This window comes from Phocoena sinus, chromosome 1 (genome assembly GCF_008692025.1).
Source record: "Phocoena sinus isolate mPhoSin1 chromosome 1, mPhoSin1.pri, whole genome shotgun sequence".
NCBI classification, from domain to species: Eukaryota; Metazoa; Chordata; class Mammalia; order Artiodactyla; family Phocoenidae; genus Phocoena; species Phocoena sinus.
Window position 1 is genome coordinate 113137593 of NC_045763.1, and position 141090 is coordinate 113278682.

Sequence of the window (141090 nt, forward strand, 5' to 3'; positions counted from 1 at the left end):
CCGTGAGGCCACCAGGCCCCGGCGCTGCTCACATAATAGGCAACCACAGAGAAGATGGGAGGGGCAGCAAGCAGCTCCTTACACTTAATGGTCCTTGATCAGAAACCAAACCAAACCACTTCCCCTTCTCTGTATCAGCCCTTTATCTATTCCTCTGAACTCTGTGTTCTGTTGCTTCCTTGGTGTAAACGTTAATGAACTTCCTTGAAATCCCCTAACTGTGCTCTTTTTTTGGCGTGGGAACCTTTTTCTGTCCACTGCCTCTGAAAGGGTGAATGATCACCACACTAAGGTGGATCTCTCTGGGCCATGAGATCCATTCAACCACCACGCCGGCTGCCGGGATATAAGAGGAATCAATTCCTCCCCCAAGTGTCACTGAGCCACACAATTAAGGTGCAAACACTCTCTCTGGGAGCAAGTGACTAATCTGGTCTAGGGAGTCGGGGAAGGAAGGGATAGGGAGAGTGAAGATGGAGGAGGAGGGCTCCGGGTGGAGGGGGCGGCCCAGGGAGGCTGCTGGTGCAGGGCCTGGGGCTGGGGGGGAGGCCTGCCTTGGACATGCTCTGTGGTGAGCAATCTTTTGATATCCTAAGAGCATTAGGGAGCTGCTTGAAGACCAGATTTGCACCTTCTTTTTTCTTTTATGCATATTAAAAATTTTTTTCATAAGCCTGTATGTTTTTACAACTAGAGTAAGCTTTTCACTAACTAACTATAATCCCTCTGTTTTGGGATAGTTCAGCCAGGCTGTACTGCTTATGAAAAATTATTTATTAAAAAGTGTAAGACGGGACTTCCCTGGCGGCAAAGAATCTGGTTAAGAATTCACCTGCCGGGGCTTCCCTGGTAGCTCAGTGGTTAAGAATCCGCCTGCCAATGCAGGGGACACGGGTTTGAGCCCTGATCCGGGAAGATCCCACATGCTGCAGAGCAACTAAGCCCGTGCGCCACAACTACTGAGCCCACATGCCACAACTACTGAGCCTGCGCTCTAGAGCCCACGAGCCGCAACTACTGAGCCCACGTGCCACAACTACTGAGCCTGCGCTCTAGAGCCCGCGAGACGCAACTACTGAGCCCACGTGCCACAACTACTGAGCCTGCGGTCTAGAGCCTGTGAGCCACAACTACTGAGCCCACATGCCACAACTACTGAAGCCTGCGTGCCTAGAGCTCGTGCTCCACAACGAGAGAAGCCACCGCAATGAGAAGGCTGCCCACCGCAGCGAAGAGTAGCCCCGGCTCACCGCAACTAGAAAAAACCCGCACGCAGCAACAAAGATGCAATGTAGCCAAAAATAAATAAATAAAATAAATAAATTTTTAAAAAACGCTTAAAAAAGTACTCTATTGCTAAAAAGTGCTAACCAGCGTCTGAGCCTTCAGTGAGTTGTACATAATCTTTGCTGGTGGAGGGTCGTGGCTCATTGTTGACGGTGCTGACTGATCAGGGGGTGGCTACTGAAGGTCGGGATGGTGGTGGCAATTTCTCAAAATAAGACAACAATGAAGTTTGCTGCATGCATTGACTCTTCCTATCATGAATGATATCTCTGTAGCCTGCAATGCTGTTTGACAGCATTTTACCCACAATAGACCTTCTTTCAAAACTGGAGTCAATCCTCTCAAACCCTGCTGTTGGTTTATCAACTAAGTTTATGTAATAGTCCAAATCCTCTGTTGTCATTTCAACAACTGTCACAGTTTCTTCACCAGGAGTAGAAGAAACATCTACCTCTCTGCTCATCCATAAGAAGCATCTCCTCGTCCATTAAAGTTTTTTCATGAGATTATAGCAATTCAGTCATATATTCAGGCTCCACTTCCAATTCTAGTTCTCTTGCTATTTCCACCACACCTGCAGTTACTTCCTCCACTGAAGTCTTGAGCCCTTCCAAGTCATCCGTGAGGGTTCCAATCAACTTCTCCCAAACACCTGTTAATGTTGATATTTTGATCTCTTCCCATGAACCACAAATGTTCTTAATGGCAACCAGAATGGCAAATCCTTGCCAGAAGGTTTTCAATTTCCTTTGCCCAGATCCATCAGAGGAATCACTATCTACAACAGCTAGAGCCTTATGAAATGTATTTCTTAAAGACTAAGACTTGAAAGTGGAAATTACTCCTTGATCCATGGGCTGCAGAGTGGATGTTATGCTAGCAGGCATGAAAACAACATTAATCTCGTTGTACATCTCCATCAGAGCTCTTGGGTGACCAGGTTCATCGTCAATGAGCAGTAATATTTTGAAAGGAATCTTTTCTCCTGAGCAGTAGTTCTCAACAGTGGGCTTTGTCAACAGATGTGCTGTCGTCCAGGCTTTGTTGGGCCATTGATAGAGCACAGGCACAGTTGATTTAGCATAATTCTTAAGGGCCCTAGGGTTTTTGGAATGGTAAATGAGCATCAGCTTCAAGTCACCAGGTGCATTAGCCCCTAACAAGAGTCAGCCTGTCCTTTGAAGCTCTGAAGCCAGGCATTGACTTCTCCTCTCTAGCTCTGCAAGTCCTAGATGGCATCTTCTTCCAATGGAAGGCTGTTTTGTCTACACTGAAAATCTGTTTAGTGTAGCCACCTTCATTAATGATCTTTGCTGGATATTCTGGATAACTTGCTATAGCTTCTACTTCAGCACTTGCTGCTTCACCTTGTACTTTGATGTTACAGAGATGGCTTCTTTCCTTAAACCTCATGAACCAACCTCTGCTAGCTTCAAACTTTTATTTTGCAGCTTCTTCACATCTCTCAGCCTTCATAGAACTGAAGAGAGTTAGGGCCTTGCTCTGGATTAGACTTTGGCTTATGGGAATGTTGTGGCTGTTTTGACCTTCTATCCAGACCACTCAAACTTTCTCCATGTCAGCAATAAGGCTGTTCTGCTTTCTTATCATTCTTGTGTTCACTGGAGTAGCACTTTTAATTTCCTTCCAGACCTTTTCCTTTTCATTCACAGCTTGGCTAACTGGCGCAAGAGGTCTAGCTTTCGGCCTGTCTCGGCTTAAGGCATTGCCTTCCTCACTAAGCTTAATCATTTCTAGCTTTTGACTTAAAGTGAGAGACTCTTCCTTTCACTTGAACACTTAGAGGTCATTGTAGGGTTACCAATAGGCCTAATTTCAATATTGCTGTGTCTCAGGGAATTGGGATGCCTGAGCAGGGGATGGGGGAAATGGCTAGTCAGTGGAGCAGTTAGTACACACACAACATTTATTGATTAAGCCCATCATCTAATATGGGCATGGTTCATGGTGCCCCAAAACAATTACAAGAGTAACATCAAACATTACTGATCACAGATCACCATCACAAATATAATAATAAGTTTGAAATACTATGAGAATTACCAAAATGTGACACAGAGACAGGAGGCGAGAGGATGTTGTTGGAAAAATGACACCAACAGACTTGCTCGATGCAAGGTTGCCATAAACCTTCAACTTGTAAAAATCGCAGTATCTGTGAAGTGCATTAAAGTGCAATAATACGAGGTATGCCCGTCTAGGTACACCAATTAAGAGCCACTCCAGAATTAGACCTGGGCTGCAATCTGGGCTACTACTTACTATGTGACTGACCCAGTGTCTTTATCTGAAAAATGAGGCTACCTGGTTCACTGAGTTGTGGAGGATTAAAGCAAGATAATGTAGCATTAAAGCATTTGTTTAGGAGCACACCTGGAGTGTAGCCAAGAGTCTATTCTCATTACTTACATCTTGCCCTTTCACAGTGTCAAAATCCAATACTCAGCAAACCCTGGGCTCTTGTAAATGTGTTCAACCTGAATTCTGAAAGTAATTACTCAATTGCTCTGGTGATGTTGGGGAGGTGAATATTTCTCAATGCAAACTTCCTTTTCGGTTAACACAGATGGGAAAAAACAATAAGCACTTGTACCACTGGGTGGCAGTTTATATAAATGTTCAATGGAAATTAAGACTTTGATAGTGAAAGACGCAACACTATAGCCTTCTTCTAGAAACTCAAATGAATCTATCTGTGCGTTTCTAAACAGTTGCTTCCAGTGGTGGTTCTCAGCCCTGGCTGGGTATCAAAATCACCTGGTAGAAGTTTAAAAAACTTAGATTCATCACAGATTGCAGCATCACATCCCATGGATGGGCTGGGGGCATCTGTATAAATAACAAACAAGGGTAAAAACAAAAGCAAAGCCACAACTCTGATGCCTAGTCAGGGACAAGGACAAATGTAACAACCGCCTACTCAGGAAGAAGACAGCCGAGGAAAGGAAGAGGAGAGCTTCAGTGTGGTCCTGTTTTATTTGGGAAGGAAAACATAATAGGAGGGCTCTAAAGGTGAACTCAGGAAAAAAATTAAGGTCACGTCTGCTGGTTATGTTCAATTGTGGTTTGTTTACACATTTCATCAACGGTGATTGCAAATGAAACTTTTGACCCTCTCTGCTATAGCAGAAAAGTGTTTTTTATGAAGGCAGGTGATTCTCAAAACTAATTGACTCAGGCAGAAACACTGGTTTTCCTGGAATAATGTTTATTTAAAGTTACATTTCAGAGTAAACCAATCTTCAGGAGGGCATGCAGCTTATACTGGCTACTGCAATACATCCAGAAATTTTTATAAAATCTTTCTGATATAATATAAATTACTAAAGCACTACCGATAGGCACCAGTATTACATACAATCTTCAGATATTTTCAAAAGTTAAAACTATGTATTAGTTGATACTTAAAATGTTAAGGCCCCCTGACAAAATAACTGAATGGGTAAGAACTTGACAAAATGAGATGCCTGTCTCAATGATCTGTTGCCAGCATATTCATTAAAATTTCAGATTCTAAACGACATGATCCAGCCATAGTCCAGAGGCCTCCTGACGATGGTTGTATTAGGTTGCAAATCACCCTTTCCGCAGGAAAGGGCAGATTTCAAGATGGCAACTGCTGTGTCATCATTTTCTTGCTAAGGACTGTATCAAAAATCCTTCAGAAAACCCTGCCCTAAATGCGCTTTGTTTTCCCACTGCAGTTTTCTTTCTCTCCATTAGATGGCAGTAACACACCACCGTTTTCTTTCTATAGGGTCAGAAATTAAGGAGAATAAATTAAGGTTCACCGCAGGCCAAGTTTCTCTAAGTCCAAGTTAATGGGGGTACAAAAATTGGAGACAACAATACAGAAGAGTGATTCTAAAGAGATCATAAGGCCAAAATAGTGCTGGTTACAGAAAATAAGAAAGAGACAACGAATGAATGAGACGTGTGAGAAAGATATCAAATAAATTCTGCTAAATATTAAAAGGATGAGGACAGAAGGGAAATGAAATATACCCCTAGACTGAAGGAAAAATGAGCCATTAACCTTAGACTAAAAAAGGACATTTTAATAGAATAGAAATGCTACTCTCATTTAAAAAGCAACTTGAAGAATGTCTCAAATGCTCAGTTGTTCTTCTGAATTAAGTATTAAGATTTATTCACTAACAGTGGCCGTTAACAGACTAATGACATAGTCAAATGACCCAATTAATAAATTAGGATTATTTTCCTACCTATCTCAAAATCTTCTGGCTGTCCCTATGGATTATCTGCCCACCTCCCCATCCTCTGGCAGAGGCCAATAAATGAGTAACAATTCCGCCAAGCACGGAGACTTTGAACAGATAAGAATAAAGGCTCTTTTTGTATATGATTCTTAAGAAAATACTTTGGATAACTAAAGAGGACACTTCCATCCTCAGAACAGAATAGGCATATCAACATTTACCTTTCTGTACATATATTACCATTTCTCCATTATTTTATTCCTACTTATTTAAATACACCAACTCCAGTGGTTGAAATCCATCCTGATAGAAACAGCTATGGTAGCAAAATAAATAGAAATGTCCCTTTACCCTCTGTTCTTATAGGCCTGAAATGAGCCAATGAAATAAACTCATAACCTGGAACAGAGCATTTTTTTAAAAGGAGGTGTGATAAAGGGGAAGGAACAGTTGTAGGAAGCTCCATGGATGCTAAAATTCAAGGCAAATGAGTACAAATTTGCTAGAAGACATTATTCTCTCCAGAAAGAATCAGAAAATATTCTGGGAGACTGAATGAATTCAAAAGAATTACGACTACAGGAAAATACTTGTATCAAGACAAAATGACAAAAAGCACAAGCATTCAGAGCTCAGAGAGGAGACATGTCAAGAGGGCTTCAGATCAGCTGGCCCTGGAGGCTTAACAAGGAAGCCATTAGGGAAACCCTGCTGGGCCTAATTGTTTTTAGAACATATGGTACTTTGTGCCACCACCCAGCTGTGAATTCCCTGGCTTTTGTCAGCTTGTGTCACAACCTTAAGAAAATAGTAGCTTACCCCCCTTCTACGAATTTACTATATTTCTTCTTCTTATAACCTCCTGTACAATTGTGAAGGAACTGGACCATATATAAACTCCACATCTCCACTTTTAATTATATAAAGAAAACAGCATGACTGTCACAGAAAAACAATATAGAGAAAGCACAATACTGAGCCTATGATAGAAGCTCAATAAATACTTAATGTATCGGGTCTGCTTTCAAAATGTTATTTCATTATTACATTCATCACAGTTGCTGGGTATGGGCCAAAAATCATTTAGTGCACAAAGAAAAAGTTTACAAAGCTTTCAGCATTTATTAAAATTAGGGTGACTGCTGTATTTCCTTTGTAGAATACGTTTAAGTAAAAAATAAGGTTTCATTTCTAGAATGTTGAGCTGAAAATAAGTTTAACAGAATGAATTATTTGTATATGGAAGATAATAAATATTTGTTTAATGGAATTGGAACTACAAATGCTAAAAATTAAAAAAAAAATCTCGTACTAAAGATATAGTACGTAAACCAATACATTAAAAAATTCTATCAGTACTTAAAAAACAGAACATTCTTGATTAATAAAATCTTTGACATCCAGTGAGGAAAAGTTCCTTTCAAAGTTTTAAAAACAAAGATCACACGACTCTTTGGCTACAATCTTAACTGAATAAAGAAGCGAATATTTACTAATCTCTAAATCATAATAGTAAAATGATAACTAATAACTAGAAGGATATGTTTTCCTAAAAATTAACCGAATCAACATTTCTTTTGTGTATTTAACATTAGTTACAAAAGTTAACTTTTCATTGATGACAGTCAGCACATTTGCATCTGGACCAGTTTCAAGAACCAAATTACAAACCCCAGAATACAGAAACATCTGCTCAGTTGTAATTATAGAGCCACTCACTGTAGCCTTCTCACAGTATGCCATTCCCACAGTTTTTTTTTTTTCACAGTAAGTACATTGGCGATACAAGTTCACAATAAATCATAATGGTACTATGAATATTATTTTAATATCTTTAAGCAGTAGTAGATAGAGAAAATGCCAGTCTTTTAAAATATTTTTATACGGTGCCAACCGGTCTGCTTTGTACAGCATGAGAGAAACTTTGCAGGTTTTAGAGACCCAGTTCACACAATCATATCCTAGAGTTTATATATATATATATATATATATATATATATATATATATATATATACATACATATATATATATATGCTGCGTGACTTGTGGGATCTTAGTTCCCCAACCAGGGATTGAACCCCGGGCCCTGGGCAGTGAGATGTGGAGTTCTAACCACTGGACCGGCAGGGAACTCCCTATATATATATATTTTTAAGTTACTCTAAAATACAAAGCGAATCCAATTTTAGGGATAAAAATTAAAAATGGCTCCAATAACTAAAATGAGCAAAGGTGAAACAAAATATATCAGAAGTTCTGTATAATTATTCAATAAGAAAACAGCTGTTGAGCTTTGTAAATTTTCAGATTTGTTAAAAATCAGAAATGAAATCTTCGTTGTGTATTTTATTCTGTAATTCAGAATAATGGTAATGCTGCCAATGCTTAATTATATTGGTGATTCTTAAATCAGAGGCATCTTCCTTCTTATTTATGCTTATATTACTGATTTGCTGAAAAAGTCCACAGAAACTGAGAAAACACAAACTTTCTTAATAATCCTTTTGCCAGACCCTACAGTTGTGAATTTTTATGGACTCCGGAGCTGAACTAGGACCCTCAAGAGAGAAATATAGCTTTCTCCAAAGTGCCCTCTATTTACTTATTTTCCACTGTTCGTGCTTTTCCCCCAAGAAGGGGTCCTGTATTACATGCTCTTTGGGTCCACATGATCATTTTTTGTTGTCTTATGTAAAAGCCAAGTGCATTTTTGTTGGTTTGTTTGGAGACCAGGTATTCCACGGAACTAGCACATTTTTGGAGAATCTTAATATTTCTGGACTCCTGACTTACCTTTCCTGAGGGTCACGTCCCAAATAGAGCACCCTACTCCAGGACTGGAGGCAACTGGTAAATTATGGTTTCTCATTGTAGAACTACTTAGCAAGGAGAAAAGGGACAGGTCAGTAACCAAGTGTCATGGAATGGATTCAAGGCCGAAGACTTTTTGACTCCTAAATGAAGCGTCCCGCTTCCTCCAAAATATTATGGTGCAGTCCAGCCTTGTCCCCTGAGATACTGGTTGGGTGCTGATGCCCTCCTAGGTGTGAGAGGCCCCGCTGGGGCTTTTGGTGGCTGAACCTTAGTGCAGCTTGCTGTGCACAGGGTAGAGCAAGGTCATATGTTCTGCCCCCTTGAAAGGCAGCTTCTCATTGGAATAATAGTGTACCACTTCCGGGATGTTGTCAAAGACAGCACTCGTCTGATTCAGGGTATACTTGTTGTCTTTGGTCTGAGCCACTATGATGTGGACACATCCTTGACTAGTCCTGGAACAAAACCAAAATTGAGGAGAAGACATGAGTGAGTGAGCAGAGGGATCCCTCCCCACTGAAAACAATCTCAGCCAGATTCACAAGCGAACAGGTTCCCATCCACTACTGGAATTGTGATATTCAAACAGAAATGCATTCAGCACTCCAGTGAAGCTCTCAGAAGCTTCACAGCCCTCTCAGCTAAATGCGTAGCATCCCTTGGGTTGTTTATCCTTAATACACACAAGTCATCAGGCCCTGGACCGAAAAGAAAAAAAATGTCCAGTCCCTCCTGGCCCCCAAATTGCCAAACTAGTGCTTAAACCCAAGTATGAGACCACGAAGGTGAGGTTTAAAATCACCCTCTTTGTCATGGCTAAAAGGACATGTGTAAGGTTTCCTCCCCAAAGAACACATTAAGAATAATAATAATAATAAAACTGTTTCCTTCCTCCCCCCACGGCCAACCCAATCTGGAAAGACTGTTCCTGGTTGTGTATAATGACAGCTGGCACCGAAGGCTCAAAGATCTAATCCACGAGCCCCAGTCTTAGGAACACAGCAAAGCCATTCCTGGTATTGTGTATCTGGTGGCCTATCCCGTTTTCTGAGCCATGCTGCTCCCCCCGACAACCTCTTATCCCCTCCATTCTGATTGTTTCAGCTGCAGGGGCTCAGCTTCCTCAGGAAGGAAATGCTGTTAGGGCTCTTGACAATGATCCTCCAATATAGCACCACTGAACTCGCAAGAGCAAGGAGAATTTCCATGACACCAGCTCCACCAGGCCTACCAGGCCAAAATGAATGTTCTGTGTACAACTGGGCAGGGGAGTCATTGCAAGGCAGTGTTTCCTTTTTCATCAGAAGAAACTAGTACCAAAATTGCAGCTGGTATTTTGACAATCAAGGGATCGGATTTATTAAAGTCCCAAACACTAGGGAATAAAAGAACCACTGAACTATCCTGTTAGAAATTATTTTTTTTAATCAAGAATTATTTCTCTGCTGAGAGGACCTACTTTAGATCACGTAATGTAAGGCAGAAAGTGATCAATGTACAACAGTAATAAAATGGGACTCTCTTTATCATAAGAGGTATTGGGACATTTACCCAATACCAATTCGGTATTCTTTTTTCGTTTTTGGCCATGCCATGCGGCTTGCAGGAACTTAGTTCCCCAACCAGGGATTGAACCTGGGGCCACACGTCAGTGAAAGTGCTGAGTCCTAACCACTGGACCGCCAGGGAATTCCCCCAATTTTGCATTCTAATCAGAGCATGTCTTACTCTGTTGTCCAAGCAAATGCATCTTATTTTCTGACAGTACATACCCCTGTGAACCACCTTCAAAGTATAGCTTTTTTGCCTGGTCATCTACCCATGATAGGAAAGTCTCTTCTGCATCCGGACAGGGAGGCTACGATACTCACTTTAGTGCAATGGAGTACCTACTGGTCCCTGACTCGCTGTTTCGAACCAGGTACCCAGCTTCTTTGCAGGGTTGTAGTCGACTCTCAGCCTCAGCACGGGTGATGGCACCATGATACCAACTGAAAAATGGGGCAGGGGGAGAAACCACGAGCATCAAGATACCAGTCCAGACAGGGCATCATTCCCTAAAGCATTATTTGAAATGAACTTCTAGTGAAAGCTCAAGAGCTGGACTAGATCCTGCTTCCCATTCAAAATAGACAAAATGAGATGTGGGTAATCCTGGATCACAAAACCTATCAATCACCTAAGAGGGAGTTAACAGGGCTAGTGTCATTTTAAAAGTTTTCACTCTATGCGGAGGAATGGAATTTGAGATCAGGTTCTGGGGATGCAGTGCGTTCTCTACTCTGCACAAATGCACTGGGCTTTGAAAATGGGTTTTCACTAATAAGTCCCACCCAGACAAGTATTCAGCACCAAAAAGGATCATGTAAAATGGTCCAGTGTGCCCTGATCAAGTTCCCGGTCATTGTGTGTCACACGTATCTGTGGAGGAGACTCACGGCTGCTTCTCCAGTGGCAGGGCTGGGTCCACTCTTTCCCCCTCACTGTGGTCAGAGAGGGTTGGCTTCAAGATCTTCTGGGTCCAACTCTTCTGTCGGTGGTGTTGCCTCACTGTCTCCTCCTTGACGGAAGGTCGCTCAGAGCCTTCAAACTGAACTGGAAGGAAGGCTCCATTTAACATCAGGGGCCACTGAGGTGACCCATGTAAACTTCAAAGAAAAGACCTTGTCTGCCTCATCTTAGGAAAGAAGCTTTTCCCCCTCTTTAATTTGAGCTAAAATACATTGCAAGGGACTTCCCTGGTGATGCAGTGGTTAAGAATCCGCCTGCCGATGCAGGGGACACAGGTTGCAGCTCTGGTCCGGGAAGATCCCACATGCCGTGGAGCAACTAAGCCCGTGCGCCACAACTACTTAGCCTGCGCTCTAGAGCCCGCAAGCCACAACTACTGAAGCCCATGCGCTTAGAGCTGGTGTTCTGCAATAAGAGAAGCCACCGCAATGAGAAACCCGCGCACTGCCATGAAGAGTAGCCCCAGCTCACCACAACTAGAGGAAGCCCGCGTGCAGCAACGGAGACCCAACACAACCAAAAATAAATTAATTAAAAAAAATACTGCAGGGCTTCCCTGGTGGCGCAGTGGTTGAGAGTCCGCCTGCCGATGCAGGGGACACGGGTTCGTGCCCCGGTGTGGGAGGATCCCACGTGCCGCGGAGCGGCTGGGCCCGTGAGCCATGGCCGCTGAGCCTGCGCATCCGGAGCCTGTTGCTCCGCAACGGGAGAGGCCACAACAGTGAGAGGCCCGCGTACCGCAAAAAAAAAAAAAAAAAAAAAAAAAAAAACTGCAAAAGGCCCTGGGATAGCTGAGCTCCTGCTGTCTTTGATATCTGATCAAACTGTTAGCATCCACGGGCAGCCACTTTTTCTGCAAGATATTTATTAATGTAGAACAGTTTTAGAATATGAGAGGAAACCACTTTAGTATATTTCAGCATGTTCTTTTTGTTTTTAAAGATTTTTTCGATGTGGACCATTTTTAAAGTCTTTATTGAATTTTTTATAATATTGCTTCTGTTTTATGTTTTGTTTCTTCTTGGCCATGAGGCATGTAGGAGCTTAGCTCCCCGACCAGGGATCGAACCCGTACCCCCCGCATTGGAAGGGAAGTCTTAATCTCTGGACCACCAGGGAAGTCCCTTCAGCATGCACTTATAAAAAACTCTTCGTTTTGGTATATTTAGAATAAAAGACTAAACAGAGTTACAGGTAATCACTCCCTGCAAGAGCGCATATCATTCTTCGACACCAAATGAAGTTTTCACTATGAAATAATAAAGAGAAAAATCAACTCAGAAAGAAACTACTAATAGTGAGTGCCTTAAAGATGCTATGACATCTAGGTTGGATAGAAGATAAAGAGATAAAATGAGCAGCATCTAGCACTGTAGCAGGTGCCCAGCAGAGATTTGTGGAAAACAATTCTAAAATAAGACAAAAACTGATTTGGGGGTGGGGGAGGGAAGGATTGGGAGTTTGGGATTAGCAGATACAAACTATTATATATAGGATAAACAACAAGGTCTTACTGTATAGCACAGGGAACTATATTCAATATCCTGTGATAAACCATAATGGAAAAGAATATGAAAAAGAATATATATATGTATAACTGAATCACTTTGCTGTACAGCAGAAATTAACACAACACTGTAAATCAACTATACTTCAATAAAATTATATAAAAAAATTAAAGCACACAAACAGAAAACCTGACTCAAATGTTTGCTATCAAACAAACTACCTTTTCTATTCACCCTTTACATTGACTATACTTTTTGTTTGTTTGGCCGTGTGGCTTGCGGATCTTACTTAGTTCCCTGACTAGGGATCGAACCCGTGCCCCCTGCAGTGGAAACACAGCATCTTAACCACTGGACCGCCAGGGAATTCCCTACACTGACTATACTTTTAATCAAAGACATAGCTTTACTGTTAGAGGGAAAAGATATCCCTAACTTTTAAAATCAAAGGCAAAAGAAATTCGGTGGCCAGGGAGAAGCAGGAGGGAGAATTACCTTTAATAACTATTGACAATCTACTTATCAACTTCCTCTTAAGTTATTAAAAAAAGTTCATACTTGAAGAATTGATTCCTTTAGGAGGATTTTTGACAGGAAAAAAAAAGCTAGCTTCCTCCAGCTTTCCAACCACCTCTCCTCTAATCCATTTGATCCACTACTGGCATCTTATAAACAGGGATTTTAACAGGTTTGAAGAGTAGCACGAAGTAAGAGTTAGAAAAAGCTGCTCTCAATTTGATAGCTTTGGTGGTGATTAGATAAGGTTTTTCAATAGTGACTTAAGGCATTTCCAAAATAGTCGCATACTGCCAAGATAAAGGAAAATAAAGATACCCAGAAGGATACAGGATACATGCAACATTAAGGGCTCGTCTTCAGTCCTGATCTTCCAACCACAGCCAAATTCTCGTTTCCCCATATCATCAGATTTCTTGGGAAAAGAGGCTTGCAGTTGAGGAACATAAAGAAAAGAGCCTTGGCTGCAAAGCCCCGGCTGCGGCTGGCGAGGTTTTCCATCAGGGAAGCAGAAAGCAGGAGGGAGCGGGGGGGCGCGGACCCAGCCCTCACCCGACAGCGCCCGCACGATCTGCTCCTTCTTCCACTCCCAGGGCTGCTCGTACTCGGCCGCGGGCCTCTCGTCGTCCTGGGGTAGCCGCGCCTTCCGCTCCGGCCCCTCGGCGCGCGAGCCGCCTTCAGCCGCCGGCTCGTAGGGCGTGTCGTACAGCTGCGGCGGCTTTCCCAGCAGCTCCTTGGAGCTCCGTCTCTTGGCCAGCGCCTCGGGCTTCGTGCCGTTCTCCCCTGGCTCACAGGGGCTGTCGAGCAGCTGAAGAGCCTTCACCAGAGGGTCTTTGGAACCTCGTCGTCTGATTTCTGAAAAACACACACCGTTCACAATACTTTTGAAGAAAAGGTGTCATGGAAGCCCGGTGATGAACCCAGTTACCACTGCACCCCCAACCGACAGGTCTGTCTGGTTGAAGGTGGCCTAGAACGCCTGGATTGTTCCTTACTGGGCTGATGGCTGCCCAGCTGGGGGAAGGGCCCTACAACTTCTTCCCGCCAGTTGCCTGAGCCAGATAATGGGATCAAGCCAGATAATAGGATCGAGTCCAACGATTAGGGGATCACAACCGAAGACAGGCCTGCCTCTGGGGCCGTGCACATGCAGTTTGGAGAAGTGGCCTCAAGGCAACCTGCTCCACAACTCCCCGTCCCCCGTCTCCTCTTGAGTGTGGTTCACCTTCAAAGCGTTTACATCTTGTTAGGAAGCTGTGATCAAAGTTATGTTAATAAAAATTGAGTGTTTACTATATTCAAGCACTGGGCCACCACATACACTGAGGTAAGATATTTATGTGCGTCAGACAGCGTTCTTGACTTCTAGGCGGTTTCGACGTAGTGACATGTTCACAAATAATACTTAACAGGCTAACAATGACAGAATAAATAAAAGTAAAAGAGGAGTTGGGGGAAAAACAACAAAAATAATATCTCAAGAGCTAACATTTAGCCATAGTGTACCATGCATTGCATTTTTCTAAGTGCATTGTAATTTTCACAACCGCCCTATGAGATAGGTTCTATTAGTTCCCTATATAACAGAAGAGAAAACTGAAGCACAAAGAGTTTAAGGAAATTGCCCAAACCAGCAAGTGCAAAGCCTGGATTCAAAAGCAGGAAGTTGGGCTCTAGAAGCCATACTCTTAGCCACCACACTTGGACTGACTCCAAGTGGAAGAGAAATGGAAGATGCATTGACTTTGATAGAGAAGGTCATTTCCAGTGGAGGAAGCTGCATGAGTGAAGATATGGAGGTGGGAACTAGAAAGGGCTTGTTCCCATCAGGGGGAATCGAGAGAGAAGTTCAAAGGACAGAGGCCAAGAGAGGAGAGGGGTAGCGGGAAAAGAAGCTGGAAAAGTAGGCAGGACAGGCAACAAAGTGCAGAAGTTTTAAAAGCCAGAATTAAAAAGTTTATATTGTGGAGAACGATTGCTAGTTTTTAAACAGGTAATAATAATTATATTTGTGATTTGCTGGAAGATAACTCCAACACAGTGTACAGGACAGAATAAAGGTATGGTCTGAACGGAGGCACAGAAATGGATGCAAAAAACCGGATGCAAATCAACCAACCACCAGCTAACCAGCCAGGCAGCCACAGTGGGAAGGAAGCAGCAGCGTCTGGGGACTGACCAGCTTGGGGCCCAGAGGCCTTGGCAGGTAGAGTCAGCGATGACTAGAGTCTCTGACAACCAGAGCTGGTGATATAGGCCAACAGAAGTTATCATGCTGTGGTTCCTCTAAATGCCCACGAGGAAGCCTTCAATCTGTCCACCCGGTCACAGTGAAGGAGGACTTTTCTAACACAAACACCTCACCTCATCACTTAACACCCAATAAGTTCTCAAATGTCCACTTACAAAGTGCAAACTGCTCAGCATGGCATGGGACACCTTCTGTGGTCACATCACTGCCTCCCTCTCCAATTTCTTCTCTCAATACCACCCTATCCCTGAACCCCTTAAAATCCAATTCTTTGTTCCAACCAAACGGAACTTCTGAAGTTCCCTGCACACTGCACTGTCTTATACCCACCAGTGTTCTGGTGATCTGCCAGTCCTTTGGAGTCTAGCCTAGCATCTCCTCCTCTTTCCTGCCTACCTTCTCCTCCAGTGCCCCATGTCCCCCAGGTGCCACCGCTTTGCCAACCCACTCTCACCTTGCATCTCTCTCAGTGTATGGATTTATTTGTTGATGTGTCTGTATTTCCAATTTGGTGGAGACTGCCAGGCCAGGGACCCCCATGTCTTGTTTGACTTTGTAGGAAACAGTTGTGCTAAATAATGGTTGGATGGATGGATGGGAGGAGAGAGGGAGGGGAAGGAGCTCTAGAACTTCTCCAGGCAGGTGACAGTATGGACCTGGAGCTCGGCAGAGAGATGAAGGTCAGAGAACATGTCAAGGAGTTACTCACAAATGGATCACTGTTGGTATTGTGAGAATGAAAGCCATCACCAGAGAAAAGGAGGCTGATTGAAAAGGAAAGAGGATCAAAGGCAAAATCTGGGACTTCTTCAGTTAAGGGTGGATGGAAGAAGAGGTGCCACCAAGGAAGACTGAGAAGGAATGGTCAGGTAAGGATGAAGAGGATCAGGAGACTTACAGTGCCATAGAAATGAAGGAAAGTGAGACTTTCTACAGGTAACTGAAAATGGGCATGGTGACACTCTATAGAGAAGAATCACTGACTCCTTAAGACTTCTATAACAAGGAAAGGATACATTCTAGGGAAAAGTTATTAAAATCAGGACACTAAATTCAAAGGGGCAGAATTTATTAGTAGGATGAGGTTCTAATTCTGCTGGATAGGGCCCCTTACTGCAGCTGGCTCCAATCCTATAAAAATGCAGTTCTAATGCATTAGAATCACCTGGGAGAGCTTTAACAAATACACATGGCTGGGTCCCATCACCACAGGTCCTGACTGAATTGAGCTGGGGTAGAGCCTGGGAGTCAGAGTTGCAAAAGCTCCCCCAGGTGATTCTAATAAGAAGCTAAGCCTGAGAAGCACTCCCACAACACCTGGGTCCCCACAGTCCCCATCCCAGTTCCTCTTGCCCTCCAGAGCTAATCTTATCATTGCTAGCCCCAGCCCAAGGAAAAGGGTCCTCCTACTATCAAAAACTTCCACATCCGAATGTGAGAGTTAGAAGGACTATTCCCCATCCCCAGGCCAGGAAGGTGCCTGGGGTTATTTGAGGTCTCCTGCATCTCTGGTTCAAGCCTCTTGACTTTCAATCGACAGTCTTTTTTCTTCATGGCTTATTCTAGATGGAGTTATGGAAAACAAGAAACAAAAAACTCACTCTGCTCTTGGTTCAATTAAGATAAGCCTGGAATTTATGAAAAAGAACTTTTCTATAGAACTAGGAAAGAGGAAAGAGAAAACACAAAGGAGTTCAAAGGACTAATTTAGAATTTTAAAGTTTCTGATCAAAACCTAAGTTTACCCTCAGACTGGCACAGGCTGGGGAAACCTTTCCTAAGGTCCCTGCTTCAATTCTGTCCCAGTCGAACAAAATAGAAAAAGGCTTGACTCCAACCTTAAGATAGAAGGAGTCCTGCTCACAGGAAAGTTCAATGAGTTTGTGTTAAAATGATGTACAGTGGTTAGAATCTTGAGTTCTTATTACACATGTATTTGGGTTTTTACTTTTGAGATGAGGCAGCACTTGTATTCCTTCTATTTCATTTTATTAATTTTTTTTTTGGCTGCACTGCGTGGCATATGGGATCTTCACTCCCCAACCAGGGATTGAACCCGTGCCCCCTGCAGTGGAAGTGCAGATTCTTAACCACTGGACCACCAGGGAAGTCCCAAATATATGACTGTTTCTTTTCTTTTTTTTTGGCCACACCACGTGTCTTGTGGGATTTTAGGTTCCCGGACCAGGAATCGAACCCAGGCCCTCTGCAGTGAGAGAGTGGAGCCCTAACCACTGGACCGCCAGGGAATTCAGTATTCCTTCTATTTTAGATAGTCACTGCACACTTAGAGCTCTGGGAAAAACACTGGAAAGTATACAGCTGAGAATGTTCCTTCCCAGGATGATCCTGGGATTGGGCAAAATCTGCAGAGTATGATCATCTTTTTCAACAATGTTTAATTACGGGGAAAAATAGGGCTTGAGCGCAGGGCCTATCTGCCCCTTCAAGGGGAGTAACCTTCCAGTCCCTTCCAGCACCTGGCTGCCCCCAACCTGAGGCGCCATAGAAACAGAAACAATTGCGGGGGCTGCAAGCCGACCCTTCCTGCAGGGAGAATAGCCCCTGACGTGCAGAGCTGGCTCCGAGAGGAAACGAGCCTGAGAAGGAGGAAATGGCTAGAGGAAGCTACGCCCTGGCTCTGCCGATAGAGGCCATTTACCACGGCAGACAACAGAATACAGCCAACGGGCTGCAGATAAACACCCATCTCACCAAGGGCTGAACTGAGGCCTGACCTGCACCAGTTCATATCTGCAACTGGTTGCCGTGAAACATAATATTGGCTGAAAATTTTCCCTTCTCAATTCCCAACTCTCACGGTACATAAGTATGCCATCTATATTTAAAAACATCAGCAGAAGACTAAGACTTTCTTTTGCTAAATTAATTCTAGTTAGCAATTAATATCCCCCTATACGTGTTCAGAATTCTCTTTGAAAATGGAATTCTCTCTCCAGAGTGTCTAAATAATTGTGATATTTTTCACATATGCATGTACTAGGCGTGTTACACCTGCAGCTCAGTGGAGCCTCATCATAATGCAGCAAGAGATGTGTTAGCCCATTTTCACAGGTGAAAAAACTGAGGCTGTGTAGTAGTCAGCAGGGGAGCCATTCACTACTAGCTCCAGAGCCCATGCCTCCTCTATCATATCTTACTTTATGCCTCAAAGATTTCATGTAGAATGCTAGTTACAATTTCTGTAATGTACATTTTCCCTTAATCCATTCCATGTATTCAAAACATCAAACTTAGAGTCTCATAAGGCTCTATGTTTCTCTTAGAATCAGCAATAGGGATCTTTTACCAATGTTTAAATTTTGATTTAAAATTAATATTTTCCTGTCGAACAAATCTAAATATCTGAACAAAAGCAGATATAATTCAGAAGTCCTGAAACTTAAGTTTAACAAGCAAAATATAGACAAAGTAAATAAATCAAAAAGTCTTCTATTTATATTTTTTCCATAATGGATAATTTTTTAAATGGAGACTGAAAAAACGAGGTTCTCCTTTAGATTTGACTATCTACACCAAACAATAAAACCATTTGGAGGCAACAATAAAAATTTAAAAACAATCTGTGACTGGAGCTCGGTAACTAAAACCAAAGGGTGTTAGATGACCTGGTATCCCCACTCTCCAGCTGCATAACTTGGACAAGTTATTGAATCTTTCTGAACCTTGGTTTCCTCATCTGTAAAACAGAGCCTTCTAACACCCACTACTCAGGGCGGTAGGATTTAGTGGGGTAATCTGGCAACTTGGCACCTAGTAGACGCTCGACTTGTGTGATATCAGCTGCAGAAGGAATTATCATGCTGAATGCTGGCTCATCTTAGGGAACTTCTAAAGATCCTCCCAATGCTAACGTTTTAATCTGGTGGTGAAAACTTATCATGCTAAATTAAGTAGAATGTTTCTGCTAATTATTTAGCTAAAACGTTCCTGCAAATCTAACAGAACAACAACAGGTTTAAACTAATATTGCCTTGTACTGATTGTCATATCTTTATTAACAATCCTTTGGAGAAATCTAAGTGAGCATTTATTCATAAATTTATAAATCCTTAGCTTTTAAAAGTTAAGAGCAAAGTTTTGGGCAGGGGGGAATCCAGGGAGCCTGGGTCCCCTAAGCCTTGGCCATAGGAAAGTAATAAATGCCTCAATTTCTGTTCCTTCCTCTGTTCCCTGAGGCAGACGGTGATTCTTATTCTCCTCTTCATGGCTAAGTGCTAAGTGACATATTTTCCGCTCTGTTAGGTCTGTTTGCCCCTTGGGTTGTGAGGTCCATAAGGACATGGGTCCTGTGCATCTTGTTGCCTGGATGCCCAGAGCCCAGCACAGGGCCGGGTGCATGGTAAAGAAATGCCTAGGAGATATCTGATGGTTGTTACAAAATACCATCATGAACAGTGTTCTATACATCCAAGATATTGTTGAAATCAGGCATGTTACTTCCACTTCACAGGTATTAAAAAGGCAGTACTGGGAATTCCCTGGTGGTCCAGTGGTTAGGATGCCATGCTCTCACTGCCGAGGGCCCGGGTTCAATCCCTGGTCGGGGAACTAAGATCCCACAAGCTGCGTGGCATGGCCAAAAAACAAAACAAAACAAAACAACACACCCAAAAAGGCAGTACAGAAGTTGGGTGCTCCACAGTTAGATCATATTCTTCAGAACCCTCTCTATCTCCTGCTGAAATAAACAAAATCCCTAACATTTCTCAAGAAATGTGAGACATTTCTGAGCTTGGACTTGACAACCAAGCCCACAGGGAGCAAACTGAACAGAAAAAAGTAAAAGGTTTAAAAAACAAAAAAACAAAAAAACCCACCCAGCAGCAAATCTTTTATTCCCAGCTTCCGATAAACCCACTTCCTGTTATTCTGTCCAGCTGTGTAACCTATGCATAGAATAAGAGATATATTCTCTTATACCTTTGTGATATATATTTTATATATATACAAAGCACATAAATATATATCACAAAGCACAGAGAAGGTGCTTTGTGATATATATTTTAAATGAAGGGCTTTTTAAATTCACCAATATAATATTTTTTAAAACAGCAAAGGAAAAAAAGCTAGTAATTCTTAAATGTTAGTAATTTAAATTTTTAATAAATTTGAATTTATCCTCCAATTGAATACATTAGTTTTGTATTACTAAGTAAATTTATTCAGATAAACTGTTTAAAACAGAGCCTGGAACTTAATAAATGTTCAAATATTAAATGCTAGCTACTACTATTATTACATTTATTTCGTACTGGACACTTTGACTTTTATTTTTTTAATTTTTAAATTTTATTTATTTATTTTTTGGGGAAAAGCAACAAGTTACATAACAACTTTTGACTGTTAAATACAACTTTCCTTGTGAGTCTGAGTGGAAAGGTGCCTTGCTTATATGTAAAGTTTAAACTTTTTCATACATCATTTCACAGGTCCTGAGGCAGCTTGGTGTAGAAAGCAGACCACCCAGTCTGGAGTGGGAAGATCTGGGTTCCAATTCCTGCTCTGTCTCTTGAAGTGTCTTATGAACATAGGAGAGTCAGAATCTCTTTGATCTTATTTTCTACCCTGTAACAAGGGGGTAGTATAAGGGTCCCCTAGTTTCAGGGTTTTGTGGTGATTATATGGGGAGAGAAAAAGACATTCACTTTAAAAGCAAAGCACTTTCCCTATTATCAGTGTGGCTCCACAAAAACAAAAAACAAAAAACCTGAGATAATATAGATAAACTACTTACTCCAATTAAAGAGAAAGAGAGGAATAAAAACCAAAGGACAAAGAAAGGTGAATCAAAACAAAACATTAATTTTTTGCTTTTTTAGAAAATCTTTTCCCTCAGTTTTATGTAAAAGAAAATCTTTCCTCCTATTCCTTTCAAGCCTCTGATATTTTTTAAAATTCTGACTAAGTTCATTTTCACTTCCTTTCATTCACAGATTTCATTAGAGGTCACAGTCCAGTGACCTTCAGGGTCACAGCCTGGTCAGGGTACACCCTTCCCAAATGTGATGCCTTATCTCTGTAAGCAGAGAGCAGGAAACAGAGCAGTGCTTTCCTGCTGCAGCTCAGTCTCACTCTGAAGCCTGTCTTGACCCTTCCAGGGTGCTGCAGTTACCCTCATGCTCAACTCTTCTGAGACTATGCTTATGGAGCCTGAGCTTACAGCTTTTCTATCTGTTTTTAAACAGAAGAGACAAAGTCTTTAATGTGTGACCAATTATTCCTTTCCCAGGCGTGAAACCCACGATGTTCAAACAAGGCTCCCTTGAGTCAGCACTTAGAAACTGCATTTTTTCATTCCAGATTAAAGCATGTTTTAAGGAAAATTAGTTGAATAGATAACTTACTCTAAAATTGCACAAATAAATCGAAATAATTAATTTTTAAAGTATTGTTTACACCAACTTAAGAGAATTATGAATAAAAGGGAAAAGTGTGACACAAAAAATGACAGTGATTGCTCAACTCACAAGTTGGAATTATTCCAACTTGAAAAGTTACAAGAGTAGTCAACTTTAGTTTTAGGATGTTTGCCTTGAGTGGTTTGGCTCATGTCAGTGATTAATACTCATTCCTTAGTAATTAAATTTTTTTCCTCCAATATCGTAAAGCTTGTTGAGAAATCAATCTTCTACTATAAAACAGAGGATCACATCATGTCTGCAACTTTTTTTTTTTTGCGGTACGCAGGCCTCTCACTGTTCTGGCTTCTCCCGTTGTGGAGCACAGGCTCCGGACGAGCAGGCTCAGCGGCCATGGCTCACGGGCCCAGCCGCTCTGCGGAATGTGGGATCTTCCCGGACCGGGGCACGAACCCGTGTCCTCTACATCAGCAGGCGGACTCTCAACCACTGCGCCTCCAGGGAAGCTCTCTGCAACTTTTAACAACTTAAAGTACTTTAAGTATGTGTTAGTCCCTTGGTACAGATTTATGACTCCCATTATGGATGTCAAAGCTTTGAAAGTGGCCAAAGAGTGTATTTAAATAATCTTAAAACTGAAGATCACATTCTGAGCAGATCTGCAAATTCATAAATGTCATTTTGCATAGAATTAGAAAAACTTTAAAGACTCCCACAAATTCTAAAACTGAAGGACAGAAAACCATTAGGGATGTTAACCAGATATTTTGACTTTAGTTTTGAGTATAATTCTGTTTCTTCCACTCAGCAGGATCTGGTATAGTCCCTTCTCCCCTCTTCCCAAAATACACACTGGTGATTATTTTTACTACGTTCTGAGTGAGTGTGAGATTTCAGTCTGTATAAAGCAGCTCCTGGTTACAAACCTGTTATCATTTGCTGTGCATCATAGGGTTCCATGTATCCATCATTCTCCCCTACTCTTTCTGCATCCCTTTGGCCTTTCGTCCGTTTAGCATCATAAGGGTCAGCGTAGTCTTCTAAAATGATGACCTGTAAAAGAACCAGACAGGGGAGTTGCTAAGGACTGTCATATACCAGAGTGACAGTGGTATCAAAAAGACTGCTAAAAAACCTGCAGACCCAAAAAGAGGTCAAAATTTCCAACCAGTTCTGAAGAGCTTTTGCACTTGATTACACTATTATCCACCCAGCTGGACAAACACCTGGTTTATTCTGGTAGTATAATTGATTGGCAACAATCCATCTAAATTCTCCTGCTTATCCCCAAGGCTCTTTTCACCTCCCTCTCTCTCTCCAAGCAATAAGGCATTTGCTGGTTAAAGTGTAGCAGGGGTGGGTGGCAGAAGGTGGAAGATGTCTATGGCTTTAGAGCACAAAAAAATGAACTGGTCTACTACATTTTCCATGATTTTGTTTTTTTTAATGCCAACCAGTTGAGCAATATAGCCATGGTTAAGTCAGCCCATCACCCACTGATACTGAACATCCACCAGCACTGGCTAGGCACTGAGAGGGAATAAAATAAGACCAAGACTTACTTTTTGTCCTCAAGGAATTTGTAACAGCTCTAAAGAGGCAGGCTTCATAATAAGAAGCCTAAGAAATAGGTCACAGCTGAAGAGTATTGTGGGAGTTCTAGGTTCAATAATTTATAGGCAGACTGATTCTCATAGACTACGATCAGATAGAGTTTTGATCCGTATTTGCTACAGAAAGCATCCATCCTTCCAAAAATAGAAAAGTGCCTGGGAAGGTGGTGTGAGTGCAATAGTTCTGTTCTGCAGCAGCTGGGTGACAATGTGGGTGCTTAGGGAGCCTGAGCTTGACAGGTGCTTCTCAGGGAGGAAGAGTTTTATGGGGAAAAAAGATATATTCATTTTTAAAGCACAGCACTTTATCTATTGTCAACGTGGCTCCACAAATAAACAGCTAGGATAGTATAGATAAACTACTTATTCCAGTTAAAGAGAAAGAGAGGAATAAAAACCAAAGGTGAATCAAAATTAAGGGAGGAAGCCCCAGACCTTGGTACAATCTCTGATTACGTTCTCCAAAGAGTTCACGGAGAAGCACCACTGGAGCTGGCAGAAGAATCCAGCTAAACAGGGAGAAGTGAGGAGGAGGGGACAGCCTGGATGAGAGTCCTCTTCCTGGGAGGAGATGGCCTAAGAAACTTTAGACATCTAGAAGCGACGACCGATAACCGGGCAATCACTGCAGAGGACGGTGATCACCATTCACTCCCTCACTCCATTCTTCTTGCCTGAACATGTGTACTGCATCCCCAAGGTACAGCGAGGAACACGAAGCATGATACTCAGTGCTTGGCTGCAAGGTGCTTATGATCTAGTTAAGCACATGGAGAGACCACTGACTAATGTCTGGACGAGCTGATCATCTCTCCATGGCTCTCCTGGCAGTGTCTGGCAGGGGGGTAGGTACGCTGTAAATACTTGTGGACAGAATAAGTGGAGGAATGAATAGAAGTGCCAATGCAGACACACGTGGTATGTGCTACCACTCCTGACTCCATCCGAGTGGGCCACATGTTTGAAGACTGGGCAAGAGAAAATTAAAGTTCTCATGACAGGGAAGTGATTGCCTGGGCTGGAGTCTGAAAGCTGGGGGTAAGCTCTTCTCTCTCTCCTTCACACGGAACAGCAGATTTAAAAACAAACTAACAGGGACTCCCCTGGTGGTCCAGGGGTAAAGATTCCACCTTACAATGCAGGGGACAGGGTTTCGATCACTGGTCGGGGAACTAAGATCCCACGTGCAGGGCTACTGAGCTCTCGCGCCTCAAACTACAGAGCCCACGTGCTCTAGAGCCTGCACACCACAACTAGAGAAGAGAAAACCTCCTGCACGCCACAACTAGAGAGAAGCCTGAGCACTGCAACTAAGACCCGACGCAGCCAAAAAAAAAAAAAAAAGAAACAAACAAAACCCCACTCATCTCTGTAAGAATGAGTGGGTCTCTTCACATGTTCACACTCCTTTTCTTAACTGTCTCACATTGGACAGCACCCAGAAAACCTCCGTGTGTAAGAAGCAGGAAACACCTTCTGTCCTGATCTGTAATTTCCCTTCAGGGCATTTCCTTGTCCTATTCTGTAGCCTCTGCAGTCCTTAGAGCCCTGTGCCCCTTATCCTATATGGCTCCTGTACAGTAAATGTTCAAGGGATGAATGAAAGGGCTGTAATCTTGTGGTGCTAGTGAAGGGCTGAGAAACCCTTTACTGGGTTGAAGTGCAAAGAACGATGGCGCTTCCAAAAAGCAGAGAAGGGGGTTAGTTGAAATCAATACTTAAAACAATTTAGAGGTTACCATTCCTTATGCTCAAGAAGGATAAAATTTACACACAAATCTAGCTTTGCAATTCCCCTGGATTTCTAAATTAAAATAAACCACATCTACAAGTGGATCACATTTAACAAAGCACCCAACTGTCTCATTCAATAATTCTTCTGATAACAAAATTAAATGGGAAGTACATTTCTGCCAAGTTCCCCAACGCCAGAATGAGAATTTTTCAAGATTAAAAAAAATATCTATTTTAAAAGGTCACTTAGAAGTCAAATGTTAGAGGGGGTAAATACATCCTCACCTTCTCTGAGGTATAAAGAACCCTAGAGTTTAGCGGGTTCACGATGCTCCCTTCCCACTGTTCCGCTTCAGTAGGGGAGAGGTGGTCCAAGGGAGGTTGTATTCTTACCGTGTCTTGCTGCTTAATAATCTTGCCCTTGTCCAGTTCGGGTCCCAGGGAGGAAGGGGAAGAGGACGCGGAGGAAGAGCTGCTGTTGCTACTGCTGCTGCTACTACTGCTGCTGGGGTAGTTGCTCTTCCCATTCTTCTCCTGAGTGTCCACCTTGATGAGCCTGTTGATGTAGGTGCTGCAGCCTGAGCTCTTGGCCGCGCCCCGGTGGGGCTCCTCCTCGGTGGCCCGGGAGTTCTTGCGGCCCTTGCCCGCGGCGGCCTGAATCAGACCCTGCAGGCTGTCTCGGGATAGCCGGCTATCCTTGGGGGGGCCGACCCCGGCCCGGCTGCTCCCCAGCTCGGCCGCCGAGTTCTTTCGGCCCTTGCCCGGGGCGGGCCCCGCGCCGCCCGCCTCCGAGTTCTTGCGCAATTTGCCGCCTCCCCCGCCGCCGGGCTTGGCCCGCTCCGACACTGTCTTCAGGTTCAGGGGGAACTCCTTGAACCACTTGGCCGCCATGAGGGGGGCCCGGCCGGCGCGGCTCAGGAGCGTCGTGGCCGCGGAGCAGGCGAGCGAGGAGGCCCAGCTTAGACACGGAGAAGCGCCAGGGGCCGGGGGCCACTGCATTCCCCGGGGCTGGGGCGCTAGAGGCCGCAGCGAGGCCCCGCGACGGCTGCTCCGCTCGTCCCGGGCCGGCCGTCGCCTACACCCCGCAGGGTGGGGCCCCTATGGCCCGGGGAGGGGTGTTCGGGGCGCCGAGCGGGCGGGCGCGAGCCGCCGCTCCGGACACGGACGGCGACAGGCACGACGCACTGGGGCCCCGCCCGAGCTCGTCTTCAGCGCCTGCACGGCCAGGGGCTCCGCGGGTCTCCGGGGGCGGCGGGCGCCGGGGGCTTCCCCTGCGTTTTCCTCCCGAAGTGGGAGAGGCCGGGCCCACGGAAGCCCGGGGACAGCCCTGCCCACACTCCCGGGGACCAGGGGAGACGAAGCGGAGGCGGCGGGAGTGTCCCCGGCGCCGCGACGGACGGTGGGCCGCCAGCGGGCAGCCCGCCCTCTCCGCGCGCCCCTCCCCTCCGAGGCTGGCGCCTCCCCGCCCGCCACCTCCCGCCCAGATCCGGGGGCGCCGGGGTCAGTGCCTCTGCAGAGGCGGGTCCGGGGTGCATGTTCGGGGGAAGGTAGCAGCAGCTCTACGTGCTGACCGGTTGCGCCCGCGTGGTTAGGGACCCCCACGTTTTGGGTAAGCAGCTCCCCATCTGCACTGAGCCGGTCTCGGCCAGGCGCTGCCTTCAAACGCAGTCCAAGTGCTCCACGTGCACCTCTCCGACCCAGGATGGGAGCCCCTCCACTCCTAAAAGAGCTAGGCGTGCGCCACTGTCACTCGCTCCACTCTCTCTGCAAGCATATTTTGGGGTTGTGTGTGGGGGGAGGGTGTCTATTAAAAGCGGGAGCAGGGCCCGCGGACGCTTGCTCCCGAGCCGGTGCAGTTACCGTCCTAGCGAGCACTCCTGGCGCTGCGCAGCTAGCACGCAGTTCTTCCCGCCCGGCCGGGCTGCAGCCGCCCGGGGATTGGCTGCGGAGGGGCGGCCCCGCCCCGTACCCCGCGGGCGTCGGAGGAGTAGAAGCGGCAGGAAGGAGCTAAGGCTCAGCGTCTGGGCTGCAGGCTGGATGTACCTGGCAGGGAGAAGGTACAGCTTTTTGGTTCCCGGCCCCGGGCTGCCGGGCGGACGGTGGCGGGGACCTGGGCGTTGGGAGGCGTTTGTGGAAACTGCACCTCTCATTTACCCCCCATGGTGGCGGGGCGCGTGTTACCCGTCGGAGCTTGTCGCTTGCTCTCGCCAGGTGCGTCTGCAGAACGAATTTTTAGTGGGGTTGGTGGGTGGGAGTGGATACCAGGCTGAATTTAAAAACTTTAAATTTAACTTTTTAGCTTAAAAAACTGAACGTGCTGTTGAGGCTAACGCAATACGTTCTAAATCCAATACAAGCCAGGGGGACTGAATGATCCTGGCCACTCATTGGCTTCATTTGTGTGGGCGTTGGTTTGTGAGGTGGAGTGGCAAAAGAAATGCTTGCTTATTCCAGCCATTCTTGAAAATGTGCCTTACCTTTAAAAAAAAAAACTTTATTGAGATATAATTTGCACACCATAAAATTCACCTGTTTTAGGTGTACAATTAAAAGGTATTTAGTATATTTACAGTGCAGCCATCACCACAATCTAATTTTAGAACATTTCCCTGTTTAGAGCATTTGGGGTGCCAAAAGGAAACCTTGTTAGCAGACACTCCTCATTCCCCGCCGCCCCCCCCCACCCCCAGACCTAGGCGGCCACCAATCTACTTTCTGTCTCTACAGATTTGTCTAGTCTGGACTTTTCATATACGTGGAATCATGCAATATGTGACCCTTTGTGTGTGGTTTCTTACTATAGCATCATGTTTTTGAGGTTCATCCATGTTGTGGCATTTATCAATATTTTAGTCCACTTATATTGCCAGATAATATTCCATTCTTTGGGTATACATTTTATTTATCTGTTCATCTGTCAGTTGATGATCATTTGAGTTGTTTCTTGTTTTTTTAAATTTAATTTGTTTTTGGCAGCGTTGGGTCTTCGTTGCTGCATGTGGGCTTTCTTTAGTTTCTTTCTTTAGTTGTGGCCGGGGCCACTCTTCCTTGCGGTGCGCGGGCTTCTCATTGCGGTGGCTTCTCTTGCTGCGGAGCACGGGCCTTAGGTGTGTGAGCTTCAGTAGTTGCAGCACGCAGGCTCAGTAGTTGTGGCACAAGGACTTAGTTGCTCCGTGGCAGGCATGTGGGATCTTCCCCGACCAGGGATCGAACCCGTGTCCCCTGCATTGGCAGGCAGATTCTTTAACCATTGCGCCACCAGGGAAGTCCCTGAGTTGTTTTCTTTTGGATATTGTGAACAATGCTGCTGTGAATATTTGTGAACAAGTTTTTGGTGGACATCAATTTTAATTTATCTTGAGTAGATACCCAGGAGTGGAATTGCCGGGTCATATGGAATTCTCTTTAACTTTTTGAGAAACTGCCAAACTGTGTCCCAAACGGCACCACTTTACGTTCCCATCAGCAATATGAGGGTTCCCATTTCTCCACATCTCAACACTTATTGTCTGTCTTCTAAATTATAGCCCTCCTAGTGGATGTGATGTATCCTTGTGGCTTTGATTTGCATTTCCTTAATGGCTAAATACATTGAGAGTCTTTTTCATGTGCTTATTGGACATTTGTTTATCTTTGGAGAAATCTCTATCAGGTGATTTGTCCACTTTTAATTGGTTTATTTGCATTATTATTATTATTATTTTGGCTACGCCAGACTGCATGCAGGATGGTTTCTCTGACCAGGGATCGAACCCAGGCCTCTGCAGTGAAAGCGCCGAATCCTAACCACTAGACCGCCAGGGAACTCCTTATTTGCCTTATTATTGAGTTGTAAGAGTTCTTTATATATACTCTTTGTCTTTTTTTTTTAAATAAATGTATTTATTTTTGGCTGCGTTGGGTCTTCATTGCTGCACGGGGGCTTTCTCTAGTTGCAGCAAGCAGGGGCTACTCTTCGTCGTGGTGCAGTCTTCTCATTGCGGTGGCTTCTCTTCTTGTGGAGCATGGGCTCTAGGCGCCAGGGCTTCAGTAGTTGTGGCTCGCAGGCTCTAGAGCGCAGGCTAAGTAGTTGTGGCTCACGGGCTTAGTTGCTCCATGGCATGTGGAATCTTCCCGGACCAGGGCTCGAACCCATGTCCCCCGCGTTGGCAGGCGGATTCTTAACCACTGCGCCACCAGGGAAGTCCTACTCTTTGTCTTTTTAAAAACACAAATAAGACACTTTTCCAGACCAAGCAATAGAGTGGAAGCTCATGACTTTTGAGTCATATGGTTTGAATTAAAAAAACAGACTTCTCTGTTTATGAGCATAAATTAAGTGATCTTTGACAGACTACCAGATTATGGTCTCTGAGCCTCCAGGACTTCATCTGTACAGTGGGGTAATAATGGCAAGTTCTGAGAGTTTCCATGAGGATTAAATAAGACAATGTACATTAGCTGTTTAGTTAGCATAGCACCTGGCAGGCCCTTAAAGGCATCTTTGAAAGATTTATGCTGGGCCCTTGCTTGGGAGGTGTTGGTGCCCTCCCTGTTCCAGAAGCCCATAGAGTTTTCCAGGGATTACCAGGAAATTGGGAGTAACAGCCATAGCCTGATTCTGCCCATAAACCTCTCTATTTTTATTCATCAATACTTAAGCCTTTTAATTATCTTAACCACTGTTAGTTCTATTTAAATTTAGTTGCAACTAAAGCGGTTTCCTCCTGCAGCTGGGAACAATTTAGAGGACAGCGTTACTACTTTCTTTTAAAATTTAACGTTTTAATTTTTGTTTCTCCCAAAGTAAAGAAAAAAAAATCCCTTTAAAATGACTTTGACAGCCTTCTTACCTGCAGGAAAAGAACCAAGGGCTGATCTGTCATGCCTCTGCAATGAAGCCTCCATGAAAACCCAAAAGTATGGGTTCTGAGAGCTTCCAGGTTGGTGAACACAGTAGAGATTTGGGGACAGTGACGCACCTAGAGAGCATGGAAGCTCTGTGCCCTTTCCCTGTACCTTGCCCCATGCATCTCTCCCATCTGGCTGTTCCTGAGTTATATACTTTTTAAATAAATGGCAATCTAGTAAGGAAAATGTTTCTCTGAGACGTGAGCCACTCTAGCAAAGTGATGGGACCCAAGGAGGGGTCGTGCGAACCTCCAGTCTATAGGTGGTCAATCAGAAGCACAGGTGACAACCTGGGCTTGCAGGTGACTGGCGTCTGAAGCGGGGCAGTCCTGTGGGACTGAGCCCTTAACCTGTGGAATCTGATGCTATCTCCTGGGTAGACAGTGTCAGAATTGAGTTGCACTGTAGGACACCCAGCTGGTGTCTGGAGCAGTGCTTGGTGGTGTGGTAAAACTGCTCCCCCCCAAATCGGAATTGGTGACCAGAACCCTTAATAGGTTCTGGAGATTAAGATATGGACCACTTTGCTGGGGGGCATGATTCTGCGTGCCACAGTACCTATTCAGTAATGTGATGGGGAATGATCCTGGCATTCCTCTAACTGTGGCTGGTTGGCTTTGCAGGAGATCCTGTTGGAAAGAAACTGCAGCATGTAAGTTGTTTCCTTCTGCTGATAAACAAGCCTCCTTCCACCCACACCCTTCTCTTCCTTCTCCTCCTGCCTCCCAATGCCCAGAGCTTAGGAGTCAACCCCAGCATTTCTTGCCTGTTGATTCTGACACTAAATGTGCTTTAACAATTAGCAATTAAAAAGGTCCAGTGGAGGGCTTTGTGCTTGGAACCCGAGTCTGGAAGGAGGAAGGGAAACCCTCTGTCAGGAAGCGGGTATGGAGGCTTCTGCCGGGCCCTGCTTGTTATGCCCAAACTCCTTCTGTTGGAGTTTGCCCTTGGGAGGTGCAATGCTAAGACCTGTGTTTGACAGGTCCTGGAGCAGCAGTGACTTCCGACCCTCTGCTGAAGTATTTGGGAAGAATGGAGTGTTGGAGGAACAGAAATCTCCAAGTGAGTTAGGTTGAGGGTTTGCTTGGTGCTGGGACGCTCAGTCTATAACCTGGACCCTAATTAATCTACTCAGTTTCTCTTCAAGCATGAAACCTGAGATCCTGCCCTTGCTCCAGTCACCACGTTTCCTTTCACACGAGGGATGCATCCCTCTGCCGCACACTGTGCAGACCCTCAGGCGCTGTTGCGCTGGCTGCTCCTAACCCCATACTTCTCTTTAATCCTTATCTCCTCCCATTTCACCCTCCACCATCTCCAAAGTGATCTTTCTGCAACCTAGCCGTGTTGATGTCACCTCTCTGATTAAACCCTTCACCTCCTTCTCACAGCCAGTGGACTCTGCTGAGACTGCTGTGGGCAGCAGTCAGCGATTCCAGCAGTTGGCCTGGCCTGCCTTTCTTCCTTCTGCTCTCACCACTCACCCACCTGCAGCGTGCCTCTAGCTATTCCTGACTCCAGGCAGCCTCCCAGAGGCGCCTTTTCGCATCTCCATGCCTTTGCGTGTGCCCTGCCCTCTGCCTGGATTCCCTTCTGCCTCCCTCCTGCATTAACCCCCACTTCCTTCCCTCCTTCAGCTGAATGTTAACTTTGAAATACTACCCCCTTTGGTCCTGAAACTACATAATACCCCATTGGAAGCGCTGGATTCCAGGTGTGCTGATGACTCGCTGTCCTCTCAGCCCCCAGAGAGAGAGTACGCTCCTGCCTTGAAGGCAGTGATATCCAAGGCCAACACTTAACACTGGACCACTCCCATAACCCTGATAAGTGTCTGCAGACCGATTGAGTGCTGTATAACCCTTCACTGATCACGGTGTGTGTGGGGGGATGTTTGTAGGGGACTGTGTGTGTATGTTTTAACCTTGAGGAAAATGTGTCACTTATCACATGTTCTAACTCCTCTGAATCCTCTAGCCTTACACCTGCCTTCTTTTTGGCTATTTTTCTTCTTAGGATTCAAGAAGAGAGAGACACAGGTGTATGTTGGCAATCTCCCGCTGGATATCTCTGAGGTATGCTTCACTCTCTGTGAACGGTTGCTTCTTATCTTCTTTGGTCTCCCCCATATGACTTAAACCTGCCAGTAACAGTTTTACCAGTTTTAAAAGGTATTTTAGAGCTACGAATGTGCAAACAGTCGCTGGTTGGTGACTACGCTGACCAGCTCACAGCCAGTTCACGGTTTGCCTTGGACTGCCCACTTTTAGTGTGGAGCATCCTGCATCCGACCATCCATGTAAACCTGGATGGGTGGTCACCCTCCTTGTCGCTTTGAATGGAGGGGCAGCGGTGAGGCAGCTTCCCTTTAGGAAGGGAGCCTTGTGAGGGTTCAATTGCCGATCCTTTGGTCATAGGGAGCAGTGGGGTCTCAGCCAAGAAAATACACTCATTTCACTTTGAAATGAACCAGTTCAGTCAGTTGGCTGTGTACTTAGAGAGTAGAATATAAACAACCATATTTGACTCCTGGAATCTTCCTATTTGGGCAGGCCAGACCACCAAACCTGAAATAATTATTGAACAACGTAAGTACTTAAATTTTTTTTTTTTTTTTTGCGATACGCGGGCCTCTCACTGTTGTGGCCTCTCCCGTTGTGGAGCACAGGCTCCGGACGTGCAGGCTCAGCGGCCATGGCTCACGGGCCCAGCCGCTCTGCGGCATGTGGGATCTTCCCAGACCGGGACACGAACCCGCGTCCCCTGCATCGGCAGGCAGACTCTCAACCACTGCGCCACCAGGGAAGCCCAGTACTTAAAATTTGTAATAAGTGCATTTGAAGTACAGATGAAGAGAGAACGGAAGTGTAATCTACTGATTTGAAGCATCCCCTGCCTTTTTAATTTTTGGGGAGCATTTAAAAATTTGCGAGTAACGCAAAATAATGTGCCTGAGGAGCACTCAGCACGCTAGAAGATAACCTGGTCCTTGCGCTCGAGCTCAGTCTCAGATGAAGGATGAGAGAAACTAACTTTTGTGGAGCCCCTGCTGCATGTCAGACATTTTTTGAAAATGTGCTGGTCTCGTGCCCCCTTGCCAATTAGCTAAACTCAATCTTCTCTGCCCAAATTGTGCCTTATTCCTTTTACACCAGTTACTATATTTTAATTATCAGAGATGCTCCGGGAAATAGGCTAAATACTTCATTAGTGTGGTTTTATTAAATTCTTATAATAACTCTGGGTGGTGGGTGGTATTTCCATCTTGGAGATGAGGCATCTAAGGCTCTAAGAGGTCCCCCCTACCCAAGTACACAGACCTAGTGAGTGGTCAGCCAAGAGTTGAGTCCATGTCCAGTTGCCCCCAAGTACCAAACCACATAATCCATAAGACGTGTAAATAACTCACCATAAAAAGAGATGAATCTATTATGTTTTTATCTGACAAAGAGAGAAGAACATGGTATTGGAGCCCAGAGAATCAAGTAATTCATTTTGACCCAGTGAATTAAACCAAGAGTCAAAGGGGTGGGTTGGGGGATTCTTGGCATCTGAGAGAAGAGAGTACTGGGGCTGATTCCCCTTCCCCTTGTTGGCAGGCTGCTACAACCCATTATTTGACAGTGAGATGAGGGCAGGAGCCCTGCAGGCAGTTCTGCAGTGGTCTTGGGGAGGCGAGGCACTGAGAGGCTCTGCCACCTCTCTCCAGAAGACCCTGTTTCGCAGCCCAGCACCTGGGGCTTGCTTGGCTATGCTGACCCACACTGTGGTATAGGGGGCCTTTGATCCTTGCCCCCTTCACGGGAAAGCAGCAGCCTTCCCCACGGTGCTTTCTTCCAACTTAACAAATGCAGACCAGTCTCATAGGAGAGGACAGACATGAGCTAAAGAAGTAGGTTTTTAAAAAGAAGTTTCTTATTTTAGCATTAATGCCGGACTTCCCTGGTGGTGCAGTGGTTAAGAATCCGCCTGCCAATGCAGGGGACACGGGTTTGAGCCCTGGTCCGGGAAGATCCCACATGCCGCGGAGCAACTAAGCCCGTGTGCCACAACTACTGAGCCTGCGCTCTAGAGCCTGTGAGCCACAACTACTGAAGGTCGCGCGCCTAGAGCCTGTGCTCCACAAGAGAAGACACCTCAGTGAGAAGCCCCCACTCGCCGCAGCTAGAGAAAGCCCTCCCAGCAACGAAGATCCAATGCAGCCAAAAATAAATCAATTAATTAATTAAAAAAAAAGCACCACAGAACATAAAAACATTAATGCCTCATCAAGAACCATGCAGTAAGTGTCTGCGACGTTACGCTGCTTGCAGACCAACAGATTAGCCTGCAGCAGTTTCATGGCTGTTGGTAGAAGATGAAAGTCTTGGATCAGAGATGAAAGATGATTTATTATTCATAGCAATGACAGTAGCCAGGATTTTTTACTTTATTAACCTTTCTCTTTTTATTGAGATATAAATCACATACCATAAAATTCATTATTTTAAAGCATAAAATTCAGTGGTTTTTAGTATATTCACAAGGTTGTGCAGCCATCACCACTAATTCCAGAATATTTTCATCACCCCTGGCAACCACTAATTTACTTTCTGTCTCTATGAATTTGCCTATCCTGGCTATTTCATGTAAGTGAAGTCATACAACGTGTGGCATTTTGTGTGTTCTTTCACTTAGTATAATGTTTTCAGGGTTCACATGTTTTATAGCATGTCTCAGTACTTCATTCCTTTTTATGGCTAAAATATTTATATGGATGTACCACCATTGGTTTATCCATTCATCACTGGACATTTGGGTTGTTGCCACTTTTTGGTTTTTGTGAATAATGCTCTGCACATTGGTGTACACGTTATGTGTAAACGTATGTTCCAGTTGTCTTTGGTATATACCTAGGAGTGAAGTCACTGGGTCACATGATAACTCTGTGCCAAACTGCTTTCCAAAAGAGCTGTAACATTTTCACATTCATACCAGCAATGTATGGGGATTCCAGTTTCTCCACTTCCTTGCCCAAATCTGTTATTGCCTGTCCTTTTTTTAAAATAAATTTATTTTATTTATTTAATTTTGGCTGCATTGGGTCTTCGTTGGCTGCTCACGGGCTTTCTCTAGTTTCGGCGAGTGGGGCTACTCTTTGTTGCGGTGCGTGGGCTTCTCATTGCCGTGGCTTCTCTTGTTGCAGAGCACGGGTTCTAGGTGCACGGGCTTCAGTAGTTGTGGCACGCGGTCTCAGTAGTTGTGGTGCGTGGGCTTAGTTGCTCCGCGGCATGTGGGATCTTCCCAGACCAGGGATCGGACCCGTGTCCCCCTGCACTGGCAGGCGGATTCTTAACCACTGCGCCACCAGGGAAGTCCCTGTTTGTTTGTTTGTTTTTTTGCGGTACAGGGGCCTCTCACTGTTGCGGCCTCTCCCGTTGCGGGGCACAGGCTCCGGACGCGCAGGCTCAGCGGCCATGGCTCACGGGCCCAGCCACTCCGCGGCATGTGGGATCTTCCCGGACCGGGGCACGAACCCGTATCCCCTGCATCGGCAGGCGGGCTCTCAACCGCTGCGCCACCAGGGAAGCCCTGTCTTTTTATTATTGAGTTGAAAGAGTTCTTTATACATTCTGGATACAGGTCTCTTATCAGATACATGATTTGGAAATATTTTCTCCTATCAGTTGTATTTTTAGTTTCTCTGTAGTGTCCTTTGAAACACAGAAGTTTAATTTTGATGCATTACAATTTTGTTTTTTTCTTTGGTTGCTTGTGCTTTAGGTGCCATATCTAAGAATCCATTGCCTAATCCAAGATCACAAGGATGTACACTTATGCATTCTTTTAAGAGTTTTATAGTTTTAGCTCTCATATTTAGGTCTATGATCCTTTTTTAAAAATTTTATTTATTTTTGGCTGCATTGGGTCCTCGTTGCTGTGTGCAGGCTTTCTCTAGTTGTGGCGAGCGGGGGCTGCTCTTCATTGCGGAGCACAGGCTCTAGGTGCGCAGGCTTCAGTATTTGTGGCACATGGGCTCAGTAGTTGTGGCTCGTGGGCTCTAGGGCGCAGGCTCAGTAGTTGTAGCGCATGGGCTTAGTTGCTTCATGGCATGTGGGAGCTTCCTGGACCAGGGCTCGAACCCGTGTCCCCTACATTGGCAGGAGGATTCTTAACCACTGTGCCACCGGGGAAGTCCTGTGATCCTTTTTGAATTCATTCTTCTGGGTGGTTTGAGGTAGGGGTCAGTTTCATTCTTTTGCATGTAGATGTCCAGTTGTCCTAGCATCATTTGCTAAAAAGATTATTTTTCCCCAATGAATTATTTTGGCATCCTTGTTGAAAATCAGTTGACCATAAATGTAGCAGTTTATTTCTGGAGTCTCATTCTATTCCATTGATCTGTATGTCTTTCCTTATGCCAGTACTGCACTTGCTTACTGTCGCTTTGTAGTAAGTTTTGAAATTGATCACACACTTACTCTTGAACCCACTGGTTTGCTTTCTGCCCTCACCAGTTTTCTCAAACTGGTCTTGCTGAGTATATGAGTAGCCTTCATGATGCCAAATGGATTTAAAATCTTCAAATGCCTCTGTTTCCATAATTATGATAGATTGGATAACCTGAAAACCCTCTCACAAGAAAATACTTGGAAATAGAAGCTAAAATATAGGAAATAACCACTTTTAAATACATACCTGACTCCTAAGAAAGTAAGGAAAATTAATAGGGCCCCAAATAAGCAATAACTGAAAACCAGGAGAGTCTGGCCATTGCCCTAGGATCTGTGCCTACCTCAAAACCCAAAGAGTAGATTGGATTATAACAGCCATGTCAGGACAGGAGATGACACTCTGGGCCTATGTGAGGAGGGGAATGGTAACTGACATCCCCGCAAAATCAGGATTGTTGAAGGGCTGGACCCTTAGTGAAAGTGTGAACCACAGAAACTTTGCTTATTGGCCCAGGGTGGTGTTGAGGAAGTTAATCTGTCTTGGCCTGGATCTGGGGCTGGTAGGGCTAAGCAGTCTCCCCAAGAACATGTAACAGTAGGCCTGATTTCATGTGACTTGGGGTTTAAATTCATATTACTTACAAGGTCTGGGAACCTTCAAGCTAAAATTCAACCTTTGATAAAGTTAAAAACCCAATTCACAGAAAAACATTTAGACTGAATGGAAGGAAACCTCCAAAATCTGATGAAGAGTATCTACAAAAAATACACAGAAAACATGATCACTTGGAAAACAGAAGTATTTTAAAATCAAGAACAAGACATGAGTGCCTCTATCACTTCTGTTTAACATTTTATGCGTTTTCTTAGCTAGAGCAAGTGAGAAAATAAAAAAAATAAGAGGTGTAAGAATTGGAAAGGAAAAAACAAAGCTGTCATTATTTGCAGATGATTGCCTAAGTTGAAGCTTAAAAGACTCTTGGACATGTTAGAATTATTCAGAGTTAAGTTGGTTGAATATAAGCTAAATATACAAAAGTCAATTGTATTTCTATACAAGAGGAACAAAAAATACAAAGAGCTAGAATATAATAAAAGTTGTGCAAGACATATACACAGAAAATTATGAGACTTAACTGAAGGTCATTAAAGAAGACCTAAATAAAGAGATGGATAAGAAGAATCAGTTTTATGATCCTTAAATTGATATATAGGTTCAATGCTATTGTGATCAAAATACCCAAAGATTTTCCAAAGAACTTGACAAGGTGATTCTAAAATTTACATGGATCAGGACAGTCCCATGAATAACTGCACCCTTCTGAAGAAGAATAAGGGGGACAGAGAGGAGAGCAAATTTCCCACTGTAATAATGATGATCTTGATGTGGGTGCATTGCTAATAGTCAACATATAGAACAGAGTAGAAAGTCCAGAAATAGACCTACACATATATGAGCAGTTGGTGTGTGTAACCAGGTGGTATTGTAGATCAGTTGGGAAAGAAGGGACTATTCAGTAAACTGGTTCTGAGACATTTCATTATCCATACAGGAAAAATGAAATTGGGCCTTAACCTTATAACATACATGGAATGGATTCTAGATGGATTAAGGACTTAACAATGTACGGCAAATATAAAAGTTAGGGACACAACTTTGATAGCTTTCCCTTTGAGATCGGGAAAAAGATATGGACACCAGGTATTGCTATTACTGTCAGCATTGTACAGGTGGTCTTGGTCAGTGCAATAGGCAAGGAAAAAGAATAAGAATTGGAAAGGCAGAAATAAGTGTCATCAGTGCAGGCGATATGATTGTGGTAGTAGAAAATCATGACCAGTTATCTGTATTCCCAGCTTGTACCTTGCCCATGAACTCTGAACCTGTATATTCAATTGCCTAAGTCCTTATCTCTACTTGGGCAACTAATAGGCGTTTCACACTTAATGTGTCCAGCCTGCTTCTCCCACAGTCTTCCCCATCTCAGTACATGGCCCAAAACCTGGGAAATATTCTCGTTTCATACCTCATATGTTTTTCACACTTCACATTCAGTCTGTCAGCAGGTATAAGAATACACCTAGAATCAAACAATCTTTTGCATCAGAAGGGAGGAAGAGAATGGAATATCTCTTTAAGTTTGCCAAAATTAACAATGGAAGGATAAAAAGGGAATAAAGACTGGTGACCTCTGGGGAGGGAAGGAAAAAAGGGTAGAAGGGAGATGGTGGCACAATTTCTAACTTACCTTGTATTTCTTTTTTAATTTTTATTTTTTGCACTCAAGATAGTTTTATTCATTGAATATTAAATCAGTATTAAAATCTCACCTCTTTTTAAAGGCATTAATAAAAATAAGACTTTAAGTTTTCTGCAAATAAAAAGTCAATGCAAAAAAATTCCCAGGGCTGCAAAGCCCTGCTCTGTTCTCTAGTAAAGGGATTTCTAAACTGAGGCTGATTTCAATCTCAGGATTCTCCCTGGGGGCCCCAAAGGGAAACAATCAATCAGGAAGGGCTCAGACTTTTCTCCCCATGCAGACATCTTCTCCTGGGACACCCTCTTCTCTGTCCCTACCCACGACGCAAAACCTTGTATTATTGTTTTGACTTTAAAATGTGTAAACGTGCCAGAGAAAAGAATCATTCCACGTGACCTCAGAATATGGTATTTTGACTGTAGATCCTCAGCAGGATATACTACAAGCATAAAAAGAACTGCAAAGAAATCTTAAACTTTACTCAATAATTTTGTTGTCTGTAGTAATCCTGGTATTGTTATTTGAACCTGTTACATATTTAAAATAAGATACAATAAGTATTTAATGTTGTTAGGAATAAAGGTTTTCAGCACAAGAGAAAAGATATAAAAATAAAAGAAATTAAATAAAAACTATCTGTAGCTCTTATATATGAGTTAGAATCCATGGTTACAATGATTATTTTCCCTTTCAAAGATACATATCTTCTAACTCTGTTCATTGAAAGACCTTGGTACTCTAACAACCCAGTGGCATTAAGCTCCTACCTGCCAGATTTCTCACTTTAAATACCATTCCCCACTGAAAGGAACTAGGCCTTCTTAGGGAAATGCCTGATTCCAGGTCTGGAGCTGTTATGCCAGAAAGCTAGAAAGCTCTCAAAGGCTATTAGGGTTTGGTTAAAGGGATAGGAGAGGTTGTGATTAGAGGTGAGATAACTTGTTTCTTGGAGCTATGTGCTGGAATGTTTGCAGATGTAGTGATGAGGTGTTCGAGATTTGTTTCAGAACAGCCTAGTGGTAGGGAGAGGTGTAGATGGAATCATGTAAATGTCCATGACTTAAGAATTTTTTTTTTTTTCAGGCAAGGCTTTATTGGGGGTTCGTGCTGTAACACAAAGGAGTGAAAACAAGGAACAGGTGCCCTTGCTCGCTCCTTTTTTTTTTTTTTGAGTTGAGAATTAGTAAGTCTAAGTGATAGGTATATAGGGATTCGTTATACTATTTTCTATGTGTTTGAAAGTTTCCAAATAAAAATAAAAAAGCATAAGAACAAGGGAAAAGGGGGTCCTACAGGCCAAAGATGGGACAATTTGTGTTTCAAAAATACTAATGACTACCTCTGATTAAAACTACTGTGATAAAAAGCAATAATTTGTAGTAATACCTAAAGAAAGCAAAGCTCGCTGGACACGTTGAAGGTAGCAAGACAATAGTTCATTAATATAAAACTTGATAATTAAAGGGAAAGAATAAGTGTTTATTTTGCTTTTCCAACACCAGTGCCATTTTCTCACCCTAGTGGATGAGAAGAAGTTCTTTACAGAGCAACTTTAGCTCATAAATGCCAAAGAAACGATAGAAAATCATCATTCTGCAAACCATAATAAAATACCTGTTTCAGACAGTAGTTATCAGAGCATGGTAAATGCATTAGGTAAAATATTTTTTAAAAATACATTTATTTATTTATTTTTGGCTGTGTTGGGTCTTCGTTGCTGTGTGCGGGCTTTCTCTAGTTGTGGCGAGCGGGGGCCACTCTTCATTACAGTGAGTGGGCTTCTCATTGCGGTGGCTTCTTCTGTTGCGGAGCAGGGCTCCAGGCGCACGGGCTTCAGTAGTTGTGGCTTGAGGGCTCCAGAGTGCAGCCTCAGCAATTGTGGCACACGGGTTTAGCTACTCCGTGGCATGTGGGATCTTCCCAGACCAGGGATCGAACCCGTGTCCCCTGCATTGGCAAGTGGACTCTCAACCACTGTACCACCAGGGAAGCCCAATTAGGTAAAATATTGATGGGCAGTTTTAATCAGGCTGTTACTATCTGAATTTGTTGATTAATTTAGCATCACTAAAAGTAAGACAACCAGATACAAGCCTCCTAAAGTGATATAATATTATTGAAGAGATTCACACCATCTATAAAGTATTCTAGCCAAAAATGTAAATAATAGCATGAAAGCAGCCATAGACAATAAGTAAATGAATGTGCATGGCTGCATTCCAGTAAAACTTTACTTACAAAAAGGGTGGTAGGTTGGATTTGGCCCAAGGCTGTGGTTTCCTGACATCTGCTATTGAAGGTACAAAAATACGGGAGTTTTCTCCTTTCTTTTATTATTTATATATCTATGTATTTTTGGCTGTGCCCCACGGCTTGTAGGATCTTAGTTTCCCAACCAGGGATTGAACCTGCGCCCTCGGCAGTGAAAGCGCGGAGTCCTAACCACTGGACTGCCAGGGAATTCCCTCTTTTATTTTAATTATGGTAAAATTTGACAAGAAGAAAGGTATGGTTTTGCATGATATCTCGAAATGAATGTAGGATTTAGAGTTAGAAGCCTTGGGTTCAAATCCTGACTCTAAATTGGCTGTGTAATTTTAGGGCAGTCACTTAACCTTTCTGATCCTTATTTTATGCTTCTGAGAATGAGGACAGTAATAATGTACACTTCACAGGGTGGTTTTAAAGATCAAATGGAATAAGGTATGTGAAAGTGCTTTATAAGCTGAAAATGCTAAGCACATACTGCTTGTTCTCACAAAGTGCTTGTTGCTCAGCATCTTATAGATTCATCTGTAATAAACATTAAATATTTAAAAGTAAAAGCAAACTAGAAAATTTGAATTTAAATGTAATGTAAATACGAAGACTGAGAGAAATGAGCTATACATTATGCATTTCTCTTTTCCGAAGCCAACAAAGTGACTTTAGATTGGTAAAAGCTGCTTTTAACAGAAGATGGTCTAAATATATTTTTCCGAAGTAGAATTTTCTAGGGAAACATTGGTTTTCATCACAGGTGTGGGATTTATAGTGGTAACGTGCTGGTGGGGGAGCTGAGGAAGGAGGAAGTGGAGGAGCGCAGGTAGGTGTTGACAGGGAGGCCTGAGGGGAAGCCTTTGTGGTGGGCAGCAGGAGCGCATCCATGACCTGCAAGAAAGCATTTTCAGTAGAGCAGGAACATGGCGAAACTGCAGGCAGCCGGGAGGGAGTGGGCGGGGAGGAAACGGAGGCATTAAGCAGACACGGCTCTTTCTACACCTTTGGCAGAAAAGTGAAAAAATAGGGTGTTGCTTAAAAGGGCATCAGGGTTGGGTAGATGCTATCTCAGAAAAGGGAGGGCAGCCCAGGGGAAGGAGTGGGACCAGGGTCCATGGGGAAGGGAGGCAGCCTGAGGGCAGGCAGGAGGGAGAGTTGAGAGTGGGATGGAGAAATGTCCAGGGACGGGAAGTGGCCATATACCCGGCCAGTGGAGGCCAGGCTGCAGTGAGCAAAGTGGGGAGGGGAGCCTTGCAGAGAAGGGCGTGGTGGATATGAGAGCTCCCTCAGAGGCTGACCAGCGATGGTGTGTCCTCCGTCAGTGCACTGCCCACTCCGGGCTTTACTTTTACCCTCAGACTTCACTCTGCCCCATCTGTTAGAGATCACGCATTTACAAACTATAAGCTCCTTGAGTGCAAGGCTTATGTCAAATTCAAATCAGTATCTCCTGTAACATTCAGCATAACGCTGTGTGTAACCCATGTTTGCTGAATGTCTGTAGGACGTGTGAGGGAAGAAATGAAGGGAAATTGCCACGATTACAGGACTGAGTCAGCAGGGGCAGTTGGCCTTGCATGGTTGGTTTGGTTAAAGCAAGCCTCCCCACCTAGGTACCGATGAAAGGGAGATAGCCTACATTCCTAATAAAGTAAAAGTCACTTCCTCCTGGGAGCCCACCGTCTCCAAATTTGGGTTAGATACCCATACTGTGTGCTCCCGGAGGCATGTGTACTTCCTCATTATGGCATTTTTGCACCCTCTGGTGAAATGGTCTGCTTACTTGATTGACTCGTCTGTACCCCACACGTCTGTTGAGCTTCAATTGAAGGCAGGGCTCATATCTTTCTTGTCTCTGTATTTGCATCACTGAGCACAAAGCCTGGCACGCTCAGCACATCATAGGTTCTCATTAAGTATGTGTTCAGTTGATTACAGATTAGCTGATTGGGGATCTGAAACATTGAGAACTGATTGTAAGTATTGTCTCTGGGTCTCTTTCTCTTTTAAACCCTGCCATTGTAGGAGGAAATTCGGTGCCTTCTAAAGGACTTCAACCCTCTCCATGTCCACAAAATCCAGAATGGCTGCAAATGGTAATGACTGTTCTTCCTTTGTTTTCTTTGGGAAGCAACTCCTTTCCTCTTTGTCCATTTTGCTGATGCACTGATGTTACAGACTAGCTCAACAACTCCCAAAGCCACACCCACTGCGACTTGGCAGAGTGACATTTGGGAAACCCCCTTTCCACATCCAACCCTCTGACTTGGCAGCTACTGCTGCCTTATCCATACAACCTTGGTTTGGAAGTCCAGAGACCTGGGTTTGTTTTTGGTCATGTCCTTGCTCTGTTTTCTGACTCGAGGCAAGTTACTGCACCTCCCTCAGCCTTGGTTGCCCCTGAAATCTGGACCTACTCATATTTTCCCTTTCTTATTTTCCAGGCAGTAAAAGGGCTTTGAAATTTTGTGGGGAGCGGTGTGAAGGAAGCCCAGAGCCGTGCCATATGTTATACGGTGATAGGGTCAGCATGTGTCTCCTGATCCCCAGGACACCCAGGACAGGCTGTCCCACTGCCCATCCCAGCCCAAGTGTGGATATCATTGTGGCCTCCTGGTGTATTAGGGTTAGCCCAGCTCCTCTCCTGTCCCCACAGAGGGGAGAGGAGACTTTTCCTAGGCTTGGGCTTGGTGCCCTCCTGTGGCTCTGTTCTGAGCCGGGCTCAGAGCTGCCCTCTCCTTCCTTTACAGCTTCGCATTTGTAGATGTGGGCTCCATGCAGAAAGTGGCGCTTGCGATCCAGGAGCTGAATGGGAAGCTCTTCCGCAAACGGAAACTGTACGTGAATTCCAACAGAAGGTCTCCCAAGAGGACCCTTGATGTGACTGAGTGGACCCAGGAACTGCTGGTAGGTGTCTGGCCTCTCTGCGCTCTGGTTTGCTCTGTGCTCACTCTTCAAAGCTTGGCCGACTTTGCTTTCTGTTCTTTCCTCCTCCTTGCATCCCAGTCGTACTGTGGACAGAACAGGGGCTGGGATGAAATTCGGGAACTTTTATGACCTTTAACGGTGGGAAGCAAGGTTAGCATGGAAAACTTGGAATTTTGAAATGAAAGGAAGGCTGTATTCTTAGCAAGGACAAAAAAAGGGTTATTAGGCAATTCAGTAAGGGCCTTTTCAACGTGGGTTATGGAAATTGAGGCTTTTACTTGTTTAACGTAGCAGACATGAATCGAGTATCTGTTGTTTGCACAGCCTTGTTCTGGGTGCTGGTGTGAGGGTAAGTAAGACAAAAGTGAATAAAATCTGGTCCTTCCTGGCAGGAAGACAAATGTGAGGTATTGCAAGGGGAGAGTTAATGGTGGGTTAGCGCCTGGTGGGGGCTGCCTTTGTGGACAGAGACGAGAAGGCCCGTAACTAAGCCCTGGGAGCTTCCCTCCGGTGAGGTGGGCCCGTTCTCGGTAGGTAAAGGTGAACCAGGAGCCAAGCATCCCACTTCAGAGCCTGAATTGTTAGCGACTGAGTTGTTCTGATTTCCTCATATGTACAGCCGACAGTGACTTAAACGAGTTAGCTATTTGTTTTTCTTTCCTGTAGAAGAATTCAGGAGGTAAGGAGTCCAAGGTTGGTATGGGCACTCCATGGTGTTACCAGAGTTCCAGGCAGGAAGAAGGGGAGAGGCAGAGGGTGGAGAGGCTGTATCCTCCTAAAAGCCGCGTTCTCAGAAGCCTGACCACAGTTCTGCTGCTGTTGTGTTGGAGAGAGCTACAGCTGGTGGCCTTCAGTGCAAAGGAGGCTGGAAAATATAGCTTATTTTAAAATAGGTACATTGTTGCTAAACTTGGGAATCTGTCAGCAAGGGAAGGGAGAATGCCTGTTGACAGGCAGTTAACAAGGTCAGCCATTGCTACAGAAGTTGGAGATGGGAGTTGAGAGGTGGATAGGAATCACCACAGTAAGATTGTCAGAGGTGGCTCCCCTTGCTAGTCTAAACTATTCTCTTTCCATTCTCCTTAAACTCTAGCTCTTGGAAGGGCAGGCTGTCAGATTATGCTACGTACTGACCTTCTTGGTTGCAGTCATCTGCCATTCTCGCTGTCATGCCCCCCTGATAACTTCAGCTTCTGACTCACTGTCTTTCTCTCTTAACTGACACTCACATTGTGTCCCTGTGAATGATCTAAGAGTCTGGCCCCTTATTTCTAGAGCATTTATCTTTGATGATCTTTTCTTCCACTCAGTCAGTTTCCCATTCCCTGAGTTATATCTCAGACCTTGTCCTTGCTCATAACCGAACATCTCCAAAATATCCGTTTTGAGCATCCCACTCTGCTCCTGTCCCTTTCTTTGCAGCTCTCTTACTTTGGAGGAGCAGTTCTCAAACTTGAACAGCGTCAGAATCACTGCTGAGCTTGGTAAACAGCTTGCTGAGCCTCACCTGCAGAGATACTGATCGAGTGCATCTGGGGCAGGGCCTGAGAATTTTCCCAAGTGCCAGGTGGTGCTGGTGCTACTGGTCCTGGGACCACATTTTGAGTAGCAAGGCTCTAAAGCCCCCAGTCTAATGATTAGACACACTGGGACCCAAAATCCACTGCCTCACCATTTCTTCACTATTCAACACTCTTTGCTCCATCACATCCCTTCTTAGCTTAGATTCCGTAGTTATAACTACCTTAGTTCAAACGACCTGAATTCCCTTAGCTTACTAGGTCATATCTTGCAAAACCCCTCTCTCAGTTGAACCCAGCCCTCAACCTCTTCTGAAGCTGTCCTGTGAGCCGCTGAAGATATCCACACCACCTTGCCAACTGCTCTCGGTATAGGTATGGCCACAGCTTTCCCACTCTTTCCAACTGACCTGTCTTGGAAATCTCTAATCGTTTCTGCTGTTATGTCCAATCTGCTATTAAGCCCAGCTAATGCATTTTTCATTTTAGATAGTGTAGTTTTCAACTGCCATTTGGTTCTTTTTTCCCCATTTCTCAGCTGAACTCTTCCATCTTTTCATCCATTTTGTTTACCGTTTCTTCCATGGTCTTTAACATACTTACTGTAGTTATAAAATCATTTTCTGCCAATTCCAACAGCTGGTTCATTAGTGGTTCTGCTTCTATTGACATTTACCTCCTTGCTTAAGGGTCAAGACTTCTTACAAATATGGTAATTTTTGATTGTATGTTGGATATTATGGATGTTGTATTGTAGAGACTTTATATTATGTTCTCTAAATAGTGTTGATTATTTTTTCCTAGCAAAAATGGAACACTAGCTGGCCTTCTGGTCTTATTAAAGTTGGTTTTCTTTGTTCGAATTAGTATACTTCAGTTTGAGCCGTAGTTTTTGGGCAAAATCGTTTTCCTAAGGCTTGACCTTCTAGGGTGAGGGTCTCAGGGCGCTTACCAAGGTCTCTGCACTCTGGCCGGGTCGGAACTCTGTTGTCTCCCCAGCACTGTGAGATCTTTGATTCCTGTATTCCTCTCTTAGCTCCCTGTCCTCTACCTTCTACAGCAGCTCTTCTCTCGAAGGCCTCCCAGAACTTGCCCTGCACACGGGCAGCCTAGAATTCAGCCAAGGACCTGGGGTCAGCCTCTAGATCTCTGGGGCTTTTCTCTGACTCCTTTCTCACTGGTACCCTGTCTCACAAATTCCTGGCACCAAAACTCTTATCTGGGTTTCTTCTGCCCAGGAAGACTGCCACTGACTGCCCAAGCTCTGCTTGCCTTTGCTGTGGTTTGGGAAAGTGCCCAGAGGAAATGTGGGCTCACCGGCTGTGCTTTCCTTTTCTCAGGCAAACTGCTCTCTGCTACCCACTAGCATTAGCCTGTGCCAGAAACGGTTAATTCATATAGTTCGTCCAGTTTTAGGGTTATTTGGGACGGGCGAGTACTGTCATGCCAGAACCAGGTACTAGAAAAGGGTGTTAAGAGGCTCGCCTTCTTCCTTTTGGGATGGCTATCATTTCTCAGGAACATTCCCAGTGCTTTTGCATTAGAAATAAATAACCAAAAGATGAACACTAATCTCCATACATTTGGAAATCTAAAAACATATTCCTAAGTAAACAACACATGGGTCAAAGAAGAAGTCATAAGAGAAATTTAAAAGTACTTAGGAGAGAGACTTCCCTGGCCGTCCAGTGGTTAAGACTCCACACTTGCATTGCAGGGGACATGGGTTCAGTTCCTGGTCGGGGAACTAAGATCCTGCATGCTGCATTGCACAGCCAAAAAGAAAAAAGGTACTTAGAACTGAACGATAAGGAAAATTTTTCTCATCAGAAGTTGTGGGATAGGGCTTCCCTACTTAACTACTGGTGGCACAGTAGTTAAGAATCTGCCTGTCAGTGCAGGGGCACGGGTTCGAGCCCTGGTCCAGGAAGATCCCACATGTCTCGGAGCAACTAAGCCCGTGTACCACAACTACTGAGCCTGTGGTCTAGAGCCCGCGAGCCGCAACTACTGAGCCTACATGCCGCAACTACTGAAGCCTGTGTGCGTAGAGCCCATGCTCTGCAACAGGAGAAGCCCCTGCAATGAGAAGCCCGTGCACCGCAATGAGAAGCCCGTGCACCGCAATGAGGGTAGCCCCCGCTTGCCACAACTAGAGAAAGCCAGCGCTCAGCAACAAAGACCCAACACAGCTAAAAATAAAATAAATAAATTTATATATATAAAAAAAATTGTGGGATACAGCGAAGGCAATACTTATAGGGAATTGTATAATATTGAATGCTTAAATGAGCAAAGAGACAGGATGAAAATAAATGAGCTTAGAGTTGATTGAAGAAGTATATAAAAAGTAAAAATAAACCCAAATAAGGAACAGACAAAATTTTTTTTTTTTTTTTTTTGGCAGTACGCGGGCCTCTCACTGTTGTGGCCTCTCCTGTTGCGGAGCACAGGCTCCGGATGCGCAGGCTCAGTGGCCATAGTTCACGGGCCCAGCCACTCCGTGGCATGTGGGATCTTCCCGGACCGGGGCACGAACCCGTGTCCCCTGCATCGGCAGGTGGACTCTCAACCACTGCACCACCAGGGAAGCCCAGAAAAAAGTTTTAAAACAAAGTTTTTAAAAATTTTGTAAACAAAGCCACAATTATATGTCAGTTACATCTCAGTAAAGCCGGGGGGAAAACAAGAAGCATAAAAAAACAAAGCTACAATAGAAGGGATCAGTAAAGTCAAAATTTCATTCTTTAAAGAGATTAATGAAACAGAAAAACCTTTGGAATGATCAAGAAAAAAGGAGAAAAGGGCATAGGTAAACATTAGTAATAAAAAGATCATAACTATAGATGTAGCAGATAATAAAATATAAGCTAATACGGTAATAAACTTGAAAACTTAGAAGAAATGGACACATTCCTTAAAGTATATCATTTTCAAAACTAATAAAAAAAACTGCTAGCCCTATATCTGTAAAGCAGTTGAATCAAAGTTTAGAATCTTCTTATAAAGAAAACACCAAGCCCAGATGGTTTTATAGGCAAATTTTACTGAATTTTCAAGGAACAGAAAATTCCAATATTGTATAAATTCTTCTAAAGAATAAGTGAGATACTTGCTAGTTCATTCTATGAGGCCAATATAACCCTGATATCAAATCAGACAGGAGAGCATAAGAGAGAAAAATTGCAGGCTGGTTTCACTCACATGAACACACATGCAGTGTTTCTAAACAAAATATTGGCAAAATGAAGTCAATATTGGCTAATGAAGATAGTATTATACATCATGGCAGTTGCATTTTTTTTCTAGAAATGCAGAAGTAGCTTAATATTAGATAAATGATAAATCAGGAGTTCCCTGGTGGCCTAGTGGTTAGGATTCTGGGCTTTCACTGCCAAAGCCTGGGTTTAGTTCCTGGTCAGGGAACAGAGATCCCACAAACCATATGGCGCAGCCAAAAAAAAAAAAAGAAAAAAAGAAAAAAAGAAAGAAAAATGATAAATCTTTCACTACATTAACAGATTAAAGAGTGAACACCATATGATCGTCTTAAATAGGCACAGCAAAAGCATTTGATAAAATTCACTACTAATTTATGATTTAAAAAATAAAGTTTCTTAGCAGCTAGAAATAGAAGGTTATTCTTAACCTGATAAAGGCTATCTCCCAAAACTACAGAAAATAATATTTTAATAGAAAAACATTATAAGCATTCTCTTTAAAAATAACAACAAGGATATACTGGAAGTCTAGTTTTATCTAGTGAGGAAAGGAAAATAAGTTAAAGGCATAAATATTGGAACAGGGTAAATAAAACTCATTATTTACAGATGATGTTTCTTTACATAGAAAAACTTAAATAATATGTAAATTATTAGAAATAACATTTTAACAAGGTAGCTGGATATATATCAGGTATATAAAAATCAATTTTATTTATATTTCCATGAATAAACAACAAAATAACTTTAAAAATATACCATTTGTAAGAGCAGTTTTAGGGCTTCCCTGGTGGCGCAGTGGTTGGGGGTCCGCCTGCCGATGCAGGGGACGCTGGTTCGTGCCCCAGTCCGGGAGGATCCCGCATGCCGCGGAGCGGCTGGGCCCGTGAGCCATGGCCACTGAGCCTGCACGTCCAGAGCCTGTGCTCCGCAACGGGAGAGGCCGCGGCAGTGAGAGGCCCGCGTATGGCAAAAAACCCCCCCCAAAACAAACAAACAAACAAAAAAACCAAAGAGCAGTTTTAAAAATTAAGGTACCTAGGAATAAATCCAGTGAAAGGTGCAAGGTGCTCATGGCCTATCTGGGGGAAATAATTTAGCTTTATTGAAAGTCTTTAAGGAATTCTAAAATAGGAAAAGTTTCATGTTCATGGATAGGAAGATAATAAGAGTTATTTAAGAGTCATTCTTCCAAAATTAATCTTTTGATTCTGTATAATTTCAATAAAAATTCCCACAGGCTGATTCTGAAATTTATATGGAAGTCCAAAAGTCTATGAATATTTAAGACATTTCTTCCTGAAAATAAAGATGGGAGACCTTGCTCTACAAGAAGACGTTGTACTATTGGCCTAGGGTTGGACAGTTTGACCAATAAAATACAATAGAGAGCCCCTAAAGGAGGCTTATGCAAATGCAGAAACTACTGACTATTCTGGTAGAGTTGTACATCTCTGGTGAAAGGATGGACACTTTAGTTATTGAATCTGGACAATTGCTTATTCATGTAGAAAAATACGAAATTATATCCCTGCCTTACCTCATGCACAGAAATAAACTCTAGGGCTTCCATGGTGGCGCAGTGGTTAAGAATCTGCCTGCCAATGCAGGGAACACGGGTTCGGGCCCTGGTCCGGGAAGATCCCACATGCCGCAGAGCAAATAAGCTTGTGTGCCACAACTACTGAGCCTGCTCTGTAGAGCCCGCAAGCCACAACTACTGAAGCCCATGCGCTTAGAGCTGGTGTTTTGCAATAAGAGAAGCCACCGCAATGAGAAACCCGCGCACTGCAACGAAGAGTAGCCCCCGCTCACCGCAACTAGAGAAAAGTCTGTGCGCAGCAACAAAGACCCAACACAGCCAAAAATAAAATAAATAAATAAAATTTTTAAAAAAATAAAAAATAAACTCTAGATGGACTAGAGACTTAATGTGAAAGACAAAACTTTAAAACTTTTAGGCAAAAATGTACAAGGATATCTTTAGGACCTCAGAGTAGAATAAGACTTGTTAAGGCATAAAGAGTTAACTGGGAAATAAAAAAGGATAGGTGGATGAATTAAAATTATGTGTTTATCTTCTTTGAAAGATAATATAAAGGAAGATAAATTCAAGCCAAAAACTGGGAGAAGATATTTGCCATAATATAACTAACCAGGAAAGGGGTCAGCAAACTTTGGCCAGTGGCCCTCTGCCTGCTTTTATGCTGCTAGCACGATAAGAACTTTTTTTTTCTTTCAATTAAACTTTTCTTTTTGAGATAATTGTAGATTCACATGCAGTTACTTGTAAAAAACAATACAGAGATCCCCTGTACCCTTTGTCCAGTTCCCCCAATGGTAACATCTTACAAAACAATTTCACAACCAGGGTATTAACGTTGATACAGTTACGATACAGAGCGGTTCCATCACCACCACAAGTATCCTTCCTGTTACCTTTTTATAGCCACACCCATTTCCCTCCCATCCCCATCCCCACCTTAGCCCCTGGAGCAATTAATCTGTTCTCTATTTCTTTAATTTCAAGAATGTTATATGAATGAAATAATATAGTATATAACCTTTTGGGATTGGCTTTTTTCAATCAACATAATTTTTGGAGATTCATCCAGGTGTTGTTGCATATACTAATAGTTTATTCCTTTTTTTTTTTTTTAAGATGGGGGTAGGAATTTATTAATTTTTATTTTTGCTGTGTTGGGTCTCCGTTTCTGTGCAAGGGCATTCTCTAGTTGTGGCAAGCGGGGGCCACTCTTCATCACGGTGCGCGGGCCTCTCACTATGGCGGCCTCTCTTGTTGTGGAGCACAGGCTCCAGATGCACAGGCTCAGTAGTTGTGGCTCATGGGCCTAGTTGCTCTGCGGCATGTGGGATCCTCCCAGACCAGGGCTCGAACCCGTGTCCCCTGCATTAGCAGGCAGATTCTCAACCACTGCGCCACCAGGGAAGCCCTAGTTTATTCCTTTTTTTTTTTACAGTTTTTTTTTTTTTTTTTTTTTTTTTTTTTTTTTTTTTTTTTTTATGCGTTACGCGGGCCTCTCACGGTTGTGGCCTCTCCCGTTCCGGAGGACAGGCTCCGGACGCGCAGGCTCAGCGGCCATGGCTCACGGGCCCAGCCGCTCCGCGGCATGTGGGATCTTCCCAGACCGGGGCACGAACCCGTGTCCCCTGCATCGGCAGGCGGACTCTCAACCACTGCGCCACCAGGGAAGCCCTATTCCTTTTTAATGCTGAGTAGTATTACATGGTATGGATGTACTGCAGTTTGCTTAACCATTTACCCATTGAAAGATATCTACATTATTTCTGGTTTTTGACTGTTACAAATAAAGTTGCTATAAATATTCATGTATGGAGTTTGTGTGTTTCTCTGGGATAAATGCCCAAAATTAAAATTGCTGAGTGGTATGGTCATTGCATGTTTACTTTTTTAAGAAACAGCCAAACTGTTTTCAGAGTGGCTGTACCATTTTACATTCCTGCTAGGAATGTATGAGGGGTTCTCTGCATCCCCTCCAGGATTTGGTGTTGTCACTTTTTTTGGCCACACCCCTCTGCATGTGGGATCTTAGTTCCCTGACCAGAGATTGAACTGTGCCCCCTGCATTGGAGGCGTGGGATCTTAACCACTGGATCACCAGAGAAGTCCCCTGGTATTGTCACTTTTTAATTTTAACCACTCTGATAGGTATATAGTGATATCTTTATTATGGTTTTAATTTGCATTTCCCTAATGGTGAACACCTTTTCATGTACTTATTTACTATTTGTATATCCTCTTTGGTGAAATATCTCTTTCTCTCTTTTGCCCATTTTCTAATTGGATTGTTTTTTTTTGCCATTGAGTTTTGAGAGTTCTTTATGCATTCTAGATACCAGTCCTTTGTTGGATACATGGTTTGTAAATGTTTTCTCCTACTCTGTAGCTTGTTTTTTTTTTCATTTTCTTAACAGGGTTTTTTTCAGAGCAGAAGTTTTAAATTTCAGCGAAATCCAGTTTATCAATTTTTCCTTTTATGAATGATGCTTTTTTTGTCAGGTCTAAGAACTTTTTGGCCAGTCCTAGGTCTCAAAGAATTTATCCCGTTTTTTAAAAAGTTATATAGCGGGCTTCCCTGGTGGCCCAGTGGTTGAGAGTCCGCCTGCTGATGCAGGGGACACAGGTTCGTGCCCTGGTCCGGGAAGATCCCACATGCCGCGGAGCGGCTGGGCCTGTGAGCCATGGCCGCTGAGCCTGTGCGTCCGGAGCCTGTGCTCCGCAACGGGAGAGGCCACAACACTGAGAGGCCCGTGTACCGCAAAAAGAAATAATAAAGAAAGAAAAAAAAAGTTATATAGCTTTACATTTTAAAGCCCATGTTCCATTTTGAGTTAATTTTTATATAAGCTGTGAAACGTAGGTTGAGTTTTATTATTTTCCTATAAATGTTCAGTTTCTCCAGCACCATTTCCTCCATTAAATTGCTTTTGCAGTTTTATCAAAAATCAGTTGGACAGGGCTTCCCTGGTGGTGCAGTGGTTGAGAGTCTGCCTGCTGATGCAGGGGACACAGGTTCGTGCCCCCGTCTGGGAAGATCCCACATGCCGCGGAGCAGCTGGGCCCGTGAGCCATGGCCGCTGAGCCTGTGGGTCCAGAACCTGTGCTCCGCAGCGGGAGAGGCCACAATAGTGAGGCCCGCATACCGCAAAAAAAAAAAAAATCAGTTGGACATATTTGTGTGGATTCATTTCTGGGTCCTCAGTTTTGTTGCACTGATTACATGTCTATGCCTCCTGCTATCTCAGTTACTGTAGCTATAAAAAGTATTGAAATTGGGTAGAGTGATTCCTCCAACTTTTATTGTTTTTCAATATTGTTTTAGCTGTTCTATTTCTTTTGCCTTTGTATATATAGATTTTAGAATAGTTTTATCTATACCTACCAAAATTTTGACTGGAATTTTGCTAGTGATTGCATTAGACCTATATGTCAGTTGAAGGAGAATTGATATCTTTATTATATGTTGGGTCTTCCAGTCCATGAACACAGTATAAATTTCCATTGATTTAGACCTTCTTTGATTTCTTTAATCAACATTGTATAGTTTTCAGCATACATTAGGTCCTAATATATTTTATTACATTTATACTTAAGTATTTCATTTTATTTGAGTGATTATAAGTCACACTGTAGTTTTGGTTTCTGTGTCTCCTTGTTCATTGGTAGTATATAGAAATACGATTAATTTTTGTATATTTATCTTGTATTCTGTTACTTTGCTGAACTTACTAGTGATAGGAATTTGGTTTTTTTCTTTTCTTTTTTGTAGATTTCTTAGGATTTTCTGTGTAGACAATAATGTCATTTGTAAATAGGGCCAGTTTTATTTTTTCCTTTCTGATCTATACGTCTTCTGTTTCTTTTTCTTAGTACTGGCTAGGTTTCCAGCACTATGTTGAATTAGAGTAGTGAGTGGACATCCTTGCCTTATCCTTTTAGTGTAGAAAGCATTCAGTCTTTCACAATAAAGTATGATATTATCATAGGTTTTTGGATGGATGTTCTTTATTAAGTTGAGGAAGTTCTCTATTCCTGTTTTTCTGAGAGTTTTTTTTTTTTTTTTTTTGATCATGAATCATTGTATTAGTTTCTTAGGATTGCTATCACAAAGTACCACAAACTGGGCTGCTTAGAACAACAGAAATTGATCATCTCACAGTTCTGGAGGCTAGAAGTCCAAAATTAAGGCGTCAGCAAGGGAAAGTTCCCTCTGAAACCTGTGGGGGAATTATTCCTTGCCTCTTCCTAGCTTCCAGTGGTTTGCCAACAATCTTTGGTGTTCTTTGGCTTATCGATGTGTCACTCCAATCTTCTGTCTTCACATAACATTCTCCTTGTGTGTCTTCATATTGTCTTCCCTCTGTGTCTGGCTCTGTGTCCAAATTTCCTCTTTTTATAAGGAAACTCATATTGGATTAGGACCCACCCTAGTGACTGTTTTACCTTGCTTACCTCTATAAAGACCCTGTTTCCAAATAAGGTCGCATTCTGAAGTACTGGGGGTTAGGCATTCAACATACATTTTTTGAAGGGGGGAAATAATTCAACTTATAACAGATATTGAATTTTGTCAAATGCTTTTTTCTGTATTGAATGATATGATCATGTGATGTTTTTTCTTTAGCCTGTTAATATGGGTTACCTTGACTGAGTTTTCAAATATTGAACCAACCTTGCATTCTTGGAATAAACCCCACTTGGTCATGGTGTATAATTATTTTTATATATTGCTGAATTCTATTTGATAATACTTTGTTAAGGACTTTTGCATCTATTTTCATGAAAGATATCGATCTGTAGGTTTTTTGTTTTTTGTGGTACTATCTTTGGTTTTAGTATCATGGTAATACTATCCCTATAAGATGAATTGGGGAGTGTTCCCTCCTTTTGGAAAAGACTATATAGAACTGTGTTAATTTTTCTTAAATGTTTGGTAGAATTCTCCAGTGAAACCATCTGGGCTTGGAGATTTTCTTTCTTGCTTGCTTGCTTTCTTTCCTTTCTTTTCTTTCTTGCTCTCTTCCTCTCTCTCTCTCTCTCTTTCTCTCTCCCTCTCTTTCTCTCTTTCCTTCCTTCCCTTTCCTTTCCTTTCCTTTCCTTCCCTTTCCTTCCCTTCCCTTTCCTTTCCTTTCCTTTCTTTCCTTTCTTTCTTTTCTTTCCTTCCTGTGCTGCATGGCTTGTGGGATCTCAGGTCTCAGGTCCCCAACCAGGGATTGAACCTGGGCCCCCGACCGTGACAGCGCCGAGTCCTAACTACTGACCTGACCACCAAGGAATTCCCGAGATTTTTTTAACTTAAGAGTTCAGTTTCTTTAACAGTAATGGGGCTCTTCAAATCATCTATTTCAGATTGGGTGAGTTTTTATAGTTTTTGAGGAAGTGGTACATTTTGTCTGAGTTGTCAAACTTCTTGTTTGAAATTTATGTTTGTATTTATGTGTAGAGTTGTTCTTGGTATTCCCTTGCTATCTTTTTGATATCTGCGAGGTCTGTAGTGATAGCCCATTTTGCTCCTGATACTGGCAATTTGTGTCTTCCCATTTTCTTTTCATTCTTGCTGGATGTTTATTAATTTTGTTTATCCTTTCAAAGAACCAGCTCTTTGTTTTATTGATTTTCTCTATTTTTTTTTTTCAGTTTCATTGATTTCTGCTCTTAGTTGCTTTCTTTGTTCTGTTTTCTTTGGCTTTTAGCTTTTCTTCTTTTTATTCCCCCCTTAGGATCAAAGCTGAAATCATTCATTTGTAACTATTTTATTTCCTAATATAGGCTTTTAGTGCTATAAATTTCTCTTTATGTGTACTTGTATTCCACAGATTTTGATATTTTTCAGTTTCATTTTTGTTATGTCTTTATTGAGTTCAAAATATTTTCTAATTTTCCTTTTGATTTCTTCATTGTGTGGAGTTTTCTTGAAGTGTGTTATTTGGTTTCCAAATATTTGGATATTTCCGCATATTTTCAGTTATTGATTTCTAATTTAATTCTTTTGTGGTTAGTGAGCATACTTCATATGATTTGAATCCTTTTACACTTATTGAGACTTATTTCATGGCCCAGGATATAGTCTGTCTTGGTATATGTTGTATGGGCACTTGTAAAGATGTGTATTCTGCTGTTATTGGGTGGGGTGTCCTGTACATGTTGACTGGATCCTGTTGGTCAATGGTATTGTTAAGTTCTATATCCTTGCTGATTTTCTGATTAGTTGTTCTGTCAGTTGTTAAAAGGGGTGTTGAAGTCTCCAATTATAATTGTGGATTTGTGTAGTTCTCCTTTCAATTCTATTAGTTTTTGCATTTTATATTTTGCAGCTCTGTCGTTTGGTGCATATACATTTAGGATTACTATGTATTCTTGGTGGAATGATGCTTCTATAATTATATAATATCCCTTTCTGTGATTTTTCTCTTAGTGATTTTTCTGTGATGTTTATTTTATCTGATAGTAATATAACCATGTCCTTTGATTATGTTTGCATGCCTCTTATCTTTGTACTTTAAACCCAACTATGTCATTATATTTGAAGCGAGCTTTTTGTGGACAGCATATAGTTGGGTCACATTTTTTTTTTTTTGCGGGCCTCTCCCTGTTGTGGCCTCTCCCATTGAGGAGCACAGGCTCCGGACACGCAGGCTCTGGATGCGCAGGCTCAGTGGCCATGGCTCACGGGCCCAGCCACTCCGCGACATGTGGGATCCTCCCGGACCGCGGCATAAACCCGTGTCCCCTGCATCGGCAGGCGGACTCTCAACCACTGCGCCACCAGGGAAGCCCTTGAGTTTATTTTTGTGTATGGTGTTAGGAAGTGTTCTAATTTCATTCTTTTACATGCAGCTGTCCAGTTTTCCCAGCAGCACTTACAGAAGAGACTGTCTTTTCTCCATTGTGTATCCTTGCCTCCTTTGTCATAGATTAGTTGAACATAGGTGCATGGGTTTATCTCTGGGCTTTCTATCCTGTTCCACTGATCTGTATTTCTGTTTTTGTGCCAGTACCATATTGTCTTGATTACTGTAGCTTTCTAGTATAGTCTGAAGTCAGGGAGCCTGATTCCTCCAGCTCCATTTTTTTCCCTCAAGACTGCTTTGGCTATTTGGGGTCTTTTGTGTCTCCATACAAATTTTAAGATTTTTTGTTCTAGTTCTGTAAAAAAAAAAAAATGCCACTGGTAATTTGATAGGCATTGCATTGAATCTGTAGATTGCTTTGGGTAGTATAGTTATTTTCACAATATTGATTCTTCCCATCCAAGAACACGGTATATCTCTCTATCTGTTTGTGTCATCTTTGATTTCTTTCATCAGTGTCTTACACTTTTCCGAGTATAGGTCTTTTACCTCCTTAGGTAAAAGGTTTATTTCTAGGTATTTTATTTTTTTTGTTGCAATGGTGAATGGGATTGTTTCCTTAATTTCTCTTTCTGATCTTTCATCGTTAGTGCATAGGAATGCAAGAGATTTCTGTGCATTAATTTTGTATCCTGCAACTTTACCAAATTCATTTATTAGCTCTAGTAGTTTTCTTTTTTTTTTTCCCCAAATATTTATTTATTTATTTTTGGCTGCGTCTGGTCTTTGTTGCTGCGCCGGGCTTTCTCTAGTTGTGGCGAGTGGGGGCTACTCTTCGTTGCAGTGCGCAGGCTTCTCATTGTGGTGGCTTCTCTTGTTGCAGAGCACGGGCTCTAGGGCACACAGGCTTCGGTAGTTGTGGCACACGGGCTTAGTTGCTTCTCGGCATGTGGGATCTTCCCAGACCAGGGCTTGAACCCGTGTCTCCTGCATTAGCAGGCAGATTCTTAACCACTGTGCCACCAGGGAAGCCCAGCTCTAGTAGTTTTCTGGTGGCATCTTTAGGATTCTCTATGTACAATATCATGTCATCTGCTAGTTTTATTTCTTTTCCAGTTTGTATTCTTTTATTTCTTTTTCTTCTCTGATTGCCATGGCTAGGACTTGCAAAACTATGTTGAATAATAGTGGTAAGAGTGGCCATCCTTGTCTTTTTCCTGATCTTAGAGGAAATGCTTTCAGTTTTTCACCATTGAGAATGATATTTGCTGTGGATTTGTCTAATATGGCCTTTATTATGTTGAGGTAGTTTCCCTCTATGTCCACTTTCTGGAGGGTTTTTATCATAAATGGGTGTTGACTTTTGTCAGAAGCTTTTTCTGCATCTATTGAGATGATCATATGGTTTTTATTCTTCAATTTGTTAATATGGTGTATCACATTGATTGAATTGTGTATATTGAAGAATCCTTGCATCCCTGGGATAAATCCCACTTGATCATGGTGTATGATCCTTCTAACGTGTTGTTGGATTCTGTTTGCTAGTATTTTGTTGAAGATATTTGCATCTATATTCATCAGTGATATTGGTCTGTAATTTTCTTTTTTTGTAGTATATCTGTCTGGTTTTGGTATCAGGGTGATGGTGGCCTCATAGAATGAGTTTGGGAGTGTTCCTTCCTCTGCAATTTTTTGGAAGAGTTTGAGAAGGATGGGTGTTAGCTCTTCTCTAAATGTTTTTTTTTTTTTTTCCATTGAACCATTTACTTTATTTATTTATTTATTTTTTGACATCTTTATTGGGGTATAATTGCTTTACAATGGTGTGTTAGTTTCTGCTTTATAACAAAGTGAATCAGTTATATATATACATATGTTCCCATATCTCTTCCCTCTTGCGTCTCCCTCCCTCCCACTCTCCCTATCGACCCCTCTAGGTGGTCACAAAGCACCGAGCTGATCTCCCTGTGCTATGCGGCTGCTTCCCACTAGCTATCTACCTTACGTTTCGTAGTTTATTTATGTCCATGCCTCTCTCTCGCTTTGTCACAGTTCACCCTTCCCCTTCCCCATATCCTCAAGTCCGTTCTCCAGTAGGTCTGTGTCTTTATTCCTGTCTTACTCCTAGGTTCTTCATGACATTTTTTTTTCTTAAATTCCATATATATGTGTTAGCATACGGTATTTGTCTTTCTCTTTCTGACTTACTTCACTCTGTATGACAGACTCTAGGTCTCTCTACCTCATTACAAATAGCTCAATTTCGTTTCTTTTTATGGCTGAGTAATATTCCAGTGTATATATGTGCCACATCTTCTTTATCCATTCATCCGATGATGGGCACTTAGGTTGTTTCCATCTCCGGGCTATTGTAAATAGAGCTGCAACGAACATTTTGGTACATGACTCTTTTTGAATTATGGTTTTCTCAGGGTATATGCCCAGTAGTGGGATTGCTGGGTCATATGGTAGTTCTATTTGTAGTTTTTAAAGGAACCTCCATACTGTTCTCCATAGTGGCTGTACCAGTTCACATTCCTACCAGCAGTGCAGGAGTGTTCCCTTTTCTCCACACCCTCTCCAGCATTTATTGTTTCTAGATTTTTTGTTGATGGCCATTCTGACTGGTGTGAGATGATATCTCATTGTAGTTTTGATTTGCATTTCTCTAATGATTAATGATGTTGAGCATTCTTTCATGTGTTTGTTGGTAGTCTGTATATCTTCTTTGGAGAAATGTCTATTTAGGTCTTCTGCCCATTTTTGGATTGGGTTGTTGTTTTTTTGTTATTGAGCTGCATGAGCTGCTTGTAAATTTTGGAGATTAATCCTTTGTGAGTTGCTTCATTTGCAAATATTTTCTCCCATTCTGAGGGTTGTCTTTTGGTCTTGTTTGTGGTTTCCTTTGCTGTGCAAAAGCTTTGAAGTTTCATTAGGTCCCATTTGTTTATTTTTGTTTTTATTTCCATTTCTCTAGGAGGTGGGTCAAAAAGGATCTTGCTGTGATTTATGTCATAGAGTGTTCTGCCTATGTTTTCCTCTAAGAGTTTGATAGTTTCTGGCCTTACATTTAGGTCTTTAATCCATTTTGAGCTTATTTTTGTGTATGGTGTTAGGGAGTGATCTAATCTCATACTTTTACATGTACCTGTCCAGTTTTCCCAGCACCACTTATTGAAGAGGCTGTCCTTTCTCCACTGTACATTCCTGCCTCCTTTATCAAAGATAAGGTGACCATATGTGCGTGGGTTTATCTCTGGGCTTTCTATCCTGTTCCATTGATCTATCTTTCTGGTTTTGTGCCAGTACCATACTGTCTTGATTACTGTAGCTTTGTAGTATAGTCTGAAGTCAGGGAGCCTGATTCCTCCAGCTCCGTTTTTCGTTCTCAAGATTGCTTTGGCTATTCGGAGTCTTTTGTGTTTCCATACAAATTGTGAAATTTTGTGTTCTAGTTCTGTGAAAAATGCCAGTGGTAGTTTGATAGGGATTGCATTGAATCTGTAGATTGCTTTGGGTAGTAGAGTCATTTTCACAATGTTGATTCTTCCAATCCAAGAACATGGTATATCTCTCCATCTATTTGTATCATCTTTAATTTCTTTCATCAGTGTCTTATAATTTTCTGCATACAGGTCTTTTGTCTCCTTAGGTAGGTTTATTCCTAGATATTTTATTCTTTTGGATGCAATGGTAAATGGGAGTGTTTTCTTGATTTCACTTTCAGATTTTTCATCATTAGCATATAGGAATGCCAGAGATTTCTGTGCATTAATTTTGTATCCTGCAGCTTTACCGAATTCATTGATTAGCTCTAGTAGTTTTCTGGTAGCATCTTTAGGATTCTTTATGTATAGTATCATGTTATCTGCAAACAGTGACAGTGTTACTTCTTCTTTTCCAAATTGGATTCCTCTTATTTCCTTTTCTTCTCTGATTGCTGTGGCTAAAACTTCCAAAACTATGTTGAATAAGAGCGGTGAGAGTGGCCAACCTTGTCTTGTTCCTGATCTTAGTGGAAATGCTTTCAGTTTTTCACCATTGAGGATGATGTTGGCTGTGGGTTTGTCATATATGGCCTTTATTATGTTGAGGAAAGTTCCCTCTATGCCTACTTTCTGCAGGGTTTTTATCATAAATGGGTGTTGAATTTTGTCAAAAGCTTTCTCTGCATCTACTGAGATGATCATATGGTTTTTATCCTTCAATTTGTTAATATGGTTTATCACATTGATTGATTTGCGTATATTGAAGAATCCTTGCATTCCTGGAGTAAACCCCACTTGATCATGGTGTATGATCCTTTTAATGTGCTGTTGGATTCTGTTTGCTAGTATTTTGTTGAGGATTTTTGCATCTATGTTCATCAGTGATATTGGTCTGTAGTTTTCTTTCTTTGTCACATCCTTGTCTGGTTTTGGTATCAAGGTGATGGTGGCCTCGTAGAATGAATTTGGGAGTGTTCCTCCCTCTGCTATATTTTGGAAGAGTTTGAGAAGGATAGGTGATAGCTCTTCTCTAAATATTTGATAGAATTCGCCTGTGAAGCCAGCTGGTCCTGGGCGTTTGTTTGTTGGAAGATTTTTAATTACAGTTTCAATTTCAGTGCTTGTGATTGGTCTGTTCATATTTTCTATTTCTTCCTGATTCAGTCTTGGAAGGTTGTGCATTTCTAAGAATTTGTCCATTTCTTCCAGGTTGTCCATTTTATTGGCATAGAGTTGCTTGTAGTAATCCCTCATATATTTTGTATTTCTGCAGTGTCTGTTGTTACTTCTCCTTTTTCATTTCTAATTCTATTGATTTGAGTTTTCTCCCTTTTTTTCTTGATGAGTCTGGCTAGTGGTTTATCTATTTTGTTTGTCTTCTCAAAGAACCAACTTTTAGTTTTATTGATCTTTGCTATTGTTTCCTTCATTTCTTTTTCATTTATTTCTGATCTGATTTTTATGATTTCTTTCCTTCTGCTAACTTTGGGGTTTTTTGTTCTTCTTTCTCTAATTGCTTTAGGTGCAAGGTTAGGTTGTTTATTCGAGATGTTTCCTGTTTCTTAAGGTGGGCTTGTATTGCTATAAACTTCCCTCTTAGCACTGCTTTTGCTGCATCCCATAGGTTTTGGGTCGTCCTGCCTCCATTGTCATTTGTTTCCAGGTATTTTTTTATTTCCTCTTTGATTTCTTCAGTGATCACTTCATTATTAAGTAGTGTATTGTTTAGCCTCCATGTGTTTGTATTTTTTACAGATCTTTTCCTGTAATTGATATCTAGTCTCATAGCGTTGTGGTTGGAAAAGATACTTGATACAATTTCAGTTTTCTTAAATTTACCAACACTTGATTTGTGACCCAAGATATGATCTGTCCTGGAGAATGTTCCATAAGCACTTGAGAAAAATGTGTATTCTATTCTTTTTGGATGAAGTGTCCTATAAATATCAATTAAGTCCATCTTGTTTAATGTATCATTTAAAGCTTGTGTTTCCTTATTTATTTTCATTTTGGATGATCTGTCCATTGGTGAAAGTGGGGTGTTAAAGTCCCCTACTATGAATGTGTTACTGTCGATTTCCCCTTTTATGGCTGTTAGTATTTGCCTTATGTATTGAGGTGCTCCTATGTTGGGTGCATAAATATTTACAATTGTTATATCTTCTTCTTGGATTGATCCCTTGATCATTATATAGTGTCCTTCTTTGTCTCCTGTAATAGTCTTTATTTTAAAGTCTATTTTGTCTGATATGAGAATTGCTACTCCAGCTTTCTTTTGGTTTCCATTTGCATGGAATATCTTTTTCCATCCCCTTACTTTCAGTCTGTATGTGTCTCTAGGTCTGAAGTGGGTCTCTTGTAGACAGCATATATATGGGTCTTGTTTTTGTATCCATTCAGCCCAACTGTGTCTTTTGGTGGGAGCATTTAGTCCATTTACATTTAAGGTAATTATTGATATGTATGTTCCTATTCCCATTTTCTTAATTGTTTTGGGTTCGTTATTTTAGGTCTTTTCCTTCTCTTGTGTTTCTTGCCTAGAGAAGTTCCTTTAGCATTTGTTGTAAAGCTGGTTTGGTGGTGCTGAACTTTCTCAACTTTTGCTTGTCTGTAAAGGTTTTAATTTCTCCATCAAATCTGAATGAGATTCTTGCTGGGTAGAGTAGTCTTGGTTGCAGGTTTTTCTCCTTCATCACTTTAAATATGTCCTGCCACTCCCTTCTGGCTTGCAGAGTTTCTGCTGAAAGATCAGCTGTTAACCTTATGGGGATTCCCTTGTGTGTTATTTGTTGTTTTTCCCTTGCTGCTTTTAATATGTTTTCTTTGTATTTAATTTTTGACAATTTGATTAATATGTGTCTTGGCATATTTCTCCTTGGATTTATCCTGTATGGGACTCTGTGTGCTTTCTGAACTTGATTAACTATTTCCTTTCCCATATTAGGGAAGTTTTCAACTATAATCTCTTCAAATATTTTCTCAGTCCCTTTCTTTTTCTCTTCTTCTTCTGGAACCCCTATAATTCGAATGTTGGTGAGTTTAATGTTGTCCCAGAGGTCTCTGAGACTGTCTCCAGTTCTTTTCATTCTTTTTTCTTTATTCTGCTCTGCAGTAGTTATTTCCACTATTTTATCTTCCAGGTCAGTTATCTGTTCTTCTGTCTCAGTTATTCTGCTATTGATCCCATCTAGAGTATTTTTCATTTCATTTATTGTGTTGTTCATCATTGTTTGTTTCATCTTTAGTTCTTCTAGGTCCTTGTTAAATGTTTCTTGCATTTTGTCTATTCTATTTCCAGGATTTTGGATCATCTTTACTATCATTATTCTGAATTCTTTTTCAGGTAGACTGCCTATTTCCTCTTCATTTTTTAGGTCTGGTGGGTTTTTGTCTTGCTCCTTCATCTGCTGTGTGTTTTTCTGTCTTCTCATTTTGCTTATCTTACTGTGTTTGGGGTCTCCTTTTTGCAGGCTGCAGGTTCGTAGTTCCCGTTGTTTTTGGTGTCTGTCCCCAGTGGCTAAAGTTCGTTCAGTGGGTTGTGTAGGCTTTCTGGTGGAGGGGACTAGTGCCTGTGTTCTGGTGGATGAGGCTGCATCTTGTCTCTCTGGTGGGCAGGTCCACGTCTGGTGGTGTGTTTTGGGGTGTCTTTGGACTTATTATGATTTTAGGCAGCCACTCTGCTAATGGGTGGGGTTGTGTTCCTGTTTTGCTAGTTGTTTGGCATAGGGTGTCTGGCACTGTAGCTTTCTGGTCGTTGAGTGAAGTTGGGTGCTGGCGCTGAGATGGAGATCTCTGGGAGATTTTCGCCATTTCATATTATGTGGAGCTGGGAGGTGTCTTGTTGACCAGTGTCCTGAAGTTGGCTTTGCCACCTCAGAGGTACAGCACTGACTCCTGGCTGCAGCACCAAGAGCCTTTCATCCACAGGGCTCAGAATAAAAGGGAGAAAAAGTAGAGAGAAAGAATTAGTAGAAGTAGGAAGAAAGAAAGGAAGGGAGGAAGAAAGACAGAAAGAAAGAAGAAAAGAAGGAAAGAAGGAAAGGAGGAAAGAAAGAAAGGAAGGAGAGAGGGTGGGAGGGACAGTGGGAGGAAGGAGGGAAGGAAGGAAAAAAGAGAGAAAGAAGGTAAAGTAAAATAAAATAGAGTAAATATAGTAAAATTATTAAATTAAAAAATAATTATTAAGAAAAAAAACAGATGGATAGAATCTTAGGACAAATGGTGGAAGCAAAGCTATACAGACAAAATCTCACACAGAAGCATACACATACACACTCACAATAAGAGGAAAAGGGGAAAAAATCATAAATCTTGCTCTCAAAGTCCACCTCCTCAATTTGGGATGATTCGTTGTCTATTCATGTATTCCACAGATGCAGGGTACATCAAGTTGATTGTGGAGCTTTAATCCGCTGCTTCTGAGGCTGCTGGGAGAGATTTCCCTTTCTCTTCTTTGTTCTCACAGCTCCCAGGGGCTCAGCTTTGGATTTGGCCCCGCCTCTGCGTGTAGGTCGCTGGAGGACGTCTGTTTTTCGCTCAGACAGGACGGGGTTAAAGGAGCCGCTGATTCGGGGGCTCTGTCTCACTCAGGCCCGGGGTTGGGGGGGGGAGGGAGGGGCACGGAGTGCGGGGCGGGCCTGCGGCAGCAGAGGCCGCCGTGACGTTGCACCAGCCTGAGGCGCGCTGTGCGTTCTCCTGGGGAAGTTGTCCCTGGATCCCGGGAACCCGGCAGTGGCGGGCTGCACAGGCTCCCCGGAAGGGGGTGTGGATAGTGACCTGTGCTCGCACACAGGCTTCTTGGCGGCGGCGGCGGCAGCAGTCTTAGCGTCTCCTGCCCGTCTCTGGGGTCCGCGCTTTTAGCCACGGCTCGCGCCCGTCTCTGGAGCTCCTTTAAGCAGCGCTCTTAATCCCCTCTCCTCGCGCACCAGGAAACAAAGAGGGAAGAAAAAGTCTGTTGCCTCTTCGGCAGCTCCAGACCTTTTCCCCAGACTCCCTCCCGGCCCCCCGTGGTGCACTAACCCCTTAAGGCTGTGTTCACGCCACCAACCCCAGTCCTCTACCTGCGCTCCGAGGAAGCCCAAGCCTCAGCTCCCAGCCCCGCCCGCCCCGGCGGGTGAGCAGACAAGCCTCTCGGGCTGGTGAGTGCCAGTCAGCACCGATCCTCTGTGCGGGGAATTTCCCCGCTTTGCCCTCTGCACCCTTGTTTCTGCGCTCTCCTCCGCGGCTCCGAAGCTCCCCCCTACGCCACCCGCAGTCTCCGCCCGCAAAGGGGCTTCCTAGCGTGTGGAAACTTTTCCTCCTTCACAGCTGCCTCCCACTGGTGCAGGTCCCGTCCCTATTCTTTTTTTTTTTTTTTTTTTTCGGTACGTGGGCCTCTCACTGCTGTGGCCTCTCCCGTTGCGGAGCACAGGCTCCGGACGCACAGGCCCAGCGGCCATGGCTCACGGGCCCAGCCGCTCTGCGGCATGTGGGATCCTCCCGGACCGGGGCACGAACCCGTGTCCCCTGCATCGGCAGGCGGACTCCCAACCACTGCGCCACCAGGGAAGCCCCCCGTCCCTATTCTTTTGTCTCTGTTTTTTCTTTTTTTCTTTTGTCCTGCCCAGGTACGTGGGGGGGTTTCTTGCCTTTTGGGAGGTCTGAGGTCTTCTGCCAGAGTTCAGTAGGTGTTCTGTAGGAGTTGTTCCACGTGTAGATGTATTTCTGGTGTATCTGTGGGGAGGAAGGTGATCTCCGCATCTTACTCTTCCGCCATCTTCCCCTCGTCCCTTCTCTAAATGTTTGATAGAATTCACTTGTGAAGCTATCTGGTCCTGGACTTTTGTTTGTTGGAAGATTTTTAATCACAGTTTCAATTTCATTACTTGTGATTGGTGTGTTCATATTTTCTATTTCTTACTGGTTCGGTCTTGGAAGGTTATACCTTTCTAAGAATTTGTCCATTTCTTCCAGATTGTCCATTTTATTGGCATAGAGTTGCTTGTAGTAGTGTCTTATGATGCTTTGCATTTCTGCAGTGTTCGTTGTAACTTCTCCTTTTTCATTTCTAATTTTGATTGATTTGAATCCTCTCCCTCTTTTTCTTGATGAGTCTGGCTAAAGGTTTATCTATTTTGTTTATCTTCTCAAAGAACCAGCTTTTAGTTTTATTGATCTTTGCTATTGTTTTCTTTGTTTCTATTTCATTTATTTCTGCTCTGATCTTTATGATATCTTTCCTTCTACTAACTTTGGGTTTGTGTTTTTTTGCAATTGAAATATTTTTTTATAATTTATTTTACTGAAGTATAGTTGATTTACAATGTGTTAATTTCTACTGTGCAGCAGAATGAGTCACTTATACATATATGTACATTCTTTTTCATATTATTTTCCATTATGGTTTATCACAGGATACTGGATGTAGTTCCCTGTTCTATACAGTAGGACCTCGTTATTTATCCATTGTATATATAAAAGTTTGCATCTGCTAATCCCAAACTCCCAACCAATTAACTTTGAGTTTTGTTTGTTCTTCTTTCTCTAGTTCCTTTAGGTGTCAGTTTACATTGTTTATTTGAGATTTTTCTTGTTTCTTGAAGTAGGCTTGTATTGCTATAAACTTCCCTCTTAGAACTGCTTTTGCTGCATCCCATAGGTTTTGGATCATCGTGTTTTCATTGTCAGTTGTCTCTAGGTATTTTTTGATTTCCTCTTTGATTTCTTCAGTGATCTCTTGGTTATTTAGTAACGTATTGTTTAGCCTCCACGTGTTTGTGTTTTTTACGTTTTTTTCCCTTGTAATTGATTTCTAATCTCTTAGTGTTGTGGTCGGAAAAGATGCTTGATATGATTTCAACTTCCTTAAATTTACTGAGGCTTGATTTGTGACCCGAGTTTTGATCAGTCCTGGAGAATGTTCCTTGTGCACTTGAGAAGAAAGTGTAATCTGCTGTTTTTGGATGGAATGTCCTATAAATGTCAGTTAAATCTATCTGGTCTGTTGTGTCATTTAAAGCTTGTGTTTCCTTATTAATTTTCTGTCAGGATGATTTGTCCATTGGTGTAAGTGAGGTGTTAAAGTCCCCCACTATTATTGTGTTACTGTCGATTTCCTCTTTTATAGCTGTTAGCATTTGCCTTATGTATTGAGGTGCTCCTGTGTTGGGTGCATACATATTTATAATTGTTATATCTTCTTCTTGGATTGATCCCTTGATCATTACATAGTGTCCTTCCTTGTCTCTTGTAACATTCTTTATTTTAAAGTCTATTTTATCTGCTATGAGTATTGCTACTCCAGCTTTCTTTTGATTTCCATTTGCATGGAATATCTTTTTCCATCCCCTCACTTTCAGTCTGTATGTGTCCCTAGAACTGAAATGGGTCTCTTGTAGACAGCATATATATGTGTCTTGTCTTTGTATCCATTCAGTGAGCCTGTGTCTTTTGGTTGGAGCATTTAATCCATTCACGTTTAAGGTAATTATCGATACATATGTTCCTATTCCCATTTTCTTAATTCTTATGGGTTTGTTTTTGTAGGTCCTTTTCTTCTCTTGTGTTTCTCACTTAGAGAAGTTTCTTTAGCATTTGTTGTAGAGCTGGTTTGGTGGTACTGAATTCTCTTAGCTTTTGCTTGTCTGTAAAGCTTGTGATTTCTCCGTCGAATCTGAATGAGATCCTTGCCAGGTAGAGTAATCTTGGTTGTACGTTCTCCCTTTCATCACTTTAAATATATGGTGCCACTCCCTTCTGGCTTGTAGAGTTTCTTCTGAGCAATCAGCTGTTAACCTTATGGGAGTTCCCCTGTATGTTATTTGTCGTTTTTCCCTTGTTGCTTTCAATAATTTTTCTTTGTTTTTAATTTTTGTCAATTTGATTACTATGTGTCTTGGCATGTTTCTCCTTGGGTTTATCCTGCCTGGGACTCTGTGCGCTTCCTGGACTTGGGTGCCTGTTTCCTTTACCATGTTAGGGAAGTTTTCAACTGTAATCTCTTCAAATATTTTCTCGGGTCCTTTCTCTCTCTCTTCTCCTTCTGGGACCCCTATAATGCGAATGTTGTTGCATTTAATGTTGTCCCAGCGGTCTCTTAGGCTGTCTTCATTTCTTTTCATTCTTTTTTCTTTAGTGTGTTCCATGGCAGTGGATTTCACCATTCTGTCTTCCAGGTCACTTATCCATTCTTCTGCCTCAGTTATTCTGCTATTGATTCCTTCTAGTGTACTTTTCATTTCAGTTATTGTATTGTTCATCCCTTTTGTTTGTTCTTTAATTCTTCTAGGTCTTTGTTAAGCATTTCTTGCATCTTCTCGATCTTTGCCTCCATTCTTTTTCCGAGGTTCTGGATCATCTTCACTATCATTATTCTGAATTCTTTTTCTGGAAGGTTGCCTATCTCCACTTCAGTTAGTTGTTTTTCTGGGGTTTTATCTTGTTCCTTCATCTGTACAAAGTCCTCTGCCTTTTCATTTTGTCTGTCTTTTTGTGAAAGTAGTTTTCCTTCCACAGGCTGCAGAATTGTAGTTCTTCTTGCTTCTGCTGTAGTGTTTTTTAAGTGTATCTCTTTGTATACCTTTTTAAGTGGTTGCTCTAGATGTTATATATACATAACATAGTCTATGCCTGTTGACTTTACTGGTTTGAGTTAAGTATAGAAACCCTATTTCTCTCTACGCTCCCCTGTTTATAATGTAATTTAAAAAAATATGTCCTCTGTGTTCATTTAGAACCATATTGGACAGTTAGAATTTTTATTTCAACTGTCAAACATAATTTAGAAAACTCATGAGAAGAAAACCTATTGTACGTACCCATATTTTTTCTTACCACGTTCTTTCTTACTTTCTGATGTTTCAAGGTTCCAGTAAAGTCAGCCACCTCTGAAGCTACTGGTTTTCACAGCTTTGCCTACTGTGGTAGAACTATCAGCCAAAGGACCAGAGAGTGGGAGAAGCTCCAGACTGACACACCTTAGTCTCATATTCTTATCCAAGGGCCTGTAGTTTTCGGTTGTTGTTGTTTTTTAACAGATACCCTGTTTTTTGTATGCTTCTGTTCAATTTCCAGAATACTGAAATGGTTGTTTTTGACAATTTTGTCAATTTTTATAATAGCTTTTGGGGGAGAGGATTTATCAATCGAAATATCTTGTAGTAGAATTGTTTTAGAGAAGAGTAAAGGTAAAATGAGGGGATCAGTGGTGCAACAGAAACATGCAGGAAGAGTTCAGGTCAACGTGGGAGAGAAAATATCAAATGATATAACAGAGTCTCCCAGGAGTGAAGGATATGTTTTTAGTTTGAAAGCAACCATTGAGTACCTAGGATAATCACTGGGAAAATAAAAACCTACACCAAGACACATTATAGAAATATTTTAGAGTATTGGATAAAGCTTCAGAAAGAGAATCCACATTGAAGGGTATAGGATTGGAATGTGTCATTAAATTTTGTAGGAAGATAATGTCTAACCCCCAATCTGTTCTTAATTAAATTACTCTAGAATGAAGGTAGAATAAGGACTTGTTCACAAATGTAGGGTCTCAAAAAATGTATGTCCCATGTAGCTGCTCTCAGAAAGCTATGGAGGGATATGCACCAATACAATGAAGCAATAAGGCAAAAAATGAGGGAAGCTGGGAGCAGGAGGTCCAACCCAGGAGGGGGACCTGAGACTTCCCAGATGATGACAAAGGGGTAGAACACTTGTTATGCAGCACTCAGTCCAGCCAGAGCAGGATGATGTGAGACTCCAGGGTGACATTTGTATGAAGAAAAGTATAAAAGCGACTGGAGAGGTGTTATAAAGAGCCATTGGAGGGTGTGGGAAAACTTAGCCAGAGATTTAAGGAAGTCCAAGTAAATGGAGGGGAAAAAAGGAGCAGTTAATTCCTGGAGAAGGTTGTGTAAGGATAAAAGTAATCATAATACATACTTTTTTTTAATATTAAAATTTTTAAAAATTTATTTATTTATTTTAATTAATTATCTGGGCTGTGCCAGGTCTCAGTTTGTGGCACGTATGATCTTTGTTGCGGCATGCATGTGGGATCTAGTTCCCCGGCCGGGGATTGAATCCGGGCCCCCTGCATTAGGAGCAAAGAGTCCTGCTCACTGGACCACCAGGGAAGTCCCATTAATATTAAAATTAAAAAAAAATTTTCATAGTCTGTAACTTGATTCAGCAGCAATTGGTATTTATATAGTCACATAATAATGAGAACACTGGACAGTTTGAGCAGGGAGCGACATAACCAGATTTCACGAACGTACGCTAAAAAATCAACTATTGAAGTATTACGTAAAATAAACCCCTTTTAGGTGTACAGTTTGATGAATTTTGACAAGTGTATGCAGCCATGTAACCACCATCACAATCAAATATAGACCGTTTCAGTCACCCAAAAGGTTCTCTTGTGCCCTATCCCAGCTTTGTGCCCCGCAGGCAGTGACTGACCTGTTTTCTATCACTTTAAATGAGATTTATCCTTTTTAGAGTTTGGTGTAATGGAATCATGCCATATGTGCTTCTTTGTGTGTCGTTTCTTTCACTCAGCAGAATGTTATTGAGATTCATCCATGCGATGGCACCATCAGCAATTCTTTTTTTAATGCTAAGTGGTGTTCTCTTGTATGGATGTGCCACCATTAGTTCATCTATTCACCGAGATTTAGGTTCTAAAGGGACCCTGTGGAATAGACTCCAGGGGCCAGAGTGGAAGCAGAAGACCTGTCTCAGGTGGTCCAGGTAAGAGATGCAAGTGTCTGTTCCTCCAGCCCCAGTGCCATTCCCCAAACACACCAAGCACATCCCCACCTTAGGGCCTCAGGTGTTCCCAGCTGGAAGGCTCGTCTCCCAGGTGTCTGTGGGTTTGCCTTCTCACTTCATTTAGGCGTCTGTTCAGCCATCACTCCCTCCCCCACCACTGCCTGCTTGTCCCCTCTCCTTGACTTGCGTTTCTTCTTTGCCCTTATGGTCATTGACCTTATACCTCTTTGTATACTTCTTGTCTGCTGCCCCCACCAAGAGTGTGAGCTTCATGGTGGCCATGTCTAGAATGTACACATTTTATAAATATGTGTGGAGTGACTCAGTGTGGCTCCCTGAGAGCAAGGTCTGTGTCTATCACCTGTGAAGTACAAGGTGTGGTACTGGGTGGCAGTCGAGGGTTAAAGCTGTATTAAATTTCCACGTGGATGTGCCCTTCAGGTGACTCCAGGTGCAGTTCCCCGGGTAGAGACAGGGCCTTAAAAGTGATGGCCAGGGTGACCACAGTGGGCCAGGGGTGTGGCAGTGAGCAGTCTCAGGGAGGCCACCACTTTTCTGAGTGTCATTTGAGGCCTGTGACCCCCACCCCCCAGTACTGGTTGGAGAGCTTCTCCCTGGTGTGCAGAGGAACCGGATGGGACCCTCCCCCAACCCCGCCCCCAAACGCCTTCTGGCCACTGACCTTTGTGTACCCTGTGTTTTCTCTCCCACTGCTGGGACTCACCAGCGTGATGCTGGACCAGGCCACCTCTTGGAACGCTTGAGCAGCTGGTAGTAATGTCCCAGAACAAAGTAAAGAGCATTAACAGCTGTTGATTGATTGGGTGTAGAGTAACTGCTTATAGCAACAATAGAACTTAATTACAATCTGCTGGTTTGGCAGCTACCGAGGTGCTGCCTTGATCTCTGTAGCTTCCAGGTGGCCACTTCTGTGCTGCAGACATCCTGAAATGTGAGGTTTGTTTTTGGATGATGTGTCTGCTGTGGTGGTTCAATGATAATTGTATAGATTTTCCTCTGAAACTTAATTTCACAAACTGGCAAAACAGGCTTGTTATATTTATCTCTTAAATCATTAGGGAATAATAATTAGACCCCAAATGGTTTTAAATGTTTCTGTATTAATAGTAATTTTGAGCCTGGAACCACCGCTAATAATTGGTTCTTGGGATTGGTATTTGGAACTGTCTTAGGAGATTCTAAATAAAAAGGCACCTTCTGTGCTTGGCTAGAGGACAGTTTTTTTTTTTTTTTTTTGCAGTACGTGGGCTTCTCACTGTTGTGGCCTCTCCTGTTTTGGAGCACAGGCTCCAGATGCGCAGGCTCAGCGGCCATGGCTCATGGGCCTAGCCGCTACACGGCATGTGGGATCCTCCCGGACCGGGGCACGAGCCCGTGTCCCCTGCATCGGCAGGCGGACTCTCAACTGCTGCGCCACCAGGGAAGCCCTAGAGGACAGTTTTTAACAGTCACTTTGCTTTGTTGTAGGTAAACAGCAGGGGCAGAATGGTTTAGCGTGGAGATTTGATTTGGGCCCCATCGGTGGACAGTGGTAGTTCAGTCACGGAGGGCTCACTCTGCGGGCTGTGTTCTGATCGCTTTGCTGTATGAACCTGTTTAAATACAGCAGTAGGTCCTGCTACTCTCCCGTCCTGCAGGTGGGGGCACCAAGTAACCAGGCCAAAGTTAAGGAGCCAGTCAGTTCTGGAACCAGGATTGGCGTCCAGTCTGACTCCAGAACCTGTACTTTTAACCTCTCTTATACTGCTTCCATTTATTGAGCACCTATTTCATGTCAGTGTCCTGAACAGATACTGGTCCAACTAAATCCTCACATCAGGTGTGATTCGTGGTATTGAAGAAGAAGCCAAGGCTTAGATTAAGAATTTGCCCCAGTTCATCTCTCCTCTCTCCCTCCTTCCTTCTCTTTTTCTTCTCTCTGTCACATATATTTACTAAGAGCTTAATATGTATCAGACACTGTTCCGGGCTCCGGGGTTACCTCAGCAATGAAGGTAATTGTCAAAAGACAGATGTGATTCACATTCTCATAATGTTTAAATTCCAGTGGAAAGACACATAATAGTGAACCAATAAATAAGTGAATACATAAGAAAATGCCCCCCCCAAAAAAAAAAGAGAGAGAGAGAAAAAAAGAAAATGTCAATAGTGTTACCAACCAGGGTTCTTGGCATCCTTAATCAATAGAAATTGATAATGGGCCAGAGAAGAAGTTCACGGCGTTATTGGGGCCCCTCCTGCAGCAGTGGGGGGTAGTGAAAACAAGCAACAGGTTCCCTTGCCGGTTCCCCAAGGCAGGGAGAGCTGGTTCGTATATGGGGTGAGGGGAGGGGTGTGTCCAGCGCTCAGGCCAGAGGGGCGCTTAGGAGGTCTGCCCACCCCTTTGGTGATGGTGTGTGCAGGGGGCTTGCGCAGTACCCTGCTTTTGCTCCCGGCTCTTCAGAAATGGCAGCTGGGTTTTGGGTTTTCCGTCTTTTTTGTATCTTTGCCCCAACTGCACATGCACGCAGGTATTTTTAGTCCCTCATAGTTTCCTTGTATTTCATTGCTTGAGGAGACGTGTGTCCAGGTACAAGCACAGCAGCAAAGGGTCCCAGGGCCCAGCCTGTCTCAACAGTAAGTACCAGACAGAGAACTGAAATAAGGTGATGTGATAGAGAGGAGAGGGGTCACTTAGATGGTTCTTAGGGAGTCCTCTTTGTGAGGAAGTGACCTCTCAGCTGAGCTCTGGATGACAAGTCAGCCTACCCTGGGTAAGACCAGGGAAAGAACATTCCAGACAGAGGGGCCACCTACAAATGCCTACAGAGTGTGACATGGGGGGAAATGGGGTAAGTGGGCAGAGAAGAGGTCAGTGGGAAGGAGGGTAGATCATGGTGGCCTTGGTGAGCCCACCTGGAGACTTGGAGTTTTATTTGTAAGCACAATGGGAAGGTGTTGGAAGGTTTTAATCAGGTGAGTGATGTGATCTGATTTTGGTTTGTAAGAGGTTGTGTTGTCTTCTGGGTGGGGACTGGATTGCAGGAGCCTGGGTGGCAGCGTCTTTGGACATGGTTGTTACGGTCCTGGTAAGAGATGGTGATGGCTAGTATTGGGGTGGTGGAGATGGAGAGAGAGGAGTATGTGGGTTTGGGTGTGTTTTGGAGGAAGAGACGGCTTAACTTGCTGATGAATTTGATGCAGAGCTAGAAAGAGAGACGAGTTTGGCCTGAGCTGCTGGGTAGATAATGATGCAGCTTACTAAAATTGAGAAAGCCGAGGTGAAGCAGCTTGCGGAGGGTCCGTTTTAGACATGCTGAGTTTGTGTACCTCTTGGTTGGCCTGTCAAGGAGGCGTCTCTATGAGGCCTGACTGGAAGGAGACAGGACTCTAGACACCCCTTTCAGTGAAGGGAGCAGAGAAACGTGGTCGCCAGAGGGGCTGGGGGGTGAGGCAGGGTCTTTGCAAACATGGATAATGGAGCATGTTTGTTTCCTGGTGGGAGGTGTCCACCGGGAGAGAGATGGCAGTAGAGGAGAAGGGGCGTGGCTGCAGGGGTGTTGCCCTCCAGAAGGTGAGACAGTGCCAGCCCCAGAGCCAGACCCTTCTGAAAAGGTAACAGAGGAAAAAAAAAAAAAAAAAAAGGTAACAGAGGGATGGCAGGGAGGGCGGGGCTGGGGGTGGTGGTTTGGGTGGTGAGAGGATGAGGGGCCTCCCATCCAGTTGCTTCCAGTTTTCTCCTGATGAAGAGGCAGGTTCATAGGGTGGGCGGAGGGTGGGAGTATGGAGGGTTTGAAGAGAGGAGGGGGTGAGGTGTTGTCTCACTAGGGGCTTACCATGGGATTGTGGCATGTCCATTTGAGAACAGTGGCCGCATGTGTTCTCAGGTAGCAGTCAGCGGGGAGTGGGGTAAGCAGCGAAGCGGCAGGCGTGCAGATCCGTGGGTGTAACCAGGGCGGGGGATTTTCCAGGTGTGGACGGTGGAGCGAGGGAAGCCAGCATGGGTTGAGGGCTGCAGGATTGTAGTCTTTCTGTCTCCACCCAGTCCTGCTGCCAGAGTAACCATTTCCACCTCTTTCCCCCTAAGAAGTGCCCGCAGGGGCCTCCCGGGCTAAGCAGTGCTGGGCTTCTGTGCCTGTAGGTACCGACGAGCACCCCCGGCAGCACCTCCCTCCCTCCTCCCTTCCTGTTCCATGAACCTCTTGTCTTTGGTTGACTCAGGACCCACCCCCCCGAGAGAAAGGAGAAAGTGGAGCAAGCCCCAAAAGTCAGCTGAAGCCTGTGTCTGCACAGGGGCTGTTGCTGCGCTGTCTCCAGATCTGCTTGGAGAGACGCAACATGTAAACCAGTGAAACGAATACTGCTATGCCTGAGTGGTACCTTTTCTTTTTCTCCCTAAGGGTTTGGAGAAGACCTCTGGTCAAGGATTTGCTAGAACCACTGGTGAGATCCTGAGCTGCCATCTGTTCCCAGGACATGTCTTTGCAGCTCCTGATTCACTTCTCCCAGCCTCCCTTCCAGCTTTGTCCCACGCTGACCCCTCAGTGTAGGAAATATCCCTTTCTATTCCTCTAGGATGCATTCTTTTAATTAATTAACTTATTAATTTTTATTTTTGGGGGGGCTGCATTGGGTCTTCATAGCTGCACGAGGGCTTTCTCTAGTTGCAGTCCACGGGCTTCTCATTGCGGTGGCTTCTCTTGCTGCGGAGCATGGGCTCTAGGCACATGGGCTTCAATAGTTGTGGCTCGCGGGCTCTAGAGCGCAGGCTCGGTAGTTGTGGCGCATGGGCTTAGTTGCTCCGCGGCATGTGGGATCTTCCCGGACCAGGGCTTGAACCCGTGTCCCCTGCATTGGCAGGCGGGTTCTTAACCACTGCGCCACCAGGGAAGCCTCCTTAGGATGCTTTCTTGATTAAAGAATGTCATCCAGCAAACCCTTCCCATCCAGCTGAGGATGTGGAGGCCGAGACCCAGAAGGATGTAGCTTCACTTCCCATCTCATCCTGCCCCTGAGGGTGGGGCCAGGGCCTTCTGGGGGGCAGGTGGGGTACGGTCCTCTGAGACAGCCCTGGTGCCTCCAGAACACAACCTTCTGCTTTCCAGCTTCTACACAGCTCGTTCCTAAAGCTTCTGTTGACCCCTGTAAGACAGAGAAACCGAGGACAAGCATCTTTGCAGTTCCCATGGAAATGAGGTGAGCGGAGGTGTAGAGAGGCCGCTGGCAAAGGACAACTGTAAACGTCTGCTCAGTCCCTAGAGGGTGGCAGCAAGGATGGTACTGGGGAGGGGGATAAAGTTTTCAGGAGCTCCTGCGTCAGACCCAGGCTCTAAGGCTGTGACCCACAGTGACTTACACAGTCTGTCTCCATTTCTGTACAGTGATGGCCTGTGACTCTCCCCTACCCTGGATGCCATGAGATCGGCATGTCCACCACATCTTCTGCTTTAACGGCAGACACCATTCTTAGTGTCAGTGATGCCAGACTATTCTGTTTGACTTGAAATGCTATAGGATGTATGTTTTTTGTTTCGTTTTTCTAAATGGCAGGTCTGCCTTTCTAACCATGTGTGACTTAGGCGATAGAGTTAGTGGAGTGGTGGGATGAGGTGCGGCATGTGCTTAAACACAGGGAGGAGTGGTTTGGGCGTTGCAGACGTGTCCTGCATTGTGGACGGTCCAAACTTGCATCACTTGAGGTTCATGAATCACTCAGGCAGGCCCAAGGTCAGCCCAGTGAGGGCTTTTGCCCATCTCTCTCTCTGGAGTTCCCTGGTGTGTTTTTATTTCCCTCTGCCTCTCCCCTTCCCCAGACTCTCCAACATCTGTGTCCCCTGGCGTGGTGCTTCCTTTGCTCTGCGTTATGATTACTTGGGCACTTGTCTTGTTGCCACCCTGGGCGGGGGGTTGCACAGCCCTCTTGTCAGGGTGACTCTCCTGCCCAGCATCCTCCAGGACAGGTGTTGGTTGAATCACTTCTGTGTTCACTCCCTTCCCTTTGTTCCCTGTTCTTCCTGCAGAGGGTCCTTCTTGGCGCTGCTCTTGAGGGAATGCTTCCGAGACCTGGGCTGGCTGGCCACCATCCACAGCGTCCGCGGGGACGTGGGGCTGTTGGTGACCAGTATTGTCCCTCAGACCCCCTTCTTCTGGGCCATGCATGTCACGGAGGTACAGGCCTGTTGGTGGTCCTCTTGGGCTTTGGTGCCACCTCATGGGGCCCTGCTGGGGTCAGCGTGCTGATGGGGGCCCATCAGCGGTGGACATCCAGAGTGGCCGCACTCTGATCCCTGGTCCCACGTCGTACCTTCAGTCCCTTGGGGTGGATCGGCGCGGTGCTGATGTACAGGTGACACCTGCAGAGACAGACGTGCAACGTGGGGCAGGCAGCGAGGCCCATGGCGTTTGTACCGTCCACAGACGCTGCACCAGAACATGCAGGCGCTGTTCAGAGCCCTGGCCGAGGCAGAGGAGCAGCAGCCCTACCTGCACGACTCGGCTGTGCGGCGCGGGACCCGCTGTCTGGCCGAGTACCAGCTGGGTGATTACGGATGGGCCTGGAACAGGTGTGTACCAGGCAGGGCTGGAGGTTTGCTTCTCCATTCTCTGGACTCTTGTTTCTTTGCTGCTGCTTCCTCTCTCAAGATACCTCTCCTCTGATCACCTCTCCATCCAAGGTGGGGAACAGCGTAGGATACTCCCATCCCTCTTAGCCCAGACCTTCAAGCCCTCTCCGTGAGGACTGCTTGCGTGCCACCAGGTGAGATGAGCCTCCTCTCCCTCCCTCTGGCCAGGTGCTGGGTGCTGGACCGAGTGGACTCCTGGGCTGTTGTCACGTTCATCGATTTCGGCCAGTCGGCCACCATCCCAGTGCAATCCCTGCGCAGCCTGGATAGTGACGATTTCTGGACCATCCCCCCCCTGGCTCAGCCATTCATGCTGGAGAAAGGTAAGGTGCCCTCCACCCTCCTGAGCACTCGGAGACAGGAGATGCTGTGCGCGCCTCTGGGACCTCGGCGGGAATGGCGTCCGGGGCAGCTGAGGCCCTCAGGATGCCTGCCCTTCAGCCTCTATTCTTTTGATCTCACCCCGGTTTTCAGCATCTGCCCCTTGCAAAGCTGCTTCTTGAGAACTGTTTTTCACACCTGGTCTCTCTGAGCAACGAGATCTGGAAAGGAACCTCAGGTGCTGCCCGAAGGCTGAGTTCTCTGGTGGAGTGAGGGGAGGGCAAGCCTCCCGGTCTCGCTTCTGCCAGAGTGGCTCAGCTTCCATCTGTTTCACGTACATTGAGTTTTGCTTAAGATTTCTTTAGAGAAGCATTCTGTGTAGAAGAAAACTGGAATTTGAGACCAACGATAGGGGTTAGAGCATTTGGACTCAGCATCTCCCCAATGTGCTGTTTGTTACTTTATTTTTTTCTTTTCTTTTTAAATTGAAGTATAGTTGATTTATAATACTGTGTTAGTTTCAGGTCTACAGCAAAATGATTCAGTTATACATATATATATATATTTCAGATTCTTTTCCATTAGAGGTTATTACAAGATGTTGACTACAGTTCCCTGTGCTATACAGTAAATCTTTATTGTTTATCTATTTTACGTATAATGGTGTGTATCTATTAATCCCATACTCCTAATTTATCCCTCCCCCTCCCACTTCCCCGTTGGTAACCATAAGTTTGTTTTCTATGTCTGTGAGTCTGTTTCTGTTTTGTAAATAAGTTCATTTGTATTATTTTTAAGATTCCACATATAAGTGATATATTTGTCTTTCTCTGTCTGACTTACTTCACTTAGTATGATAATCTCTAGGTCCATCCATGTTGCTGCAAATGGCACTATTTCATTCTTTTTTGTGGCTTCTTTATCCATTCATCTGTTGATGGACATTTAGGTTGCTTCCATGTCTTGGCTTTTGTAAATAGTGGTGCTATGAACATTGGGGTACATGTATCTTTTTGAATCAGAGTTTTTGTCTTTTCCGGATATATGCCCAGGAGTGGGATTGCAGGATCATATGGTAACTCTATTTTTAGTTTTTAAGGAACCGCCATACTGTTTCCATAGTGGCTGTACCAATTTACATTCCCACCAACAGTGTAAGAGGGTTTCCTTTTCTCCACACCCTCTCCAGCATTTATTATTTGTAAACTTGGTGAAGATGGCCATTCTGACTGGTGTGAGGTGATAACTCATTGTGGTTTTGATTTGCATTTCTCTAATAATTGTCGATGTTGAGCATCTTTCATGTGCCTGTTGGCCATCTGTATGTCTTTTTTTTTTAATTTATTATTTTGGCTGCGTTGGGTCTTTGTTGCTGCTCATGGGCTTTGTCTAGTTGTGGCGAGCAGGGGCTACTCTTCGTTGTGGTGTGCGGGCTTCTCATTGCGGTGGCTTCTCTTGTTGCAGAGCACGGGCTCTAGGCACACTGGCTTCAGTAGTTGTGGTGCACCGGCTCAGTAGTTGTGGCTCACGGGTTCTAGTGCACAAGCTCAGTAGTTGTGGCACATGGGCTTAGTTGCTCCGCGGCATGTGGGATCTTCCCAGACCAGGGATTGAACTCATGTGCCCTGCGCTGGCAGGCAGATTCTTAACCACTGCGCCACCAGGGAAGTCCTGTATGTCTTCTTTGGAGAAATGTCTATTTAGGTCTTCTGCCCATTTTTGATAGGGTTGTTGTTTTTTTGATATTGAGCTGTATGAGCTGTTTGTATATTTTGGAAATTAACCCCTTGTTGGTCGCATCATTTATAAATATTTTCTGCCAATCCATCGGTTGTCTTTTCGTTTTGTGTATGGTTTCCTTTGCTGTGCAGAAGCTTTTAAAGTTTCATTAGGTTCCATTTGTTTATTTTTGCTTTTATTTTTCTTGCCTTGGGAGACTGATCTAAGAAAATATTGCTACGATTTATGACAGAATGTTTTGCCCGTGTTCTCTTCTAGGAGTTTTATGGTGTCATGCCTTATGTTCAAGTCTTTAAACCATTTTGAGTTTATTTTTGTATATAGTGTGAGGTGTTTGTTACTCTAGATCCAGGCACCTGTGGAGCCTCAGTTTCTACACCCTTGAAACGGAGAGGCCCCTTCTCGAGACTGGGGTTTAGGTGAGATGTGAAAGAGTGAAAGAATGCTTTGGGGGGCTGAGGAGGAGAAGTGGATGTGAAGAAATACACATACAACACAAAATAAGATGGAAAAGCACCTCCCCAAAGTGCAGGGCCAAGCCACCCTGCTAGGCTGATGGGCACCACCCAGAGGTCACCTTGGGTCATTGCATGAAGAGGGCCCCTGCCTCTCGGCCTGGGGAGTAATGCCGGCAGACAGGACCTGGGAGCTTCTGGTGGGCTGAACCTGACTGCTTGGCTGTTGGAGGGTGGCTCAGAGTAAGGAGCCCCTGCCCCAAAGAGCAGCTCCCAGCCTGTCAGAGGGGCCAGAGTGTGCAGCCCAGATATGTGGGTTCTCAGCTCTTGTGTGGACTTTGAGATGACCCCGAGGCCAGGTGGGCAGGTGTACAATTTTTCTCCCTTTATGCATGAGGAAAGTAAGCCTCAGGAAAATGAAAGGGACTTCTTCACGTTTCACAGCAAGAAAGTGGCATAGCTGGGGGTGGAACTGAGGTCTGACCCTTGATATGAGCCAGTTTCATGCATACAAACAGTCCCAGTTTGGCGGGGTGGCGGGAGCTGAGTAAGGGCAGATGTCCTGGAGAAAGGTGAGTGTCTGACCAGCGCCCTGCCCTGCCTTGTCCCAGCAGGTAGGAATGTGCACTCGTCACGGTAAAAAGGCTCTCTGCCTTTTAACCTCCATCTCTCCAGCCAAAACTCTCAGAGCAGAGTTGAATGAACAGTTTTCTGTCTCCAGAATTTCCATTAGGGAATGTGAAATCCCAGATCCCTGTAATTATTTTAACAACAATAATGCCTCCTTTTACTTGCTCTTACTTTGCCTCCCCTTCTCCTCCCTCTGCAGTGCTTATTATCTCACGATATCCTGGCAGCAGGGAATGAGTACTAACTAGCAGAGACTTGTCTGCAAGACCTGGTCTGCAGCCAGAACACTTCCCTGCAGCCCCGGCTTCTCACCTCCCGCCCTTGCTCCTTCTGCCTGACCAAGTGCCACCAAGGTTTTGTTGTTGTGTTTTGTTTTACAGATATTTGGAGTTCATATCAGGTTATCCATCGCATCCTCAAAGGGAAAATCACTGGTGCTTTGAACTTGGAGGTAACTGCTGGGTAGCTACTGTTCCCCTCCCCACCCCTCCCCTCCCTCCCAGGGTCTCAGCTGCAGGCCCTGGCCTCGGCCTGGATGCTGCGGGTTTACCTGTCCATTCCCTTAGAGGAAACAAACTGAAGTTGTCCAGGGGTTGTTGGGTGGACCACCTGGGGGCAGTCCTGCCTTCCCAATCAGATTTTCTCTTTCTCTTCCAGTTGCACATTCTGAAGTTTGAAGAGTTTAAATAACATGGCTACAATCGGCACGTTTCTTCTCTTGTCTCGATTCAGCCTGCTCTACCCTTTCACTCTTGAGGCCTTGCGGGTGAAAAAGGCCACAGCGGTGCCCAGGATTGATTGGATTCCCCTTTGCCTTTCCCCCAGCTCACTCCTCAATTTGTCATGTGCCTTCCGTCCCCCAGCTCAGTGTGAACATTTGAACCAAACACGGGAAGCTTCCATGAGGTTGAAAGTCTGATGTAGCCATTGTATTCTTTCCTGTGTCTCTTCTTTGTACCTTCAGAGCATGATATAAGTTGCCCTGACAGATTCTGGAGAATGGAGGGGCCCACTCTTTAATTTTCCTGGCATTCTGTCGTAGAATCAGGTAGGGAGCACTTAAACATTGATGCATCGCCTGGGTGAATAAATGTTGGCATGCTTCACGTTTGGGGTGATTGATTCCTCTGTCTAGCCACCCCTCCCCAGTGCTGCCCTCTAAAACCGAAGCAGCGAGACTGGGAAGCTGTCGTGTGCCGGCCCTGCAGACACTGCCTGGGAAATAGATGCACACTTGCATAGGGTGTAAGTTTTGTGTCCTTTCTCTTTGCCTTCTTAGTGGACAGAACATTGGTTCAGGGTGAGGCGGCCTTGATTTTATTATTTTCCTAATGCTGTGTAACTTCATTAGCAGCCTAATGTAAGGTTATGAAAGGGACTGTTAGGTTTGACAAGAAAAGTGGAAGACTTTCTTTAGAGCTGGTGTTTTATATAGCTATAGCGCACAGGAGCTGGTGCTTCCTTTACATCAGGTGAATGTGGATCCCATTATTTCCTTAAATAATTTGATTAGAGCCAAGCTATTTAAATAATTTTATTTGTTTCATCCTTTGGTAGATGAGAAAAATACATTACAAAATACATTATACTGAGGACAGATCACAGTACACATTACTAAAAACACAATCTACTTTCCAGCCAGGGCTGGTGATAAGTTCAGAAGAAAGCCTCGGAGGCCTTGAAAACCAGATTTCAGCTTCATGAAATGAGTTTCCCCCTTGGGTCCCCTCTTTATCTCCACCTCAGCATAAATTAGCACCCTGTATCAGGTGGGTGTGGTGGGGTAGGAGCAGCATTGAGTGGGACTGGTGAACTCTCCGTCCACCTGAAGCAGCAAAACATTAAAATCCCTTAAAAGGGGGAGAAACGACCAATGTTAAAATTGCTGTGTCAAACAAAGCATTACAGTACTCTGGCATCTTACAGGTTCCCAGATGGCTGTCCTAAGTCTGGGCTTTCTGAGATGAGTGTCTTCACTTAGCCATCCCTGGCCTCTGGCGCTTGTCACCATCCAGTCTGTAGGCAGAGTAGGTCCAAAGAGGCTGCCTCTGCCTCAAGGCAAGCTCACTGACCAGGAGAGGCAGGCAGCGCATACCACATGCAAACAGTACGCCTGTACTTTTAAAGAGCAGGAACAGACATGGCACCTACGGTTCAGCTCAGCAGACTCCCCTCCCCAGCAGTTCTCAGAGCCTGAGGTAAGGACACAGGTATACAGACCAACCCCCTTAAAGCTAACTCTTTCCAGTAGGACCCACCTTATGAGTGCCTTAAATGAATCCAGTCTCCAAGCCACATGGCTCCTCTTTGATAAGACCAGATGAAGCAAGAGACCGAAGCGGGGAGCAAGGGAGCTACCATCACCCTTCAGTGCCACTTGCTGGGAGGGAGGGGAACCAGTGAACACTGGAGTGTTAGCTACATAGCAAGCTGCTGAGACCAGAAAGGTCACATACATGCTTGAGACTCTGCCCCCATCCCTACTCAGTTCATTTTAAAGTAGTTCTGTGAAGCAGCCTCTTAGGCCTCCTTGTTATTTTTTTCTTAGAAACTTGAAAACATCTGTGACTAGAAAATTAGTCCTAAGAATTAAGGTCATCATTTCAGCCTACTACTTTGTGGTTCAGCAGGCCAGGCTCTGCATTCCCAGGGGTACAAGTGCTGGTCACTCCAGAGGCCTTCAGGGGCGAGCCAGGTGCGTGCTTCAGCTCCACCTTTCTCTTGCTTTAGCAGCGAAGCACAGCCCCTCATAGCTACCAAAGCCATGGAGGACTTGGTGCCCCTCCCCCACTGCTCAAGTAGTTCAGGAGTGGGGGTGGGGTGGAACGTGGGGATAAAAATAAAGATGAGTCAAGACCAGCATCTTCAAATTAACAAACTGTAATTGTTTTCCCAAAGATACATTTTTTTTCATACACATCCATCATACACTGTAACCAAAAAAAGCAGTGTACATGAAATAAGAGAAAATAAATTAAAAATCCATAGCATAGGTAAGGAGGCTCTAGTCTGGAGCACAGCTGAGTTTCCAGCAATATAAGGAGGCTCGAAAGTTTCTTTTATAAGAATGCCTGCTAGCAAGGGTTCCAGCCAGGTGGTTGGTTGGTCTGTAAGTCAGTCTTGAGTACTTGAAACAGTTCTGTGTTTTTTTTTTTTCCTTAGCGTTTAGAATAGCCATCATTGTCCTGCAATAGGCAGAGCTATCACGTCCAGGAAAAATGAGGGGGGGAACCACAGAGGCAGCGTGAGATCCAAATACAGCATTCAAAGGTAATTGGTCCAGTGGTGCCTGGGGAAGGAAGAAGGGGATGGCACTCCCGGGTTAGCCATCTTCCTTCGGGGGTGTGTACCAGCCTGCAAAGAAACCAAAGAAAACAGTGAGGTGGAGGCTGATGTCCACCCTCCCGGCCCCAGTCACTGAAGGCATCTCCAGGGTCAAAGGTGGAAAGAGTCTAGAAAGGGCTCCCCAGTGCAGGGAGAAGGTGTACGGGAAGGTAAGAAACTGCCTACCTGGAGATTATAAAGAAAGGGAGAATGATGCACCCAACCTGAGATGACAGCAGAGTGAGATGAGCTTTCTCACAGGGTGGTGGGGAAGAGGGGCAGCACTGAGTCTACCGGCGCTATGGACCGCTGGTGCTTTACTGGAGAAGAGGTGGCGGACGTTAGCCTCCACCTCACTGACTTCTTTGGAGAACAGGGGCAGCTGCTGTGTTAATGGGTGGTAAACGCTCGGAAACCAAAAGGGGTTCTTGCTGTTTGGCTGGAAGTGGAAACCTCAGGCTTGGCAGAAGTCCGAATCTCAAGTTGTGGCGCCAGCCTCACCGTTTTTTTCGTGGATCTGCACCAAGGACTTGTAGGACTGCTGTGCTCTTGTCAGGCTGTATTGAGACTGGGGAGAGGAAGCCACTAAATCAGGCCACCAAGCAAGGCCAGCTGTGGCCCTGTTGCCACCCAGGAGTCCCAGCTCCCAGCGCCATGCTCTGCTGACACACTAAATACCTTCCACCTGGGAGGTCCCCTCAGGGCACAATCCCCTAGCTTTCCCTTTCCAGACCTGCACCCTCCCCAAAGTCCTAGGCTGCCCCTCAGACCAAGGCCCTGCTCCTGTTCCCACTGCGGGCATCCTAGGACCACTCATCCGATGCTGCCAGCCCACAGACTTTATCCTCTCAGTCCCTAAAAGAAGGCCGCCTTGGCCTCCTAGTGGCCTAAAGCGTGTATGTCTCCAGCCAGTCCCACCAGGCCCAGGTCCAGGCTCCTTACTTTGTTGGCTCCAAACTGCACTCGTGCTTTCCCCTTCACCAGTGTGGCACTGATCTGCATGATCACTGACTCTATTGAATAGGCACTGCTCCAGCCCTAAGTAACAACAGGGACAAAGCAAACAAGTCAGGAGAGTTTCCAGAGAAACCTTATGCTTGTCCTCCAGAGAGTAGCTGCACCTATAGAAGGGCCCCTGCCCTTCACTCCCAGAATGGCCATCACCTGTTTGCCCAGGTCAGTGGGTACAGGCCCTGCGAGGCAGAATGAAAGGGCCACGTTGTGTCCATCGCCCAACCCGGGGGTGGGGGTGGGGGTGGGGGGGGGAGGGTGGTTAAAGCTCAGCCTAGCCTTGCCCAGGCCAGCCAGGCCAAGAATGAGAGACAGGCTCACCTGCTTGGTGAGAAGTTCCATGCAGATGGCACCTCCGCCCAGAACATACCTGTAGAAGAAAGGTTAGTCAGCTGTGACTGGCAAAAGCTCCCTACCCTTCCTCACCCTCTGCCCTTACTGAGCTACTCACCCTCCGGACAGGACTGGAGACACAACCCTGACAAACGGCGGGTCAAAGGGAAAGTTATCCTAAGAGAGACAGAGGCAACGATCAGGGAGGGGAGGCCAGTGCCCTCTGCAACACTGTTAGATGGAGAAGGAAGCCTAGGCCAGGGATGGACTTGAAAGGAAGACCTTACTTTAAAAGAAAAGTTTAGTAGGATGAAGTCAGCCCCTTCTTTCTCTTTGAGGATCTGGAGATCGTTGTGCAAAGCGCTGTCCTGGTCAACTCTAGGAAGCAACGAGTTCAGGCTCAGCTCCAGGTCCAGCTCAGGAGCCTCGAGGCTCCCACCAACCCTGGGCGAGCAGCAGAGGGCCAAGCCACTGCCCACACCCGCTCCCTGGGACGGCCCCGGAGACTCCCACCACAGTGGCTCCACACTCACTACTCAACTTCTTTTCTAATCCCACAGTGCCCACTCACTTGAGGAGTTTGACATTCCAATCATACAGACTGTCATTCACGAGTTCGACTGCATAGTTTCCTGGAAGGAGGGAAGAAGATGGGTGTCATTAGGATGATGGTCCAAGTGGCAAGTGGTCCCTGATGCAGAATCCCTCTCCCATGCTGAGAGAAAAAAAGGTCAAAGCCTCCAGGTTCACCCCAGACAGACATGCATCCAATCTAAGCCACAGGAGTGGGGGTGTTCCGTCCTTGGCCTGAAAACTTCATAAGCATCCGTGCATCTGCTGCCACCATCATGTCCTTTATGAGCTCATGTTCAGACCCCTCTCTGAGGCAAACTCACCGCCTTTGAAACTCTGTGATCGGTATATATCCCTGAGCTCCTTCATCAGCCGGTCAGTAGCCTGCACCGAGCCAGACACCGCACCCTACAAGGGAGGGATGGAGGACAGAACATCTCACAGCCATGTGCTTAGAAACACCGTACTAGACCTCAGGAGCAGTCTGGCAGCCAGGATTTAGGCAAGGATGAGGCACACCCATAACCCACCCAAAAGTGGATTCTGTTCCCCAGATTGATACTCAATGCCTACCACCTCCCAGCCAGCACCAGCCGACCCCTTGGCCCAGCTTCTCCCTAGAGGGCACGTACATTTAAGTAATCTTGCCTCTGGTTCTTTTTAATTTTCTCTAGTATGGCCAAGTTTTCTTTTCCGATGCCGTCATCTTCAGATTTCTTACCCTCAGCTGGCTCTTCTTCTTTCATTTCATAGTGATCTAGGTCTTCTGTGTCCTGGGGGAGGTGTGGGGTGGGAGTGGGATAGAGGAGGAAAGAAACCAACACACGTTGTGGAGAGGGGCCATCGCCTTCCCAGTCCCACTTGACCTAGAGCTGCAGGTCAAGGAACAGTAGTCTATCTGGCAGGCTAATGAGTAAAATACCCTTTCCACTGCTGGAAGACTCCCAGTCCCAGTCCCTCCACAATCTAAAGGCTGTGGCAAATCTCTTCTCCTATTCAATTCTCAAGCTGCAGAGCTGCGGAAGGGCCTAGGGAAAGCGAGCAGGCTCAGCTCTCTTGTTCCCCAGACCTACCCTGCTCCAACCATCCCTAAAGCTCTCCCTTGGCAGCAGAAACTCTTCCTTAATTCCTAGAATGACTTTGGCCTGACGCTGTGACTCAAAGCTCATGTTTCATCAGGTGACTTTTGTACCCAGGAGTTCCCAGGACTCCAGGTCTAAAGGAGAAAGCTGGATCAGAAATCTCCTGCCTTCCCAAGTGCTGGGCCTGATGAGGTATGCAGAGGTACCCAGTGCCAAGATGGAAATAAGGAAGGAGGTCCAGAAAGGCAGATGGTAGATGGTCAAGAACAGAATTAGTCCCTATTTGCCCTGCTCTAAGTGAGGAAGTAGTTCACTGTACATGGGGAGGGAGCCTATAGCCAGGACTCAGCCCCTCTCAGTCAGACTTGGGAGGGTTGTCTGCGGTCTGAGAGGAGAATGTTTCAGGTATCCCCAGCCCTTTGTGAGGCTTAAGACCCTGACAGAGTTACAGAAGTTTGCAGAACCTGGGATGTTATTCAGGTGCAGAGAAACAAAGTGATCAGTGACCTCACTCTAGCAAGATATGTTAATACTAACCTCCTAATTACTAAATTAATTGTTGATATCTACTGAATGTTTAATTATATGTCAGGTACCATAGTAGATGCTATACACACTAGCTCATTTAATTCTTATAACCACCATGCCATTATTCTATCATTACCCCGATTTTACAGATGAGGAAGCTGAGATCTAAGGGAGGTTGTTTATATGCCCAAAGTCATACACCTCTTAATAGAGCTAAGATGTGAATCAAATTCTGTCTGACTCTGAAGTTCAAGTTCTTAACCATTATGTTATATTCTGCAAAATTATGTTTTTAGAAAATGTATCAGATAAATTATTTACCATTTATCATGTACTGAATGGAGCATTTTACATGCAATCCCTTATTTAATCTTAAAGACAACCCTATGTAGTAGCTGTTATAATCACATTTTATAAATAAGGAAAACTGCAGCTTAGTGAGAGTAGGTACAATTCCCCAATTAAGAGAGTTAGGAGATACAGGATGCCAGCTCAGGTCTGACTACAAAGCCATCTGCGATTAACTTCTTGACTATTCAGTGTAAACAGATTTTGCACTTAACTGTCTTCAGTGGTTGGATATGGGTGCCCTGTCTCTTCCTCTACTATACTGCTGTTCCTCCAGGTCAGTAAATCTGTCTTTATTTCCTTTGGTATTTTTCTCTCCCCAGGCCTAGACTGGAGCTCTGTACACAGCGGGGACTCAATGCTGCTGACAGAAAGAGCTTCCTACCAGTGCCGCCTTGGGTGGAAGCCTACCTCAGGCATCTCTTCATCTTCATCTTCCGAAGATACATCTTCCTGTGTACACTGCAGTGGGGAGGGAAGAGAGGGAGATCAGAGCCCGGTGGTTTCCTAGAATGCAGCCTCTGACCTACTCCCCTGAGCCTCTGGGTCTGGAAGCTGTGCGCCTGGCCATAATGCTACCAGCCTCTCCATCAGCCAGAACTGAGTGGAAGCAACAGCCTAGGGAATGACTTCACTACCGGCCCATTATTCCTCTACCACCATATGCCAAAGAATAAAAGAGAAGCACAATAGCTGTTTCTGTCACCTAACTCACAAATCCCAGTTTTACCTCAAGAACCCCTCCTTTACTAAATCATCTCTAGACTGATACTGCATTCTTGGATCTTAACAAGGGACCTTGGTCCCCAATGGCTACCTACTGCTAATGATAAAAATCCCCCCCATCCCCCCATGAGGGATGATCCTACCCAGAAGAGTGAGTTTTGATCAGAGAGGTGAAGCTACTAGTGCCCCATTTAGCTAGATTCCCATCTGGAGAAGAGGCCAAGAGTCACGATATGTGTACGTGTTTGGAGTAGGGCTGGAGAGAAACTACTGCAGGTTCATCTGAAGTAACATGCATTTTTTGAGTGCTATCTGTGGGGCAACTCTGCATAACAGGGTTCAAAGCCCCTCCGTTGCTCACCTGCTCTGCTGGCAAGGGCTGATCCAGCATCTCCACATCTGGATGCTGAGGGAGGTTATAGAGTTTACACAGGTCGGAGATGATCCTCTTCAGATGCTGCAATAGCTGGGGGTAGGGGACCACAGTGACATCAAACACTCCTTCCCCACCCCAATCTGGACAGGTACATGGGTGAGCTCTTGTCTCAGCCCCCAAACTGGTACCTAGTCCTCTAAAACTGAGACCATATGGCCAGGGGGAGGAGCTTAAGGGACGAACCCTGGGACTGGTGCAAGGCTCTCCCTCTGGCTTTAGGAAGCAACTCCCCTAAGACGTCTGCCTCAAATGTACAGGCTACTGCACCACCCACTTTCCAGAGACATCTTTCACAGGATGTTTTCATGGCATGGGTGTCACAGGAGGAAAATGCACTCCCACCTCAACACCCTGGCCCCCTCACCAAAGTATTCCCTTTCTTTATGTCCACCAGCCTCTCCAAGACAGCAGCCAAGTTAGGGTCATCGGACTCCACTGACCAGATGGGGGGCACAGCAGGGTATGACTCCTAAGGGGAAAAGAGCAGGGAGAGCAGTCAAGATGGGAGACTGGGGAAAGCTAGATTTTGCCTGCTTTCCACGCACCAAGACTTCTAGTCCCTTTGCTCTCCACCGTCCCCCCCGCCCGCCCGTCTCCCCCCAAACACACACAAACAAGCCCAGTGCAGCAGGTCATTATCTAACCAAGCAGCTTCCCAACAAATCCCAGACCAGGAGAAAAAGTCCCTAGGAGGACCCTTTCCAAGAAGCCGGGTCCCTTTCTTTATTTTCTCAAGAGTAAACATCAGAGAAAGCAGCAGAGCCAAACCCTGCTAACAGTGAGGGAGACTTCCTATCTCCTGTGCTGTCTCTACAAGTTCCAGACCTGAAGTTCTCCCACACCCAACAGAGGCCCCTGACCCTCCTCAACCAGTTGAGGAAGGGATCACCTCATCACAATCACACTGACAGAAAAAAAGCAAAGACCACGGATTACTTTCATTTTAGCTGGGGAAGGAGGGATTAGAAACTAGATGTCTCCAGAACCTAAACGTAAAAGGGTAGCAGGAAGCATCTTCCCACCTCACTCCCAACAGAATCCCTCAAAGGCCACTTCTCCCCACCTCTCCCTTGGGAAACTGCCACCCTCTCAGTCCAGACGTAGGCTGTAGGGCTCCACATGGCAGGCTGGGAGAAAGAAACCTACGCTACTAACATTCCCAGCATTCCTGAGCCACCGGTGCCAAATGCAGCCTGACCAGACTCCCCCTCTGCCCAAACCAAGGGGGCCAGTTCAGGCCAAGTCTTCTTCATAGGGGCCACAGAGAGTCTGACTGAAAATCTTCTAACTAACCTCCTTCCAGGGACAAAGACAGTAGATGGCCTCTGGCAACTGGGAAGGCAGCTAGAAGGGGGGCAAACCTACCCTTAAGGAATTGGAAGCATAATTCAGGTACCAAATCGACCCCTGAAGTTTCCACATATGCCGAGGAAACCTTATCCTCTTCTACCAGGGGTCTTAACTCTGCCATGGCTCTAATCCTCAATGCTGGAGGAAAACAAATTATCAAAGATGCTCAAGTCTTCAGCTCACGGAACCACACCGAGTCCTTCAATCTCAACTTTTTAGTACGAAAAAAGATGGGAGAGGAAAATGGAACACACGAGTTTTGGGGGCAGGGGGGACCATCCAACCCAAGCTGAGGCTTGCCTCATCAAACCTTGACCTGGTTTGATGGAAGAAAGGGATAGAAAACAAGAACAATGTAAATTGAATTCAGGCCCCAAAGTGCCACACAATTCACAAGTCTGTCTTTCCCCAGACTACTCCCATTTGCAGTGTGCCTGCCTGGATTAAGTACCGTCTCCTGGCTTGCTATCCAGTGCTCCCAGCAGGGCGAGAACACTATCACACCAGGTGGTATCAATCACTGTAAGTGCTATACCATGCGGTATCAGGCATTCCCAGATTATCAGAGGCCAACCCTCTTCACAGGATGTTTGAGGGCAGCCTAGGCAGGAGAGGTAAGGTGTCTCCTAGTCCTGCATGCCTAGGATGGAATGATGTTCACTGAGAGAAAAGGAACTGTTACCCCCCAGAATAAATGGGATAGCCCTTGCACATCACCATCATTAGCAGGAAAGGCAACAACCCAGGGCAACTGGAGATATCCATAGAGAACAGGAGGAGAGTGGCAGCTACCAGCTGGGGCAAAAGGAGGAGAGTTAGAGGTTACACCAGAATAAAAGGGAATCCAAAGGAGAGGAAGAAGAGGAGTCACTGAACTGCACACCATCACTTGGTAAAATTCAGAGAGCAAAGAGGAGTGGAATGAGAGATGCCTGGGCAGGGATCTCACAGGTGGCAACGTCCTAAATCAAAGGTACTACTGAGAAAGGGGCATCACTGAAACCTGCAGAGTTCCAAGCCAGGTCCTTCCAGCTAAGGTCAATGCAGAGACCTGGGATCTGAAGATGATAGTGGTGGGGAGAGGAGCATTCCCAGGGATCAAGGTTAAGTCGTGAAGTAGCCAAAATGAGCCGAAATCATGAACCTTGGGTTGTGGGTGGGTTAGTGAAAAGGGGTAGTCGAGGCGCCATATGTCGGGGTGTCCCTGACCATGAAGAGTAGAGATTCTGGGTGCACAGCAGAAACAAATGTAACCTGGAGAAAAGGAGCCGAGCCCCGAGAGGGGATTCGACCTCCCAGGTCTTTCGAGAGCAAAAAGCTGTGTGGGGTGATCCTGAGTCCCAGACAAGAGCCCCCCTGAGACGCGCACGCGAGGGTATCCTCACCGTGATGTTGCAGTGGATGCGGACGGGATCCCCAGGCACCGACCCCCGTGGGGGGAGATGCGGTCCGGGCGCGGCCCCCGCCCCGGCCCCTCCGGCCCCAGCCAGCAGGAACTCGCAGCTCAGCTCGTCCAGGCAGGCGCTGGCAATGCGGAAGCGCTCGTGGCCGCGGTGGAAGATGGACTCGAGCAGCTTCAGCTCCCGCCTCAGGCAGGGCCCCGGCCCCGGGCCCCCTCCCGGGCCGCCCCCGGCCCCCGGCGCCGCCCCCTGGCCCCCCAGCTGCTGCCCCGGCCCCGGCTGCTGCTGCCCCTGCGGCTGCGGCTGCTGCATCCTCCGCTCCGCTCCGCTCCGGGGCCGGCGGGCCGGGAGCCTCCGGCCTCCGCTCCGGGCTCCGCCGCCGCCGCCGCCGCCGCCGCCGCGGTCCGCACTTCCTGATCCCCCCTTCGCCAAGATGGCGCCGCCGCCACCTCCGGGACAGGGCCCCCCCCCCCCTCCGCTCTCCGGCCCCCCCAGCCGCCGGAAGCCGCGCGCCCCTCCTCCTCCTCCTCGGCGGCCCCGCCTCCGTCCCCCCTCACGTGACCTCGCTGCTCTGACCTGCCTCACGTGACACCTCTCTCCTTCCCGCCCCCTTGTTCTCCCCTGCCACCCTCCACATGTGACCGGGGGCTTCGGGCTCGCAGCTTTCAGCGCCTCAGTGCGTGTTTACGTACGGCGTACGTGCGTGCGAGCCACGGCTCTCGCCTCCTCTCCCCTCTCACGTGACCCGGCGCCGCGTGCTCCCAGGGGCTACCCGCGCGGGACCCTGTTTCCTGCTTTGGGCCCCTCTTCCCTCGCCCTGAGCCGCTGTGAAGGTGCCGGGCGCTAGGTGGGCAGAAAAGAAAGTGGGAGAGCTGCGGACGACGCTGTACCGTATTTATCCTGCGCTCACACGCCTGTCTTAGGCGCAGGGTCCCTGATGCTTTGCCCCCTTGGGGACACACTGAAATGAGGGGCGTGTGATTGGGGAAGGAACCAGGGACCCAGTTACAGGAGGCTTGGGTTATCGGACGTTCCGTGACCGTGGATTAACCACCTTCCCTCAGTTTCCTCATCTGTACGATGACTTTGATGAGGATAATAATGCTTGCCTTGCCTGCTCCCAAGGATTGGATGCGAGGAGATCACGAAGGGATCGGTGGTCAATTAATGTACGACGGGTAGACGATAGCTCACTCTTCGCGCTTATCAGATTCCTTGGGTCTGGACGAGGGGGTTGGGGAGGGACGACGCGGGCTTCCTCTGCCGGGTCGTGAAAGGAGAGCAGCACTAGTCTAAACCATTAACCAGGCAATAAGATGAAAGGAGACCACAATCCCAGTCCCAAGTCTCACCGGCTAACACCTTGTCGCAGTGGTCCTGGCATTGCGGGGAGTGGGCGGCAGTGCCTCCGGGGCCTCGCTAGGTGGCACTATCACAAAGGACAAAGCTGGCTGAGGTTCCTCTGCCAAGGGCTGGTGTTAGCCTGTGGTAGGGCCTGATGGATTCTACCGAGCCAACTCGGCGCTTGAGAAGCTGGCCGGATTGCCACCTTCTCCTTTCACTTGGACTGAAATGAGTTAGCCTTTGTCGGAAGCTGACTGTGCACCTCGGTTCTTTGTGCTGGGCTATTCATTTATATTGTCAGTGGCGGTTGATAAAGGCCTTTGACTAAGCTGGGCTCTGGGTATTCAAAGATGATTGAGATGTGTTCCTGGTCCTCCTGGGGCTATTTATCTCCTTTGGGGAGGCTGAACAATTAGCTACATGTCACCTCTGTGTCTCAATGTGCAAGTTGGGGGCATAAAAGGCTGTGGTAAGAATTCCCGTTAATTGAACTATATTCAGTATCTTGTAATAACCTATAACAGAAAATAATCTGAAAAAGATATATATATTGATATATATCTGAATCACTTTGCTGTATACCCAAAACTAACACAGTATTGTAAATCAATTAACATCAATTTAAAAAGAATTCCCGTTTACTGAGCACTTCCTGAGTCAGGGTATCCTGCAAATATTTCTAACCCCCCACCCCCACCCCACCCCCCAGCCAGCAACATTGCAAGGGAAGCATTTTTATCCCTGTTTTACAAGAGGGGAAAAGGAGTGACTGCCCAAGGATTTACAGCTAGTAAGGAGAGTTCCTGGGTCTGTCTCCAAAGTCCATGCCTTACCCATCTCTGCCTTCCTCTGATGCTTTCTCAAGAAGTTTTCACATGTCCACTGACTCTAGCCCTTACCCAAGAAAACCACATATGCAGCCATTTGGAAGATCCTGAATTCCATATTTTATAAAGAGTTTTAATTACAAGAAAACAACATGATGAGACAGTCTCACAATGTTGCACAGACTCTAAGGCCCCCAGGGAGGAAACTCAAGTCGTGGTCACTAGGATGAGCTCAGTCGCTTCCTCTGCTGGTGTGTTCAGCATTTCAACTCTGGCGGGGAGAGTCCTCTGGCATCTAGAAGCCTAGTGGGGAGTCTGCTGAGATGTGTAGGGCAGGGGCATTAGAAATGGAAATGAAGTTATGGATATATTAATTTAATGAACACTTGTGTGCTAGGGGAACAGGAGTGAATAAAACAAAAAAAATTCCTGCCTTCGAAGCTTACATTCTATTGGGGGAAACAGACATGATAACGGTGGAGTTGACAAAGCAAACTCATTAAAGAAGAACAAATAATGTACTGAGCACCTGTGACACGTGACACACTGGGAATGCAGCACTGAGCGAGACAGACCCAGTCTTCACCTTTTCCATGTATTCAGGCTGGGAGAAAGTCAGATACTTCATGAGTTGTTTGTTACACACCCATCCACTTAATTGCAGTTATGGTAAGTGCCTCAAAGAACAAGACTAGAGATCTGGGAAGGCCTCCCTGAACAAGTGATATGCTAAATTCTGAAGGGTAAGTAGAATTACCTAGGGGAGGAGAGGCTGGACACTGTCTGAGGCAGAAGGGGTGGCATGTGCAAAGTACTGAGGTAGGACTGGAGCAAGATGGAGGAACGGAAAGTAGGTCTGTGTCTAGGGTGAGGAAGAGAGTGATGCAGGTAAGCTAGGCAGGGGTTAAGTCTTGGCAGATATTCAAACCCATGTTTAGGAACTTGGGCTTTATTTTAAGATGCAGGAAGATCAAAAAGTCACTAGAATTTTGAGAGGCTCTGGATGCCTGGGTAACTAATGGTAGTAGTGCTAACAGAGGGTAAGACTTCTCAAAGGAGAGCTAAACTTTGTGGGAAAGGTGGAGAGTTATAAGCACATTGAGTGTGTGGAGGGAGGGCGACGTGGACAATCTCCTGGACATGCAGTGGGGTGTGGGTTCTGAGTTTGGGAGAGAGGCAGAGCCATAGGTGTTAACGAGAGAGTCAGCTACAGCTCTCCTTTGAATTAGACCATAAAGCGGGCAGCACAGCTGAGTGGAAAGAGCATAGACTGGGGAGTCAGACAGAACTGGGTTTAGATTTGAGCTTCTCTGCTTTGGTAGCTCTGTGACCCTGGGCAAGTTATTTAATTTCTGTGAAACGCAGTTTCCTTATCTGTAAAATGGGTATGACACTCTGACTTGCAGCGTGGGTCATTGTGCCAGTGTAGATGAAATGGGATATGTAAGATGATTAACACATCTTACAGTGCTGGGTACATAGTACATTGCTCAGCAAATGCTAAACCCTGCAACTGCTATGATTACTGTTACTACCACAAAGTTAAGAGGTACTCACCATTCAGTAAACACTTATGGAGCTTTGTCATGTGTCAGACACTGGTGGAGGTATGAATATACAGCAGTAGACAAACAGTATCCCAGGTCCCATGGCACTTACATTCTAAGTGCAAGGAGTTATGAATAAAATAACCAGAGGAATATCAGACTGGCACGTAGAGGCAAGGAATTAAAGTAGGGTCATGTGGGAGAGAATGACTGGGGGTTACTTTAAGTCCAGCAGTCAGGGGAGTTCTCCCTAGGGAGGTGGGGTTTGAGCTGAGATCTGATGAAGAGAAGGCAGGCCTGGGAGGAACTGGCAAAGAGCATTCCATCAGGGAGAGCCAACCTCCAAGACCCTGAGTGAGAACAAAGGTGGCGTGGTCTAGAAGAAGGAAGCTCATGATATACCAACTGAGAGCATGGGCTTTGAACCCCAGCTCTGCCAGCTGCTAGTGGTGTGACCCTGGGCGAGTTCCTTAGCCTGTCATGCTTCACTTTCAGCGTCTCTAACATGGAAACCACCCTACCTCATAAGGTTGTTGGGCGGATTACGTGAGATAACACATGAAAAGTGCTCAGTCCAGTGCACACAGTAAGAGCTCATTTTTAAAAAAAATAGAGGATCAGCATAGCTTGAGTCTCATGAAAGAAGAGAAAGAGGGGTAGGAGATGAGGCCAGTGAAGAATAGAGACCACAGTAAGTTGTTGGGTTTTATTCAAAGTACAGCGGGAAACCATTGAAAGATTTTAAGCAGGGAGTGGCATGATCTGATTTAAAATATTAAAAGATCACTCTGGAGAATCCCCTGGTGGCCCAGTGATTGGGACTTGGTGCTTTCACTGACGCGGGCCCAGGTTCGATCCCCGGCGGGGGAACTAAGAGCCCACAAGGCAAACAAAAAAAAAAAAAAAAAAAAAAAAAATTACTCTGGCTGCTCTATGGAAAATGAATTACAGAGATTTTTTTTTTCTTCTCCAAAAGGTCATGTCTTATCAGAGTGAACAGATGCACTTGTTTTGGGCAGAGTGAGCAGCCTTCTCCTTTGAGTTGCTCCCAGAAGTACAGCATTCTGTCACTGACTCAACAAATGCATCGTGAGCACTTGCTCTTTGCCAGGAACTGTAATAAACACTGGGAGTGCAGAGACAAGTAAGCTCAGTCCCTGTGGGGAGAGCCTGGCTTGATTCCTGGCTCTGCACATGACAGCTGCTACTCATGTTATCATTTTTGTTGTATTTCTTACCCCTGCTCTTAGGAGCAGGTGGTAATGGATGAAGTGGAGCCAGATGTAATCAACTGTAATACAATGTGACAAATGCAATAACAGGGATGAAGGAGGGTGAGGGCCTTGAAGGGTGCTAGTAGTCAGGATTAACTCCCAAGAAAGAATGTGAAAGTAGAAGTTACTTAGATGGAAATGGGGGGATGTTTTTAAAGAACTGGCCCTAAAGTAGAAGGAGGTTGGGCAGAAATGCCTAAGACAAAGGAGGAATGACTTAGGAGAAGAGGGGAAGAGGACAAGGAAGGGGCTCAGCACAGGCAAGATCGTAGAGGTGTTGGTCATGGGTGCTTTAGCCTGGGGCCCCAGGGTAACCCTAATAGTATCAATCCTTCTGGAGGTCAATTTAGCAATAAATGATTAAATAATCAAAAAAAATTAAAAAACCGTTGACTCAGCAATTTCACTTGGAAACTATTAAAGGTATGTGCAAACATTTACCTACAATGGAATACTATGCAGCTGTTAAAAATAGTTATCAAAGGGCTTCCCTGGTGGCGCAGTGATTGGGAGTCCGCCTGCCGATGCAGGGGACGTGGGTTCGTGCCCCGGTCCGGGAGGATCCCACATGCCGCAGAGCGGCTGGGCCCGTGAGCCATGGGCGCTGGGCCTGCGTGTCCAGAGCCTGTGCTCCGCAACGGGAGAGGCCGCAGCAGTGAGAGGCCCGTGTACCGCAAAAAAAAAAAAAAAAAAAGTTATCAAAGAGTAATTATTGGTATAGAGAGATGTTTCAGAAATAGTAAATGAAAAAGGAAGGTTACAGAGCTATTTTACAGTGTGCTCCTTTTTAAAAAGTAAATGAAAATACATATATTTGTACACCCAAAACATGAACAAGAATGTTCATAGCGGTATTATTTTTAATAGTCCAAAAGAGAAAACAACCCAAATTTCTATCTGGCAGAATGGATAAACAATGGTATATTTATACAGTGGAATAGTCTACAGCAGTGAAGATGAATGAACTACAACTACATTCAACAATGCCCTTGATTCTTACTAACATAATGTTGGGGAAAAAAAAAAGAAAACCCACAAAAGATTATGATTCCATTTATATAAAATTCATCAGGCAAAGTTGATCTATGCTATTAGAAGTCAGAATAGTGTTTACTTTTTTGGGTTATTTTTTTTTAATTGTGAGAAAATACATAACATAAAATGTATCATTTCAACCATTTTAAAGTGTGCAATTCCGTGGCATGCAATACATTCACAAAGTTGGGTAACCATTACCTCTCTCTAGTTCCAGAACTTCAAGCAGTACCTCTTAGGCAGTCACTCCCCATTCCTCCCTCCCCCCCATGACGTTATTTTCCAAGAGGAGGGAATAATGCCTGGAGGGAACAGAGTGGGGGGCTTCTGGATATTGGCAATGTTCCCTTTTTTAAAAAATCTAGGTGGGAGTTACACAGCTGTGTTCATGTTGTGAAAATTTATCTAGCTGTACACTCATAATTTATATACTTTTTGCATGTATATCTAAGTAGACATAGATAAATGTGGAGATATACTGTATATATATGAAATGTTAACAGCGATTTTTTTGCTAGGAGGTAAGATTATGAATCTAGTTTGTGTTTTGCTAACTTGTGTTTTCCAATTGCTCTTTATGGATATGTATTACTCTGGTAGTAAATTTTTAAATTTAAAATATCTTAAAGGAAAATAACATTGTAATGCCTTTCAAGAGAAAATGTTCCTTACCATCAAAAGCACTGGGATTGTCCCACCAAAACCTTGCCTGGTCACTATTTTGCCTGAGGGCTGATGCTCCTTTATGTATCCATCACCCTGCATGGTTCTGGACCTGTCCTATCTCCCTGGTGGATATGGAAGGGGTGTGTGTGAGAGACATGAGGGAGTGAGGAATGGTGTTCCAGTTCTCCTTGGCCACTGAGTGGTTGTGCTCAGAGGACTCACTCCCTGCCAGGCTGGAATTAAACTTGAAATAAAAGCTGGGGAATTTGAAAAGAAAAGGTAGAGGTCAAGGTGAACAGGCTGCCCTGACCTAAGAGGAGCATCAGGGAGTGACCAAGGGCTTCAAGCAAGCACATGACTCTCCAGTCTATCAATACAGAGACAAGCAACCACTCCAGAGAGAGATTTTCATAACAGAAGACTTTCACAGCCTTCTTCAATCACCCAGCTTCCACCAAAAGATGAAAGTACTAAGTACTATCTACATGTAAAGCTCCCTGTCTCTCTCTTTCAGGAGTTTGAATGCCTTTTATCCACCTTTGTCTTACTGGCTTTCTCATCTTTCCAATCTCAATTTTCATCTCCATCCCCTCCAGGCTCTCAGGCACTATGAACCCCTTTCTCCTCTGGGCTTCCAATGCACCTTGTTTATACTCTACTAGAGCAGCCACTGCATGGTGTAACAAGTCTTTGCCACCAAATTGTGATCTCCTTAATAGCTGGGACTAGGTCTTTTTGATCACTGCTTCAATACCCATACAGTAGATACCCAACAAACGTTGATCTGAATTACTGAAGGGGGTGTCTTCTTCCCATCTTTGACCCTTTTCCAAAGTGGAGTGACTATACACATTCCTTCCCTTTTCCTTAAGGCTTTTATTCTCTACATCTTTTGTTGGTTCCAAGATTTCTTTAATTCTTAAGAGATGATTACATGTTTACACATGCACATGCCCTGGAGCTTGTGGTGCAGCTTTATGGCCACTTCCATGTGCATTATGGGGCCTGTAGTCATCCCACACCCTCTCCAGCCCTTTGCTGATACTTGTCTTGCTTTTCTTCCTCAATTCCAGGAACTAAGTACATGTAAATAAATTGCTTTTGGCTGAGCTTTTAGAGAGGAATTTTCCTCTACGTGTTAAAAGATTTCAGTCCTATACCAGCCCTTTTCCTTATTTGTTGAGCCCTCACAATACAGCAGACACTGTGCTGGTTCATGATCTAGCAGGATAGCCACCACCTTAGACTGATTTATTTACTCATTGACCATCCTCTGGAAACGTGTAGCAGGGCACCTGACCTAATCTTTGGTCAGGCATAGCTTCCTTGAGGAACTGACGTTTCTGCCACGTGTACAAAGTAAAGTAGAAAGTGGTTGAGGGGAAATGGGTGATCAAAGAATCAAGGAAACTACATGTTTAAAAGGCCCTGAAGTGTGGAGGTTGGGAGAATCTTAAAGACATTGCCAAGAGGAGTGTGGGGCTGGGGGTAGTGGCCCAGAGGAGGTTGAAGAAGTGGGCAGAGATGGAATAAGACAGTGCCTTGATGTATGATAAGGCTGCTTTAGTCAGGAATCTTTTGGTTGAAAATGACAAAAATCCCCCTAAGAAGTTCAGGGCTTTCAAGATCAAAGATGTCATTGAGTTTTGACATCTCTCTCTGTCTCTGTCTCATCTTTGCTTTCCTTTGTGCTAGCTTCATTCTTGGGCTGGCCTCTGTGAAATCATCCTCTGATCCTCCCTTGTCTCACAGAAGCCAAAGACTGGAGAGGAAGGGAATGTGGGTGAGAAAGACTAATTGATAAGGGCCATTTACCCTTCCACTCTTGAAGGTCACCTTCTTTCAGGAGATGTCCACATGTCCCCACCTTAGATTCCCAGGGGGAGGGCAGGAAGCTTGGCCTTCTACGATGGTAGAGAAGGAAACAGATGAGGGGATCCTGTTTCCAGACTCCAAAACGGTTTGCTTTCTTAAAATAGCAAACCTACAGCCCCCTGTCTCTTTCTCTAAGGGCCTAAAATGCACTTTTTTGGCCGCATCCTCAGCCTTCCCTGGAAGCAGGATCATTTGGGCTTGGTAAGAGAAAAGAAAGAAGGTGGGAACTCCAGAAACTCCCACCCCCTCATTCTGGCCCTCGTAGCGGGTCCTGACCTATTTGTCTTACTCGCGCTTTCTTCCGGAGCCTTTTCAGACCCCTCCAGGGTCCTGTTCCAACTCAGGGGCTTCAGAACTCCTCCACTGTCCGGTGAGCCGCCCTTCTTCCGTCTCACGCACACGCTAACTAAGCGGAACCAGCAGAAGAATACCCAACCCAGGGACCCCTTTTATTCTGAGCTCTGGCGCTTCCGCCTCCGGGGCGGAGACTCCTCCCCCTCACCGTCCCAATTGTATTCCCTGGAAGAGCAGCCGGAAAAGCCTCCTCCTGCTCAGACCGGGATAAACGAGACGCTGGTTCCTTCTCGCAACCAGCTCTCTGAGCCCTGGGAACCGCCGTGGCGGTCGGCACTGCAGCACCAAAGGCTGCGAGCACAACCTGGGCTCAGCTCCAGCTGGGCGCGGGCGGTGCGGGAGCGGCTTCAGCACCACGGACAGCACCCTGCCCGCGGCCCTCCGGCCTGCGGCGCGCTTCGGCAGCTTTAGGCGAGCCGGCGAGCTATGCCAGAGGCATGGCCTGGCGCTCGGGCCCCATGGCGCTGCTCCTCAGCTTTGGCCTCCTCGGCCTGTGCTCAGGTAAGGACAAGTCGCCGCGCTCTGTCTCACTCAGTCTCGAAGGTGTACGGGAGGGATCCCTAAGGCGGGGAGTCTGTTAGGGGTTAGGGAAGAGACCCCTGGATGGCAGGGAGTACCTGGGAGACTGAACTGGGAGGAGGACATACCCGAAGTGATGCTGGGAAGAGAGGGCAACCTGGGCAGGGGTGGTGGAGAGGGTGTGGGCACAGAGAGGAAGGAGGGAGGGGATCTCCCCAGACTATCTGGGGTGGAAGGAAGGGGAGAGTCTGATTGCAGCTGAGATGCCATTTGACTTCTTGTGAAACATTATCTCAAGAAAATCTACCTGGTTCCGCACCCTCCCTTGGCTCTCCATCATTTTCTGTCCCTCATATTGGACTCCAAAAGGGGCAAGGCAGGAGGGGGAAAGAAGCAACTTCTCAACTCTCTTGTAGGGTGGGCAGGAGACTCGGAAGGGAAGAAGCTCTGCCAGGCGGAGGGCCAGGGAGGAATCTCTGAGGGGGTGGGGTGCATTCATGCAGGGTTGCAGAAGGAGATAGAGTGTGTGGTGGGGCAGGTACAAAGGGAATATACAACTAAATGAGCTTTCCATACCTGCCTGCAATCTCATGAGAGGTGGGCTCCCGTAGGTGCGCAACTTGGGACTAAATATATGCCCTGACCCAGAGCTCAGGCAGCCCAACTATTCTACTCCAACCCAGTACCTATGGGGGGAGGGGGTCACAGCCAGTCACATGTAGAGGCACATAGTGTTACTTGCACACATAGATGATGGGCACGGACTGAGGAGAAAGGCTGAGTGGTGGGACATGAATAACGGTTCCCCTTTCACCCCCCTCCAGAACCTTCCTTGAATTGTAGGTATCTTCTAGGGGAAGCCATGGAGACAGAAATGTCAATTCTTTTGAAACCACCCTCTGAGACCTTGCAGGAAGAGCAGGGTCTCCACTAATCCTTGCAGAATGGGTTCTTAGTGGGGGACTGTGGGGAGCTGTCTGGGCTCCTTGGTCAGTGATCTCAGAGAGGGACTTCTCTATGAGGGGCCTCCATGGGCTAACCTAAGCATTTCGCTATATCCTTAAGGATGGGGCTGTGGGAAGCTACAGCCTCCTGTTTGGGCCTACGTTGTACCACTTGCCTAGGGAGAGTGGGATCCTGGGTGGGACCTCCTTGCCTATGTACTTACCTCTTGCCCTCCACCCACACTACCCAGGAGTCTGTGGTACAGACACAGAGGAGCGGCTGGTGGAGCATCTCCTGGATCCTTCCCGCTACAATAAGCTTATCCGCCCAGCCACCAATGGCTCTGAGCTGGTGACGGTACAGCTCATGGTATCCCTGGCCCAGCTCATCAGTGTGGTGAGTGAAGGTCCCAAACTCTCTGCCCAGCTACTGAAGTCAGTGTTTGTGCTTATTCTTCTGGAGTTCCCAAGGCTTGGGGAGGTGGGGGAAGGAGCCTGGGTGGTGTAGTGGGACCACAGGCTTGAGGGGTGGGGGTGGGGCACTTCTCAGCAGCTTCTCTTCTTCCCTGCAGCATGAGCGGGAGCAGATCATGACCACCAATGTCTGGCTGACCCAGGTTAGCACTCTTCCTGTCCACACCCCTGGGCTTCTCTTTCCTCCTTTTTTTTGTGTGGGGGAGGGGCATGTGCTTTTCCCTCTTTTCATGTCCTCAAGAGAGGCAGAAATTTAGACTTTGGAGCCCTAAATAACTGGATTTGAATTTTGGTTCTTCTACTCACAGCTCTGTAACTTTGAATATGTTAAACTCGGCAAGATCCATTTTCTCATTTGTAAAACGTAAATTCTAATATCTTGGCTTGGCTATGCAAATTAAATGAGAAGTCACTGTGGGGATGCAATGACTTTTCAAAACTTCAAGCCAGATAGGCCTCCTCTTGTCCCTGTCGTTGACCTTGAGCCCCTCCCAGGGCGGAGGTTGGTGCTGCCTCCCTCTCTCCCTTTCCCAGGAGTGGGAGGATTATCGCCTCACCTGGAAGCCTGAGGAATTTGACAACATGAAGAAAGTTCGGCTCCCTTCCAAACACATCTGGCTCCCAGATGTGGTCCTATACAACAAGTAGGTGACCCTGGAGGGATGGGAAGGCTGGAGGAGACCATGGGAGTACTCAGGTCTTGGGGAAAGGAAGTTAGCTCATGCTGGGGGACAGAGGGACTTTTCATGGGCAAAGACAAGTCACTACCCAGACAGACAGACCCAAACCAGTGAGGTATAATGTGGACAGCCAAGGTAACTTGGGCCATGGCCAGCTCCCTCTCAGCCAATTAGGACTCCCAGTGTTTGGAGCTGCAGTGGCATAAAAACGAGGATTGACAGACCCCAGTGCCTAAACTGATTCAAGAATAGGCCTTCCAGGAGGATTGGGGAGGGTCAAAGAACTTGGAGATCCCAGTTTCTCCTCCAGGTTCCAGCCCCTCTCCTGAAATAATCCCTCTTATCTCGAAGACCCAAAGCCACTAGTCCATAGCCACTAGGGACCATCTCCTCCTCCCACCTGCCCCTGTCCCTCTCCATTAGTTGGGGCTCCTCACTCTGGCCTCCCTGGCTCCCCTAACTTCTCCACCTTCATGTGGAGCAACCAGCTTACAGAATGCATGACAAGTAGCAGATGTGCCTCCCCTCTTCATCACCCTCTTCTGTCTCTGAGGCCTCTTCTCCTCACCAACCCACCTAGATCCCCTTCTTGCTCAATTCCTGCCCCTCCTCCCTAGACCCCTGGATGGCTACCCTCTTCCCATATATCCCTTCGGCTTTCCTCTCTTCCCACTCAGGGCTGGGTTGATGGGTGGGGTGGAGGAATGCTTAGGCCAGGGCTGACTGTGCTCATCCCTTGGCAGTGCTGACGGCATGTACGAGGTGTCCTTCTATTCCAATGCCGTGGTCTCCTATGATGGCAGCATCTTCTGGCTGCCGCCTGCCATCTACAAGAGCGCATGCAAGATCGAAGTAAAGCACTTCCCGTTTGACCAGCAGAACTGCACCATGAAGTTCCGCTCGTGGACCTACGACCGCACCGAGATCGACCTGGTGCTCAAGAGTGACGTGGCCAGCCTGGACGACTTCACGCCCAGTGGCGAGTGGGACATCGTTGCACTGCCCGGCCGGCGCAACGAGAACCCGGACGACTCCACTTATGTGGACATCACGTACGACTTCATCATCCGCCGCAAGCCACTCTTCTACACCATCAATCTCATCATCCCCTGCGTGCTTATCACCTCACTAGCCATCCTCGTCTTCTACCTACCCTCCGACTGCGGCGAGAAGATGACGCTGTGCATCTCCGTGCTGCTGGCGCTCACCGTCTTCCTGCTGCTCATCTCCAAGATCGTGCCGCCCACCTCCCTCGACGTGCCGCTTGTAGGCAAGTACCTCATGTTCACCATGGTGCTTGTCACCTTCTCCATCGTCACCAGCGTGTGCGTGCTCAACGTGCACCACCGCTCACCCACCACGCACACCATGGCTCCCTGGGTCAAGGTCATCTTCCTGGAGAAGCTGCCCAAGCTGCTCTTCATGCAGCAGCCGCGCCACCGCTGCGCCCGCCAACGCCTGCGCCTGCGGCGGCGCCAGCGCGGGCGCGAGGGAACCGGCGCCGTCTTCTACCGCGAAGCCCTGGGGGCAGACTCCTGCACGTGCTTCGTCAATCGCGCGTCTGTGCGGGGCTTGGCTGGGGCCTTCGGCTCGGAGCCGGCGCCGGCAGCCGGCCCCGGGCGCTCCGGGGGGCCGTGTGGCTGCGGCCTCCGGGAGGCGGTGGACGGCGTGCGCTTCATCGCGGACCACATGCGGAGTGAGGACGACGACCAGAGCGTGAGTGAGGCACGGGGACTCGGGCGTGGGATGCGGGCTGCAGGGCCCTCGGTGCCTACGCAGACAGACACCGAGGAGCTAACGGGAGTGCAGGATGTGGGCAGTGAGAGTCCGGCCGGGGCCTGTGGGCCTGGGCGCTGGCGTGGCCTCTTCTCTGACTTCCGGGAGGCGGCGCCGCCTAAGTGGCGGTTGGTACAGGATGAACTTGCGGCTTCCTGAGGACTTGTATCCAGGGCGAAATGCCTCAGCTGGGGCATCGTGAGCGTCGTTAGTGATGGGAGGGTGGCCAGGAAGTGGAGGAGGCCCTTCTGGGTTTGCAGCTGGCCCGTGGCTCTGACCCCAGACACCCTCTCTGCCGCTTGTACTCCCAAGCCCATGTTGTTAACCTGCAGCTCTTAGCACAAATGGAGATGAGTCCTTTGTGTGCCCCGCGTCGGAGGTCAAAATTGAGGGCAGTAGAAAGTGTGTATGGGAGGGGTGGCGGTGGTTAAGAGGTTCCACCAGCTGCTGGGAAGAGCACAGAGTCCCGAATCAATATCCTTTTCTTGCTCTTCTGGGTCCTCAGGGGATGCCCTTGTGAAATATTTACGGAGGTGGGGGCAGGTGGAGGCGAGGGATTTTAAGACCCACTCTGAGCTTTCTGCACACTGGTATCTTTCTGCAGTGACTCCCAGAAGGGGAGCCCTGAGCCAGGGGATGGGGGGGAAGATGATGGGTTGACTTCCCCCCACTTTGGGCTGTGGCTGGCCCCATCCGGCAATCAGTCTTTGGGTACCTGGCTGGTTCCAGGCTGTGGCTCAGCTGTTGCTCTGGTGATTGGCCATGTTTCCACTGGATTTCAGCCATTCTGGCTTGGGGGATGAGGAAGGGTGGGCTCCTGCACTACCGGTTTTTTTTTTTTTTGGGGGGGGGGGGGATGCTTCAGAGCCTGGTGTTTCTATTCCCTGGGAGGGCAGGAGCTGAGGCTTGAGCTAAGGAGCAAGTTATGGTCCTGAAGGAAGAAGAGAGGGACCAAGTCATGAGGAAATGGGGCGGGAGCCTCAGAGGTGGCTGAGGTGGCTGAGGCCAAGTGGGAGATGCCGGTGGTGCAGGGGGTTGACCGGCTGCATCACTGCCTCCGCCTCCCCCACTGCAGTCCACTCATGTAATGTGCATTTACTGAGTTAGGTGATGAGGATGCAATGACCTACCTGGATGCTTCACAGGCATCTCAAACTTAACATGTCCCAAACTGAGTGCTTAATCTACATCCCCACCACCAACTTGCTCCTCCTCCAATCTCCCCATCTTTTAGTAAATGACATCACCATCCACCCAATGGTTTAGACCAAAAACCTGGAGTCATCCTTGACTCCTGTCTTTCTTGCATCCCCCACCATCCAAATCATCAGAAGTCCTGTCCTGTGGAACCAACCTCCAAAGAGATTTTCAGCTTCCTTCTTTATTCACCATATCCATGCTGCCTCCCTGGCTGTAGGCCTCCATCAGCTCTTGCCTGGACCAGGGCATAGACTCCTAATGGTCTCCCTGATTCAGTTCTCGTGCTTCTCCATCCAAACACACAGTGTCTCCTGCGCACTTTGTGCCATCTCTCCCCTGCTCAGGTCACTGGCTTATCTGCTCAACTGTTCTAAGCCAGCTAAGCTCTTTCCTGACTCAGGACCTTTGCACAGATCGGTCCCTCTGTTTGGAATGCCCTTCTTTTTTTCCTTTTAAAAATTATTAATTTTTGCACTACTGTTTGAGAGTAAGTTGTGGACATAGTGATCCTTTATCCCAAATACCTCAGCTTTTCTCTCCTGAGAACAGAGATATTGTCTTGCATAACCCAGGCTCAGTGATGCAATTCAGGAAATTTAGCAGCAATACAATACCTTTATCTGATATAAAGTCCATACTAACATTTTTTCAGTTGTCTCCGTAATGTCCTTTGTAGCATCTCCCCCACCTCAATCCAGGATCTTGAATTCCACTTAGTTGTTCTGTCTCTTTAGTTTCCTTCAATCTGGAATGGTTCCTCAGCTTTGTCTTTCACGGCATAAACAGTTTTGAAGGGTACAGGCCAATCGAAGGTCCCTCGGTTTGGGTTTGTCTGATTGTTTCTGATTGTCTCAGCTGGCTCCTTCTCACTTATCAGATCTTAAGGTGTCACCTCCTCAAAGAGGCCTCCCCAGATCACACCCTGAATTGTATCTCCCCCTCCATTTCTTCGTCCTTTGTTTCCATATAGGCACCCACCAATGTGTAATTATTTTATTTCTACTAATTTTGTGCCCATCTCCCTCAGGGGACTGTAAACTGCAGGATGTGTTTGTCTTGCTCTCAGTCACATCCCCAGTGCCTAGCATGGTGCCAGGTACCTAGGAGGCACAAGTGTGACATGAATGAGTCATTATTCAGCTGCTGACTAAAGGAAGGTGCACAGTGCCTCATCCCATCCCCCCGGCTGGCTGGGCTACAGATGAACACGTGTAAAAGGTCCAGACTCAGGCCGGAGTGGAGCAGCTCTGAGTGGAGGCCAGGCCTCCTGCGGACCCTGTGACTGGCTCCCAAACCCACAGAGGTTATTTTCTTCTGGACGGGTTTGTTTACACCTGAGATCTAGTCCTCACCCTCTGGGGCTGTTGGATGGGGCTCCCCAGGCAGTCATATAAGGAGTGAGGGCTGCAGAGGCAGCCATTCATTCACTAATTCAACACCCGTTTACCGGAACCCTCTGTTTGAGATGCTGGGATTACAAAGATGAATCAGATCGGGTCTCTGTAGTTTAGGAGCGCATAGCTTAAGTGGCGGGAGGCGGGCGGAGAGGAAGGAGGGGCCAGGCGTACAAATTGAAATGACAGGGCTTCCCTGGTGGCGCAGTGGTTGAGAGTCCGCCTGCCGATGCAGGGGACACGGGTTCGTGCCCTGGTCCGGGAAGATCCCACATGCCGTGGAGTGGCTGGGCCCGTGAGCCGTGGCCACTGAGCCGTCGCGTCCGGAGCCTGTGGTCCGCAACGGGAGAGGCCACAACAGTGAGAGGCCCGCGTACCACCAAAAAAAAAAAAAAAAAAAAAAAACACAAATTGAAATGACAATACAGTGCAGTAAAAATACCGTGATAGAGACGTGTACGTAGTGCTGAGGGAACCCAGAGGAAACAGTGGTTCATTCGCATTCGGGGGGATCAGGGAAGCCTTCATAGAAGAGGTGACACTGGATTTAGGCTTTGAAGGATGTGTAGGAGTTCACAGGTAGAGATAGGGAGGACTGGAGTTCTAGACCAGAAGGAAACCCAAAGGCACAGAGACCTGAGAAGACAGACTGGAGTTTGGTCAGGCTGGGTCAGAGGGTGGAAGATAGGTGGTTGCCTCGTATTTGTCCTGGGTGGGTCTTGATTTTAGACTTGGGAGTTTGGGTGGCTGCTGAAGGCAGTGGGGCCACTGGAGGCTTTTAAGCAGGCAAGACTGGGGCCATGCTTTGGAAAGGTCACTCTGGGGTCGTAGAGTGACAGGAGTGATGTGTGGTGGAAGCTGCTTCTACCTGCTCCACTCCCCTCCTGGATCATGTGATTGATACCTGGGTCTCCTTCCTCTCCTCTGTCCAGGTGAGTGAGGACTGGAAGTATGTCGCCATGGTGATCGACCGTCTGTTCCTTTGGATCTTTGTCTTCGTCTGTGTCTTTGGCACCATTGGCATGTTCCTGCAGCCTCTCTTCCAGAACTACACCACTGCCACCTTCCTCCACGCAGACCACTCGGCTCCCAGCTCCAAGTGAGGCCCTCCCCAGCTCCATGCTCCTTCACCCCTCTGTTGAACAGTAGTTTTGGGTCGAGGAGGGATGAGTGAGCTACCAGAAAGAGGGGCGCTGCCCCCACAGACCCATCTTTTCACTTCACCTGGAGCCCGCCCCCCCGCCAGCGCCAACCTGGAGGCTGGACCAGCTGCGTCGTGTTCTGGCTGCTCTCCTCCTCTTGTACCAACCCAGGCAACAGTGCTGCTGGTTGAGCATGAAGGCTGAGAAGTGGAGGATGGAGTGGTTGGAGCCTTCCACCCTGAGGAAAGTGTGATGGGGAAAGGGCCAAGAAGGGGACAGAATCAACAGCTGCCTCCAAGTCATGGGAAAAGGGAGGAGCATGGGGGCGAGACAGGGGCTCCGACTCTGTGCTGGGCTGGCCTGACACAATGGCAGATCAGAAGGGAGGAGCAAGGGGAGAGAGGCCTGGGTGTGACCTGATGTCTGTCCCTGCTTAACTGCACAGCAGCCAGGGGTTCCTGCCCAGAGGTTAGCCTGGAGCTGAGGTCGGAGTCCTGAGCGAGGCTTCCAGCCCAGTCCCACAGCCCCTTGCTTCTAAGGGCCCCAGAGTTCAGCCCCAGGTCCCCTTCTCCCAGTGAAGATTCTCCCTAGACTTCCTTTCTTGTTCAGGCCAGGGTGTGGGGGGCAAGGCTGGGTGTTAGGGGAGCCCCGGAGTTCTGAATCTTTGGGTGACCTGCTTGGAGCTTAAGGGCCAAATTCTTGAACTGTGCGAGTTCAAGTTCACAGGCTGTTCCTCGGCCGCAATTTGAACCGACTGGTCATTGGAACGAGTAAACTAAGGACATTAGCTGTAAGCAGACCCAGCCCTCTCGCCTGCAGCAGAGCAGGCCGGGCAGGAGAGGGCTGCCTGTGGAGGCCAGCCCAGCAGGGTGTGAGTGCCCAGAACTCTGCCACGTCAGCATGGCTCCTGCCCCCCTACTTCTGTTCCTGGCTCCATCCTTCCATGCTATGGCTCCTCCTCTTGCCCCGCCCAAGCAAACCTGAGCAGGGTTGAAGCAGAGCTTCGGACGGACAGGTCTGCTACTGCCGGTCTGCACAGCGGACTGTACACAGAGCCCAGCTTTCGGCTTCCTGTCCTGTGGGTCCCTGGAGGGTGTATCCCGACGCTGCTCCCAGGGGCCAGCTGGAGGCCACCTTGCCTGTTAGCCCAGGAAACAGACCTCTTCAGGGATCACCTGCCTTGGCCCCCGCCACGTGACTGGCTCTGATCTGTGGTCCCAGCCTGGGCTCAGTGCTGGGCCAGTGGGGTCACAGAGGGGTCCGTTTGCCAAGCGCACCTGAGGGGCCTGCCCGACACACCGTGCTATTCTCTGGAGCCTGGCTGGACGCCTGCTTCTGCAGGCACCTTGGAGGTGGGGAGACAGCACAGGCACAGAGCGCTGGACAGGGAGCAGAGTTTGAATTCCAGTCCCCGCTCTGCCACTTACTCTCAGCCATCCTGAGCAATTCTGGCCAGGCCTCAGCTTCCCCATCTGTAAATCGGGGATAGTAAGGCCCTCTTCGTGGGGTTGTTGTGAGGTAGGAGTGATGTTTGTGAAAAAGCCCAGGGCTGTACCTGGCGTAGAGTAGATGCTTCGTGAATGTCAAGTCTGAGAGGTGGTCAGAGTCGACGGGTATGGGCTTACCTGCCTTGTCATGTCACTCTTCCTTCCAGACCCACCCACACCCTGGAGCAGATAGCCCCCGGAAACAGGGATGGGGTCTGGGGGAGCTGGAGCCGGAGAGGAGCAACACAGGGAATGCTGGGGTGAGCCTAACAGGTGGGCTGCCCTCTGGAGCCTCTTCAGCAAAGGTTCGTTCCATTCCCGGGCTAAGCTCAGGCTCCGGCCTCCCTTCTGGATCGGCTCCTCCTGACACAGGTGTGTGCCCAGGCCCCCAGGTGATCTAGTCCCGTACTGGCTGTGGAGGAACACCACTGGGACATGAAGCCAGCAGCTGTGAGAGATGTGCCTCAGCGCATTTCCCCACCTGCCGCAATGGGCTGGCAGACATCTCCTCTGGGGGGTGAGTGTCTCGGCACCATGGAGACTCCCTTCTTCTAGAACAGCAAATGGAGAGTTGCCTCTATCATGGCTGGACCCACCTCGGACTCACAGCCCTGAGGAAACATCCCGGAACCTGAAACAGCTCATGAAAAGGAACCCTTCCTCTGAAGGGTAGGTGCTGGCCTGAGGCCCTCCTGCCCAGCTCTCCCAGGTTCCTTGCCAGGGTCTAGGCTGCTAGGGAGGCCCCATCAGCTGTTGCTGTGGCTGGACTTGCTTTCAGTCCTTCCTGCAATTGGCTGTCATCCGAGTAAGTCACCAGACAGTGCCAGAGGGGCTGCTGGAGAGCAGCTTGTCCAACTCCTCGCCATGGCCCCCCCGACACACAGGGAGTGGAGGCCCAGAGGTTGTTTGCTGGCTGACCTTGTACAAGTACTTAACTCTGAACTTGCTCGTCCTCATCAGTGACATGGGGATGACAGCTGGCTGAGGGCTACAGCAAGGATGGGAGGGACTGATGGAAGGGGTTAACCGGGCAGGGTCCCTGGGGCAGTACCATTCCCTCCATCTCTGGGTGCAGCCCCTAGGGGACCACGCCAGTGGGGAGGAGGGGAGGACGGGTGGAGGAAAGAGGGCTCAGGCAAGGTGTTACCACGTGTCAGTACAGACTTGGAACCCTCAAGGGCGTTGGGAAGCTTTGGAGAACCAGTCTCTTCTACTCTTGGGTCCTCCGTCCTCTTCTCTTGGTGTTGTCAGGGAAGCCTCTTGGCCCCTTCCATGGGGTGGGGCAGGGCATCTCTGGAGAGAATGGGGTACCCAGCTGAGCTCAAGGCCAGGACTGAAGGCCCCAGATCTGAAGAGGGAGGGAGAGATACTGGATTGGCACCCAAGCAAGGTGGGCTTGGGAGAGGGCAGTGAGGAAACAATTGGGATCATCTCCATCAGAGATGAGAAGGCCACAGGCCATCTGAGAACCACTTCTTGCTTGAAAAAGAGGGTATGAGAGACTGCTTTTGACGGCTGGAACTGCAGCAGGAGGAAGGCAGTCTCCTGGCAGCGAGGTGTCTAATACTGGAAAAGCTGGTACCAAGTTATTGCAGATTTAAAAGCAAATAAGACACAGGCAGCTCCCAGCTGGCATTTCTGTGGAGGAAGGCTATCTGTGCAGAAAGGGCAAGGCCATTTCCCTCTAAGGAAACAGGGAGGATGTGGGGCTTTGACTCCTGTTCTGCTTCTCCCAATCCCAGTATTAGCTGCTGTGCACAGTGGCCTGCTCTGGGCCAGTTGCTTCGGATACACTGTCTTTACCCCTCACTGTCCTGCAGGGAAGGGGCCCCTGTTGACAGAAGAAAAGTGAGGCAGAGAGACCAAGAGATAGCTGGTGAGTAGTGCTGGACCTGAAACCCAACACTGATCCCAGAGTCCACGCTCTCTGTGGCCTTTGAGGCAGGGAGGAGGAGAGCTCCTTGGGAGGGAAGTGAGGGGCATTCAGCGTCTTCTTTGAATTCTCTCCCCACTCAGTTCCAGCCGTCACCCTCTGCTTGTAGGCAGAGTTGGGCTGGCGTCACAGCATCCCTCACAAGCCAACTGGTGCTGGCCAGTCGCCCACCCAGACTAGACAGAGGATAAGCAGCCACCCTTCAGTATTCATCCCAACAGGTCTCAAAGGTCAGTGTGACAGTCACATGGTTCCTAAGGGACTGTCGGTCTAGGAATCATTAGAACACCTCACTCACCCACCCGCAGTGCCCCCATCTCTCCCACACTGGCCTCGGCTGCCCCCGTCTGTGCTCCTAGAATATTTGCACTGACCTAGCCCACTCCAGGCCAGACTCATTGGGAACTCAAGATTCTCATAAAGAAAGTTGTTTCCAAAGGTGTCTTATCTCTCTGTTACATCTGGGGGGCAGAGGTGGGGACGGGGGCTGGGGGGTGGGGACGTCCTCTCGGGCCAGGGTTGAATAAGGGAAGGGAGAATATTGGGGAAACTGGACTCATGAGAGGTTAAACACATCGCACGAATCTAAAGAAAAGATCAGTGGTAACATCAATGATTGTGATTTGTAGCCTGACAAGTCCATTCATCAGATGGAAAAGACAGGGCCAAATGGCTGCGCCTAGAGTGGACAGAGCCCAGAAATAGCTCCTGGGGAGGCCCTTTGTAAAGAAGGGGCCCTGGAGGACAGGGCAGACGTGAGGCCCGGTCTCCTGGAGGGACGGCTGGGGACTCCTCGCACAGCCCCTGCACTCTGCGGAGTCAGGGCTGTCTGTGTGGAAGGCACTCCTGCTCCTGGCACATGGGTTTGACCCGGGCCCACATCCTGGAAACAATATTAAATGGTAGGCCCCCGAGAGGAAATGTAGGGTGAACAGCAACTGAAGTGCTGAGCTGAAGAAAACCCCTCTTGTGCTCCCGTGGGGTAGCCTTGCTTCCCAGCCCACCCAGAGCTGGGTGACGAGGGGACAGTCTTACATCATACACTCACTGTAGGTAGTATGGAAGAAACGGTCCATTTTCTACAAAGTCTGGATACCACATTTCCCTCCAGGTGGGACCAGATGCCTGGGAACAGAGAGGAGAGAGATGCTCGAGGCTCCAGGTACCTCACAGTAGGCAGAGACACTGTCCTTCACTGTCAAAACTGTCCAGCTCACCAGGTACTGTAGTTCAACAGACTGTGACCGACACCCATGCAGAGTTCTGGTCCTTATTTAATGTGCCCCCTAAACATGTCGCTGGCCCTCCTGGCCTCAGTTGTTCCATCTGTATTGTGGATGAAGAGGGAGGTTTCACTGCGACTTAGGAAGCCTGTCAAATATTTCGTGTCCTCTGGTATGGTATTTTTACAAGGTCAAGGAAGAGTCTTGTAGAAGTCCTGGACTAAATTGCAATCTGGAAAGTGGTGCATATTCTCTTTGAAATCAAGACGGAGAAATATTCTGGATGCCGTCTATGAAGTAAAAAGCAAATGGCCTGTCTCCTAAGACTGCAGCCAAGCCAGTTCTGGTCCAGGCTGCAACCTGCACCTCCCTGCAGGCAAAGCAGCTGGGAGTGGAAGGCTGTAGAAAGCCCTCGAGGAGAGCCGGAGTTGCACATGTGATTTGTGGTGTGGTCTCAAGGGACGCTTTCCTACTCTGGGCCTTGACATCTTGCACAGCAGGTCTCTGGGGACAAGATATTTGATGGTGGGATCTGATGGGGAAGGGGGGCTGTGGACCTGGGGAAGTAATTAAAGGTTGTCTGATATACTCCAACACACCAGACACAAGCTCACCTCCTAGGCAGCGCCTTTGAAATGGCTCCTCTCTGTTGGCTGAGGGAGACCCTCTCCTCAGGTTCTGTGTCAGATGCAGCTGGTGCTGTTGCCAGAAATCGCAGGACCACGGCTCCCTCTGTCCCCACTTTCTCACCCCCCAAGAAACCAAGACTTGAGGTTTTCTAACAATTCAGATTCTTCTTTTTTTTTTATTTACGAGGAATGTATATTGTTAGTCACTTTTACCAAGGGACACATAAAAGTGGAATCATAAAACTGACTGCACCCATCGTGGCACCCAAGTCTACGCTTGGGCTCTTCCCCACTCTGCTCTTGGAGTTACTACCAAGACCCCCAAAACCAGCAAAATCCCTTCAACGTGAGTTAAAGGAAATAGCTTGAAGCAGTGACAGTTTTTACAAGTGATTATTCAAAAAATGCACAATAGCCACAGTTCAGACAAATCAACTACAAAGATCATTAAAAAAAGAGAAAAAGGTCTTGCTTACTAAAAACAAAGACTGGACGAAAAAGTGAAGAGAACACTCGAGGTGGGAGTTCTGCCTCTGTCCCACGTGACTCAGAGGGGCAGGGGTGGGCACGGCCGCGCAGGGCCTGACACAGGCTTGTTTCCAGCAGATGCATGGGTACAGGGAAGCCTTGCTCTCTCCCTACAACAGAAGCTGAATACTGTAAGTTCGCTAGACACGATCTTGGGGCAAGCAGGGGCTCTGACCTTTTGAGAGTGCCCGTGCTCCCGGTTAAGGAAGAGGCGGCCGAGTCTGAGCTCTGCAGGAGATTCCAATGCCCACGACAGTCCACAGGGGCCGAACATGCCGAGGAATCAGTAGGTGATACCCTCTGGCCTGAAGAACTAGGGAGATGAGCTGCCTCCTGGGGCAGGACTGATTTTGTGTGCCATCAGGAGATTCACAGGACTGCGGGGCAGGCCCCTTCCACCCGAGAAGACAGGCACGGTTTCCCTCCTAGTTCCTTGGGACCCTTTGGTGTTCCGCAAAGATATCCTTAGTGTATTTAAAGACTTACGTTTTCTCACTTTGGTCAAAAGTACAGAGAGAACGGTAGCCACAAGAACAAATGTGTGGATGCGGATGTATCCACCGCTGAAGAGGTGGGACACACAGGAGGGTAACTAGTCAGTAGCTTGCAGGGTGTGGGGGAGGATGGAAAATCATCTGAGGGCACTGGCTCGGCATGTTCACAGATACAACAGAGGAATCATCCCGAGGAAAGAGGCAGGCTCAGGCCTGGAGGGGGCAGGGCCTCTGTACTTTTCTTGAGCATGTCTGGCTGGCTTAGGCCCAGAGCCAGACCCCACAGAGAGTCGAAGGCTCTGACAAGAGTCCACGGTACCTTGAGATGTAACCAAGGGTCCCATCTCACAGAGTTTTAGGACAACCTGCCCTTTCACCTAGAACTACTGTTGAGTGTCAACCCTATAAAGACTCCCTAGCAGGCAGGGAGACCTCAGGTCTGTGACCCGCCCACAACCAACCTTCTGAAGCTATCAGGCGAAACAAAAGCACTTGGTTAATCAATGGAAAATGACATCTGACTTTTAAATCTGTGCAATTACAGGTTATCTGTAGCTGTTAGGAATCAACATTTACAGCATTCTTTTTAAAACTCCCAATTTACCCATGACTTAATCACCTTCCCTTGGTGTCACTGTCATAAGAAACATGCCGGGTGGAACAGTGATCTGACCCAACATGACTTTTTGCCCTTATTCCTGCTAGGTCCTGATTATCTGAGCAGAGATGATTTACCCTCTAGGATTTATCCTGGGTTTTTTCCTACCAGTTGGTTGGGGTCTGTGGCGCTACTTCCCCCATTGGTAGGACAAATTCCTAGCAATGCTTTGGGAGGGACAGCTGGGAGCTTGGCAACATTCCAAGATATGTCTGCTTCCCCAGGAAGTGGTCTGTGTCACCCCTGCAGGGCAGATGTCCCCTATTGCTCGGGCAATTCCTTTAGCCCCGTCTGGCTGGTCCCAGCCTTCCCTGCCACCTGCGGAAGGGATGCGCTTCCCAAGCAGCAGCCTTCCCTGCCTCTTGGCCCCTCCCGAGCCGGCTGAAGTGCACAGTCGGAAGATCACTGAGCATTAGCTGCAGACTCTGGTCACGCTCGGCACTGGTAACAAGCCGGCTGCCGTTTTAAACTCCTGCCCTTGTCAAGGTTTCACCAAATCCTTTAAGTTCACCTCTCTACCCTCTTGGAGGAAAAGGTAAAACTTAATGATCATGAAGAAGGAATCTCAGAAGGGGAGGAGGGGAAGCAGAGGAGCCTCAGAATCCACAAATGAGAAATCATCAGTCCCTGGCATGATTCACACTGCTGACTGGAACCTAACCGAGACCACAAGAGGTCAGTGTAGCAAACACAAAGGGGACGGAAACAGGAAAAAAACGAAGAAGGAAGAGCAAGTGGGCGCAAAGAAGGAACAACCCCTTCTCTCTGCCCTTAGGTTTCTACCCCTCTGCTTGGGAAAAGATAAGGGGGACGGCTAGACCTGGCCTAGTAATCCCAAAGAAAGCAGGAAAAACAGGAACCCAAAGTTCTCAGTGTTACCAATTGTGGTACCATTTAAAAACAAAAAACAAAAAAAAAGGAAACCAAAAACCAAAAACCCTTGACCAATGTGATGAGGAATGCTACGACCTCTCTCTCTCACCCCAGTGTGAAACACCCTGACCCATCAGTCACCGGATCACACTACACTGGGCAGAGGTAAAAATTCTTTTCCTCCTGGGGTTTGCTTATCCAGTTCCCGTAGCCCATGTCCTTCAGACTTTTTTTGAAGTAGTTCTTGGCTATCTCGTAGTCACGGGCAGCTTTCTTGGCTTCACCATAGGAGAGTCTAAGTAGATCCCTGCGGTACCGGAAGGAGCAGAGCTTCTTGAATAGAAGGAAAATGTTCTTTTTGGAGACCCGGGATAATTCATTCCGTGGCCTGGAGAAACGAAAGCACTCACTGTTCACCTGGGATGGAATAGGTGGAGACACTGATGGGGAGGGGGGGCATGGGTGCGTGTGGCAGCTTTTAAGCTCCGGTGTTTGGCAACATGACACCCCCTTGGGGCTCAGGCCAGGACGCCTGGCTCTGCTTTTGCTGTGCTCTCCCAGCTCCTTACCCATCCACGGTGCCTCTGGTCCCATCTAGGATCTCTAGGTCATAGCCGTCAGCCAAACACCAGTTGACGCTTGTCTCCTTGGTCTTCCCGGACTGCCTCTTGGAATCGTATACACTGACTCGGCCAACCTAGAAATTCCAGGAGCAATGGGAGAAAGATGGAAACCTTTCAAGAAAAAGCTTCTGAAGCAGGGACTCAAGACTCACAGGAAAGAGGGAGTTGTGGGGTCATGATCTTTCCCCCTTATCTAGGATTCTGTTTGGCTAAGACTCAGACGTACTAACTCGACCTCAATTCAAATGAATTCCAGACTAAAAGAAGGAAAGCCCTTGGCATTCAAGAGGAGGAAAGGGTAAGTTCTGGGGAAACGGACTAAGGCTCCCCTTGCCCACACTGTACGTTTTTGCTCTGCTGATAGGATTACTTGAAAAGGAGAAAACGTCAAGGGAAAAATGGATGGGGTTATAGCACCTTGGGGTGGTTGACAATGAAGGGATGTCGGAGTCCATCCTCAAACGCACTCCCATCTCTTGTCACACGACAGCAAATGGCACGGGTCAGATGCCCTTGGCTGAAAAGGTAACCTGGGTACGAAAAAGAAACGCACACACCTGTGTTTGCACCAAACGCTGTGAAGTGGCAGAGGCATGTGGGGAGTGTGAGGAGGGTACAGACAGAGTTGTCAAGACAGAGAATCAACTCCCTACTTAGGAAGCACCTTCTAACTGTGGCTGCCCAGGATATACAGGGATCATCAAACATTTAAGCACAATACATAAGGTTCCAGGTAAGGCCAAGGGCTGAGGAGAGCAAGGAAACTCAGACACTGCAGTTTTAAGCCGCTGTGTTTAACTCATCTTGAAAAGACTTGGCTGGCATGTCGTTACCTAGGCTCACTGCCTAAACCAATCTTCCCATCACAGCAGACCAGACACTCAGAATCAATCACTAACCACTGCATCGAGCACACTTTGAAAAGGGGAGACATCATGTTAGCACCTGGCAACGAAGCATGCGGTTTTCTGGGATTTGGGCACCAAAATGACAGTCCAGTTTCAGCTCTCAAGACAGGTCCTTACCCAGTGTGACGGATTTGAGATACACAGGCTGCAGGAAGTGGGTCAACAGCGCCCCCTGCAGGCCGAGCACGTTCCAACGCAGGATCTTGTCACTACAGGACATGGTTCGGAGTCTCTCCCCCAGCCGAATGCCGTCCCACGTGGGCACAATGTCACTGGACTCCACTGGGATTGTGCCTTCTCCTGGATGAGAGACTTGGGTCAGACCCGAAGGGGCCCTTGGACCGAGCCCCTCCCTGGCGTGGTGTTTCTGCTTCCTAGACTCGGGCCAGAGGCTACTCACTCATTCGTTCTTCATATTATTTCATAGCACCTACTATGTGCTGGGCACTAGGCTTGGTGCTGGGAAACAATGGTGAGCAAAACCAAGTAAGATCCTTACCTTCCTAGAACGTTTATGGGGGTGAGGGGATAGAAAGGGAACGGAGCAGACACTAAACACGTAAGTCAACACACGTAAGAATTCTAGATGGTTCTGAGGGAGCTATGATGGAGGACAGCCAGGGGAACCTCCTGGGATAGGACTGTCAGGCGGGCTGAGACACGAAGGAGGAGAAGGAACCGCTGAGAAAGAGTGTTTCAGACACAGAGAAGAGCAAGAGCAAAGGCCCTGAGGCAGCAGGCGGTTTAGTTGTTGAGAGAGCTGACAAAGAGCCAATGTGGCTGAAGCACAGGTGAATGGCACGTTTTGCTTTTATGTGAAGTGTGGTGGGAAGCCACTATAGGACGGCGGGCTTTTTGTTTTTAGTGAGCTTCACTGAGATATAATTCACCCATTTAAAGCACATACTTCAATAATTTTTAGTATATTCATGGAGTTGTGCAACCATCACCACAATCAATTTTAGAACATGTCGTCACCCCCAAAAGAAACCTCCTATCCGTTAGAAGTCAGTACTTCATTTCTTCTTATGGACAAATAACATCCCATTGTTTGGACAGAACTCATTTTGTTTATCCATTCATCAGCTGATGGACCCTGGGGTTGTCTCCACTTCTGGGCTATTACGAACAATGTTCCTATGAACGTTCCTGTATTCGTTTTTGTGTGTATATATGTTTTCATTTCTCTTGGGGATGTGCCTAGGAGTGAGTTGATGGGTCATATGGTAGCTCTGTGTTTACACTTTAGGGTTCTGAGCAGGGAAGTGACATGATCTACGTTTGAGGGTCACTCTGATAACTGTAGAAGGATGGCCTGAAGGGAACAGGAGTGGATGTGAGGAGACAGTAGGAGACATCAGAGGACAGTGGAGGAGCGGGAGCTGGCAGACATGGTGGAGAACCAGCAGCCAACTAGTCAGGAGGGGAGCCGGGCACTTGGCGTCCTCCAGTCAACATCTCAGGCTTGGTTCTGCATCATTTTCTCCAAACTTCCCTGCGGTGATCCCATCCATTTCCATGGCTATAAAGAGCAACCATAGGAGGATGACTCCCAAACTTTTATTTCCAGCCATTTCTCTCCTCTGAGCTCTAACTGGGTACTTCTGCCTCCTATTTGATTTGGAGATCTCCCCAGCTACCTAATTCAAAATGGAATCTTGATCTTCCTACAGATCTTCTCTGACCTACATCTTGCCTCTCCCTGGAAACAAGACCCTGGTACCTCAGCAACTAATGGCAAAAACTTGGCAGCCGTGCCCTGGCTCTGGGACGGGCCTGGGGCTTCGCAGAGCCTTCTGCGGGGAGAGGGAGGACGTGTCACTCACCGTTCTCTACCTTGGTGCGGAGCTTGCCTTGTTTGGGATTCTCAAAAACAGGGTAGTGGCGGGAGTCTGTGCTCTCCACAGCACGGTCGCTGCAGGACTTGTCAAAGAGGGCACCATCGCCACATGGGGCCGTGCTGCAACACAGGGGCATCTGTTAAAACCCACCTGTGCAGATACATCTCTTCAGTCTCCTGGGGCTCAAGAACAGCTCGATGTGGGAGAAAGTAGGCTTCTGAAGTGTACTACGGGCTGCCGGAGTGGCAGTGCGCATGTGAGTCACCCCACACTGAGGTGTGGACCTCAGACACAAAGCCAAGCGTGGCCCATCGAACAAGCTCTGATTTACGGACCAGGAGAGCATTCAGGCACCCAGCTCTGGAAGCCTGGCAGGGCTGGCTCTAGTGGCAACAGAGACTCTACAGACCTGATATAGAGATGGAACGACACGGTCTTTTTTATTTGGAGTTTTTCTCCTCCCTTAGCAGGCTCAAATATACTATCCTTCGCAGTCTGGGGGTTGTACTTCATTAGCTCGCTGTAGAGAAACCTACAAGAAGAAAGTCTGGTTAAGAAGACTGATTCTGGAAACAGCAGTTGCTTCTATAATCTGATCCCAAGCAAGCACAAGGCTTAACAGTGCAGACCTTTCAGGCTTTCTCAGGTTGAAAGAGTTGGTGGGAAATTCTCCATGGGAGACCTCAGCATTTCTTAAAGCTAAGTTAGCCTTTCAGGTCAGTTCCATTTCTGCCAAGAGCTTCTCGCTCTGGCAGCTGCAGGGATTCTAGGGCGGAACAAACTGATTCAAGGACTGTAGGAGGCTGCTGCTTCTCTCCCTTCATAAATTAAAGAAAAAGTGAACTGGAGGGGAAAGCTGGCAAGGCAATGGGTTTGTTTGTAGGTCCTCAAATGGAGATGGAAGGCTTCCTCATCCCTACAGCACTGAAGATCAAGAAGTCATTATGTGCTTTTAAAAAAGGGCTTGAAGCAGAGTTGGCAGAAAAAGAGCTCTTCAACAGCAGGCTGAGTAGGGGCACGCAGCTGGGTCACAGAAGGGACTGATCCCGTAAGACAGGTTCAAATGGACAGGTGAGGCAAAGGCTGACACTGCAGGGTCGAGGACCTGCCCGTCAGGGGGGTGTCAGAGCCGCCACGCCCTGCGATCTCACTCACCTGATGAAGCCTCTCCGGGAGATGATCTCTGCGTGGCAGTCATTGACGGTTTCTCCCTTTAGGCTTAGAGAATCTCCTTTCACACAGCGATTCCCTGGGAAGGCAGTTAAAGCAAATGTGAAATTTCCAAAGGAAAACGATGATGGATAGGGTAGAGGCTGTTTGTTCTTAAAGCTTGAAGGCAGAAACAGCCTCAACTGATCAGATCCTGACTCCTGTATTCTTTTCACTAGGAAATGAGAATTCATTCCCTGCTCTGAATTAACTGTAGCTAAAAAGAAATACAAGGAAAGTCTTCTCTCTGCCTTAAATTCACCCATACAGGACCCCAGGAGAGAATGAGGAGGTGCTTCCAGTCACTGCGGGGGATAGAGAGCTGGGACACATTTCAGAGCCCACTTACCTGTCCCCAAGCTGACCACGACACCCAGGTCTTCAGAGTCTTTCTTCATGATGATGGCAGCCAGGATCTTGCGGCCAAGCAAGGAGGGCTGGAAACTGTTGGTGAGAGCATTGAAGCACCGGTGGCTCAGCATGGCTATCTGGTCGTGGAAGGTGCTGCCTGTGAGAGGAAGCTGTGGGGACAGGAGGCCATGTCAGGGCCACCGAGCCTCGTCTATGTCCACCGTGTTTCAGAGTGGGCAGGGAGGTCGAGTTCTACTGGACTGGTGGGTCATCTTTCCCCCTCTCACGTCTAGTGTCCCAGTTCTAGGTTCTACTGAAGCTAATATTAAAGCCAAGGAATAGTTCACATGATAGCAAGTTAAGAGCTGACTCCACCCAGACAGGAGTTAGCAGGACCCCCAAAAAAGATAGCACCAAAAGTAGACGTCTTAACTGTCTTTGGCTGTGCTTCTGGGGACCTTGAGAGGAGGAGCATAGTTCTTCTGAGACTGGCCCCTGTCACTGGGGTTACCTCTGTGAAACCCATGCGCTCTGCCTTCTCGTCCTCCCCAATCAAGACGCGGAGGGCCGCATCTGCTGCTTCCTGCTTGCCTTGCTTCTTGCTGTGTGCGCAGACGGCTGGGAACCAACGACCCCCAACTTTTGCTTGGTAAACGAACCTTGGGGATGAGAAGCAGGGAATAAAGACAAGCACCTTACCCCGACAGCTGCTCCAGAAAAGGGCTGGTTTCGCTCAAGATGCGGCCAGTCTTGCCAACATGTGGCCCCATCACTCTTGACAGCTCTGTTCCTAAGGCAGCATTTCCCAGACTTCGGATATTCATGAATCACAGTGTGATTTCCGCTAGATCCAGATATCACCTGGAGTATTACTTACTTAACATTTTTCTCTAAGTTGACTCTTTTAAAATGTAAACACGTTTTAAAAGGACACTTCATATCACTACTGTAAATGGAAAATGAGTATCACTTGCCATGAACTGAAGGTGGCTGTAAAACTGACTATGATAAAAATCATGTTTTAAATTCTGACAAGACTCTATTGCTTGTAAAGGCTCTAGGCCTGTCTTTTATCATAGTTTAGCAAGTATTAGGGAGGGTTTAAAGAAATACTAACACCACGTGTGGACTTTCTTCTTAACTAAAGCAAAAATGAGAAGGGAGTAACTTTCTCCCTGCTTGCATCACTTTTTAAATGCTCTGTCTGATTTTTTAAGTACCTGACTCCATTTCTTCATTCATTTCCTGATTAGCTCAAGAGGACTTAACCTGGAGAAGTCAGAGTCAAGGTCAGCCTTAGCTCAGGGAACCACACCTTTATGCGGAGTTACTTTTCGATTCCTGGAGGCCTTGTGATGGCTAAGGGGAGTGGAGTGTACCCTGGGCACTGGTGAAGCAGGGAGGCAGGCAGTGCTGCTGAGGGGCCCTGCAGTTCCCCTCCCTTTCTGGCTGGGGATCTCCACAAACACATCAGAACATGATGGAGCAAAACAGCCTGGGCAGCTACCAGACAAGGTTTCAAGAATACTAGCTTTTAACCAGATCCTAATCTGCTTTGGGGAACCCAGCTTTGGATAATCCAACTGCATACAACAAAGGTTTCAGTATCAAGATTTATCCATCAGCTCAGGCAGTGAAAGGAATCAATCTTTATGTTCAGCCATACTGAGCTTCTCACTATCCCTTGCTTATCCTAAGTAGCTGAATGCCTTTGCCTCTTTCTTTGATGGTGCTGACTGGCTTGTGCAGGCCAGTGGGTTAACGGTTCAGCGAAGCAAAAGGACAGCGACATGAATAGATGTTGAAGAGAGGGGATGGGGGCCAAACCACGTAGGATCTTGACCTGAGGGATCCAGGAGAATTTCATGAGTGTTCTATGTGTTTGAAAAGAGTATGAACTCTTATGCACAAAGATATACACATATATCCATATATCCATACACATACATACAAATATATATACATATGTATATATATATAAAATAAAGTTTGTTAATTGTGCAACTAGAATCCATTAGAGCTGCACGGTCCAATGTGATACCCACTGGCCACACGAGGCTATTAACTTTAATTAAAATTCAATACAACTAATAATTCAGTTCCTCAGTCACACAGCTGCATTTCAAGTGCTCAGTAACCACATATGGCAAGTGGTTAGCCTTTTTAGTGGAATGCTGGAGACAAGAGCCCAACTGGAATGAATTAAGGAAGTGAAGACAATGAAGACATTGACTACAAACAATTCTTTTGAGAGGTTTGGCTGTGAGGGGAACAGAGAGATGAGGTGGTACCTGGAGGGAGATGTGGGGTCAATGGAAGGCTTTTAGAAGATGGGCACGGGCATGTTTGTAGGCTGATGGGAATGATCCAACAGAGGGAGCAACTGATGATGAGAGAGGGAGATAACTGAAGGAGAGCACGGGAGGGAAGGGATCCAGGGCACAGGAATGCGAGGAAGGATGCTTCCTGCATACTGGTACAGATGTAATGTACAGATGAAGTAGGAAGGTGGATTTGGTGATGGCAAGGTAAGGTGTTTGTCATTTGGTTATTGCTAATTTCTCAATTAAGTGTGAAGTAAGGTCATCAGAGTGAGAAAGAGGGGTTTTGTGGAAATTTGAAGAAAGAGGCAAAGGTCTGAAATGATTTTCTTAGAGTAGAAGAGAAAATGTAGTACAAAAAAATAGTAGGAAAAATGCCAGTGGCTTCCCTGGGGCTCCAGTGGTTAAGACTCTGAGCTCCCAATGCAGGGGCCACAGGTTTGATCCCTGGTTGGGGAACTAAGATCCCACATGCCGCATGGCACGGCCAAAAAAAAAAAAAAAAAAAAAAAAATGCCAGGAAGAGGACAAAAGTGGGGGTGGGGGGCAAGTGACACTCCCTTACTTAAAACCCTTCAATGGCTCTCCAGTGCTTGTGTGGCTGGAGCATAACATGGCCCACCCACAAGGTCGACCCTCCAGTCTCATCTAGCATCAGGCCTCCACTGTGCTCTCTGCTCCACCCATACTGGCCTTCCTGCAGCTCTTTACCAGCTCTGTGGACTTGGGGGTACTATCTCCTTTGCCTAGAACCCTCCCTGTCTCTTGATCATCCCTAAGATCTCAGCTTAGGCTCCACTTCTCAGGGAAGCCCTCTCCCCTCTTCTTACTGAGTCAAGTCATGCTATGTAGATTCTCACCGCATCACGCAGCTCAAGCTCCTTATAATACATATCAAGTATGAGATCTTACATTTCTTACATGATTACTGATTGATGTCTGACTCCTGTTCTAACAAATACAATGTCCTCTATAAATATCTGTTGAATGAATAAAGTAGGGAGACCAGGAGACTACTGCCTGGTTTAGGTGAGAGAAGACAGTGCTGACACTGGAGGCGGAAAGAGGAGGAAGGGATCTGGGACAGAAATTGTAGGTTCAATAAGCAGAACTTGAGGATGGTTTGGCTGAAGGGGGTGAAGGGGATAGGGGAGATGGTCCCCAGGTTTCTGGCATTTTACTTAATGTGGAGCCTACATATTCCCTATTAGGAATGTGCCTGGGTCACTTATCTTTTTAGTTGATGTTGCAAATAGGGTATTCTCTACTACGTTTTCTAACTGCTTATTACTGTATACAGACAAGTTCTTGACTCTTATACATCACTTTGTAGTCCCCCGCTCTCCTAAATTCTCCTTTGTCTCTAACATTTCTTCAGTTTCCTCATGAATATTCCAGGTATACTATCATATCATCTGCAAATAATGATAACTTTACCTCCCCTTTCCTCTCTTTACACTTACTTCTTTCTCTAAACTGACTGCATTAGCTGGTAATTCCAGAATGATATTAAATGACGATGACAGTGGCATCCACATCTTCCTCCTGACTTGAATGGGAACAGCAATAAGTAAGCTGCTGACTTTGGACTTCAGACTTGTATTTTTATCATGTGAAGGATGTATTCAATAATTTCTATTTTCTTAACAGCTTGGTTTCTTAATCTGAATGGATGCTGAATTTTACTACACACCTTTTTGGAATCTCTGGAGATGATCATGTGGTGTTTCTCCTTTGACCTATTAATATGGTAAATAATAATAATAATAAATATCTTAATGTAGACTAGTCTTTGCACTACATTGAGATACTGCTTTTCGCATTTTAGAATGCTCATGGTGTAGAGGAAGAGATTCTTTATACATCGTTGGTGGAAGCAGAAACTGGTAAAATTTCACTGGAAGAAAGTTTGGCAAAATTTACCAAAATTTTAAATGCACATATACATGTTATTCATTGAAGCCTTATTTATAATACCAAAAGTTTGGAAACAATTCAAGTATTCATCAGTAGGGACTGGTTAAATAAATCATGATAAACGCCGTACACTGGAACCCTATACTTTGTACTTATATAGAAAGAATATAAAGTTACATGAAAAATTTTCTAAGATAATACTTTTACGTGTAAAAAGCAAGCTAGAAATCAATGCATATATGTATTTCTGTGTAACAAAAGGGGGGAATATAATTGCTTGTATTTATATAAAGATACTCTGGAAGGATGTATAATAATGTAAAGTTACTACATGGTGTATGTGTGTGTGTGTGTGTGTGTGTGTGTGTGTGTAAGAGCTGGGTCAAAGTGAGAATGAGCTTTTTATATTTTTATTTTTGAATAATATTTTTTATTTTGCATAATCTATTACCTATTAAAAAAAACCCTTAAAAACCAATGTACACAACTCATGGCCCAGAAATTCCACTCCTGAAAATTTATACTATAGACAAGTTCGTACATGTAAGCAAAGACATACAGTACAAGGATATTCACTGCAGGAGTGATTCTAAGAGTAAGACCAAAACCAACCTGAACGTCACCGGAAGTTAGTTAAATAATTACACATGGTGGGGCTTCAAACAGAAATAACAACATTTTCCTTCTTAAACTAGGTGGTAAGTAGCTGGGTGTCCATTTTTTTTTTTTTTTTTTTTTTTTGCGGTACGCGGGCCTCTCACCGTTGTGGCCTCTCCCGTTGCAGAGCACAGGCTCCAGACGCGCAGGCTCAGCGGCCATGGCTCACGGCCCAGCCGCTCCGCGGCATGTGGGATCTTCCCGGACCGGGACACGAACCCGTGTCCCCTGCATCGGCAGGCAAACTCTCAACCACTGCGCCACCAGGGAAGCCCTGGGTGTCCATTTTAAGAAGACCTTTTACATCTCTTGTTTGATAAAGCAACTTAAAAATTATAAGTATCTATTCAATGAAGCATTATGTGGTAGATATATACATGCTTATTTGTAATGACCTCTAAGACACACTGGTAAGTAAAGGAGTCAAGGGGTAGAACAGAAGATTATGATATATACTTACTTTAAAAAACAAAGAGAGGGCCTCCCTGGTGGTGCAGTGGTTAAGAATCCGCCTGCCAATGCAGGGGACATGGGTTCAAGTCCTGGCCCAGGAAGATCCCACATGCCGTGGAGCAACTAAGCCCATGAGCCACAACTACAGAGCCTGTGCTCTAGAGCCTACGAGCCACAACTACTGAGCCCATGTGCCACAACTACTGAAACCTGTGGGCCTAGAGCCTGTGCTCCGCAACAAGAGAAGCCACAACAATGAGAAGCCCACGCACCACAATGAAGAGTAGCCCCCGCTCACCACAACTAGAGAAAGCCCATGCACAGCAATGAAGACCCAACACAGCCAAAAATAAATAAATAAATTTATAAAATAAATAAATAAATAAAATATAAATAAAAAAGAGAAAGGAAAACGTGCTAATATGTACATGGCAATTTCTAGAAGGACTCAAGAGACTGGTAATAGTGTATGAATCTGGTGAGGGAAACTAGAAGTCTGAGATAGAAATGAGACTTTTTGTTGCACATTTTTTCAATCAGCTTGAATGATTTCCTATGTACATATAAAAATTAAAATTAGTTTAAAAAAATTTAGAAGGCTCATGCTCACTGGAAGAGTGGCTGTCTTCTCAAGATGGCTGATCTAGTGTCTTCTCGGAGGCCCTGGGGACAGGGCTCCCTGAACATGCCCCTCCTGTCATTCACAGCTAATGCACATCCTTTCTTTCCCTGGGTTATAAGCTGTCCCCACCCTGTGACACACGGCTGTAGCCAGGACAGGAACACTCACTTGGGCTCATGAGGAGGTCCGGACTGGTCGACCAACTTGAACTCAGCAGCAAAGCCATGGGAGCGGGCGTACTCCAACAGGCCGCCCACGGGGTTGGTGTTCAGGTATCTGACGAGCTCGCTAATCCTCCTGACCTTGCTGGGCATCACCGATTCCAAGTTATCAAATGATTCCGTGTTCATACTTCCGGGCTGAAGGAGAATCAGCCAGACAAGGAGGAATCATAAACACTTAACGGAAACTCTGAGGGACTCACGGGCAATCCTAAGCCGCTCAGTTGCTAAAAATGACCTGTATCTTTTGAGTGGAAAATGGCCCCACCTGGTCATCAGAAGATGTTGAACCTGTTGCCTCTCCTTGCAGGGCCTTCATGGCTTCCTCTGCAGCCATCTGCTTTGCCGCCTTCTTGCTGGGGGCACTGGCAGTGGGGAAAGTATGGGTTCCCATTGCAACGCAGTACTGGAACCTGACAGGAGATGAAAGGAGAGGATTTAACTGGTTTTGATGGAAGAGCTTTACCTAGCCTTTGTCAGGTTGTCATCCTTCACGACTTGTAATTGCCTTGCACACATCGCCTCTGTGCCTTGGCTCACGCAGTCACTTCTGCCTTGAAGAGCCGGTGCCTTTCACCCTCCTCCTGCCCCCAGTCTCTCTTAGCCTGGCTCACCCCTATTCAACATTTTTAAGCATCAACCTAATTTCACCTCCTCCAGGAACCCTTCTCTTGAACATGTAAGTCTGCAGAGCCTCAGAGCAGAGAGCTTCTCAGGTACGCCCAGGTCTTGCACCTTTTAGTCCCACCACCAGTAACCTCCAAGCCGTGTATCTCCCTTGTGCTTGGTCCCTGCTTTGCCCTTTGAACACCTAATCCCAGATTCTCTGCTCCACAAGCAGCAACCATGCTCTCAAGGCCCCCCATTTTCCATATTGAAAACAGGAGTGATTGCTCAGTGAAATAATCTGCCATCTCTGAGGAGGCAAAGAAGAAAATGTATCTCTCTCTTTTTTGAGAAAACCTCAGCAGAGATACATGATACAAGAGATGTACTTGGGGTCATGGGCAGGGCCTTCTCTGGATAGGAGACGGAATTCACAGGAGCTCCCCAACTTGTGCACACACTCAAGCAATGTAGTGACGGGGTTCTTCCCAGAAAGGAAGGATGTTGCTGAAGGAGTGGTAGTCTGGGACTCTGCAGTCTGGAGAAAATGAGAGACACAAAAACAAAAACAAAAACAAAAACAAACTGAGAAAACACTGGCTATTCCATCACAGCAGAGGGAATGGGGATGGGAGAATTTCTTTTGGTCAACTGCATGTTTGGGGCTGGCTTTCTAAAGGAAGAGGGTTGTGGGGATTTTCTAGGCCTTGCAGGAAACAGTAGTTATTTAAATGTTCTTCGTCTCATTTCTTATCTGCCAAGAGAGGAGATTGGATTCAATAATTTTTAACGTCTCTTTCAACCCTGAAAATCTGCAATTCCAGTTAGGTTGGGAGGGGGCACTAGAAGGGGAGCTGGGTATGAGAAGAGGAAAGGTGGGCTGGTGAGGCCGGGTAGAGGAGAGAGTGGGAAGCTGACTCTGAGACAGTGGGTTGGGTAGGCTGAGATTGTTTCAAGAGGGTCACGTGAAGTTCTGATACTTCACAGACTTGGAGAGTGAACTGATGTCCTCCCAGAGGGCAGGACGCCTACCTTCTCTGAGTCTTTCTCCGAGGAACAGTAGTATGATTCTTCTGATCTTCCACTGTCTTTGGCTTTAGCTTCCTCAAGCAGAATTGTCATGGCTTTCATAGCTGCATCCTGCTTGGCCACTTTCTTGCTGCCAGCTTCAGCTGGGGGAAACTCTCGGCCACTGATGACAACTTGGAATTTAAATCTTGATGGAAAGTGATTAGATGTGTGAACACTAGTCTAGGCCATCCCTTCTGCCCTCTCCAAAGAGATCTTCACCCTGGAATTTCCTGCTACACTAAGGGGCTTGTTGACTTGTGAAGGAGATGGAGGATAGGCCAAGGGACTCCTGTCCCTTTGGAGGCTCAGCCTGTTCCTATTTTTTTGGAAACAAAGCAGCCAGTGACTCTCTCTCCAAGCTCATTAGAGCAAACATAGCCACAGGTGATAGGAAACTAGCTCAAGGGAAACCCACTATCTTTTAGCAATGAATTAAGATCAAGTCTGTACAAAAAATGATGAGCTATAAAATCACCACTACAGTCTTGTTAGCAACCAAAGAGGCTTTACCCTAAAGCAATGGTGGTAGACTTGGCCACCTCAAGGGCAGCTCCTAAGGAAAGCGAAGGCTTCTTACAGTGTAGTCTCACACTCCCCAGACACCTACAGGGATCAGATACCTGCCCCTTTTGGGGGCCTATTTTCGTCCCCAACCTACCCTCAGAGATACACCACTCTCATGGTTTCTTTTGAGTCATCCTACAGCTCTATTTGTCTGATGCCTGAGATGAAAGGAATTTCCCCTTGTTATGCAGAGAACCAAAAAGCATTTGTTCTAGGCCCCTGGACTTAGCTTAGACAGCCTCTGTTCAAGCTTTCATATTTGTTCAGCTCTTTGCTCAATCTGGGATTTCATTTAGAAAAGTAGGTCAAATTTCTTATTTCCTGGGTCTTCTGAAATATTTGAGCATGGCATCAATGTTTCTTATAGCTGGAGTCCAAAGAAAGGTTAACCACAAAAACCCACTGCTGTTCCCCAACTCTGGGAAGGGGGATGGTGGGAGAAGAAAGAGAATGACAGCCATCCAGTCTCTACCCCAGACAGAAGCACACCAGTCCTGGCCCTGTCAGCTTCTGGACAGACGCACCCCCTCTTCTTAACAGCTCTCCTGCAATGCCATCTCAGTGTCATGAAGACAGAATAAGGAGGAAGGGTCACCGCCGGGAATCCTTTACCCTCAGACACCAGGCTACGGTTAATGTAAAGGTTAGTGGGATTCTGTGCTGGCCTCACTGGCGTGCGGTCACTCAGCTGCAGTGGTTTCAGCTCTCCGCTAGGCCCTGCAGCAGCTCCTGGGCCCACCTGTCTTCCTCAATCTGTCCGCTGGCTTGGAAGAGCCTATGGTGCGGGGCCGGGCCAGCTGTCTGAGTGAGGTAATTTCTGATTTCACAGCTTAGGAGCAGCAGCAAGTGCTAGCCCACCCATCTGTGCAGAGGCGGTGTGTAAAATTAGAACCACCACCTTCAACAGGCAGGCAGCCGTGCACTCTACAGCATCCTTTCCCTACGGGAGCTGAGCAGGAGCGGGTGGGGAGGTGCGGTTTGGACCCGCTGCTACTTAGCAGCACAACCCACCCTTACTCTCTGTGTGCAGACTGCCGCTACCCACCTGTTCCTGCACCCCCTGGGGACTCAGCTCGGGGGGAGGGAGGACGGCACATGGAAGGGAGCGGGAAGGGCGTCAAGTCTTCATTACCTCTGGCCTTAGGAGGCAGGCATAACACTGATGCATGGCAGCTAATCATCTCCAAAGAAGCTTCGTTTTAGCCAAGGCTGCCAACCTCCCCCTTGCTCAGCCAAGATTTCGGCTGGGCCGAGGTCTACATTCCCTGTTCAAGATGTGGAGGAAGGGCCAGACAAGGGTGATTCAGCCCACAGGCAGGAAAAAAGAGGGAAAAGACAGGGGCCACCAACTGGCACTGCTCACGAGTCAGCAGAGACTCCATCAGGAGCAAGAGTGCCTGACCCCAACCTTAGGCACAAATCCTGGGTGGTCTCTTACCGAGGTTCATGGGGTGGTCCACTCTGCTCTATCAGGTTGAACTCACAGGTCTGACTAGCGAACTGAGCATATTCTAACAGGCCGCTGATGGGGTTCTTCAGCTGGCACTCTGTCAGTTTCTTGTAGGGTGAACACCGTGGTAAGCCATGACTGTAGAAGGAGGGCATCTCCATGATGGCTCGAAACTCACCTGGTGCCGCGTGGATACTATTCAAGTCATCTGGGATGTCATCTGTGGCCCACTGGCCATTTTCAAAGTCAACATACCCTGTTTTGGAGGGGCCATTGTCATGAACAGGTGGTTTCAGTTTTATTGGTTCTGGTGTGACCTCTTGCCTAGTTTCTAACTTTACGACGGGTTCCTGCCCATTCTCCACTTTTTCTGTGGTGTCCATGCTGTTTGAGGCATCTGACGCAGGCAAGTTGCAGGTGGGGAGCTCTGAGATTTTTCTGGTCTCCTGGATAGCAGCTTGAGTGGCTTCCGGAACGTTGTTCGTGTTTCTCTTGATCTGTATCCTCTCCCGCTTCTTATCGGTCAAATGCCATATGGGAGGGGTCGTCCCTTGCCTGTAGACGTCCCCCTGCCTTTCCAAGTCAATCAGCACGGCAGTCACATCTCGGGCCCTGGTGAAGCCAATGTTTTTAGCCAAATTCAGGGCAGAGGAGTTAGACACATTAAACAGGTAATCGCAGATCTTTTCCTTGATCTCAGCCATGTCGAGAGGCTCAGGAGGATCTTTCAAGCCAGATGTGAGGCTTCTGTCTTCAGTTTCCAAACTGAAGTCTGAGCTTGGAGCTCCCTGGCTATGACTGTCTGCTCTTGCTACTTGGCTGGGCTGGTTCCAAGCCTGAACCGGAACTGAAAGTCTCCACAAAGGGGGCGTTCCTGCCTCCCGATGCAGCTTACCCTTCTTTGCCAGAGAGTATAAAACTCGATTGATTTCCTTCTTTTGGGCTTGGAGTTTCCTGGCCAGATCAAGCGCTGTGGTGGCCTTCCCTTCCCCAAGCTCCTCCAAGAGCTCTAAGATCCTTTGTTCCTGATCCTGGCTGATAGTCAGTTCCTGGAAACGTGAGGAGAGCGTATCAACACCTCTCCATGGCTGAACCCAGCCACGTGGGGTAGGATGCTGGAACCCTCCTGGGAGCACCTGACTTCTGAGAGGCACGCCCCTGGGGACACCCAGGATCTGAAGGTACCCGCCTCTGGCAGGTGGTCCTGGAAACCTTGGCCCGAGTCCAGGAAGGAACAGTGGCAGTGATGGTGCCTGCTTTCCAATTAGGGGTGCTTCTGGGAGTTGCCCCTTGAGAAACTCTATTTGCTGGAGCCGGAAACTATTAGGATAAGATCCCAGCCCCGGCTGCTGGTGTCTGAGCTTGCTGTGCTCATAGCCTTGAACGGGATGGGTTTGGTATCTGTTGAGGGAACACCCCTGCAGAACAAGAAGATGGAAAAGAAAGTGAATTGGGACTGCAGCGGCGAGCCTGTCCCTCCCCGCTGCCTGGGGTGGGTGTGAGGGCTGCACGTGATTCCTAATAAGCTGAGAAGGCAAGTGAGACGTGGGCTTGTGACCTAGCTAGGGGGGCCCGCCCACCTCCTAAGTACTACCTGTGGACCCGACAGTGGGAAGAGATGGAAGAGCAGGACGCAAGACGTGTAGAGTCACAGCGCTCGCCGTTCTGGTGAACGGGCGGCGGTCTGAGAGAAGATGGCGTAGCTTGTGGCCTACGGAACCGAGTTCTAAAGACACGCTGTGGAAGTGGCTATTGGGAAGTAGCTAAAGGGGTGTGGAAGGCTAGGGCCGAGGTATCCAGGAAGAGACGCTGCCAACTCTGCACAGCCAGGGGAGCCTGGTGGTTTGGGTAGAAGTGCCCAGTGTCCCTTCCAAGCCTGGGCACCACACTGAAGGACGAGAACCATGTGTCTTTTTTCTAAGGACAAAAGGGACCCTGAGGGTGTCAATAAATACCCTGCTGCCCGTCCCCAGGGCTTGCATATCTAGGAACAACGATTCCTCATGCTCACGTTCCCCTTGTCTGATTCTCCTGAAGGCTACAGGGACCTGCAGGCAGCTGCGTCCCTTTCTTCAATAACTTCAGCCTTCTACTCCCCAACCCCTGCGCCCAGTCACAATGAGGGGATTTTAGCACTCTTGCTGGGCAAGCTCACAGCATGCTCGCTGCACATCTCCTTAGTGCGGCTCCAATGATGGCCACCTCCACCTTTCAGCCACACAAGTGGCTTGTGCGGCTCCTCATTCAATCTCACTGTTACTTGAGCCGGGCCACTATCAAACCTCAAACCCTGAAACTTTTCCAGGGTCAGTGAACTTTTTCTGTAAAGGGCCGGAGGGGCATTCAACTGTAGCACAGAAGCAGCTACAGGCAAAATGTAAAACTTCCTTTTACAAAACCAAGGGGAAGGCTGCACTTGGCCCGCAGGCCACGGTTTGCAGACTTGCTCTTCTCAGCCAACAACTTCTCTGTGTTTCTACCTCCACCCCTGTAGCTGCAGGTCAGCCACTCCTAGTTTGTCTCCATTCTGGCTTCACACACCTCCTCATTCAGCCTGGATCTCATGGTCAGTTCCCTTCACCACCCAAGGCCTCCTGTCCCCTTTTTCTGTTCCAAAGGTTCCAAATGGTGCTGGAGGAGGATACCGCCTCACCACGCTGAATTCCTGCTCTTGAACTTCTGTTAGGTTTTCACACGTTTGGTGGTCAATTCAGTACAATAGACGTGCGCTGACTCAATGTGGATTGAGCTCTCTTCTTTAAAAATTCTCCTCCAATGGCTTGGCTACCACCTGTGCTGAAGCTTAAGACCTGAATTTTCAAATGCCTAGACGATCTGTCTGTCCCCTTAGATACCCTGCCATTACCTCAAACGCCACGCATTCTGAACTAAATTAATCTTTTCCCTCAATCCAGCCCCTTCTCCTGCTGTTCTTATTACTGTTAATGGCAGCATTCTCCTCTGAGTTATTAAGGCTGGAAACCTGATCATCTTTTCTGCCTGCCTGCCTTCCTCCCTCTCTCCCTCATCTCTCACACCTCATCAGCTAGGTGCCAAAGTCCTATCTTGTCTACCACCTCTATCTTTTCTCTTAAACATGTCTTTTTCCAGGGTCTTTTTCTAGACCCTCATTACCTCTCACATGGGCTACCACAAGTGCCTCTCATCTTTCCATCCCTCTACATTCCAGTGCAACTTGCCTGCTTTTCCCCTTACTGCCACCTATGACAACTCACTACAGATCTCTCTAACTGCCACCTTCTTCAGGAGACTTCCGACTCCCCCCCACCCCCCGCCGCCCCCATGAGAGTTTCCTCTCCTTGAACTCCCACCCAGCACCTGTTAACACCACTTACTTTACCTTTTATCATAGCTACTGATTTTTTTTTAATGGCACCACATATAGATTGTAGTGTCTGAAAGGTGATTAACAAATATTAGGTACCCTAGAAATTATTCTCAGCTCTCCACTATTAATATTCCCCATGTAGTATTGATGGGGGGCTGCAGTCAACTCGACAGTAAGCCCCTGGGGGACGAGGACTACACTTCAGCTATCTTTGCATCCCTAGCACCTAAGGCAGCACCTAGAACAAAGCTGATCCTGAACCAATGTCTGCATGAACAAGACATTGCTAGACACGTATTCCATCTCTTTTCTTCTCCTCTTGCTGCACACAACCCCCCTACCCCCACCTGGGGCTGAGGTATATGTGAATACAGACGGTGGGTGCCTGGTTCACAGGACTCAAAAGGATACACGAATTTGTTAACAATAGTTATTTCAGGGAAAAATTAGAGGGAGATTATTAATTTTTTCTTTATACACCCTAAAATCTCCTAAAAGCGAAACCAAGCCAAACCACCACTTGAGAACAGCCATTTGGAGGAGAGTCACTGCATGGCAGGTGAGAGCCAAGAAAGTGAGAAACCAACCTCCATGGTGATCATTCCTAAATCCCTCAACATCTCCACTCACCCAACTTCATGCCTATGTACTATACAAACTATGTAACAAGCCACTTAACATTCACTGCTCTGCAAAGTTTCACTTTAATCTATTCTCATATATTTAGGATTAAGAGACAAGCCCCCCACCTCTACCACATGGGCTCCAAAGGGTAATATATTGGTTTGCATAAAGAAATGCTTTTCCTGTAAGTCAGGTGTCCCTAATCCTTTTAAAGAAGGGAAAAATATATATACACATGCACACACATATGTATGTATACATACCACACACATATATATGTACTTGTGTACATATACTTTATATATATTTAAAATCGAGGTATATTTACATAGAGTAAAATGTATTCTGTTTAGTGTATAATTCTGTGAGTTTTGACCATATAGAGTCAAAGCACACACAGCCTTATAACTACCACTCAGATCAAGATGTAGAACATTCCCATTTCCCAAAAACGTTTTCTCATGCACTTTGCAATCAATTCCTTTCCCCACACACAGCCCCTGTCAACCACTGATCTGTCTTCTGTCTCTCTAGCTTTGCTTTTTCCAGAATGTCATCTAAATGGATTCATACAGTATGCAGTCTTTTGAGTCCAGCTTCTTTTGCTTAGCATCATGAATCTGAAATTCGTCCATGTTGATGCATATAGCAATAGTTCCTGCCCTTTTTTGCCGACCAGTTTTCCATTATCTTGATATACCAGTTTTTGGAGATAATGAATAAAGCCACTATAAACTTTCTCCTACAGGTTAAGAAGGAGCAGAGACGCTAAAAGTAAAGCATGTTGTCCAAGTGGGGCTAAAGGAGGCGTGGGCAGCCGTGGGGTCCTAGCAGAAAAGCAGAGGGGAACTGTCTTGACCTGGTCTCAGGCCTTGTTCCTCAGAAGGGGGGAGGGGAGTGCAATTTCCCCACAAACCCTCTTCCACGCCTTGCTCAACACAATTAATTAGCAAGATACAAATTCCTAAATTCCTAGAACATAAATTTTGTTTGGCAAGAAAACACATACACACACACACTCTCACTCTCTCACACACACACACACACACAACGCACATATGTCATGCATGAACACAGGAGCGTAGGGAGGTATACGATGAGCCAGGGCGAGCAAGTTGCAGGTGGCCCGCTCTGGGCTCTGACCCCAGCGGCTTACCTGCCTCGGGTCCATGGCGCGCCCGAGGCATGTCCTGGGGTCCGCTCGCCGTGACCCTCCCCGAGGGGGGACCCTTCCCAACGCGGGTCGTCGGCCTCCAAGTCACAAGAGGCGCCTCTGGACTTACAACAAGCCCAGGCAGGCAGGGAGCAGGGTTGTGAAATGGCTCCGGTTCAATTTCACTTTCGTTTCTTCAGAAGGACCTCCCTCTTTGGAAAGTTTGGCAGAGGGGCGGGGCTTGGGCAAAGCTAGCGTGAGCCATCTGGTTTCACGCGGGTAACAAGTTTAATCCCTTCCTTGCATGAGAACTGGGCAAGATACTCTTTTTTAGGAAAACAGCTATAAAAACTGAGCTCTTTATTCCCCTCATGGCCTTCTCAGGAATACATGGGATAAAGCAAACGGAGAACAAAGCCACCCTGCGAAGCCTAGCGCTGGAGAAACAGCCTGAGGTTCTGTCCTCTTACTCCCAGGTCCACACTAACGTGACCTCGTGTCTCTAATGTGGCAGTGCGGGGTGCGGGGGGGGGAGGGGTGGCGAGCTCTTCAGATGACTGACGTCCTCACTGTGGACTTTACTCATACTCTAGCATATTAACTGACGCGACCACTTAACAGCCAGTATATAGTAGCAAGATAATGATACCAGCAACTGAACAGTAAATGATCTATATCATAAAACCATCCCACCTTTCAGCATCCACCATCCAGGCAAAGGTCAAATCCTTTACAGGCCTGATCTCTCTCTTTTTTTTTTTTTGGACGCGCCAGTGCGCCCTGCAGTGCAAGTGCGGAGTCAACCGCTGGACCGCCAGGGAAGACCCACCTTATCTCCTTAATCTTCACAACACCTCTGCCAGGTAGGCATTATTCCCAAATTACAGATGTGGAAATGGAGGCTCCACTGGGACCATGCTGCTGCTAAATCCAGGTCTGACTGTGGAAAGTCACTCTACACTTGCTCAGGTTACACCATGGCTTTCCAAAAGATAACTTTTGTTATCAATGGACTTCATGATCAGGCTTATATATCTGCTCTGTTTTGTCCAAGATGTCTAGGAAAAGATTCTGTAGATCAATTCTATTGCTCAACAGCTCCCCTCCTCCCTCATCTGTGAGAAATTTCTTTTTCTGTATTTAATTTCAATTTTATCCCCACTGTGTGAATGAAAAATATTGCCTGCCATATCAGTAAACAAAGGATGTTGCAGCCATCAAGCCATCATATTATAGCCACCACGACGGTGAGCCCTGAGGGAAACTCAGGATGAGAAAACACAGGATATATCTGTTTTTCTTTAATTAACAGTAATCTGTTGATGTTCCGACTACCTGGTCTTGGTTGCAAAAACTCCTATATATCCTGGCCTCCCTCCCTTGCCTCTTTAGAGCAGTCTCTCAGAGCTATCTGAGATGCTGTGTCCTGGGCTTAAGTCCTCAGTTTTGTCCACCAAATAAAACATGACTCTCAACTGTTAGGTTGTGCATTTTTTTCAGTCGACAACTGCTTATGAGATATACAAGGCAGTCCCTTAACAGCACTGTCTCCAGCTGATGCCCTTTCTCACTGTCCTCTCACTCCATTCACTCTAACTGTTAGCCCCCCTCCCCAACTTCTCATTTCTAGTGTGGCATGTACTTTCCCTCTCCATGCCTTTGCACATTCTATTCCTTTGCCTTGAATGTACTTCCTCCATTGCTTCTGGTGAAAGTCTTTCAAGATCTGCTTCAAATATTACCTCCTAGGGAAGTTTGCCCCACTCTGGGTGGGGGAGTGGGTGCAATTCGTGGTTCCTTATTTTGTGCTTCTCTCTTATTCAACACTTACCCCTACTAGAGCACTTTCACCATCCTCCAAAAATTCCTCATTCATTCATTTAACAGAGACTTTACTAAGCACCTAATGTGTGCCAGATACTGTGTAAAGCACTGAGGACATGACACAAATAAAAGTCCTGTCCCTTCAGCTAACAGTCAGCCTAGTGGAGAAGACTGATGCGTCAACGATTATCACAATGTTATGAACTACTTGTTTATGTATCTGCCTTTAGATCTGTAAAGTCTACTCCTTGGGTCAGGGAACATCCCCACATCCCCTGCATAGTGACCTTCAGAGTTATAGTTAGTTGATTGAATAACCGACTGCTCGGTAGAAAAAACAACGGGCAAAACAGTGACACGGGAATGTCACAAGAAGAAATTAAAAATATCAGCACACGTAAGAAACAGTGCTCAATCGCATCATGTTAGGGAAATGCACAGCAAACCCGCAGTGAGTTACTGTCCATCCATCAAACAGGCACATTAACCATCTGATCAGAGCAGGGGGGAAAGCAGAGCAGCTCCTAGTCACCACAGGAAACCTGGGAAAGGTGTGAACGTACACACCCTGCAATTCAGCAATTCCACTCCTAGACCAGGATACACATACAAGAAGTTGGTAGTTGCATTATTCATAATAGCTCCCAACCTGAAACAACCCAAATGTTCATCAAAAGGAAAATGGATAAATGGTGGCATTTGCCTATGATAGAATATTATACAGCGGCAAAAATGAAAGAACTATAACCACATGCAACAAAGTGGCTAATTATCTAAACATGACACTGAGTGAAAGAAGCCATATACATAGTTCCACTTACATAAAGTCCCAAACCAGGCAAAATAACTATAGTATACGCTGCATAAAAGACAGGATGGTGGTTATCTCTAGGGAGGGAGGAGGGGTTTTGCCTGGGAAGGAATACTCTGGGTGCTGGTGATGTTCTAGTTCTTGACTTGGCCACACATATGGCTCTCCAATAATTCATTAAGTTATACACTGACGCTTTATGTACCTTTCTGTAGGTATGTGCTGTACTTCACAATTTTAAAAGGTTGAAAACAACAGCAAACTCTCCCTGTACCAATTCCAGCTTACCTCCCCATGTTCTACTTTTCATTTAAGTATAATGAAATGAGTTACGTCTTACCTCTGCTTTCTTGCCTTCAAGCTAAACAATCCCAAAGCCTTTAACCCTTCTACAGGAATGATCCAGGGACTTCCCTGGTGGTCCAGTGGTTGAAAATCTGCCTTCCAATGCAGGGGATGCGGGGTCGATCCCTGGTCTGGGAACTAAGATCCCACATGCCGCAGGGCAACTAAGCCCGCGCGCCACAACTACTGAGCCTACGCGCTCTAGAGCCTGCACGCCACAACTAGAGAGAAGCCCGTGTGCCACAATGAAAGATCCCGAATGCCACAACCAAGACTGGACACAGCCAAATAAATAAATAAAAATTAGAAAAAAAAGAGAAGATCCAGAGAAGCAGTAATCACAGCTACTGTGCAGAGGAAGCTGCACCGCTGCTGCCTCCATGGCTTTGAATCGAACCTAGGATGCAGTGGTGAAGCAGGGAGGGGAAATATGTTTCCTAAACGGAGGTTCGGTTCATGCCTTGAAAGAACAACAACTGCTCTTGTCATTTAATCTCAGCAGCTTGAGTAACTGCAGACAGAGTTATTCATAAACATTACATCTCCTCCCCATCAGGGATTGTTTCAGCTCCCACAGGGTTGTGAGGTGGTGACATCAGTCTTTGTGCTGTTCTATTGTAGGGGCTTGAGGAGTTGGATGAAGCTCTTTTAAAAATTAACCAAAAGTAACAGGTTGATTGCAAAAAGTTTCAGAAAATACAGATGAGCAAACACTGTCAAAGTTACCCCTAAATCTCCATTGTTAATTCACTGGTGTCCACCCTGCTGTTTTCCCTGTGCATAAAGCCTCCATGGACACACAGGCGCAGCTCTCCTAACACTGGGGGCTCACCTCCCCAGGAGCCTGTGAGTGTCCTCTGCTCAGCTGTGAAGTAACCCCAAATGCAAGACCTCCTGTGAACATACTACCTAGGGCTACTTGCTAACAATCACCTAAATGATTAAGAGTTACCATCTAAAATTAGGTATTACAGAAAAAGCCCCCCATTCAGTGTTCTCAGAAATCTGGCTGCCACATAACACTGCCAAGCTCTGGCTCCATGTGTGCCTTCAGGGGCCTGGACTTCACCCATTATGGGGAAGGAGGCATTATCATTTGGGCTACTGGGTTGGTTTTAGTTTCCAGTCCCTGCTATTCTTGCTTTTAAACTATAAATATAACTGTTAGTCTTCTTTGTAATGATTAATTTGTCTTGCAGATATTCTGCTTAACCTTACTGTGTGCAGGGGTGCATATTTACAACAACGGTCTTTTTAGTCTGTAATTTCCTATAACCAGACTTTACTGCACATATGGGCTACATCCAATTGGATCATCTATCTCCCTACTGTAAAGCAGATGTCTGCAAACTCCTTCAATATTTGCTCATACAGCAGATACTGCAACAGAAATGTACTGACTGTGAATGTGTGCTACTGAACTTGCAACACATTATCAAAAAAGTAATGAATTACTGAGGTATTTTTA

General features: G+C 46.3%; 5 protein-coding genes across 13 annotated transcripts in view; 2 read left to right on the forward strand and 3 right to left on the reverse strand.

The window, feature by feature from the left end:
- Nucleotides 1-8322: 8322 nt before the first annotated feature.
- SHE (Src homology 2 domain containing E) lies at nt 8323-26315 on the reverse strand. The gene is made up of 6 exons (XM_032614232.1): nt 25253-26315; nt 22439-22565; nt 13431-13733; nt 10782-10938; nt 10215-10334; nt 8323-8798 (listed from the first exon to the last, which is right to left on the reverse strand). The coding sequence occupies exons 1-6, from the start codon at nt 25856-25858 to the stop codon at nt 8612-8614; spliced, it is 1500 nt and encodes a 499-aa protein (XP_032470123.1). The 5' UTR covers nt 25859-26315; the 3' UTR covers nt 8323-8611.
- Nucleotides 26316-26886: 571 nt separating this feature from the next.
- TDRD10 (tudor domain containing 10) lies at nt 26887-81823 on the forward strand. Of its 3 annotated transcripts, none has more exons than XM_032644624.1 (13): nt 26887-26916; nt 30373-30401; nt 30732-30811; nt 31766-31824; nt 42729-42799; nt 43454-43610; nt 75347-75389; nt 76052-76142; nt 76967-77114; nt 77364-77509; nt 77738-77892; nt 81096-81166; nt 81373-81823. In XM_032644624.1, coding segments are annotated over exons 2-13 (1056 nt in total). In that variant the 5' UTR covers nt 26887-26916; nt 30373-30399; the 3' UTR covers nt 81406-81823. The 3 variants fall into 3 exon arrangements, with proteins under 3 accessions (XP_032500515.1, XP_032500505.1, XP_032500495.1); XM_032644614.1 differs by lacking the exon at nt 26887-26916 and adding an exon at nt 29666-29781; XM_032644604.1 differs by lacking the exons at nt 26887-26916; nt 30373-30401 and having other exon boundaries at nt 30631-30811.
- Nucleotides 81824-83579: 1756 nt separating this feature from the next.
- On the reverse strand, nt 83580-92260 carry UBE2Q1 (ubiquitin conjugating enzyme E2 Q1). Its single transcript, XM_032604755.1, has 13 exons — nt 91812-92260; nt 89441-89545; nt 89002-89106; nt 88326-88376; nt 86589-86729; nt 86280-86364; nt 85955-86015; nt 85671-85761; nt 85502-85560; nt 85372-85420; nt 84982-85077; nt 84541-84607; nt 83580-84069 (listed from the first exon to the last, which is right to left on the reverse strand). The coding sequence occupies exons 1-13, from the start codon at nt 92136-92138 to the stop codon at nt 84038-84040; spliced, it is 1269 nt and encodes a 422-aa protein (XP_032460646.1). The 5' UTR covers nt 92139-92260; the 3' UTR covers nt 83580-84037.
- An 8684-nt stretch (nt 92261-100944) lies between these two features.
- CHRNB2 (cholinergic receptor nicotinic beta 2 subunit) lies at nt 100945-108847 on the forward strand. Its single transcript, XM_032646969.1, has 6 exons — nt 100945-101249; nt 102463-102608; nt 102784-102828; nt 103220-103329; nt 104109-105081; nt 108668-108847. The coding sequence occupies exons 1-6, from the start codon at nt 101186-101188 to the stop codon at nt 108836-108838; spliced, it is 1509 nt and encodes a 502-aa protein (XP_032502860.1). The 5' UTR covers nt 100945-101185; the 3' UTR covers nt 108839-108847.
- Nucleotides 108848-114305: 5458 nt separating this feature from the next.
- ADAR (adenosine deaminase RNA specific) overlaps nt 114306-141090 on the reverse strand; it is a 40434-nt gene continuing 13649 nt past the window's right edge. Inside the window, exons 1-15 of one of the 7 annotated variants that reach the window (XM_032626318.1) lie at nt 136646-136836; nt 131505-132934; nt 129464-129647; nt 128821-128969; nt 128094-128238; nt 127773-127963; nt 122146-122293; nt 121633-121804; nt 121230-121323; nt 120484-120606; nt 120060-120193; nt 118351-118533; nt 117743-117855; nt 117272-117399; nt 114306-117090 (exon numbers count right to left, since the gene is read on the reverse strand). In XM_032626318.1, the coding sequence (XP_032482209.1) occupies nt 116853-117090; nt 117272-117399; nt 117743-117855; nt 118351-118533; nt 120060-120193; nt 120484-120606; nt 121230-121323; nt 121633-121804; nt 122146-122293; nt 127773-127963; nt 128094-128238; nt 128821-128969; nt 129464-129647; nt 131505-132934; nt 136646-136660 (3447 nt within the window). In that variant the 5' untranslated portion in view covers nt 136661-136836 and the 3' untranslated portion in view covers nt 114306-116852. Of the gene's footprint in view, nt 117091-117271; nt 117400-117742; nt 117856-118350; nt 118534-120059; nt 120194-120483; nt 120607-121229; nt 121324-121632; nt 121805-122067; nt 122294-127772; nt 127964-128093; nt 128239-128820; nt 128970-129463; nt 129648-131504; nt 132935-136645; nt 136837-141090 lie in introns of those variants that run through there. The other 6 variants (XM_032626308.1, XM_032626298.1, XM_032626344.1 and 3 more) reach the window with 6 other exon arrangements.

Coding starts and splice junctions, on each gene's coding strand:
- UBE2Q1 (XM_032604755.1), bottom strand. CDS start 92,138: ATGCAGCAGCCGCAGCCGCAGGGGCAGCAGCAGCCGGGGCCGGGGCAG. Junction 86,365..86,588: donor AGAGGCAAGATTACTTAAAT/GTACGTGCCCTC, acceptor CCTCCCTTGTAG/GGTGCGGTGTCTGGCTCGGT. Junction 86,016..86,279: donor ATCACAGAGTTTCAAAGGCG/GTGAGTTTGCCT, acceptor CCCTCCTTCCAG/GAAACTATGCAGTCGAACTC.
- CHRNB2 (XM_032646969.1), top strand. CDS start 101,186: ATGGCCTGGCGCTCGGGCCCCATGGCGCTGCTCCTCAGCTTTGGCCTC. Junction 103,330..104,108: donor GATGTGGTCCTATACAACAA/GTAGGTGACCCT, acceptor ATCCCTTGGCAG/TGCTGACGGCATGTACGAGG. Junction 105,082..108,667: donor GTGAGGACGACGACCAGAGC/GTGAGTGAGGCA, acceptor TCCTCTGTCCAG/GTGAGTGAGGACTGGAAGTA.
- TDRD10 (XM_032644604.1), top strand. CDS start 30,637: ATGGAGGCTTCTGCCGGGCCCTGCTTGTTATGCCCAAACTCCTTCTGT. Junction 42,800..43,453: donor ATCCAGAATGGCTGCAAATG/GTAATGACTGTT, acceptor CTTCCTTTACAG/CTTCGCATTTGTAGATGTGG. Junction 81,167..81,372: donor CTGGTGCTTTGAACTTGGAG/GTAACTGCTGGG, acceptor TTTCTCTTCCAG/TTGCACATTCTGAAGTTTGA.
- SHE (XM_032614232.1), bottom strand. CDS start 25,858: ATGCAGTGGCCCCCGGCCCCTGGCGCTTCTCCGTGTCTAAGCTGGGCC. Junction 22,566..25,252: donor TTATTAAGCAGCAAGACACG/GTAAGAATACAA, acceptor GTTCTTTTACAG/GTCATCATTTTAGAAGACTA. Junction 10,939..13,430: donor GATCGTGCGGGCGCTGTCGG/GTGAGGGCTGGG, acceptor CCTTCCTTCCAG/TTCAGTTTGAAGGCTCTGAG.